Raw genomic sequence first — 121,896 nt, forward strand, 5'->3', positions numbered from 1 at the left:
CCACTGGTAATAACCTCAATCCAATCCATTTTTCCTGTTTCTTTCACCCTCTGCTTCCTGCACAAATGTTACGTGTGTGGATTCTCCCTACCTCGAGCAATTTGGAATTCATATTGGCAAGTGGATTTCCTCCTTCTTATAGAGGTGAATTTTTTTTTTTAATTTAAATAAGTACAGTGAATGTGTCCAATTCAGAAAAGCCTTGGGCCTTAATTCTCAGCTTCCCCTAATAAGGCCCCCTTCCAACGGCAGATTCCAGGAAAGCCAGCTCCAGGAACTCAAGCCAGGAGAGGCCACTTTGGGCCTCAGCTTATAAAGGCAAGGTGTGTCTGAGCCCCTGGACTCTGTCAGGCTTGGAATTCGATCCTTTACTCACTGGGGGCTCTCAGGGTTCAGTGCTTCCTGCCAAGCCCTTGGAAAGCCTGGGGAGAGACAGAGACAGAAAGACAGACAAAGATGTCAGATTTCTGCCTGTGGAGAGGACAGGGACTGACCTACTGGACAATCCCCATGATGGTTGCCCTGTAGCAATCGCAGCATTGTTGGTGACAGTGATGGGGATAACAAAGCACTCAGATCACCTTGCCTCCTCTCAGGGGTGCAGAAGCAATTGCTCCTTTCCCAGCCTCTCCCCGTTTTCCTCCACAGCCCCTGCTCTCCAGGTCTGCTTCTCTACAGCCCCCAAGGTTCTCTAGTTCTTGTCTGTCCCTTTGATTCCCTCCCCCTCCCTTCATCCTTCAAACCTTTTTCTATCGACTCCCTGTCTCCTTGCCTTTCTCGGTGTGCCTTTCGGATCTGTTTCCTTTGACACTGGTCCCAGGCCTGCTGCCAAGTTTCAGACCCATTAGTGAGGTGCCTTGCTGACTGAAACACAAATCAAGACTGATCCGGGTACAATTAGCAGCTGCTCGCACCTCATCTGGAAAGCATTAGCCAGCCCTGAGAGAGGGGAGACATGGGGAAATATTAGTGCCAAACAGAATAGATTTCTTACTTTGTAACATGAAAGAAATCTGACCCAGTACACATAAAACCGACAATGAGATATGAATAGACAATGCCAAGTGCAGAGTCCTGTCATCTTATCTTGGGTATCCTTGAGTATCTATGCAAGAGACACAGGCCCTCCACACGCAGTTTGGGTGTCTAAATGTCATCCAGGAAAATGGGTGTCAGTTTCACTTAATCCAGATACACTTGTGTGATTCAGGAATCCCTTTGCTCTCTTGCAGCGTACTGTTATCTTGGCTCTGCTTCTAGAAATTTAATGTTCACAAGAATCTCTTGGCATTGAGCTAAAAATGCAGATTCTGATTCACCAGGACTGGGAAAAGACTGAGATTCTGCATTTATTTCAAGCTGATGGGTGGACCATACTCTTAAGTGCCTAGGACAATTCAACTTGGTATAATTTGGTCAAGTTCCCTGCTACATCTTCTCCCAGTACTTTGTCCATTTTCTTTTTAGCACTCATAGCAACTAGTAAGGATGAACAATGCAGTAAGCTGCTGGTTGACTATCTTCCCAGCTCAAAGGCAAACTGCCCTAGGGCAAGGGCCAGACCTACCTGTTCTCTGAATCCTCAGTACTAGCCTTGTGTGTTGTTCATAGCAGTTGTTTAGTAAACACTTCATAAGTGAATCAACCAGCTCAATCCTCAAGGCCTATCAAAAGTCACTCTTCTTCAGTAGAATAGAGGAAGGAGAAGAGAGATGGGAGGAGGGGAAGAAAGCAGTGTGTGGGGGGGTTGTGGATTGAAATCACATTCCTTGCATTATGATTTTTTTCAAAATTAACCCAACTGCTATGTTTAACTATAAACATTTTTTAAAAATTGAGTCATTCTTCTTCCAAAGAGCCTTTCTAGTTCAACACTCCTTACCTATGCCTGTCTGGTGGAATTTGATAATTTCCCATGTGTCTAAGCTTTTCTTCTGAGTTTCTGAAATTTCATTATGCCCTTTCTTCTCCCTGCTTCCCACTCCCCATTTTAATAAAGTCTTGTTCTAGTAGGTATTTAATGTTAGCTGATGAGACCCTAGGATGATGCCAAGTTCTACTTAGAACTCAATTATAATGCTCAAGGGGTGGCTGAATTTGGGCTTGGATAAAAGCCAGGGTTTTACATGCCCCAGTGGAAAACCTTTAATACCACCTAACATATTTGCAGGGTGGCAAGACTGAGATGTTACGTGGGTACAAAATCAAGAGATGTAATATTATGAGACTCCCAAAGCAGCTGTAAATCAGGCCACTCCCAAGAGCTAGCTGCAGGCGGTGGCCATTACCTCACTCGCTTTTCTCAGCTTTCCTTGCAAAGGAGGGGGAACTCTTGTTCCCCAGGCTTAGGCAGACTATTTCTCTTGGAGATATAGAAATCTGGCTCACAGTGTCCTGCCAAAGATAGAAGAACCTGATCTTGTTTGGAATTCATCAAATGCCTCAACTATTTTTCAAACATCTGGGACTACATGAAACCCAGTGTGTCTTTTGTCAAGCATTTCCCCCCATAATCTCAAAACACATGCATATTTTAAGGGACATTTAATCCATATGTTTCTTATTTGCTTACACTTAAGTCACCAAAATATTGTTATGCAAGACCTGTTTGATGTTTAAGAAACTTTATGAGCATTAATTTGGAAGTTGAAAAACCTTACTTCAGGAAAAAAAAATACAGGAAATTGGATTTTTCCAAAACACATTGCCTTTAAAACAAAAAAGAATTGAGAGCCTTTCTAGAATCTTAATTGTGCAGGGCTTCAGGGGTTCAGAGCCAGCACAGCCCAAGTTCACACCCCTTGTCTCTTCAGTGACGCATAGATGGAGGTCCCAGACATGGCAATCTCAAGCAGCTGTGCCTTATTTGAATCTGTGACCCTTTCACACATGACAGTGAGAAAGCTTACTCTGTCTGTAGACTCATGATAATATTTTACAACCAGTATTCCAGAAGCATGTTCAATGTGTAGTTCTGCAAAAAAATGCCTGACTATGGCCTGATTATCTTCTGAAGCAGTTGAGAAATAAATCCCAGAGTGTTCAGATAAACTTTAGAGTTTGAAAGAAGAATCTGGAAAAAAAATTCCATCAGAACATAGTGCAAAGATGTAGATCTGTGGAACATATTTGCAATGATCTGATTGATCTCAGGGTGGGGCAAGTGTCAGGAAATGTGGGATGTCCATGTCTATTCAGGTCTGTCCAAAATCCATACTGGAAACTAAGAGCCACAACTTTGGTCTCTGAATTCTGATCCACATATAAGTGAAATCAGAAAATGAGTGGGGTGAGTGGGTTTCAAAGCAATTTTGATGTGTACACACACACACACACACACACACACACACACGTCCTGTTAACACAGTGAGGACAAAGTGAGTGAATGAGAAAGAATATAAGAGATTCCAATGAAAGGAAAACTATAGTGTTTCCAACACAAAGAAATTCAATGCATATTTATTAACAAAAAAGGACTGCATGTTGCTGAAAACAGGTAATAAAAAATTTGGATCCATGACTTCATAAGTGCCAGCAATAGGCTCACCAGTTCCAAACATGGGAATGTGGAAATTCGGGATTAGAGAAGAAGATGGGCCAGAGAAGGAAGCAGTGGCCTTAGCAGGTGGTGAGAAGCAGAGACATAGGCAGGTCCATGCTCTGAGGCCATCAGTCTGCATCCCATTGTCCTCCCTGCTCAGCCTTCTTGGAGCTCAGCCTAAAAGGAGCAGGGCCCTCCCTGGAGAGTGGATCCCCCAGGAAGGAAACTCAGCAGACAGTCACTGAGGGCCTGCCATCTGTCATCTCCAAGCACAATGATGGCTGTGATTTCAGTCCATACCCTTAGAGAGTTCATACTCTGGCAAAGAGACCACTTCCCATTCTGCCTGCTGTAGTGTGAATGGAAACTAGGGGCAGAAGGACAGATGAAGGTGAGATGGAACAGACAGACTGAGCCCTGAGTACATGTGAACCACAAGGGAAAGGGCAGGATTCAGGAAAGCTACTGATGATACCAGCAGAACAGGAAGTGCAAAAAGAAAAGAGTGAAGTGTGATGGTACCAGAGTTAGTATGGGGCTCACCTGCTAAATCTGCTGGGGCTGTTTTTAGAAACTTTTTTGGAGGAAAAAATGGCTGTCTAGAAACTTCATATACCAGCAGCAAAAGCAAATAGAGAACAAAATAAGAAATCACAAGAGCCCTTCTTAAAGGGGGGTAATTTTCTGGACTGTGTGCCAGCCAGAGCCAGTAGAAACCATTGGCTATCTGGGCTTGTGGAGACCTTGGTCAGAATGAGCCACATCACTCCATCTCACTTCTGATCACTGTAATCATTGTCAACATTAAAGAGTCATCTCATACTGAGGGGACAGACAGATGCAAATGGTGGGAACATGAGCTTGAGGAAATAATCCTATAAAATGGGCCCACTGTGCTGACCCCATGTGCTTTCTTTTCTAAGAAGCAATTTACCTGCAGCCTTGCCTGGCTTAAGTGGTAAGGAGATGTCACATCCCTCAGAAAACTACCTGTTATTTTCAAGAGAAATGCAGGCCTGAGATAATGTCAATAAGAGGAACTCAAGTTACCCTGAATGGGGAGACTTTTGTAACCCTCTTCATAAACCAGATCCTGAAACTCAGGGAGATAAGGATGATTCCTCCTGACCATAAAATCTGAAAGAATTTATGGTTAAGAATCCAACGAGGATGTGATAATGCATGCTTATTATCCCAGCAACTTGGGAGGCTGAGGCAGGAGTTCAAAGCCCAGCCACAGCAATTTTGTGAGACCCTGTCTCAAAATAAAATATAAAAATGGGTTGGCAATGTGGTTCAGTGGGTAAGTGCCCTGGTACCAAAACAAAACAAAAAAATCCAATTAGAATAGGTCAGCATGAGCCAAAGTGACCTAGAATGATTGACATTATCCCATTGTCATGCCAGTGGGAACTTGAAAGTCTGAGGTCATTCTGCTGTCAGTCAAAAGTTAAGAGGTGGACCTAGGCAGGAATCTCTGGAAACTTCTCTGGGATTCCCCAAAAAACTGGAGTGTGGGAGAGACACACTATCCCTCTCCACTCTGAGAAGCCCCACTCTCTCCCTTTCTCCCTTTCCCTTTTCCTATCCCTTCAATACACTCATACCTGTTACTCTGAGCAACACTTCTGAAATCTTTTTTTAAGGGGGGTCTTCATGCTGCCTCAGTTTCCTGGAAGGCCCCTGCTCTGTAACAATGCTCCAATAAACCAGATCAGATGTGTGGCTTCAGCGGTAGTATTGCATCCACACATGGAAAATTATATTAAAAAATGCCTGACTTCAGCACTGAAATTCCATGGCACACATGGAAGGAATTGAGGAGATCACCAAACTTAAAAATATTCCACCCACACTGTGTAATATGGTGTCCTGATGTGCTTTGGAAACTGAAGAGGACCATGAAGGGAAAACCTCTCCATGGTTCATCACAGACACACCTTGAGCATGGACTGGGAGCTTTATGAGATTTTTGATCACTGATGACTTGACCCCTTCTGTCATGTCCTAGAGAGGTCTTAGGCTATTACCTCTGGCCATCTAGAATGTTTTGGAATATTCATGATTTTGAGGGGTTATATATTCCAAAGAGCAAAATGTTTACCCTTTGAGTGACAAAACTTTATTTCAATAATTTTGAAGTCTTTCTCAAGCTTCTTAAAGGTGGACTTAATTTCAACAGACTGCCAACTACAAATTGTGCTGTAATAAGACGGATTCTAGAATACAAATGCCACAAGAAATGAGTACATGCAAAAACTGGTGAAATCCATATAAGGTGTACAACCTATTAGCAGCCTTGGAATGATGTATATTTCTTTGCTTTGGTCATAGACTCAACTCGTGTAAGACGATGTCATTGGGAAAGCTGAGAGAAGGATACATAGAAATTATTTTGATAGCTTCTTGTGGGTCTAAAATTATTCAAAATAAAAAGTTAGGAAAAATACTCCGAGGTCAGGAACTCTGTTTCAGTCATCAAGTGGAGAAAGTGATAGGGGACAGATAGCTGCGAATGGTGGAAACACAAGATTAAAGGAATAATTCTATATAAGGGACCCACTGTACTGACCCCCTTCTTTCCCAAGAAGCAATTTACCTGCAGCCCTGCCTAGCTCAGATGGACAGGGGATGTTACATTCCTTAATAAACTACCTGTTATCTTCAGGAGAAAAGCAGGCCCGAAATAATGTTGATAAGAGAAACCCAAGTTACCCTGAAGGAGGAGAGTTTTGTGATCCTTTTAACAGACCAGATCCTGGAATTCAGGGAGATAAGAATAATTCTTCCAAAGCATGAATTTGGAAAGAATTTATGGTTAAGAATCCCACTAGTGCCTGGCATGGTGGTGCATGCTTGTAATTCCAGCAATTTGGGAAGCTCACAGGGGGATAACAAGTTCAAAGCCAGCATCAGCAACTTCGCTAAGCAACTCAGCAAGACCCCGTCTCAAAAAATAAAAAGGGCAGGGGATGTGGCTCAGTGGTTAAGCCCCTCTCATTTAAATCCCCAGTATACCCTACCTGCCCCACACCAAAAACCCAATTAGAACATGTCAGCATGGACCAAAGTGACCTAGAGTCATCATGGCACTTGGGACCTAAATGTCTGATGTCATCCTGTTGTCAGTCAAAAGTCAAGAGGTAGAACTGAGTGGGACTCTCTGGAAACTTCTCTGGGATCTCCAATAAAACTGGAGTGTAGGAGAGGCACACCATTCCTCTCCACTCTGAGAGACCTACTCTCTAAATTTCTTCCTTGATAGTGTCCCCTTTCCCTTTTCCTATCCCTTCTAATAAAATCCTGCCTGCTGCAACTCACTTGACATTCTTCAGGGAAGACTGCAAGAACCTGTGGTTGTAGACATCCTGCAGTCACTTTAACTTTGCAGGTTTATCTTACTCTGTCACAGATTTAATCCAGGAAAGGAAAGGGATGGGAAGGGAAGGAGCAATAGACCCCATGTACCAAATAAAGTCTCCGTCACCCAGTAGGCATTCCATGAACTGCTCCATTCTAAATGCCTTTGAATAGTGTGTGGTATCATTCATGTGTCTTATTTTTGAAGTTCTGGTTACTAATCAGGATTCAGCTCTGGCACTCATGTGTTATCAGCAGCTTCCTTGTTGGGTTGCTCTGAGCTTGTCAGAGTTCCTCATACCATATTATTAGGCTCCAAAGGAGGATTGCATCTGTAAAAAATAAAGTATTTTTGTTTTAGCCTACAGACACTAATTTTAGCTGCTTGGAGACCTTTTTGAATTTACATTAGTTTTTTTTTTCTTCTTCTTTTAATATTTTTTTATTTATTTTAGTTTTCGGCAGATACAACATCTTTGTTGGTATGTGGTGCTGAGGATCGAACCCGGGCCGCACGCATGCCAGGCGAGCGCGCTACAGCTTGAGCCACATCCCCAGCCCTACATCCATTTTGTCTCAAATGGATGAGTCTATTAGATGAGGGGCAAAGATTTTAATAAAAATTAGCCATCATCTATCAATTATTGCAAGGCTACCTTTTTCAATACTCACTTTACAGGAGGTTAACTGTTTTAGTCTCTACACTGACATTAAGAAATTTCATTGCCTGTCCAAGGTCCTCGAGCAATCGGTACAGCAGGCACCACTAGGCCTGGCTGACTCCAGAGCCTGAGCTTCTATCACACGTAATTCTATTCAGCTTCCTATTATTCCAAAGTACTTTTAGACACTCAGACTTTGGGATAGGAGGTAGGTCCTTTTGATGAAGGAGGCAAAGAGAGGATAAGAAGAAAGGAAAGGGAGGAAAAGAAAGTAATGGTTGAGGGCTGGGGATGTGGCTCAAACGGTAGCGCACTCGCCTGGCATGCGTGCGGCCTGGGTTCGATACTCAGCACCACATACAAAGATGTTGTGTCCGCCGATAACTAAAAAATAAATATTAAAAATTCTCTGTCTCTCTCTCCCTCTCTCTCTCTCTCACTCTCTCTTTAAAAAAAAAAAAAAAAGTAATGGTTGAGGGAGATCAAAATCTCCACTCCCAATAGATGTTACTGGCATATTCTGAGTTGGTTATTCAGAGAAACCACAGACTTACACAGACACAAGAATGCCTCTGAAAAGATATCCTTTTATTAAAAGAAATGTATATCTTTCTACATTAGTAAACCGCAGATACAGGCCCAGGATTTTCTATTCCCCATTCCCACCCCATACATACACCACCAGGGTCTTTCCACAGAAGAGGAGTTTGGGGTCTGACACCTGACCCATAGAGGTCCACAGGTAGCTTTTACCTGGAAGACTTCATCTGCATAAGACAACCCAGCTCCATGTGCACATCTTCCCCCAGCCTTCCATAGCCTCCTCCTCCCTTTTCCCCAGAAGCCGAGCCCCTACCTCAAGACCTTTGTAAGATTCAGCCCTCTTGCCCCTCTGAGTCTCAAGCTTTGCATATGGCTTACATGCATACACATATTAATAAATTTGTATTTTTAAATCCCTTTTAATCTGTACATTACAGGTTAAGTTCATATGGTAAAACTATTGACCCTTCAGGGGGAACACAGTAAATTTGAAACTTCCTTATATGGTCAAGAACCCAGTTCTTTAAAAACCTGAAGACAACATTCCTGGAAATAGCACTCCTTTTGACCCTTTGATCCTTAATAAATGTTTGTTGAATGATTGAGAAAAAAAATAAGCTTCCTCAAACTAGGGAAGGAAAACTTTTTTTCCTTTCAATATTCTGAGATCTTTCTTTTTCTGTGCTGACCCTCTGTCATGACTCATGACAGAACCAACCAGGAAGCATCTTTCACAACATGTAGCATCCAGATTTGAGTTGCATAATTTCGCTTTCCAGGCAGTCTTTCAGAATTGTCTACTCTGCATTTTGAGGAATTCCTGTCTTTGGTAACCTTACAGCTGAATGCATGCCATTGTCTCAGTCACGCTGTAGGTGTTCCTTGCTCACAGGCTTAAGCCTACAATGGAAGCCATGTGTGTAGACACAAAAGAAGGAAAAGAGGGCACTGCTGCTCACAAGATGCTTTCTGCATGCAGCAGAGGATCTAGTCTGGGACATGAACAGAATGTGCCTATTCTATGAGGGAACAGAAACCAGCAGGTTGTCAACTTATCCAGCTGTAAAGCCAGAGGAGTCTTTAAACAGAAGAGGCTGCTGGGCCTTGGCATGTATTTTGCAATGGGTTGTGGTGTGAGGGATGTTTGGAGCAACTGTAAACAGGAACTGCTCTGTCCTTATTAGGAGTAATCACTTCTCCAGGCAAAGAAGGGGCTGTTGAGGCATTTAAACACATTCTGTGCACGAGAATTCCTTTCTCCTCCAAATCCCTGCCTATCCTCCCCATTCCTCTCATAGGAACTCATTGAGGCTGTATTCTATGGTCCTTCTTTGAGATTGCTGCTTGGCAGGGTTTAAGAAAAGAAAAACCCAGGGATTCCATCTGGCTGGATCTGCCTTGATCCCAGCTGCTCACAAGAGCTGTTTATTCCCCAACACTGAGCCCACTGTAGCCCTTCTCCCTCCAGGGTGGCCTGAAGAGCTGTCCAGCAGGCCTGGCAAATTTTTGCCAAAGCCAGAACACTGGGCAGGAATTCATGGTGTGGGGATGGGTGCTTAGCAGCCCTCAACAGAAAGTGGGAGCTATGGAAAAAGCAGATTTGTGCCTCAGCTTCCCTGAAGGGAAGAGCAAGTGAACCCTAAGGCTTTGATGCCTAAGATCAGTGCCCAGGGGCCACTGTGATCCTGTGTTACTAACATAGAGATGATTAAAAGTATAGGTTGTGCTCTGCCTCTTCCTATATGATCTTATTGGGGGTTGAAGTAAGACTCACTAAGTACAGTCTTGCTCACTTAACAACAGGGCAGTGTGGTTAAGTGATTTTATCATTGTTTGAACATCATAAACTGTACATCCACAAGAGAAATGGTGTAACCTACTACAGACCTAAGCTATGTGACAAATATATAGCATAGCTTATTGCTCCTAGGGCTATCATGAATAGAATAACATCAGTTGAAATCAAGCAACAAGAGAAAATAGTACACTCAAGAGATGTAATAAACACAGGATGTATGAGACTGTTGCCTGCATGCCTGCATTACACGGCTATTCTTCTAGTTCACTTTTCTTTTTAGTAGGTATTATTATTCTAAAATAATGATTAAAAGCACATTAAATATGTAAACCAGTACCTCAGTCCTTTATTATCATCATCATTGACTATTATGCACTGTACATACCTATATGTGCTATACAAGTATGACAGCATGGTAGGTTGTCGACATAAGCATCACCACAAACACCTGAGTGATGTTTTGCAATAACAGCTGCAATGTCATGAGACAACAGAAATTTTTTAGCTCTATTGTGATGCAGTTGAATGTAAGAGAAACCAAGAGTCTCTCAGAAATCTAGGCATAGGCCAAATCAAATCAAGAATCCAAAAATGGGACAGATTCAAACTATAAAGCTTCTTCTTGGCAAAAGAAACAATCAATGAGGTGAAGAGAGAGCCTACTGAATGGGAGCAAATTTTTATCACACACACACACACACATACACACTTCAGATAGAGCACTAATCTTCAGGATATATAAAGGAATAAAAAAAATAACATAAAAAAAACCCAATCAATAAGTGGGCTGAGGGGGCTGGGGTTGTGGCTCAGTGGTAGAGCGCTTGCCTAGCACAAGTGAGACCCTGGGTTCGATCCTCAGCACCACATAAAAGTAAATAAATAAAATAAAGGCATTGTGTCTAACTATAAAAAAATAAAATATTAAAAAAAATAAGTGGGCTGAGGAACTTAACAGACATTTTCTCAGATGATATACAATTGATCAAAAATATATGAAAAATATTTAATATCTCTAGTAATTAGAGAGATGCAAATCAAAACTATTCTAAGACTTCATCTCACTCCAGTCAGAATGGCAACTATTAAGAATACAAGCAACAATAAGTGTTGGCAAGGATATGGGGGGATAGGCACACTCTTACATTGCTGGTGGGACTGCAAATTGGTACAACCACTCTGAAAAGCAGTATGGAAATTCCTTAGAAAACTTGGAATGGACCTACCATTTGACCAAGCTATCTCACTTCTTGATCTATACCCAAAAGACTTAAAAATAGCACACTGTAGTGATGCAGTCACAACAATGTTTATAGCAGCCCAATTCACAATACCTAAACTGTGGAACCAACCTAGATGCCCTTCAATAAGTGAATGGATAAAGAAACTGTGGTATACACATACAATGGAACACTACTCAACATTAAAAGAGAATAAAATCATGGCATTTGCACATAAATGAATATGCTATGTAAAATAAGCCAATCCCAAAAAAAACCAAAGGCCAAATGTTGTCTCTGATAAGTGGATACTGATTCATAATTGGGGGTGGGAGCCATGGGAAGAATGGAGGAACTTTGGATAGGGCAAAGGGAAGGAAAGGGAAGAATGGGGCATAGGGGTAGGAGAGATGGTAGAATGAGAAGGGCATCATTACCCTAGGTACAAGTATGATGATACAAATGGTGTGACTCTACTTTGTGTACCACCATGAAAAAAATTGTGCTCTATTTGTATACTATGAATTGGAATGCTTTCTGTTCTCATGTATAACTAATCAGAAGAAATAAATTAATTAATTAAAATAAAAAGAAATCTAGGAATAGGCCAAACTAGTATGGAGGAAGTGAGGGCTATTTATAAGTATTTGGGATTAAGGAGACTGAGCAAAGAAAATGCAAAGCAAACTTTACATATTTTGAGAGTGAAGAGCAATCAAAATACTCAAGTGAAAATGTATGTAGTTAGAAAAACAGGAATGGAGTCCCGAGAGAGGTTAGAACTAGATTTCTTCATCTATGACCCTATTTTATTTTAGTTCATTTTTCTCTTTAATACTATAATGAACACTGTGAACCTAGAACCCAATGCAAGAACTAATCATTAAAAAGCCAAGTGACCATCCATTATCCCCTCTAGAAACACCATGATCTAGAATACTGTAATTCCTTTGCCTTATTTTGTTTTATTATATATTACATATATGTATATAATATACAATATAGTACATATTATATATTTTACATATAATATAGTATAGATTATAAATATATATTTATTTATAATCTATACTATATTATACATATATATTTATATATAGCATTATATGTATATGCTATATATAATATAGTATAGATTATAATATTATATATATATATATATATACACACACACACACACACACACTCACACACACTGTATTATTCAGAGTTGTCTAGAGGAACAGAACCAACAGGAGGTATAAGAAGGGGATTTATTAGATTGGTTTATACAGCCATAAGCTGGATAGTCCCACAATGGCCCTCTGCAGATGCCTAGAGGAACTAGTAGCTATAAAGTCCAAGACACTGAAGTCTCAGAACAAGACAGATCAATAATGCTACCCTAGTCCAAGACTGAAGGTTTCTGAAAACTCCCTGTAGAATCACTCGGCAGAATCCACTTTGGAATAATGAAGGAGCTAGAGTCTGATGTCCTCAGGTGACCACAGCAGCAACCTAGAACCCCTTCAAGAACAATCTGCTGCTGTTTCCTTCTTCTTCTAACTTTTATTCCTTCCAGGCCTCCAACCTACTGGGCAGTGCTGCTCACACTTAGGGAGGGTCTCAACCAACACTTGAGGGTATCATGTGAAAGATACTAAATTAAGTGCTGAACACATATCTTCTTATTTACTCCTCTGAATAGCTCTGTGGCAGGAGTACGATTTATCATCTCTATTACAATTTTTACTTTACAGAAGAGGAAATTGAAGCTCAGTGATATGACTAGACCCAGCTGTCTGTCTGAGAGTATGTGCTTGTAATCATTACATCTAAGCTGAGAAAGAGGGAAAACAGAATGAGTTTGTGCTAGATGGCAAAAGCTCAGAACCAAAGGAAATCAGAAACATCAGAAGAATGGAAAAGGCTTACATGAGACACTCGGCAATGTGATGGCAAATCAGGAGAAAAGGAAAAGAAATAGAACTTAACTTGGTTCCTACGATGTTTCAGTTAGGCCCTTTACATACATTGACTTATTTCAATAGAAATATTAATAATTTTTAAAAGATGACTAAGAAGTAGCAAGGGCTTAGAGATGATTGAAAAGCAACAGAGCAATGGAACTATGTTCTGTGCTTTCTCTGAACTTCACACCAGGAGCAGGAATCAGGAGAAGACATACAATTGAATATGGGTTAGGGATGTGAATAGTGGGAACCAAGAGTCAAGGATGTGACGGGAGCAGAGAGATCACTTACTGGCTGACCTGGAGGACCCATGTGCAGGGAAGGCAAATAAGGTCACAGGGGCAGATGGACTAAGATGGAGGGGGAGAGTGAGGGAGTAAACATCACAAAGGGGTGCAGAGCCCTTTGGTATGAGTAGGAGAGGTGGACAGGTTAGAGCTGAAGGCACAGCAGACCATAGTGACCAGGGATGGCAGAGGCTGGGCAGCTGAGTACACAGCAGTCTGCAGTGCAATGACTCTTCTAGTCTTCATAAGGACCCAGTGGAGTAGGTGTTCCCAGGGACAACACAGATGGCCACACTGGGCTCTTCTGGTTTGGCAGCAGTAGCAGTGGGACATGACCCAGGTGTTCAGAGAGTTCCCCTGTCCTCTTCTCAGCCTGGGCTCCCATCCACTATTCAAGAACCAGTTCAATCACCATCTCTGAAAAGCTTTCACTTCTCTCAAGACTGAGCTGAAGGCTCTTCTGGGATTTCATGATTCCTCATGTTACCTTGTGTTCCAGTTGCCTATTTATTTGTCTTTCGTAGTCTAAAGGAAAGTGACTGCATATTATTTATTTCCAGTATCTGGCACCATTATAGAGCCAGAATGGGTTCAGTAGCAAACGTTTATGGAATGAATATGTTTGAAAACAATAAACTGGGCCCAGAGAGTGCCAAATAAGGAGCCTTCATTTGTGACATTTGAACTTACAGTGCCTATATGTTCATTGGCGGGGCAGTGGGGGGGGGGGGGGGCTGGAGATGGTTATTTTAAAATATACATAAATAAAGTCAGTGTAGAAGAATAGCCAGGAAAAGCAATGAGAGGTTCCTGAAAGGGGTGCATTTATCTAACTAGTAATGAGTTCAGAGAAAAGTAGAGAAGGAATTTGTGCTAGATGGCAAAACTGATTTCATATTTATTGAATTACTTAAGTCATGGATTAATCAAGAGCTCCAGCTTCCTAGGAGGCCATTAGATAAAACCCTAGAAAGAAATCCTACCTCCATTGCTCACTGAGCCTCAACCCCAGAACAAAAAGGAAAGGGGAGTCTTGGAACTCGCCCCTTAACCCTTAACAACCTTGCCTCCCTCCCCGTTCTTCCCTCTCAACCCCAAACCCCCAAACCTTCCAGTTCCCTTAAACCCTTACACACGCGCACTTGCATGCACACGTGGGCACACACAAGCACACTTACTGCATCATTCCATCCTCACGTGAGAGTCTGTGTTTGCTCTCCCCCTGCTGCTTCTCCTCCCTGGTTTCCCAGACTGGGAGAAGAGAAAGCCTGTTTTCAGTTAGAACTTTGGTCACACACAGATGCCTTTTCCATTACTCTTGTTTTTCTTCTTGAAGTGTAACATTTCCAATTAACTCTCCATGGGGAGGCTGCCCTGCATTAAGCACCCCACAGAGCCCCCCCCCCAGCCCCATCCTGCCTGTGAAGGGAGAAGGGGGGGAGGGGGAGGGCCTCTGGAGGCCTCCCTAGACAGCCTGCAACTGACCCCTGAGCGAGCTACAGCAGGAACTTCCTTTCCTTTGCATTAGAGAAAGTGACCTTGGGGACAGTTTGAGGGCATGTCACAGGTTTGCCCATCTCTGTGGTTAAGATCTGTGAAGTGGACACTGTCCTGATGCTAATCCCATTTGTCGATGCTCTACCTCTAACAGAAGATACTAAGTAAACCGAGTCCGCTGTGGACTTGGAATTTATCTTGCTCTGTCTTAGAATCCTGGGAGAAGAGTTAGAAAGCAAAGACTGCAACAGACCCACTAAAAGCAACAGGTATTTGTCCTTCCTGGATCTCCAAGTTTGTGTCTACCTCTGTAGCATATAGTTTGCAACCACAAATTGCAGCAGGATGTAAGTGAAAGCAAAGGAGTCTCTTCTGTTCTCTTAGGGAGAACGTTCACCTGTATGGGATTAGAAAAGACACAGTTGTTTAAAATGTCAGTGCTAAGTCACTGATTCAGCTCAACCTCAAACCTGCAAGTGTTTCACTTGTGAACGTGGAACTCCTGTCCTTGGTGTGTTTTTCATGAACTGCATAAAGCCAGGCCTTGTGCCAGGAGCATGGCAATCACTGCACAGTTTGCCAGGAATTGACTGCCACAGAGCCATCCCATCCTGCAGATAGGCTGGGCTCCATCTCTTTGCCCATTTGGAGCATCACCTCGAGAATCCTGGAAACTGGTTTCATTGCTGGAGGTTCAAAAGATTGATTCTGAAGTGGAGAAAAGAATTGGAACAGCCCCCTTCAGAGGCAATGTAGAATGGGTTGTGGGAAATGGCAGGGGATTGAGAGGTATTTCTTTGAAGGAGAGAACTGGAGATTCCTGTCAGGTTGGAAGGTATCTTAACAGGCAAAGGACACACCTATTTATAATCTTATGCAAAGTAGGCTTGATTACACCTTGAAGCTCCTGGTCCCCTCCCCCAGACACCTGAATGCAATTATCCCATCTACCTAGGAGAGAAACTGCATCTGGTTCTGATTCCCAGCCTGACCTCACCCTCTACAGATGCTCATCCACCCTCTGAAGTGAATTTAAAGGAACCAGGTGGAAGAGGGGCCCCTGGATGCTGACCCACACCCTCAGGAAATAGATCACTGTTTTGTATTTTATATCTTCCTTAAGTTTCATCATCAGCAACTAACTTACTCCTTTGGGAAGTTTGTCATAGTGACAATGTTCACACACTGAGATGCTTATTTTAATAACGAACAAATCATGAGATTTAAAATCCTTATATAGGCCTGGAATGTAGTGGCTGTGGCAGAGTTTGTGCTGGGCATGAGTTAGGTGCCAGGTTCAATCCTCAGCACCAAAAATAAAAATAAAAACCAAATCAAATCCTTAATAAATGGAAAGGTGATTCAAGTAACATAGTTAGCAATATTCAGTGTGTATTCCTTTGCATTCAGATCACAGAAATGAATACTTCAAAAAGAAAACAGAAAGAAGAAGAAGGAAAAAAAAGAGGTGCTAGACCTCTAGGAGTATGTCTACTGTTTGGTTTGAATGTTTTTGCTCTCTTCGATGTTAAAACTTTATCCACAGTGTAACAGTGTTGGGACATGATGCCTAATGGAGATGTTTATTCATCAGGGCTTTACCCTCATAAATGGATTAATGCCACTGTGAGATGGCAAGAGGGAGTGGATTTGCCACTCTGCTTTTCCACCACATAAGTAAAAGTGTTCCTCCTTCTGGAGGAGGTAGTATTGGAGGCACCATATTGAAAACATAGAAAGAAGCCCTCACTAGACAATAAGCCTGCCTGACTCTTTGTCTTGGTCTTGCCAGGCTTTGAAACCATGAGAAATAAATTTCTGTTTTTATAAATTAGCCAGTCTCAGGTATTCTACAACAACATCACAAAATCTACTGTGACACCTTCCAAATGGATAGACACAACTCACCTAAAGGATAATTAGATGTTTCACTACTGAGATTAGTGGTGCAGGGGATCTGGATTTACTTTCACTTAAGGACAGTTAGAGAAAGCATGTCAGAAATGATATATTTAAGCCAAGAAATATGAAAAAAGAACCAGCCATACAAAAAACATGTGAAGTTCTTTGCAGGGAAATCAATCAGAATCTGCAAAGTCCTGGAAGCTGGAAAGAACATGTTCAAGGAGATTTAAAAAAAAAATAGTAATAACTGATATAACATTACACATAAAAGTTTATATGTTGTATTTTACTTAATAATAAAAATGCATTTACCGTGGTATTGATTTTTCAAAATAGTTTTGACTGTCTAGTATTCCATTATCTGATATAATTTGCATAACAATACCCTTTAAAACAGTTTCTTGATTTTTGCTTTTACAAACAATGGCAGCACAACTTTGTACATGACTACATGAAAATTTGCATATACATAATTTTTCTGAAATTTTATGCATAGACATAAACTTTTCTTAATTTCTTTCAGGAAGAATTTCTAGGAATAGAGCTACTATTTGGTGGAACCAAATTGATCAGGGTCTTGCTAAGTTGCTGAGGCTGGCATCAAACTTGCAATCCTGGTCTCTCTGCTTCCAGAGTCCATGGCACTACAGGAGTGTGCCACCACACCCAGCTTAGTTTAGCACATCTTAATTGGCTTTAATTTGTGATCCCAGAATCAGGCAGCAATCCAGACCAAAAACGGTTCAAAATGCTCCTATCCACCACATACGTAGGATATATTTACAGCCAAATAAAAGTAAGTGAACCACAGAAAGCAGAAATGAGGTACAGAAATGGCTGTACTGGTTAAAGCTTAGCATGTGTCTTGCTTGAGCATTGTTTGAATGGCTAGCTGCCTTCGGTTGACTGAAGCTAAGCTGTTGTGATTGGCTGAGACTCACTCACCTGTTACAAGGGTAGGTTACTTACACATCAGGTTAGGTTACTGTTCACTATACATGGAGCAATCTTTAGACCAACTTAAAATACGTATGGAGTCAGCTTTAGGCCAAACTTAAGCTAATTAAACACTGTTTCTGTCAACCCCTAATTCGGAGGTGCATAAAGTCACAGCTGTAAGTACTAGAACTAAGCTGGACAAGGGTAGTCTCGTCAAGCACCTGTCAAATTACCCAGGTTGTTGACTTCTCATACTCTCTTTGCAGGGCTTTCTTGGGCATCACTTGACAATCATTTGCTCCTCCACAGCAGTGAATAGCATGTGTCACTCATGATCTCATGCATCCTGAGGCCCAAGATGAAGTTTTCCTCCAACTTTCTCCTCTACTGTCTAAACCAACATAGGAGAAGCCATCACAGAAACAGAAAATATTATTAGCACTTGTATTACAAATCCAGTGGTTGTCTCCACTGAACTAAGACAGAAAATTGATATGTTTATAAAAAAAAAAAAGATAACACTTGTCGGCAAAGAGTCTTTTCAGGCTGTAGGATAAACAGAGGGATCTGCCAGCTTGTCCTCTGGGCTGGTCCCTGAGCAGGGAGCCTGAACAGGACTGGGTAGGACACATTCTGTCTCCAGAAAAAGCAGGCTGCTGACTTCATCCAGCTTCCAGTCCTCCCCCAGACAGGTCCGAGCTCTCAGCCACAGGCGTCTTCCTCCATGTACTTTTTATTATAAGAGGATATTCAGGGATGGTTAAGGGAGTAGAAAGAAATGATTCCTCAGCAAAGATTTAAAAGACTGAATATGTATAACGTAGTTAAACAATGACAAAAACTGGCCTCTTCAGTGACTTGGCAATTCCCTTGGGCCATGATGTTGGGCCAAGGATCAGATGGCTCATTTCCATGTGGCCTTCATGGTTCCGATGCTTCTTCCCCATTTGCTTAGGGAAAGATTACAGACCTGGACTTGAGTTCAAATCCTGACTCCACCACTTATGTGTGTAATTGTTAGCAAAATCCTTAAGACTTATACCTAAACTCTACTTTCATTACCTGATAAAGGAGGATAATATTTCCTGCTTTTAGAAGTATTTTGGTGACTAGTAATAATAAGGTACAATAAATGTTATTTCTTATCAAAATTAAACTTATTTCCCCATGCCTACTGTTTTATGCTGACTTCCCTTTTTTTTCTTTTTCTCCTTCCTTCCTTCCTTCCTTCCTTCCTTCCTTCCTTCCTTCCTTCCTTCCTTCCTTCCTTCCTTCCTTTTTCTGGTACTAAGGATTAAACACAGTGGCACTCCATCACTAAGCTACATTCCCAGTTCTGTTTATTTTTTATTCTGACACAAGGTCTCACTAAGTTGCCCAGGCTGGCTTTGAACTGGCAATCCTCCTGCCTCAGCCTCCCAAGTCTCTGGGATTACAAACATGTGTCACCATGCCTAGCTCTTTTACTTAATATAAAAAAATCATCAAAGTAATAAATGCACATGGATTTTTTTTTTTAAGTAGTACTGAAGTGGGGCTGGGGTTGTAGCTCAGTGGTAGAGTGCTTGCCTCACAGGTGTGTGGCCCTGGGTTCGATCCTCAGCACCACATAAAAATTTTTTAAAAATTAAAGAAAAAAGTAGTACTGAAGTTATAGCGTAAAAAGTTACAGTCACTTCTCACCCTTTCCAAGCCTGGACTTACTGGATGGAAGTAATTGTTTTTAACATTTTCTTCTGGTAGTTCTCCCACATTTTCAATAATATGCTTATATCACTTATTTATTTTTTTATTTTTTAAGAGAAAAATCACAAAAAATAAATTCAAAAGTGCAAAAAGAAGTATCGGTCACTAAGTATCGGTCACTAGTATGAATACTTCTTTTAGGTCTCTCAGTTAGATCACAGGCCCCTGCTGCTATGCACTGAAATCCATCCACATACAGAGGTCATAATTCAAGGATGTCGGGGATACTAAGTCCATTGCCAGGAGGTGAGGAACTTCCTGGAAAACCAACCATGTCTCCAGAGCTGCCCATTAGCTTTGCTAAAACTGCTGTAGAAGGAACCTCTTCCAACATTCTCCTACCAAACCTTCCTGGTTTGGTTAATAGGTTAATACTGGCCTCAGAATGAGTTTGGAAGGGTTCCCCTCCTTTCGATTTTCTGGAATAGTTTAAGAAACGGCATTAATTCTTCTTTAAATTTTTGTTCAAATTCATCAGTTGACCATTCCATCCTGGACTTTTTTTAATTTTATTTTTTATGTGGTGTAAGGCTCGAACCCAGTGCCTCACATATGCAAGGCAAGCACTCCACCACTGAGCCACAACCCCAGCCCAGAACTTTTGTTTGTTGGAAAACTTTTTACTGTTTCAAGCTCATTACTTGTTATTGGTCTATTCAAGTTTTTTATGGTTCACTTTTGGTAGATCATATGTGCCCAGAAACATGTCCATTTTTTCTAGATTTTACAATTTGTTAGCTGTCACCCACGGTCCGCGGGTGACAGATTCAGGGTCACTTGGGGTGAATTGGGCTGGCAACAAAAAGACCACACAAACACAGAAATACTTTTTTCGGGGGTCAGGGATGGCTCCTGGGCCTCAGGGGTCAGCCCAGTCCCATAGGGTGAAGTCCCAGCCCAGAGCTGCACTTCCTTGACCAGGGAAGGTAAGGCCTATTTGCTTTGCTCTGCGAGAGATGAGAGATGCTAGTTCCACACCCCCATTACTCAAGGCTAAGGGGGTGTGCTCAACTCCTGTTCAGGGCAGCCCCCGACAGCATACATTTTTTTCATAATGATCCTAATAATCCTTTGAATTTCTAGGGTATTGGTTTTTAATGTCTCCTTTTTCATCTCTGATTTTACTTATGTGAGATTTCTCTTTTCCTTGTTTCATCTAAAGTTCTGTTGATTTTATTAATCTTTTCAAAAAAGCAAACTTTTGGTTTCATTAATCTATGATGTTATTATTTTAGTCTGTATTTCATATGTTTCTGCTCTGGTCTTTATTACTTTTATCATTCTACTAGCTTTGAGCTTAGTTTGTTCGTGATTTTCTAAATCGTTGAGATGCATAGCTAGGTTGTTTATTTGAAATCTTTCTTATTTTATGTAGACACATTGGTAGAAACTTCCCTGTAAGTACTACTTTTGCTATATTCCAGGCGTTTGAGTATGTTGTATTTCTGGTTTTATTTGTTTTGAGAAATTTTTAAATTTTCCTTGATTAAATCTCCTTGTACTTTATGTTTTCTAAAATCTCTTTTGCTCTTGACTTCTAGTTTTATTCTATTGTGATAAAAGATAAAGCATATGCTTTTAATTACTTTAATTTATTAAGATTTGTTTTGTGGACAAATCTATGATTTATTCTAGAGAAAGTACCATGTGCTAATGAAAAGAATGTGGATTCTGCAGCTGTTGAATGAAATGCTTAGTAAATGTCTGTTAAGTCCATTTGATCGATAGTATAGCTTAATTCTGATTATTTTTTGTTTGTTAATTTTTTTCTGGATGATCTGTCTACTGATGAAAGTGGAATGTTGAAGTCTCCCACCATTATTGTATTAGAGTCTCTCTCTCCCTTTTGGTCTAATGTTTGTTTTATAAAAGTGGGTGTTATGACATTAAGCACATAGAGATTTATAATCACTATATATATACATATATTCATTCTTGTTGAATTGATCCCTTATTAATTATAGAGTGACGTTCTTTGTCTCTTACAGTTTTTGTCTTAAAGTCTATTTTGTCAGAAATAAATATAACTACTCCTGCTCACTGTAGGTTTTCATTTGCTTACAAAATAACCTTTCCTCCTTTCACTTTCAGTCTTATAAGGTCATTCTCTTGTAGGCAGCATATTGCTGGGGGTTTTGTTTGTTTCTTTATTTTATCCATTTATCCAGTATGTATTTTATAATTGAAGAATTTACATTACATATATTTACATTCAAGGCTAATATTAATGTACTCCTGTCATTTTGTTGATTTTCTTCTCACTGTTTTGAATATTATTTGTTCTTTTCTTCTTCTCTTGTTCATCTAGGTGGTTTGGTGGTTTATTGATTAAGTTTGATTCTCTTCTGTTTCTCTTTGTGTATACTCTTCTAGTGAGGCTTATACTTCCACATGCTTTCATGATGGTGGTTATCTTTCTTTCATTTCTGGATGTAGGACTCTGTTAGGAGTCCATTTATAAGGCTAATCTGGTAGTCATTTTTTGCTTGTCTTGGAAGGACTTTATTCTTCACTTCTGAAGGATAGTCTTAATTTGGTATATTATTTATTCTTGGTTAGCACTTATATTGTTTCAAGACTTGCAATACACCATTTTAGTCCCTCTTGAGCTGTAGGGCTTCTTCTGTTAAATCTTCTGTTGGTCTAATGGGGATATCCTTAAATACAATTTGACACTTTGCTCTTGCAGATTTAAAAATTTTTTCTTTGTCTTGCACTTTTGACAGTTTAACTGAAATATATTGTGGAAATTGTTTCTGGTCATATCTACTTGGGGTCTTCCTATACATGATGTCCTTATCTTTCCCAAGATTGAGGAAGTTTTCTATTATTATTTCATTGAATTAGTTTTCTAGGCTATTAACATTTCCCCTCACCTTGTGCAAATGTGTGTGTGTGTGTGTGGGGGGGGGGGAGTTGTTTGTTGTCTGATGAAGATATTTCAAAAGACCTATTTTCAAACCTGTTTTCAGATATTCTTTCTTCTCATTTGCTGTTCAGGCTTTCAACTGATTTTGTTTGTTTGTTTTTACTTATTGAGCTCTTTATTTCCAAGATTTCTATTTGGTTCTTTTTCAAAATATCTCTCTCTCTTTGCTGAGTTTCTCATTCATGTTCTGCATTATCTTCCCAAATTTTATTTACTGTTTATCTATAGTCTCTTGGAACTCATTGAGACTTTTTTGTAATCATTCTTTGAAATGTTTTTGGAGACATCATATTACCTTGTTTTTTCATATTTCTTGTGCTCCTACCTTAAGATATGCACATCCTAGGTATCAGTTATCTCTACCACTTTTATTTTTCCTACTTAATAAGCATTTTTTCCTGAAGTTGTGTCCTGGGGTATTGGTTTGTTATGCAATGGTGGCTTTATTTACCAGAAGACTCCCTGTAGTTACTGTGGCTGTGATTAATGACTTTGGGCACCGTGTCAGTGGATGGCAGGCAGGAACCACGTATATGTGTTCCTCTTTGCTGGTGACAGTGCATGTCCAGGAGCAGGACTGGGACTAACTAACATCAAAGAAAGTTCCTCTGAGTCCTCTGGTTGTGTGCACCTGGGAGCAGGGCAATGGCTGGAGTTAGGGCTTTTCTCTTGCTCTTTCTTCCCTACTCCTTCAGCCCTTGTGCTCACCCAGGGGTGAGGCAACAGCTGGAGTCACAGAGTTGTTCCAATCCCCCTCAGCAGAAGGAACCATGATATTTTCACCCTGCACCATGAGTAACCAGCACCTGAGTGCTACGCAGGGCAGAGGGGCAACAGGAATCACATGAGCACCTGCCTTCAGTCCTGGCACTGGTGTGAGAGCACAGGCAGCTGACCAGGCCCTTGGTCTCAGAGAACAAGGGTCCTGACCTCCTGATTATTGAGGGCAGCACCCTCCCTTCCTCTTTGTCACAACACTCATCCTCTGCAGTGCAGGGCACTTCATCAGACCTCGTATTTCATTGATAGTTTTATAGAATATAGAATGAATTCAAAATCATAATCCAAAGGTGTTGCTCCATTGCTGTCTGTATTTACTTATTCCCATCGTGAGAGATGATACTAATCTGAGCCTCGGTTTTTGTTAAGTGTTCAGTTTTTATTTCTTGGAAGCTTTGGGGATTTTCTTTTTGGTACTAGGGAGTGAATCCAGGGGCACTTAACCACTGAGCTACATCCCCAGCCCTTTTTTGTATTTTATTCTGAGACAGGGTCTCACTGAATTACTTAGGGCCTCGCAAAATTGCCGAGGCTGGCTTTGAATTCATGATCCTCTGCCTCAGCCTCCTGATACGCTGGGATTACAGGTGTATGCCACCACCCCCAGCTTCTACTTCATTTTGATGTTCTAAAATTTCACCATAGGTTTCTGGGTAATCACCTTTTTCCTTCACCATTCTAGATACTCAGTGCTACATTATATATGAGGACTTGCTGGGCACAGTGGCAAACTCCTATAATCCCAGTAATCTAGGAGATAGAGGCAGGAGGATCACAAGTTAGAGGTCAGCCTGGATAGCCCAATGAGACCCTGTCTCAAATTAATGTGAAATTCTCTTACTTTTTTATAATTTTATTTCTTTTCCTCAGTTTTCTTATACAGACATTTTTATTTAATTTGATGTTAGAGAACTTGGGGAGATATTTTAAATCTTTTTTCTCATCTTTTATACCCTTTTGTCTTTTTAATTCTACTTTCTGGGAGACTTCCTCTCTTTTACTTTCTAATTCAGAAAGAGAAATTTACTGTTGTCCTTTTTCAAGCAGCCATAGTTTTAAGTGTCTTCAAAATATTATGCTGTTCTTGTTTTGCTTAAGTCATGACAAATTGTATTTCCATAGAGATCTGAGAAATTATGGCACCATAAACAAGGTTTTAGTTTCTCTTTTATAGCTCCATTTTGCTTTTCTAAATTTTCTTCTTTTTCTAATCTTTTCTTGTTAGTTTATCCTCATATTTCTCTTTCATAGTGTAGACTTAAGATCTGTGATTCCTCATTCATTTTTAAATATAAGGAAGCAGGTGGCTAATTAGGGGTTCTGTATGTATCGATGGAGCAGTTCAACAGGGAGTGTCCACTCCATGGGCTAGTGGACAGCGAACAAGCCATTGGGCTTAGATGCCTAAATGTCAAAAGGGCATCAGTGCATCCCCAATAGATGTCTTGGTTTTACCTGGATATTTTGCCCTGGAGGAGGAGGAAAACTATTTTTATTTCTACCATTCAGAGGTTGTGGCATTCAAATCAAATTAGTAAAAGACAAAAAAAAAAAAAAAGAAGAAAAGAAAAAGTACTTATGATCATGTATATAGGCACAGGAGATCAGGAAAAAAATGTGATTCAAAAGGCAGCCTAATGATTGGGGCTTATGTGTCATCTTAGACTAATCAAAAGTAAAGAGCGTTGGGCTTCTGGATGGGAGAGCAAGTTACGGGAAAGTGGGGGGAGGAAATATATGGTAAATGGGATCATCTTGTTACTCAGGTAAGAGTGAGTCCCTCAAGTGATGGGTGTCTCCAGTTGGTAGCTCTCTTCCTGGTGTGGAGACATCTTTACAAATAAATTTAGGTCCTGTATTTGCAGGAAGCTGGGGGACGTAAATGCTTTTTCTCTTTGTCAGTTGCCTTTGGCTCAAAATAATCCATAGGCCAACGAGGCATGCCATGGCTCAGATATGACTTGAGATTTTTCTCTGGAAGCTGGGTGAACAATGTGACAATGATGAGACGTGGTGGAACCTTTAAGAGCTGGGGCTTAGTAGGAGGTGATTAGGTCATTGAGAACACTGCCCTTGAAAAGGACTTATGTGGTCATCTCATGGGACCCTCGTTAGTTCTTAAAAGAATGAGCTATGATAAAAAGAACAAACCTGGCCTCTGCATCCCTCTGACTTCCTATCTCACCATGTGAGACATCTGTTACCACTACTGTGATACCATCTGCCATGAAGCCCTCATCTGAGATCAAAAAGATGGAACTGCCTGATCTTAGACTTTTAGTCTCCAAAACTATGATCTAAATAAGCCTTCTTTCTTTATAAAGCATCCAGCCTCACGTATTGTGTTATAGCAACAAAAAGTAGACTAATATGTACATATTTGGGGGAGGCAAATTCTGTACCCCTTACTCTGTTTTTTGAGACAAGATTCCTCCTTTCTTCCCATTACTGGATACCACCACCTGACTGCCTGGTGTTTTGCCACAAATTGGTGAGGATATATGGAAAGTTGACTGTTATATTTACAGATGTTTGAGTATTCTTCCTGTATTTTGGGCCTGGCTTCTCCCCATAGGTCATGAGCTTCTTCTGGTGGGGCTCTGCAGACAGGCTGACTTCCTCCTTGGCTGCAGACACCTCTGCATGTGCTCTAAATTCTGCATCATCATTCATTACTCTTTCATCTCTTTTCAGTCTTCCATAAATATGTTGAAATCTTTGATACCTTGAAAGATGCCCTCCCTTCTATCTTAGCATCATTATTTTCTAAAGCCTCAATTATATTTTACTGCTACCGTGACACACTTGATTAAACCCCCCCCCCCCCCTCTCTCTCTCTCTCTCTCTCTCTCATATTCACCTATTCTTTCATTCTTACTTCCAGTTTGGACTCTTTCTACATCTTACCCAGGTTATTACAATAACACCCTAGCTCAGTGTCCCTACCATCTTTCATAAAACATAAGTCAAAACACTTTTCTGCTTCCCAATGAATATGAAAGAAAACCTAAAATTGGACAGGTACTCAAAGTTCTCAATTACCTATTTCCTCCACATGTGATTAGTACACTGTTTCTTCCCCCTAGAATGTCTCTATTTTCCATTTTTCACCTTGAATTCTTTTTATTATTATTTTCTTAATCTTTAGTTGTTGATGGACCTTTATTTTACTTATTTATTTATGTGTGAATCCAACCCAGTGCCTCACACATGCTAGGCAAGCACTCTACCACTGACACCAGACTTCAGCTTGAATTCTTCTTTACTTCCTTCACCGCAGCTATAGGGCCTCGACCTGGAAGACTTCATTGATTTTTTTCACCCCTTCTGCATGTCTCTTCCAGAGTCCTTCAAACTATGGGCTCTCTCCAGACACTGACTGAGCCTCTCTCAAAGTATCTGTCACTGAAAGCCCATATGAGCTTCTGAAGGTAGAGACCTGTCTATTCACTCCAAGTGTCTGTCACCACAATGTGTCTAGCACACGGTGGGAATTTGGGAAATATCTGTTCAAGCAACATAATTGGTTTGCTTTCCTATCAATAAGAAGTAGCCCTACTATGATAGCCTTGTAACCTCTGCCCACTGCAAAAATGAATGGATTTTATTGTTACTTGCTTCTTCTTGGGGAAACTTTTAAGTAGAGTATTTTATCACCTTAGTATCAACCAGCTAAATCTGATAAACTAATTCATGCTAAAATGCTAATGGAAAAGAGCTGAGAATCAGGTTCTCAGGAAGTGGTGAACATTTGTACTGAGGCTGTTTAGAAACCTGACCTTTATTATCTCTAAACATTCAACAGCCAGCCATTAGCCAGACTGGGGCCCCTACTTACCTGGAGAGTAGTGATGGAAAACCAAAACTCAAGAAGAGAGAAAGGGACAGAGATGACAGCACACGTGGAACTACTTTTAAATAACTAGCCTGCAGCCGAGATCCACAGGGTGGTGATTGTGGTCCAAACAGCCAAGTAGGACCTTCACTTGAAGACATTCAGGATGGGGATGGGTCTAGGAAATAGAGTAAATCTAAAGCAATCAGACAAAAGTAAATGTGAATCAATAATGAGAATCATCTTGACCTTTGTAGCTCTTCTACAAACGGTGCAGCAATTGTTATTTATTTGGTAATTTGTTCAATCTAGTTTCAAATTTGCAATTGACTAGGTAATAAACTAAGTTACCATTTCTTGTCCTACATACCTATGGAACATGTGGGTGAGGCCAATCTTTGTTATTTGGACCTACTTGGAAATAGAGCTAAATATCTATGCATATTTGTACATTGATACACATGTGTACGCGCACACCTTAGGTATTATATTAGGAGCAGAACTCAAGAGATCCTTTCTCCTTTCACTCATCTTTCCCTTTGCAAGTCAGAAGTAGGTGATGCAGTCTTCTCTTCCACAGTACTCTACAGCATTCCTTCAACAACTTCAGGCTTAAATCCATTTGTGTCCACTCACGGTTTTAACGTAGGGTCTTTCACGAAAAATGCCAGAGAATATGGGTTCTGGAGAAGTCTCTTGCATGGAGTGCTAGGAGGGGAAGGAGACTTTCCAGTTTCCCCACTTTTTCCCCTGGACTTTTCTAAGTGTGTTTCTATCCTGGGGCCCAGAGGGCCTGAATCCAGAATAGGGTTGTTAGTAAATGTTTCCCCTTAGTGTTTCTGAGGATTCCTGACAGAGCCCATCAGAGCTGCCTTTTATCACCCTGCATGCTTTAGTGCATCTGTCCTGGCTGGCAGACACTGTGTTCCCTGCTGGATTAATCCTGCCTGCATTCATACTCAGGATGTGGACCACAGGGAGGGAGGGGGCAGGGAGGAGCCAGGGAGAGGGAAGGAGAGGGAGGGGGTGGGGAGAGCAGGAAAATAAGTGGGGAAGAGAAAAAAGAACATCAAAAGGACCAAATGACAGGCAGGCCTAGGAACAAAACAATATAAGCAAACTGATTTGCAAAACTAGGGGAAGGTACAGTTTGGATATATTAAAGCTAAAAAAAAATGAAAAATGAAAAGCAAAAGAATGATCCAGTAAACCCAAAGTCCCAGAATGCAAGGGGCATTCAGTATCCAGGTTAGAATTATCAGAGGGACCTTAATATTTTTAAAAGTTTATAAAGCAAATTGATCACTCACCGATGCATTCTTTCTCTGAGCACACATGTATTGAGGGCCTATTCTGTGCAGCCATGCTAGGGACGCACTGGAAATGTTCTCGTATACTCAGTTCTGCTTCTTAGTTCTGGAGAAGGATGTTGGAATACATGAAACCTTCAGGTTGGCCCTTCGTAAATCTTGATCCAAATCAAACCTACCAGAAAAGCACTGTGGAATTTGCTTCATGAAAAACATTTTGGAAAGATGGTGCTGGCAGTGATGTCTAGGTATAAAGTGCCTTTGCATCTCAGTGCCACAGAGTCTCCTCGTGCCACCTCCAGTGCCGTGGTTCCAGGAGTCTAGTCTGTCTTTGGAGAAAGGAGAGGTACAGACACAGGAGGTCTCTGCCACTCTGCATGAGCATCCTGGGTCAAAAACCCAATCTAAACTATGTCTGTGTCCTCTCGGCACCCATTCCTGATACTTAGTAGGTGCCCAGTTAATTTCATTGCTTGAGAAAGATCAGACAAGAGCTGGGTCTCGAAGCCTTAATGCATTGTCTGCATTTGGCATACAGGACGGACTCAATAAAGGAATCTTCAGAAGGTGCAGGGTAAAAGAAGGGGCAGAGGAATCGGAAAATAAAAGCTTGCTGCACTCAAGAAACAGTGTGTGTTGTGTGGTTAGATCAGTGTCTCCTAAAAGTTGCTAGAGGTGTTTTGACATGCATATTCCTGACGTCTCACAGAAATTCTGAATCATTTTCCCTGAAGGGCACCTGCATTTTAAACAAGCACTGCCAAATCATTTTGTTACAGGTAGTCTGCAAATCACACTGTAGGAAACACAGGCTCAGAGATTTGGGAAGGGGGATGAGGAGGGGGTGTCAAGTGGTATTAGTATGTGGAAAAAGAGACCAGACTTGGTTAAGAAGAGTTTGGAGTCCATCCAGGAAAGGGGCCCTCCAAGGTTTCTAAGCAGGGGAGTGACAAGGCCACATCTGTGATGGAAATCAACTGTTCTCACTAAAGCTCAGGTCATTTTCTCTTTGCTTCTGCTCCATTAGATATCATTGCTTCAAGGGCTCTGAACAAATAACATTCCATTAAAGCGTCCAATTTTGTAGGATCCAGAGTTCCAGTTACCAGCAGCATGTGAAGTTCACAGGCTGCGTTCAGGCTTGCAAGGAGAGGATTAATTAGGTAAAAAGGCAGTTGTGCACATAAGTGGGTGCCCACACCCCAGTCTGGCCTGGTGTTTTGGTGCACTCATTCAGGCATACAATACTCTCTTCAGTTCTAAGCGCCACCTCTTGAAACAAGTTAAAAAGCGAGTTCCAAGTGAGATGCCCAAGTGCTATGTTTTACACAGACTAATGATCAACAGGCTCCTTGTTTTTATGAGCCTGGCAACCAGACTGGGCTCACATTGCTAAGGACACTATGGAAAAGAATGGCTGCGTCGAACATCTGATTTCATAGCCTCATCCTAAAATATACGAATATACGTTTTAGATTTTTAAAGATTTTAAAGAAGCATTGTTGTACAGAAATTATTTGTTTCTAGAAACTTATGCCTCCTTGTGAGTTATTTTGTATGTGTGTGTGTGTGTGTGTATTGAAAAAATGCCATATGTTTGTCTTGGGACACCAATTAACATTCATATCGTGTTTCACTTTTTAAAAAGTATTTTCACATGAAATATCTCCTTTCATTCTCAAAATAATCTTGTGAGCTAGGTGTTACTATTATTATCTTCATTTGATAGATGAGAAGATAAACTGCAAGCTTAGTGACTCGTTTAAAGCCACCTGGCTATCACAGGGCTAAAAGTTGTTACCAGAACTCTGGCAATCGGGGAGAATGGGGACATCTGTTGTCCTCACTAGGATGCTGTAGTTCTGTTTCAGAGCTGATTACCTTCACGTTTTGTTCATTTCAGATGTCCTTGACAGAGAGAGAGAGATGGTAGAGTCAGGGGGGCATTTAAAAAGTTAAAAAGATGGGTAAGAATGTTCATTCTGGGGGGCTGCCAGTTCAACCCTTCATACTTAATTAGCTCTCAAAAACCTGGAAATAAGATTGCCTAGGAGAATTCACTATAATGGTAACTCTAACAGATAGTAAAAGACATTCCAAGTCGCCTACGAGGTAGAATGACTCCCAAACTTATGATTATCTGAATGGATGTCTTAATGTGTCTAAGGATTAATGTGACAGGCAGAGGGGAAGTTAGTCATCATCCCAGACACAAATGAGCCCAGACCCACGTGAGCCCTTGTGGGGAGGGATGTGCTATGGCTCAACAACTTGACCCTGGCAAGCCCAATGGCATAGACACTTTGGTCATCATGGTGATGGATACCATTTCGTATTTGGATCACAAAACTAACCCTTGTGTTATGTCCATGCTCACCAAAGTAACTCTGTTTTTTTTAAAAAATTTATTATTATTATTTGTGTGTATGTGTGTGTGTGTGTGTGTGTGTGTGTGTGTGTGGTGCTGGGGATTGAACCCATAGGCCTTGTACATTCAAGGGAAGCACTCTATCAACTGAGGTATATCCCCAGCCTAGTAACTAGTGTTTTAAATGAGTGATTAAAAAAAAAAAAAAAAAGCTACCTCCTTGTTACGTTGAGTGGTTCTGAACTCTCTTCTACTCTCACAGTGCATTTTATTCTCAGAGAATTTCATCCTTCTTTCTTGTCCTTGTTTTGCCTGCATGATCCCTCTCACTTTTTCAACCAGTATTTCAATAATTTTAGACTTACAGAAAAGTTTCAGTGTCATATAGTGAGTTCCTATACATTCCTCATTCAGTTTCTCCTTTTGTTATCATCTTCAACAACCTAGTTCAATGATTGAAACTATGACATCAACAGCATTATAATACTGCCAACTAAACTAGGAACTTTGGATTTCCCCAGTTTCTTTCTTAATGCCCTTCTTCCATTTGAGGATTAAATCCAAGTTCCAACATTGTATTTTGTTGTTATGTCTGGTTGGTCTTCTCAATAGGTGACAAAAAAAAAATGTGTTTTGTAACCAATTTCATAACACATTTGTCAAAAACCATAAAACTGCTCCACAAAGAGAAAAATCTTACTGGGTGTAAATTTAAAAAATCAACTGGATGATAGGAAGGACTCAAATAAAAACTATAAAAATTAAATTTAACTACATTACAAAAAGATAATATATTCATGCTGGTAGGGAAGATAAAAACTGATCTAAGTTCACTGGAAAGATATTCTATGGGTATTGTGAAGCTAAAAAAGAATTTTGCACAAATACTGTACTCTATTTGGTAATTTTTTGGGGGGGAGGGTAGTGGGGATTGAACCCAGGAATGCTTAACCCCTGAGCCACATCCCCAGCCCTTTAAAAAAATATTTTATGAGAGACAGAGTCTTGCTGAGTTGCTAAGTGCCTCGCTAAGTTGCTGAGACTGACTTTGAACTCCTGTCTCAGCCTCCCGAGCTGCTGGGATTATAGGCATGTACCACCATGCCCAGGAGTGAATCTATTTCTGTGGACCATTCTTCAATAAAAAGAAGTACAGCTTCTTAGAAAAGCCTTTGATGTCAAGGGGGCAATAAAAATTCACAATGAGTCAGGAGTATCTCCTATTGACAAAAAGATAAGGCAGTGCTCAATAAAAGAAGTGAGGAAGGGTGTTGAAAAAGTAAGGGAGCAGCCTGTAGCCAGAGATGGAACCACAGCAAAACAAGTAGCAGTTGTGTTGGATTATAACTATAGAACACACTAAATATTTATGAATGCATCCTGTTATAAATGAATAACCAAATGAATGAATGAATGAGTGATAATAATAACTAAATAATAAACAAAGGAGGAGTTCGGGAAATGGAAAATATTTATTAGAACATTGATACTTCTGACTCTAATCCAACAGCAAAGTTTAATTATTTGTTCAACCCTAATATACACAACATACCTATGTGAGAAATAGATTTACTAACACAGTATTTGTGTACAGTTCTTATTTAGCCTCATAGTATCCATCACAACAATTTTCCAAAGCAACTTAGATTGGGTCTTACCTTCCCTGCCCCTCTTTTATGGTTGTTACTCCTTTGTATTTTTGTTAGATTTAATTTTTTCAGTTTTTACTCCATTTTGGGGTCTTCCCTATCATCCTGGTTGATTTTTAAAATTTACATACTACAGTAAGATTTTCTCCTTGTGGACTATAGTTTTATGGATTTTGACAAAGGTGTGATAATAACTTACTAGTTTTATTTTATTTTTTATTTTAAGACAGGGTCTCAGGGCTGGGGATGTGGCTCAAGTGGTAGCACGCTCACCTGGCATGCTTGCGGCCCGGGTTCAATCCTCAGCACCACATACAAACAAAGATGTTGTGTCCGCCGAAAACTGAAAAATAAATATTAAAAATTCTCTCTCTCTCTCTAAAACAACAACAACAACAACAACAAAATAAGACAGAGTCTTACTAAGTTGCTTAGGGCCTTGCTAAGTTGCTGAGACTGATCTCTATCTAACTCTCTAACTTGAGATCCTCCTGCCTCAACCTCCCGAGTTGCTGGGATTACAGGCATGCACCACCGTGCCCAACCGTGATATAAAATTTTTAGTTGTTTTTCTATGTCTATAACACTGAAAATTTTTTTCTTATTGTGTATCTTTAGATATTTGTGTTTACTTTTTAAAGTGCTTTATAATAAATTGCAACCTGGCTATTCCTGTGGGAGAAAGGTGTCAGCATTTCCACAAGAGATGTTCCATCTCCCCATGACAGGTGTCAGGTGTCACATGAAGAACTCCAAAAATAGGGAGCCTGCTGTGTTTGTACAAGCTACTACTGGCATCTGGTCAAAACATCATTTTCCAATACCTAAGCAACTTGTGCCTGCATAATCAATTAGGTTGGCTGTGCTGCCTATCTATAAGGCCTCTTAAAACACCAGGCATCTGGGAGAAAAGAATTATTAGAGGCTGGCCACTGGTCAGCTCTTCCTCCCTCCCTCCCTCTCAGGTTTCCTTCCTTTCTTTAGCAAACATCTGCACATTGTTCACCCTGCTCCAGAAGTTGTACAAGGCTTTAGGACTGAAATTGGGATTAAGGCCACACCCGGGCTTCAGAAGTTTCATAGGAGGTAGGGAAAATGGAAGAGGGACCACATGTGAATGTATTCCCTCCAATGAGAAATATGGCAGCCTGAAATAATTATAGAACAATGCAGTAAGTGCTTTGATAAGAATAAACACCAAGTGATAAGACTCCTCAGATAACAGGCACCTACCACATGCTGGAGGGAGGGTGTGCTGGGAGAGGAAGGTCTAAAAAGCAGAGTTTTGCAGGCAAGAAGGAGTTATGTTTTTTGCTGTTGTTGTGTTTTTGTTTTGTACGATGGGGATTAAACTCAGGGCTTTGTGCTTGCTAGACAAGTGCTCTGCCACTGAGCTACCCGCCGAGCTGGGCTATACAGACACAATAAGTTACAGACTACTTTTTTTTATTATAATAAAAAGAACACAACGTTAAATTCTCCATCCGAACTAATTTTAGGCATACAGTTCAGTAGTGTTATGATGTGCAATAGAATTCAAGAATTTTTCCCTCTTGTGACACCAAAACTCTATTGCTCACCAAACACTAATTCCCCCACACCCTTCCCCCCAGTCCTTGGTAATCATCTTTCAACTTTCTGTTTCTCTGATTTTGCCTCCTTTAGATACTTCGTATGAGTGGAATCGTGCAGTATTTTTCCTTTTGTAAGTGGCTTATTTTACTTAGCACAAAGTTCTTGAGATTTATTCATAGTATAGCATGTGACAGGATTTCCTTCTTTTTAAAGGCTGCACAACATTACATTGTATGTCTATGTCACATTTTCTTCATTCATATATCTGTCAACGGATGTATGGGCTGCTTCCACCTCTTGGCTATTGTGAATGGTGCTTCAATAAACATAGAAATGTAGGTATCTATCTTTTTGAGCTCCTGATGTCAATTCTTTTGGATCTAGATCTACGTTATAGTTTGGATCTGGAATGTCACCCCAAAGGCTCTTGTGTTGAAGGCTTAATCCCCAGACGATCGCACTCTTGGGAGGTGGTGGGAACTTCCAGGGGTAGGGCCTGATTTGGGGAGGTAGTCTCTGAGGGCATACCTTTGAAGGGTGCGTTTTGTCCTAGCTCCTCTCTTCTCTCTTTTTTGTTTCCCAGATGCCATCCAGTGAGCAGCTGAACTCCCATGCTCTCTGCTATGAGGTTCTGCCTCACTCTAGGCCCAGAAACAACAGAGCTGAGAGACCATGGACTGAAACTTCTAAAACCAGGAACCAAAATGGGTATGTTGGCAAAATGACACAAAACGGTTGGTGGAAGTGTTCCAAGTGATTATGTGACTGACCATGACCTGGAAATAGGATTGCTAGATCTTATAATAATTTGTTTTTAATTTACTGAAGGACTCTTTTCTCTAATGGCTATACCATTTTACAGTCTCACCAGCAATGTGCAAAGGTGCCTATTTCTCTAAATCCTTGATAACACTAGTTATGTTGTGGTTGTTGGTTTGTTTTGTTTTGTTTGGTAACTGGGAATTGAACCCAGGGTATCTATCTCTTTGAGCTCCTGATGTCAATTAACCACTGAGCCTCATCCCCAGACCTTTTTATTTTTTATTTTTGAGACTGGATTTGCCAAGTTGCTTAGGGCCTCACTAAGCTGCCGAGGAGGCTGGCTTTGAACTTGCGATCCTCCTGCCTCAGCCTCCCAAGTCACTGGCGTCAGAGGTGTGTGCCACCGTGCACAGGTCCATTTTCTAGTCAAGTTATTTGGGGTTTTTTTTGTTGTTGAGTTACAGAAGTTCCTTAAATGTTCTTGATATTAATCCCATATCAGTTTATGATTTTCAGCTATTTTCTGTAAGCTATCTTTTCACTCTGATGATTGTTTCCTTTGACTCAACAGAAGGTTCTAAGTTTGATATAGTCCTGCTTGTCTCTTTTTTATTTCTTTGTCTGTGCATTGGATGTCATATCCAGAAGTCATTGCTAGTTCTAACACCCTGAAGCTTTATCCTCTGTGGTTCCTTCTAGGACTGTAATAGCTTTAGGTCTTGTCTTCAATCTTTAATCATTTTGAGTTTATTTTTTGTGTATGTGTAAGATTTGGGTTCACCTTTGTTCTTTCACATGTGGATATTCAATTTTCTCGTTACCATTTGTCAAAGAGCCCTTTCTCCATTGTGTAATTTTCACATCCTTGTCAAAAATCATTTGGCCATATATGCAAGTCTTTATTTCTGGGCTCTCTACTTAGTTCTACTGATCTGCCTGTCTATCATTATGTCACCAACACCATAGTAATTACTATTTTGTAATGTGCTTTGAAATCAGAGAGTAAGAGGCCTCCAACTTTGTTCTTTTTCAAGATTCTTTTTAGCTCTTCAGGGTCCCTTGAGAATCCATATGACTTTTAAATTTTTTTTTGCTACTTCTATAAAAAAATGTTATTGGGATTTTGATACAGAATATGCTGAATCCATAAATTGATTTGGATCCACAAACCATGTTTTAAAATGTGCACCTACTTACAAATGAGTATGCTTGTAAACCTGGGAGAATCTGAATAAAGTTGATATATCAATGTCAATTAATTAAGATATTATACTATAGTTAGAGTAGATGTCATATTGTAGTTAAAGGAGAGTAAGGTGAAAGGTATACATGATCTCTCTATTATTATTTCTTATATAGCATGTTATAATTATCTCAAAATAAAAAGTAAAACAATTCAGCTAAAAGTCAGTCAAATGCTATCTTCTCAAACATACTATTAGTGTTAAACGCAAAATACTATATAATAGTCATGCACCTTTATATCTAAGACAAACCAGTCTTAACTTGCTTTAGTCAAGAACCTGGTTTTTGGTTTTAACTATGATTATACCTTGGGCCCAAGTTATTGGGATGCTTTCAACATTGTAGGCCACAGAGATCCAGTGGGCTCCAACAGCTGTAATAGGGATAATTGTTTTTTATTAATTTTTTGTTTTGGTTTGGTTTTTGGTACTGGGAATTGAACTCAGGGCACTCAACCACTGAGCCATATCACCAGCCCTATTTTGTATTTTATTTAGAGACAGGGTCTCACTGAGTTGCTTAGTGCCTCACCTTTGCTGAGGCTGGCTTTGAACTCGTGATCCTCCTGCCTTATCCTCCTGAGCTACTGGGATTACAGGCATGTGCCACTGCTCCCGGTTTGTTTTTTTTTTTTAATTTTTTTGTTCCCTTATTCATTTGATATATTTTTGTATAGGGAACCCACCATGTGCCAGGTTTTGCGCTGAACACTGGTTGTGCAAAGATCAAACAAACAGGGATTGAAGATTGCCCAGCCGAGGAAAAACACAGACCCACAGTTTTCTTTACCGTTAGAATTACAATGCTCATGACAGATTCAAGGTAAAGGCAAGAACCGGGCTTCATGGGAGCATAGCTGGAATTGGGGAGCTGGGGGAGGAGGCTCAGGTTAAGTCTTCTTAAAGGAGATGATGTTAGAGGGAAAGTTTGAGAGTTAGGTGTGTAGAGAAGAGGAAAAAGGGTTTAAGTCAAAAGGACAGAAGGTGGGTAGGCCGGGAAGCTTAAGAAAGTGTGGTGCTTTGAGGAAGGGCCAAAAGATACAGGCAGGTGAGCCACACAGAAGCCAGTCTGGAGGACTGAGCTGGACCAGCTCAAGGAGCACTTGCTCCTTATATCAGGGGAACCATCAAAGAAGGGCAGGGGCATGACTGATTCCATCTTCATCTCTTCTACATAAATAAGGACAAGGTTTATGGAGGGATTTCCCCCCCAAAAAATAATTAGAAATCAGTGAACTGTGTGATTAGTTTTCTTAGCCCTTCCTTATTCCAGGCAGAGGCTCATAAGCAAATCCCTTCTTAAATTGGGACCACCAAGCCTCAAACAATTCCATTTCCAAGTTGGTGAATCCGACCAGAAAAAGGCAAAGACAGGACTGGTCTGTGAATAGGTGTAAAAGAGGTGGGAGGGAGGATTCTACAACCCCAGCATCTTTCTCTCAATTCCCCTCCCTCCCTCATGGTTTTACCTGGAGGTCCAAAGAGATCTTCCAACCACTGTCCAGAGACAGTGATCAGCCTTTCCTCTATGACCAGAGAGTGGCATAGCTTGAATCTCCTTGTTAAATTTTGCCTGTGGGTGCAGGGCTGAGAAGCGGGATAAGGTGGATTGGGGTGAGGCATTGTTGATGTGCTATTGCTATGGCCCAGATTCTTAATGAATCCCTAGTAACTTATGAAGAAGAAACAAAATTATATATTTGGAACAAAAACCAAGCCAGCACACTATCTGTCTCTAAGCTTGTAACCATAGCTTTGCCATTCAATTTTGCTCTGTTCAGTTCCCCGGAACATTGATTGCCTTGGTGAAGCATCCCTTGCTAAAAACCCTTATAGGATGTGTGAGAAACTTCTTCCCTCTTAAATGGCTGACTGAACAAATTTAACGGAGGTTGTTACCCACTGAGTTTGGTATCAAAGCTCTGAGGTCCAATTCTCTTTGAGTTTTTGCTTTCATCTGGAATCCCTCGCCCCTGCCTTCTTTGCTGTAGTTGCCGCACAATATCAAGCAGCTGGAGTCTGGGCAGCTCCAGAATCCGTTTCTCAGCCTAACACGTGAGGCGAGCAGGGGGAGAACAGATGGAGGAGCTATGGAAGGTGGGGGTGTCATATGCCACTAAATGGGGGCTGCGCCTGCTTCAGAGAATCTGATATCTTGAAAAAGTGGTCTCAAGTGGAACTCATTTTCAACAGACAGATTTTATTTGTCTGGGGCTTAAGGACTATGTAAAATCAAGCATGCAGAATGGGAAACAGAAATGACTTTGGACTCCCTGTTTTTCATTTCTTTATCTCTGACTCAAACGTGTACTAATATAACTCTCTTTACTGAATGCCTCTCAAGGGTTTGGGGAAAAAAATACACACACACATATACATATATGTATATATATATACACACACATATATGTATCATATATATGGCACATATATGGTATATATGGCACATATATGGTATATATGTATGAGTATATATGTGTACACACACACACACACACACACACAGAGTGCATGGTGTGGGAACTGACCAGTCAGAATAACCACTAGCCACAAATAGCTGGTATGGTGTACCAGATAACCCATTTACAGTCATATAGAGATACTTCGTATATACTAACTCTAATTTTCACAGATGAAGAAACTGGCTTCCAAGAGGTTAGTAATCCACCCAAACTTGCACAGGTTATTTAACACTTGATTCAAACCCAGATTTGTCTTGATTCAATGTACTCCTTTTGGCTGCTTTTCACCCTCCCTCTTGGTACGCCTGTCCATAGGCAGCCTTGTGGAGATCTGAAGAATAATCTTTCAAGGTCAACAGAGCACATGGCTAAAAGGAACCCTGAGTTAGCAACCCAGGGCTACAGAATTCAGTCCCAGGCAGCTCAACTTGTATGAGGAATAGATGGCATTGGGCCAGGCTCACGTGTAATTCTGCCTGAACCCTGCAATTTAATCTTTAATTATATGCTCTCTTGCATTGGTTACTAATTGTTCTGCATCGGTCAATCTTAGACTTTCATTCAGACAAGAAATATTTTAGAATGACTGGCACATAGTTTGTCCAGTAGCCTTTGTGGTTCCCAGCCTGGAGAAATAGGCCAGCTCACATAACTAGTTAATGACCTGCTAAAGAGCAAATGGGGGCTGATTTTACTAACTCTAAATTAATGAATTAAGTTGTGCGTTCATTTCAAAAATGAATTGATAAATTCAAAATAAAATTTTTTTGTAGTCAACAGCCAGAATTTTAAGTAAGGATGTTGGGTTCATGAATATTTTATTTCTAGTACCTCTTATCAAGATGAAACATCTGTACTCAAACATTAGCTTTGAGAATAGGAATGTATACAAAAGCCAATTTACTAATTACTGTTAGTACTGTGAATTTTAGTATCTAGTCTTTAATCTTAACTCATACATTAGAACTCTATTCTCTTATGGTATACAATCCTTAAACTCTTACATTAGTTACAATTAGTAAGTTACCTTAGCTCTTTGACTACACTTGGATGCTCCTTAAAAAAAAAAAAAAAAAAACAAAAACACTCTTTGGAAAACACATAAAAGATTTCTTAAAGGCTTGCCAAATTCAGTCATCTTCTAAAATGTGCCTTTCTTATTCCAAGGGGTAGCCTATAACTTATGAAATAGTTATGAGAAAATAGTGTGTTGCACTGTTTGGAATTAGTATCATCACTTAGTTGTCAGGGATCTTAGGCAAATTACATAATTTTCCTTATCTATAAGATGGAGATAATTGAATCTACATCAAAGGGTTGTTGTGGGAATTCAAAACTAAAAGTACACACAGAACCCAGCAAAGAGGCTGGGAGAGGAAAGTGCTCAAACAGCTTATTTCTCAAAGGATTGTTGGATAGATTAAATAATATCATAAATATAACTGAGTTCACATGGTAAGCACCTATTGTTCCACTCTTCCCACTTAAGTACTATCTCCACTCTAATGAATATCTGGCAGTTGTCTTCTTGAACTGGTGTAATCATCCAAACTGGTTAACTCAATCAAGTCTCCACTTGGTTCCTTGTGTTTGATGATCTCATTGTTGCTTTTGATTAAAATAATCCAAGAGATGAAAATGTCCGTTGGAACCCCAGAAGGACAGTTTTATATTACCAACCAAAAGCCTTTAAAATTTAAAATGTTATATCCTATTCATTGATCCAAGACTCTAACTCATAGGAATTCACCCTTAGGAAATAATATTTATGATAAGATGTTTAGCTCACTGCAATGCAGGATAATAATAAAAATAAAAACAATCCAAATATATGGCAATAGAAGAATGATTGAGTAAACATCTCTCTTTGATGAAATAGTACACAACTGTTAAAGTCGCACTTTGAAGAATATTCAGTGACAAGGAAAATAATCACATTAGAATCTAACAAGGGACATATCTTTAGATTCTAGAATGTTAAAAACAACCTATGTGTACAATGAACCTAAATTTGCAAAATATGAAAGTGTCAGATAAATCAACGAAGAGACTGGCTTCTGCCTGAACTACTAAACGCATAAGAGCAGAAAATAGTACAAATATTGAATAAGCATGCCTTGTTTGTGATGTCCTTAAGTGTCTTCCAATTCTGATTATATTACAATCACTCAGTATACAAAAAGTATGTATTTGTATCCAGGAGAAACAAAAGCAAGAAAAATGATTAGAAAAAAGCACTCTACTATGTTAACAGAATTATTCCTGGGTAGTAGGCCTAATGTGATTTCCCTTTTTTTGTGTGTTTTTCTTTATTCTTCAGTGAACACATTTTATATTTAGGAAAATTGATTTATATTAAAACATAGAGAAAACCAATTCTCTATGCCACTTTGTCTTTGACCTTAGTAATTTTGTCAGCACTATCTTCTCCAGATACTCTTCCCATCCAAGGAGATAGCTGTTTATATGATATGGTGGTGGGGAGGGTGCAGCACACTGAGGAGGAAGTAATATCTTTTAATGTTCCTCACTGAATACCTTCCAGTTCATTTTGCATAGCCTAATGACATGGTGACTTGTGTAGATTTACAGTCCCTGCCCATTCTTCTCCTCACTCACCCTTCCAGCTTAATAAATCAATGTGATCATTTCTAAACTAAACACTTTCTTCTTGGTGGATGCCCATAAAGCACCTCCCCGCCAAGAAAGATACCAGTGGTGAATCACCATTAACATAATGAAGAAAGGCAAAAAGCACCTCACTCAGTCCATCTAAATGTTTTAAGATGTTTGGGACACTGGAGTGGAGCAGGGTGGATTAGGATAGGGAAACTCATCTAGAGAGGAAGGGAGAATTAGGCAAGGAACAGGGTCCAGGCAGAGGAGAATGGGGAGAGAGTTCAAAGACACACTGCATCTGTGGAAGTATTAATAATAATTAATAATAAACACAATCACAAATAATGCATATTAAAATTAAAAGTAATAAACATCACCGACATGCCAACAGTGTACTTGATGCTACAGCAGAATTAACTCTTCTCCATTAAGCTGTGATATGCATTCTATCTAAACCATTCTGATGGCCAATAATAGCCACAGTGATCAGCCTGGCTAAGGGAAATACAAGGTCACGGTCATTCTTCTTGCTAAAGAGTGTTGATAAAGACTGAAGCTTTGGTTTAGAACCCAGGGCTGTGTGAACCCAAAGACTGGAGTGTTGGGTATGGAGAGTCCTAGGAGAAAGACAACACGAAAGGGTAGGAATAATGGGAATACAGAAAAATCAATTTGAGAACCTCACACATCTTGTTCTCATTGGAATCTCACCATCACCAACATGAGTCGTACTTGGAAACCATCTTTGAAATACAAAGCTGGATATCCTGCCTGTGGGTCTTAATTCCCTCGATTCCTTGAGGGAATTAAGAGTCATGTACCCCATGGTCCTCAGACTTCTCAGTCCTGAATTGTACCTCAGAAGGAGGGTAATGAGAAGGTGAAAGCTAACATTGCCATTGAACAAGGAGATAAATAGGCCTTTAAGAATGTTCTGGGAGAGTTCTAAAAATTAAAAAAGAAAAGAGGGGAGTGTAGATGGAAGTTTCAAAGAGGGAATTTAGAATCTTCTCACCTTATTGAAAATGGGTCATGCACTTGATTCATTTTGCCCCCAGGACATGCCCAAGAATCCAGCCACACAGAGCTGAAAGTACCAAATAAGTCAATAGGAAAATAGGCTCCTACCTAACTGAAATGCAGGAGAAAAAAAAAGTGCAAAATATGGAATAGAAAACATTTTAGTTGCCTTTTTAGACATTTTTTGGTTCCGATTCAAACAGAATCAAATAATCAGTATAAAATATTTATTTTTACTGATGAAAGTAAACAAACCCATAATCCAGAAAGGTTAAGTGACTATCTCAAAGTCACACAGTGGTTCCTTGAATCCCTGTGCTGCTATCCTGCCACAGAGGAGAGGCAGGGCCTCCTTCACCTTGGCACTGCACTCTGGGTTGTTTTGAACAAATGGCTTAACTTCCAGGTCTTGGTTTTCTCAGTGGCAAGGTGAGGGTGTTGGAATAATGATTCTTCACTATCTATGAAACAGCTTCATCTCTAAATTAGAACACCAACTTGCCATCAACTCAGCATTTGTTTGACTTCTGAATAATCTGGAAGAGTGGCTTTTAATGTGTGGCCATGGACCTGCGGCATCAGCATCACCTGAGAATTTATTAGAAAGGTAAATTCCGGCAGAGAGGGCTACTAAATCAGAAACGGGAGGAGGGCCCCAGCAATCTGCATTGTAAAATAACAACAACAATCTGCATTGTAAAACAAAACAAAACAAACAAACAAAACCCCAGCAACAACAAAAACATTCCAAGGAGTTCTGTTACAGCCCAAGTTTAAGAACTTATGCTGTTTTCTACCCAATACACACACAGAGGCAACAAACTTCTCTCTGTGGCTACTAACCAGCCCCCACCGCTTGTCCTGGCTCCTACATCTGGGATGATGAATGGAGGTCAGGGAGCTGTCAACTGAGGACGCGGCAAACCCTCCCTAGCCCACCAAGTGGGTTGGGGAGGCCGCCTTGGGGCTTCCCTTATCATCTTTTCTACTGCCCCTGACCCACTTTTTTGAGAGGTGGGGAGGTAGCTCCTTTAATAATATTAAGTTTGCTTTTACTGGTTTATTTAATAGTTTGCAGAACGAAGGAAGCAATTGAGAAGTGGGTGGCAGAAAAGGGTTAGGGGAGAACAGGCTGGGCTACAGGAGGGAAGTATAGTGTCCAGAGCGGAAGGGTCCGAGGTGAAGCTAAAGAGGGTCAAGAGAGCCCCTGGAGCACAGGGCATTGCTTTTTGCATGGGAAAGAAAAAGAAGCTAGAAATGAGCGCGGGTCCAACGAACAACGGAGAGTGGGTGTTGGGTGAGGGGACTGGAGTTTGGGGGACTGTGTGGATTTTTTTCCCCCAGCTTCCTTTCCAAGACTTTTTCTTTGCTTGGTTTCGCTCCTCCCCCTCCTCCCCGCCTCCTCTGCTCCCCCCTCCCCTCCTCCCGCGGTAATGGGAGGCTCCTAGGCAGGAGAAGCAAAAGAAGGAATTGTTTGCGAGTTCAGTCATCCAAAAAAGCTTCTTCCATATGGAGGGATCGGGTGCGCTGGGCGCGGCGTCCCCTGCCTCGTCCTCCTGCTGCTGCCGCCTCCGCCGCGGCCCCGGCTTCCTGCAGCAGGGACCCTGAGCCCCGGCTAGCTAGTGTCAGCCGCCGCGTACGCACCGCACAGACACACAGACACACACACACACACACACACACACACACGGCGCACACACCCTCAGCCACACGCGCTTCCCACCCCGGCCGGCAGCTTCTCGGTCCGAGGCTCCTTTGTTGCTCCGGCTGCGGCCGCTCTCTCGTGTTGTGTGTCCCCGGGTGTCACAGTGCGTGTTGTGTGTCTGTGCAGCGCGGCGCTGTGTGGCTCTCTCCGCGCCCACCACGCTGACACCGGGGCTTCGGCTCACCCTTCCCAGGCTGCGGCTGCACCAGAGGTGAGTCACGTCTCTGAAGTTTGTTTTCTTTTCATAAAAAGTTGTATATGTTTGTTGGTTTGGGGAGAGGAGGGGGTTGGAGGCTGCCGCAAGCCAGCGGACGCCCAGCGAGCGCGGGCGAGTGGCTGTGGTGGATGCGCGGCGGCTGGCGCCGGCTCTGAGCGCTCGGCTGCGGGCTAGGGTTGAGGCTGGGGACTCGGCCGGCGGGGCGCGCCAGGCGCAGGACCCACAAGCTGGGCCCAGAGGGCAGCCGGGGCCAGGACGCCGCGCCGGTTTCCCCGGCCGGTGCTTTCAGGTTCCTTGGCCGGGTCGTGGTTCCCGGAAGCTTCTCGGGTAAACGGAGGGCCCAGACCGCCTCCCAGACTTGCCCTGAAGGCTGACACCCAGCGCCCAGGTCCCCGGCCGGACCGTGGGGGGAGAATCCCACACGGTGTCAGCAGATGCACAGAACCACTCAATGCGCGCTTGGACTCCGGGGGCGAGGTTATCACCCTTGACATTTTAAAAGGAAAATACTAAAATGATGGACTGAGCGAACCCAAACAGCCTTAGAAAAGATTCCCTAACAGGAGTGGTAGAAGGGGAGAGGCTAAAGTGGTGTCCAGAAGTGTCTGTGAGACTGAGGCATTTGTAAGAGTGTGTGTGTGTGTGTGTGTGTGTGTGTGTCCACCCGCGCCTGTGTGTGTGTGTGTGTGTGTGTGTGTGTGTGTGTGTGTGTGTTGGCGCCTGCAGGGTACTCCTGGGGTTGTACTCTTCGGGTTTTTGTTTATGTAACTGCGAGAAGGTGGGGGCATGAATCTCTAGGACAAGTGGAAAAGAGCTGCGAGGAGCGCCAGGAACCCAGGAAGAATCTTCTGCTGGATTCTTGAAGGGCCTGCTTGACTTTCAGATACTCAGTTTAGTTTGCTTTTCCAGGCAATAGAAGAACTTTGAGAGGTGCGAGTCAGGCAGACCTGGAAGGATTTCAGGAGTCTTAGAGATGGTTTTGTTTAGTTGTGTTTTGGGGTGGCAGAGGCAGAGTCCCTTGAAACACGAGTTGTGTTCCTCCAGAGATGTGGCAGTTAGAGCTAAGAATACCCAAACCACACACCAGCAATCCCAAACAGGCACTTTCTGGGTGTGGTGGGTGTTCTGCAGCTCCCCCCATCTCTTCCCTGCAAACTCAAATGGGTTCACATAAATTTTTGACTCAGAGTTACCTCTTTGAGTAGACTAAGTGAAAAGTATATTTGGTTGCAGGCCCTTGTCCCACCTCCAAATGCCCTGTACCTAGCCCACATTTGTCACTTAGCTCTTTTTGCCCAGAACTCTGCAAGCATAGACCCTTAAATGAACGTGGTTTTTAAAATTCTTGAATGTGTAAACATTTCTAATTTATGCCACTACTGGGTTCTGAACAGGCAGCACCACTCTGTGATGGCTTTTTTAGCCCTTTGGTTACAGCTAATAAATCTGGGCAACATGGAAAATACTAACGCACAGTCTTGTTGGACCCAGGTGGGGGCTGGGGCACCCATACATCTGGATGACCTGTTTTCTGAACTTAAAGTGAATCTGAGGCAAGAGGTTGGCCATTTTGAGGTGTGTAACAGGTTTCCCAGGGACATTTCTGAGGTCTTATAATTGGCACTTTTTAATGGCCTCATAATTGAGACCCAGAGGGTTCCCATGGTACTCTTGAAGCACCTTGGGGTCAGCGGGACAGAGGCGGGTAGAAACAGGAGTGGGGTGAAGATTTTCCTTCCAGATGAGTTTTTGGAATAAGTTTATACAAAAAATGAAAGAAGCCAGAATTCCCTCCTTAGGCCTCTTTGCTGACACCATCCTCCCTCATGGAAATATATTACTCAGAATTTGGCCCTCAGGAGGCCAGAAGCAGTACAGACGTCCCCTTTTATTCTCTTTCAAGGTTTCTCAGCAGAGCAACATTGCAGGAGAAGTTCACTCAAGAGATATTGCCCAAGCTTCTGGGAGCTGGCTTTACTTGGGAGGGTTAATTGGTAGAGGCTAATATAATAGGTCCTTTGACAGCAAATGAGGAGACGGGTGTTTAGGTGCTAATTATCAGTCAATCACGATAAGGAGTGTGATTTATGTTTCTTTCCATACTGCAATGCCTTCCTCCAAATGGACCCAGATATTTTACTTTTTTTGAAGTACTTTTTCAAGTGCTTGGGTTCCCCTCTCTCTTCAACAACTGTTTGTGGTTTCCATAGCCTAAGGATGAATAGGAGATTTTACTCATGAAATAATTCAGTTGACTTCCCCAAAGACCCCTGGGGTTTAAGAAAGGAGGGCAAGAAGTGAGCCTGATGATCAGTGTTCCAAGGGCCCTAGGGGGTCTAGGTTCAAATTTCAGCTGTCACTAACATGCTTAATGAATTAAAGGTTTCTCTCTCTGCCTTTCAAAACTTAACTGAAGACCCATGTGTGCTGGATAATTTCTGTCCAGTACTTTGTGACCCCTGAATAAAGAAGTATTAACCTGGCTCCAAAAGATATTATACACTGCAGTTTGCTTTCTTCCCTCCAAACTTTAAACCTCCTTGCAATCTGGGACTAGAATGGAAATTGGGGAGGGAGAGGAAAGATAGTGATTTTTCCCATTTAAAAAAATTTATCTACTTTAACATAAGTAATTTCTTGTTACCTCCATACTTCAGTTTAACAAATATTTATCGTGCATCAGACACCCAATTGGGAGCTTCCTTGTCCCAACAAAGTAAGTTTTCTTAATCAAAGAGTGATTACCTTCAAATTTTATTCATTGCACAAACATCTACTACTAATTATAAAAGTGTTTTTAAAGTTATTCACAGTTATGTACAGGCTGGGGCTGTAGCTTTGTTCAAGCACTTGCCTAGCATGCACAAGGCCCTAGGTTCAATCTCCTGCAACACACACACACACACACACACACACACACACACACACAGAGCTACCCACAATCTCCCCATGCTATAGCATGACTTGTTTTTGTTCATCCATGTGCATATATACCTTCTATATAGTTATGATAAAAAGTAGATTCTTGTCATCAGACAGCCCTAAAATATCTACATTTGAACCAAAGACTCACAGAGAACACATATATCCAACCAATTTGCTTTTGGTGGGAATGAGCCAAATCCTAAGTATGCTCCCATGGGAACTTCAACTTGCAATATTTTCATAATTTATGAGCCTGAATCAAGTATTTGGGATTGAAGAGTGGTATGGGAGAGGGTGTTTAGTTTTAATCTAGAAGTCTATGTTTACCATAAACCTTCCCAAGAAGATTTTTGCCACCTTGGAGCCTTCGGATTGGTCATGGATAGAGAAGGGGAGGTAGAATGTAGGAAAGAGGTTTATAGGATCCCTCTGAAGCCCAAGCTCTGCCTCTGACCTCTGTTTACACCACCTCAAATCAAAACATTAATCTGTTCCTACATCTCTGCAGCAGCAGAGTTAAGACTCCTTCCCCAACCTGGCACAGTCTTTTCTGTTCTTCCTTTTGTAATTCCACCATCGGTACCATCTTTTCCAGACCTGCTTCCACTCTGCTTATTGATGCCCTTGACAATTGCTGCTGACACGTGGTTGGGCTCCCACTGTCTACCTAACACCACTCCACTATTCTCCATCAGTCCACTATTCTCCATCAGTCCACTATTCTCCATCAGTCCCACAATCAAGTCACTACTCAGTTTTAAAATCCAGATTTCTCAACCTGTTATATGAGACTCCATCCTCCTTCATGATAATTCTTCCTCAGCAGGAGCCTGCTGCCCAGCACCTTAAATCCTTCCACACAAGCCTACTTATGTATGAGGCCTGTTTATAATGTGTTTTGAAGAAATATTTGGTGAGTGTTGATGAAAATACACTATTGGATGAAAAGTTCATGGTTTTGTAAAATTTAGTATTGTTCTTAATCCACTATTTTCACTTTTAGCAAGGATCCAGGTAACTGGATATTGATGGAGGCCTGTGATCTTAGAAGAATTGCTTTTCCTCTGTTTTCTTATTCATAAAAGGGGTTAATATGGAATTACTATGGTTTATAGCAATGCACCTTACAAAAAGCAAATACTTCAGAACTGTTTATTTTATTGTTCAAAAGATGAAACAATTCTCTTTTTCCTCAGTCCTGTTTCAGGCTTCCTGGAACCCATGACCCATGAAGTTTTGTCAACATTCATGCCATCTGAGGGTAGCAGCAAAGGAGTAGAAGAAGTAGGTGAGGTTTTCTGCTCATAGTCTGAAATCTCTATCCTATTAGATCAACTATTTTTTCCCTTGTTTTGTGTTATCACTTGAAGATTGTGTTTCTCATCCTTTAATATTGAAAAAATCCAACTTTGAGTGGAATCTGGACTAACCTTCAGGTTGGTTCTAGTGGCTAGTACACTCTTAGTCGAAGCCTATGTTGGCTCCATGAACCCCCCCCTTGCCCTGAGGCAAACTCTGTCAGACTTGTTGGATACAAACCACTAACTGTGAGATTCAGGATCTAAGCTCACTGTGGAAAAGTCCTGCTCAGGTCTGGGTGAGGAAAGCCAAGTGTTTACGTCTCTGACAGTGGTCTTACAGCAAATGCCTTGTGGTCTCATGTACTGGGCATTGTTTATCTCACAAGAACCAGAGGGATTCCATTTCTTTGCATCTTCTGAAATGAAACCAGGAAATAATTTCTCTTTTCCTAATGGTAAATTTGGCATTATTTTCAAAGAAGGCCTTTGATGTTTGGGACAGGATTATTGGGCAATACGAGGAAATCATAGCAGAAAGACTATAGTCAGTAATATGTAGTCAACTTAATTTGGTTGCCAGAGAAAATGTTGAAAAAGTCTCAACTGGTTCTCCTGGTGAGTAACAGGAAAATGCCAATGTGGACGGGGTAAGTAGGGTTGAAGAAAAACAACCCAAAAGGAGCTGAGCAGTGGAAAGTAGGGCAAAGGCATGTTATTCTTTGCCAAAATGAGTTTGGACAACATTGGACACGACAAGGGTGATGAAGTGTGTGTAGGTTGGAGTCTTCATTCTTTCAACAGGCTTTTATTGAGTACCTGCTATGTGCCTGGCATCATGGCTTAGACTGGCAGGAATCAATACCAGAGCCCATGGACATCCAGAATTCTATTGCTCATGGGAAGTGAAATGCAAATTCTAGTGTTACGATGATACTTGCAGTGGGTCAGTTAAGAAAGACTTTTTGAGAGAGGGGAGAGAATACCTCAGGAAATCTTAAAATTAGAGACAGACAGTACCAAATGTTTTTTTACTCTGCTTGTATGAATTGTTCTTTCTTTTGTTCCAGCAAATTCATTTTTCCTTGGTGGATGATAGGTTTAAGTATGGTAGACACAGGAGATTTCAAAGTCATGTCTTTGTTGTTGTTACTTGTTTAATTTTAGGAAACTTAAGACTTAGAATCTCTGCATCAAATACAGAATCTCAGAAATCTGGGTTTTGGCCATGTTTCCAAAATCAGTTACTGAGTAGTTTTCAGGAGGAAAAGAAAAAAATAGTGATTTTCCTTTCTTTCTCATTTATATCAGATTTTAACTGAGAATCTTAGAAACACATGTATGAATTCATCCTTTTACCTTTGAATTCCATTGGCCCCATTAGATTTGCTTGACTCTGACATTATTCCCAGAGTAGCAGGTGAGGAGAAATTTATTTTAGAGGTATAAAAATCATTGGGCTTTTCATTTGCTCAAAAACCTCCTGGGTTGCTGAGAGGTGAATATCACAAGAGCTGGGAGCCCCAGGTAGGGAAGGAAAGTATGTGGACTTACCTGGCCTTAGAGGCCCCCATCCAGCCTGGGCTGCAACTTTACTCTCAAAGAAAATCTCCCCCACCTTCCCTGGTTCTGCCAATATTTTTCCAGATTAGTCAAAGCCAAGTGCCTTTACTAGTCTTTACTTACCTAACATTACAATCCCAGTAGGTTTATTAGGTATGGGTCATAGTTAATTGGAGAGGAAAATTGGGGGGTTCTGGGTTTACTGGTTTTCTATGAAAGCAGAGACTGCTCTTAATTATTTCACAGATCATCTCTCCCACTTCTCTGTCTCTCTGTTTTCTGCCTCATGACTATCACACTATAGTGGAGTTACTGTAGCTTTTCCTTCTTACATAGTTATGCCCAAGTCAAGGGGATTTATTAATGCTGGCAGTCAGCACAGTATCTTCTTTTGCAAGTGAGATCACATAAAGGCGGAGATGTTTACTCCTGTCGTTATGAATGAATTTTTGGTAGTGAACAAATTGTATAAAAACCTGCCAAGTTATAGACAAGAGTTAGATTCTCAGGATCATTCAATGTACAGGCCTCTGAAATAATCACCTGCACCCCTTCCTTGAGTCCTTTGGTGGTCTGCCATCTGTGAAGGCTGTGAGTCAGTTCCAGGTGACAGGCCCCAGTCAGGTGCTTTCCATTCTGTAGGCTTCTGTAGCAGAGGTGGAGGCTGCTGCAGGGCGGCTGGCTTTAGCCAGTCTGGACTATGGCAATTTGCCAGCAAGTTTCAGTGGGTGGTCTTTGACAATGAAAGAAGAGGGTGGGGGCGGGGGAACTTAGCTCTCCTCCCCAAAGGGGAACAACAAGGTGGCTTTCTATAGGTGGGTTTTACATTGGCGACCAATCCCCTTGTCACTGACACACCATACGTGTCTTGAGTGTGGGTGAAAAGAACTGAACAAGTTGCCTGAAGATGGTCACTGTGATGGATGGAGTTAATTTTTGTTCCCCCAATTTTACAAATGAAGCCTTGTATTTAGGTGGCGAGCAGGTACCTTTCCTTATGATTACTGAGGAAGGAACAATGATGATTCTCACTTGCCAGACAGAAAAGCAAAGCTCTTAGTGCAGCTTCTCACCCCACAGATCAGGGAAATCAGCCGTGGACCAGCAGCACAGACACAGGCATGCTAATTTCAGTTACAAGTAGGCAGCACTGCCTGCCTCCACTTCCTCCCAGTGATGGGGAGATTGATAGCAGCCATCTAGTGTATACCTACTGGGTGCCAGGCCCTGTGCTAAGAATTACTGGCATTATCCCTTTGATCACCCAGTGGTCCTGTGAAGCTGGGCATTATTATCCTATTCTTCAGACAAGAAGCTAAAGCTTAAATAATTGTACTGATTTTCTCTGGTCTCACAACTGGAAGTGGCAAAGCCAAGATTTCATTGCAGGTCTGCTGACTACCAGACTTAATGTGTGTGTGGAGGGGGGAACCCAGATAGGTTCTCTTCCCAAAGCAGACTCCCTTCAATTTGGGAAAACTTTCTTTTGCAGCTAACTACACGTAAGGGGCATGTGGGGACCTTTATGAGACTTGCCTTAAACCACATGAATATAGAACTGGGACCACAAGTGGAAGGTGTTGAATGGCTCAGAAGCAGCAGCACCAGGGAAGCCAGGCTTTGTGGTCCAGCTGTGTCAGACTTTGCAGGCCGTGGTGAAAGCCACCTCCATCTTGGGTTTCATTTCTGAACTTGTCTCTTGATATTTTTTTTCTCCTCCTCCGGGACATTGTCTGAATCGACTGTCCCAAATCTCTGCTCCTGCTATAGCTGCCAGATGAATCCATCTGTGCCTAGGCTTTCTGCAAGTCTGATCAAGCAGGTCCTCTGTACTTACAATGAGCTGAGGGGGAGAAGGTGTTTGGCCCAGCAGATACTTTTACTGGTCAGGAAAAGTGGCAGCTTGTACAGAAAAATACCCTGGGGAAGGAAGTAGCAGCTTTGACAGACAGGTAACTGACAGGAGATGCTGCCTTCCAGGCAAATACTCACAGGGCAGCCAGCAGAAAGAATTCGACAGGCAGGTACCTGCAGAAGAGCAAAGCACCCCACTCCCTGCTGGCTTAAGAGGGTGATGAGGTTTGGTGGCGGAGGACATGTAGTTACCCTTATTCCTTGTTTTTCTTTAGCAAACACGGGAAACTTGAAGCCAAGATGCTCTGGGTATGGGAAGACACAGGTTTAAAATATAATGATGTGACTAGGGTAATGAGGAGGTAGTCAGAGAAACTGTGCCTTTCATCCCCTCTCATTTCAAGCTGGCTTTTTAAAAATTATTATTTTTTATTTATATGTGACAGCAGAATGCATTACAATTCTTATTACACATATAGAGCACAATTTTTCATATCTCTGGTTGTATACAAAGTAGAGTCACACCAAATCGTGTCTTCATATATGCACTTTGGAAAATAATGTCCATCACATTCCACCATCATTTTTAACCCCCTTACCTTCCCCTCCCACCCCTCTTCCCTATCTAAAGTTCATCTATTCCTCCCATGCTCCCCCTCCCTACCCCACTATGAATCAGCCTCCTTATATCAGAGAAAATATTCAGCATTTGGTTTTTTGGGGGATTGGCTAACTTCATTTAGCATTATCTTCTCCAACTCCAACTATTTACCTGCAAATGCCATGATTTTATTCTCTGTTAATGCTGAGTAATATTCCATTGTGTATATATGCCACATTTTTTTTTTATTCATTCATCTATTGAAGAGCATCTATCTAGGTTGGTTCCACAGTTTAGCTATTGTGAATTGTGCTGCTATAAACATTGATGTGGCTGTGTCCCTGTAGTATGATGTTTTTAAGCCCTTTGGGTAACTCCAGAATGGCAGCTATTAACAATACAAACAACAGTAAGTGTTGGTGAGGACTTGGGGGAAAAGGTACACTCATACACTGCTGGTGGGACTACAAATTGGTGTAGCCAATATGGAAAGCAGTATGGAGATTTCTTTGAAAATTGGAAATGGAACCACCACTTGACCCAGCTGTCCCTCTCCTCGGTCTGTACTTATGCTGTCTTTTAAAGGGCCATGAGGATGCTGTGACATGGCCTGAGGGAACACTTTTGATTGAAAATTTCTTACTCACCTCAAAAGCCCCAGGTGCCTGGCATCTGTACTCACCCACTCTAAAGAGATAAGAAATTCTAGGGAACCGGGGAGAAGTCAGTTTGGACCCAGGAATGCAGTCAACTCTGCGGTGTGTTTTTGTTTTCTAAGTGCAGGAGCCTGAATCGGATTCTCTTTGGTCATACTGTCAGAAAACACCCCGGATCCCTCCAGATCAGCTTTCTTTTCCTCACTAGTGGGAAAAGACAACTTAGAGTCTCAGGGTCTGGAAGAAGTTGGGAAGGAAAAGAACTTCTGGCAACTGGATTTAGGGTAACATCCTTCCTTGAGAGAGGAAGGTACAGAAGGAGTTCAGAGCATTTCTAGGAGGTCCTATCTGAGAGGACAGAAGTCTGGAGTGCATCTTATGAGAAGGCAGGTGAAGTGCTAGGAAAAAAAGGTTTTTAGGAGAAAAGCATTTTCTGGAACCACTTCCATATTTGGGATTTGTATAGTATCTTGGTTAATGGGAGGCTTTGTAAATAGACCAGCCTGGGTTTCAATACTGGCTTTGCCAATAGCTAGGTGTGTGATCCTGGGCAAGTTACATAAACTCCGCCACGCCAGTTTCTTAAGGTTGTTGCAAAGGGAAAACGAGGTCATGTATGTAAAACTCAGGAAATGCATTGGGAACCATCAGTGGATAATAGCTGTTGTTATTTAGGAAAAGAAGGAGGAGCAGAGTGAAAGGGGCCTTCTTAATAGGGTAGGGCAGAGAGGAGAATGAGCCAGCAGAAGGCCCTGCTGAGGGAGCCCCAACTAACTCAAGGTCTACAGAGAGAAAGGAATGAGGATGGGGAGAAAGAGGAGCACAAGGTTGGGCCAGGCCTGGTCCCTGGGTAGAGCATGTTCCCCAACCCCACCCTGCCCCTGCAGCCTTCCCCTCTGCCTTTCCCCCAACTCAGCATATCCCATCCTACCCAAAATCTTGAGGTCATCCTTGACTCTGCTCTTTCTCTCATACTCCATTTTATTTTTGCTTTTATTTTCATTATTAATGTATTGTGGTGCTGGAGGTGGAACTCAGGGCCTCACACATATTGCATCTTGTTTGAAAGTGGTAGTGCAAGCACTCTTACACTGAGATACAGCCTGGGTCCTCATACTCCACTTTAAATTGGCAAACAATACTGGCTTTACCTTCAAGTGTTTGTAGAATCCTATGATCTCCTACCACTCTAGTCTTCTGTTAACTTTTCTGACCAGGACTGTGGAGGTGACTTCTCTGCTCAAAACACTCCATGGCTTCAAATATCCATGAAAAATCAAAATGCCTTGATTTGGAAAAATCCAGTACCCTGGACTCACCCCATCCTCTCTGCCTCACTTCTGCCTGCCTTGCTCACCTCACAGCCACATGGGCCTCCCCAGGACTCCTTCAACTAGCCTTCTCCTCCTCAGAGGTTTTCTGCCAGCTGTCTGAAAGGCTCTCACCCCACATTCCTGTATAGCTTCCTCCCCCATTTCAGTGGGTTCCCTGCTGCCCTGCTTACCCACCACTATTCTCTCTCCTTTCAACCTAATTTATTATTCCTCAGCATTGTCACCTTCTGATATGTATCTATTTGTTCATTTGCATATTACCTGCTTCCCCTGTAGAAGGAAGACAGATCCAGGGACCTTGTTTCTCCCAGGGACTAGAAGAGAATTGGTTTCTCTCTCTCTCTCTCTCTCTCTCTCTCTCTCTCTCTCTCTCTCTCTCTCTCTCCTTTCCTTTTCTCTTTCCTTTCTAATCTGCAGTACTCTCCTGAATTGCAAAATTAATGCGTAAGAATTTCAAACAAGATGAAATACGGTCAGTTCTCAGTATTCACAGGTTCCACACCTGTGGATGCAGTCAACCATGGATCAACCATGAATAGAAAATATTTTTTTAAAAAATATCATGTCTGTACTGAACATGTGCAGACTTTTTTCTTGTCATGGTATAACAACAACTTACATAGCCATTTACACTGTATGCACTACTTTAAGTAACCTAGAGATAATTTAAAGTGTAGCTTAGGTACATGCAAATACTATCTACACCATTTTTATGACGGATTTGAGCATCCATGGATTTTGGTATCCTGCAGAGGCACAGTGTCCTAGAACCAATTCTTCACAAATACCAAGGGGCAACTATAATTACGCATGGATTTATACAAGAAAATGCATTCAGGGGTGTATGTATATGGGGAACCTCGAGGGAAGGTGCTAAGAGTACTCACGACGAGAGTCTGTTAGAAAAGCCAGGCAGTAGACATGTGCAGGACCTCGGCAGAGGTAGCCCAGTTCCTTCACTCTTCCCCAAGGTAACAGACGTCAGCAATTGTCCATGGCTAGGCAGGTGGTTCCATCTGTAAGAGAGATACAAGAATGAAGCCAGGCATGTGGTGGTGCATGCAAAGTAATCCCAGTGGCTTGGGAGGCTGAGGAAGGAGGATCACAAGTTCAAGTCCAGCCTTGGCCATTTAGTGAGACTCTGACTCAAAATGAAAATGAAAAAGGGCTGGGGGTGTAGCTCAGTGGTAGAGTAACCCTGGGTTCAATCCCTAGAACTATAAAGAAGAAGAAAAAAAGCAATGGATGTCCTCTCTGCCCTTCCTCATCACACACTTTATTATTATTATTATTATTATTATTATTATTATTATTATTATTATTATTATTTTAACTATGGCACTGTTTTTTTAAAAAAATATTTTTTAGTTGTACATGGACCTTTATTTTATGTATTTATATGTGGTGCTGAGGATCAAACCCAGGGCCTCATACATGCTAAACAAGCGCTTCACCACTGAGCCCCAGCCCCAGTCCTTATCACACACTTTAGAAGAATTTATTGTGCATCCACTTTATGCCCAGCACTGTGCATGGCCCGGCTAAGAGTTGCAGAGAAGCCCAGCTCTTCCTCTGTCCCACCACTGTTTATAGTCTGGTTGTCCATCTGGGCTTTCCTAAGTGGGCCTGGGCCACCCACCTTGATGCTGCCCTCTTCCAATCACCTGAGTCCAACTGGAGGTCTTTCAGATTTGGTGGGCATGGGATGGATTTGACAATAGCTCAGTCCTCATACACAGGGGTCTTGGTGGGGCTGACTTCAAGTTGCATCTTAGACATTTCTGACTTGGTTCAAGATTTAGAAGCAGAGAAAGAATAAAAATAGTGAGGAAGGTCCCAGGAGGTCTTGTGGTGACAATAAAAGTAAAAAAATATGTGCCTCAGCAATAGTAGAACCAGATGCCCAAACCCAACCCAGCAAGCATGTCATGGAGCTGGGCAATACCCCATGCCTCTTTTTAAAAATTATTGCTATTATTATTTTAAATGAATAATCTTCTTTTTGAGCAGTCTTAGGTTTACAGAAAAGTGAAGCAAAACAGAGTTGCCATCCAAGTCACCTCTATCACCTAACCCCTACCCTTTCCCCCTATAATTAACATCTTCTGCTGGTGTGATGTATTTGTTATGATTGGTGAACCAAAATTGACATTTCATTATTAACTAAAGTGCATAGTTTACATTAGGGTCCACTTTTTGTGTGGTACATTTTCTGGGTATTGGCAGATATATGATGGCATGTACCTACTATGATAGGATTGTAATATTCTGCTGCCTAAAAGTCTCCCATTCTCCACCTGGTCCTGGTCACCTCCTCCTTCTGCCCCCAAAACTTTTGCAACCACTATCAACTGTAGTAAGCATATATATTTACTAAATATATTTTTACTACATATATGTGTATGTATGTGTTATATATATGCTATAGTTATGACTTTTCCAGAATGTCACATAGTTGGAATCATGAAGTATATACCCCTATCAGACTGGCTTCTTTCATTTGGCAACCTCTCTAGTTTTCTCTTGCCTGCCCCATACACATAAGCAGCTGGTGAGCAAGGAGCTGGAAAAGGAGGGGCTCAGAACCGAGTGCTGAAACCTTCCTGACAAGAGCTGTGGGTCTACTGTGCAGCTTCATTGCCATCTTCTGCCGAGCAGCCTGGCCCTGGTGCTACTGGAGTTTAACCAGGCTGGTAAACTGTCAGGAGCTGCCTGTATTTGGGTTCCACATCTGGAAGTACCAGCTGTCAGACCCTCCCTCCCACCCGTAAACAGACAGCCGGGAAGAGCACATGGGGCTGTTTGTCTTCCTCCTTGGGAGTTTGTTTTGCTTACTTTGGAGCTGCAGGCTAGGGGAAGCGTGGGGAAGTGTGCGTCCCCTGGACAGGCCGTGATACTGTGCGCTCATATCCGGTGGTGGGCCACAGGTCCCTCAGTCTCTGAAATCATTGCTTTCAGCCCAGGTTCCAGGGGTGTTCTTGTTGAGCCCAGATAGCAATGGAGAACAGGGGAGCTTGTTTTGCGGTCATTAAAGGGGGAGACATCAATCAGGCACAAAGAGATTGAGAGTGTTTCTCCTGCCAAAAAGTATTTCTTTCTTGAGTCAGCATTGAAAACTGGGATTCCCTGGGAGTTTGGGAGTAGGAGCCCAGTATTCAGAGCACTTAGCAGTCACTTTAAACAGTGTGGCTCTCTGGGGGACAGGTTATGATGACGGATTTGATAATGGGAGCAGAAGGAGAGAGCTCCTCCAACCCTGCTCCAGCTCGGGACCACATCTAGGGGAAATGTTAGCGGGTGTGACTGTGGAATCCTGTGGATCATCTGAACCATAGGCTGAAAAGTTCCAGGAATTGAGAAAGGGAGGAATACTGAGCAGAGGGAGTTCTAACCCTGGGGAATAGGGACTTACATTTAGAGCCTGGCTTCCATTCCTGCTTGAACAGAGAGCTGAAATCTGTTGGTACTTTCTCACGTTGCAAGATGCAAGCCACATATGTCAGAGTTCAGTACAGAGGAATAAGACTCATCAGGTGCCTTTGGACTATGGAGATTCTATGCCGAAGATCCAAATTCATACCACCCCCTCCCCTGGTTTTCTTTTCTTCTCCTAGCCTGGGCAGTGTCTCAGTAATGGCTCTGGAATGCCATTCAGTTTTACCTAGCTGTCTTCCGTGTAGGTGCACTAAAGATACCCTTCCCAGGCTTATCCCTCAGACTGTGAGCACTAATGCAGTGCAACCTTTAAAGTTTTTCAACTTCAGAGGACTGCACTCTGCAGGCAAGCTGTCCTCTGGCTTTTGTTGTTAATTATAGCTCCAGGGTGGAGCCTGCTGGCCTGGCTTCTCAGGTCTTACTCCAGCATCCCTGTGGCTATCCCAGTGATTACTGACCATCTGGAAGTCAGTTTGCCTCAGTTTGCCTGGGGAGGCAGAAGATAGAGAACTGATGAGCCGTGTGAGTGTGGGACCCATGTTCTTTACCAAATCCAGGCTTCACCCCTAAGCTACCCACCCTACACTCTGTCCCCTCACTCTCAAGAAGGGATTATGAGAGCCCTGAGAAAGAATCCCAGGCTGGCTTCTGTAGGTGCATGCCAGGTAATACATGTGTACAAGTAGGTGCCACATTTTCTGAACCAACAGACAAATCCATGACTTATCAAAGCATTTTTCTCTCATGTTGGGGGGGGGCGGGGGGGATCTCAGAAAAGCTGATTGTATAAATATTTTGTGATACATTTAAAGAATCTTGCCTTCAGTATAAGGTACAGTGGGGCCATCCCAGCACCTCCTGATGGCACCATCTCCTGTTGTTGCCAGAGGTGCCTGGAGGCACAGCTCGGGCCTCTGTCCACGTGGGGTGAGTGTTGATGGAGGAAAGTCTCTGGTGTGGTCTGGCTCTTCTTCAGTACTTTTTCACCAGAGCCATCTGTAGAAATGGGGCAGGATCCCACCACCCTCCACCTCTCTCCAGAAAAAGCTAGGCTCCAAAGCAGTGGGAGGATCCTTCCTAACTAAGTTTTACATGCTTTGAAAGTCAGGAAGTAAAAAGGAATCATGTGTCTGATTGAGATGGGATCTTAGGCAAGCAGATCTAATTTTTCCCACACGTTAAATTAACCCAAATGCCAGTGCTAATGTCCGTGGTCTGGGTGGGGAAAAGGCACTGAGACCTTGCTCTTTGCATCTTAGCCAGGATGAGGCATGTTTCCTTGCCCCAGGCCAGGGGCTTGGGACCAGGCTCCCTTGTGTGAAGAATGCCACCCACTAAAACTCAGGATGCTCACTGCTGCTGCCTCTCAGCAGTCACTTGAGGTTTCATGCTGAGTTTTGGATGCTGAACCCAATATCCAGCAGCAAATCTTGCCTGAGCACAGCATGTTTGCCCTCTGTGCATTTACCACAGGAGCCTAAAGACATTGGTAACCATCAAAGAGTGGCCTTTCAATTGGTCAGTCAATAGATGTTTATCAAGTGGTGTGTCTACTGTCCTTAAGGTGCTTGTGTCCTGGTTTCTGAAGATTTCCCAAATCAAAACATTGAATTGCTTTATTCACAAAAGATTGCTTAGTCTGGAGTGAGTGCTGTGTTATTCAGCTTTCTGTTGCTGTAACAAAATACCTGAGATAATCAACTTGAAAGAAGGAAAGATGTATTTTGGCTTATGGTTTCAGTCTGTAGTTGTTTGGCCCTATCACTTTGGGCATGTGGTAAGGCAGAATAGCATGGTGGGGAGCACATGGTAAAGCAAAGCTTCTTACCTCATGGCAGTTGGGAAGCAAAAGGTGAGAGCAGAAGAGGTCAGGATCTCAGTATCCCCTTCCAGGGTGTACCCCCAATGACCTAACTTCCTTCTACCCAACTAAATATTCCATCATCTCTCAATAGTACCAGAGGCTTTTATCACCTGGGCCTTTGGGGAACTTTTAAGATCTAAACCATAACAGATGGTCACTGTTGTCACCATTGCCATATCATTACTACTTTGACCTGAGACGAGCTGCCGATTTCTCTCCCAAGAGCTCAAATTCTTGGAGAATTTGGTTATTTAAAAAGTTTTGACACTTGTCAAATGGATTACATCAAATTTAGAAAGGTTTTACATAAGAAAGGAACAACACAGTGAAAAGACAACCTACAGAATGGGAGAACATACAAGCCAGCTATTCATGGGACAGGATTAATATCCAGAATCTATAAAGAACTAAAAAAGCTTAACAAGCTGGGTGTGGTGGCACACGCCTGTAATCCCATTGGCTCTGGAGGCTGAGGCTGGAGGATCAAAGCCAGCTTCAGCAATGGTAAGGCGCTAAGCAATTCAGTGAGGCCCTGTCTCTAGATAAAATACAAAATGAGGTTGGGGATGTGGCTCAGTGGTTGAGTACCCTGAGTTCAATCCCCAGTACTAAAAAACAATAACACCAAAAAATAATGGCCAACGGCTCAATATTATTAGCTCAATATTATTATGCTCAGTATTATTAGCCATCAGGGAAATTCAAATCAAAACTGTAGTGAGATACCATTTCACCCCACTTGGAATGGTTGTTATAAAGACAATTTTAAAAAAGAACAAAACAAACAAAAAATACCATGGTGGTACAGATGAGGAGAGAAAGGAAATCGTACATATTGGTGGGAATGTAAATTAGTATAGCCATTATAGGAAACAGTATGGAGATTCCTCAAAAAACTAAAAATAGACCTACTGTATGATATAACTATACCACTCGTGGGTATACAGCCAAAGGAAAGGAAGTCAGAATACAAAAGTAACACCTGCACACCTTTGTGTGCTATGGCACTATTAACATAGCTTGCATATGAAATCAGCTTAGATGCCCATTAACAGATAAATGGATAAGGAAAATGTGGAGGGCTGGGGATACAGCTCAGCTGGTAGAGTGCTAGCCTCGAATGCCCAAGGCCCTGGGTTCAATTCCCAGCACCTCAAAAAAAATGTGTCATGTATACAAATGGAGTATTATTTAACCATAAAGAAAAATGAAATTCTGTCACTTACAGGAAAATAGATGAAATTGGAGGACATCATGTTAAATTGAAATAAGCCAGATACAGAACAGTCAAGGACAGCATGCTCTCTCTCATATGCAAAAGCTAAAAAAAAAAAAAAAAAAAAAAAAAAAAAAAAGCCCACCTGAGGAATTGGAAGGTACCAGAGGGGAAGAGGGTGAAGGTGGAAGTAATATGGGTGCATATGATAAAAAGTAAACACACACTGTTTGCCTGTTTGGAAATAACACACTGAATATCATTAATATGTATAGTCCATATGTAGCAATAAAAACAGATCATTTTGTCATGGTGTGGTTCAGAATTTGATAGGTAGACAAGTGGAAAAGTCATAGGTTCAGAAGTCTGAGTCAGAAGGTTTGGACCCTGATGGTCTTTGTCTTGGACCTTTAGGCCTCCATCTTGGTGGTTTCTACAAACAGGGAAGAGTCAGCCAGTGCTGGGGAGGTGTCATGGGTGAGATATGGGCAGGTCTGGGGAAGGCCCTTCCTGACAGGTAGGTCCCCAAAAGGAAACAGAGAGCATGGGAGGAAGCCAGCTAGCTGGCGTCCTTGGGTCCCAAGAGTGAGGGAGATAGGCTGCTCAAGGACTGGCTGTTCCAGCTGCCACCAGCAGTCCTCTTGTCAGGGCTGGGGCTGCCTCTGGGGTCTGATGCATCCAGAAGTTCATAAAGGGAGCATGCCCCTCTTCCACCAGAACCTGGGCATTCCCTCAATCCCCCCTGATTGTGCCATTTGTCTTAATTTAGAGGACACTGGGTTGGAGTGGGGGTTCCTGAAAGTCAATGCAAAGTTTGGGAAGATTTGAGAGGTCTTATTTTAATTATCCTATTGATTTATTTTTTAAAAATTATTATTATTATTGTCTAACTTAAAAACTCAAACAGCATAAAAGCAGAAAGATTAATATCATGAACCCTATGAGTCTGTATGGACATTTTAAATTTATTCTTTTCTAATTGAATGCTTGATATTATTAGTCTATGAAACAAACCGAAAGTAGAAAAAAGACTTTATGAAAAAGAACATACAAATTTTATCACATACTCAAGAGCACAGGAGGATGAGACTCAGGGGCAAATGGCTGAACCTTAGAGAGAGCTAAAAAAAAAAGGGGAGTGGGTGGGTGGGTGGGTAGGGGCTTGGCTTGGTAGGGGCACTCTGGAGAGGGAGAATGTGTACGGTGAGCAGGGTTGTCTTATGTAGATGAAGTCTCCCTGGTAACAGCCACCTGTGGACCTCTCTGTCTAGGCCAGGTGTCAGACCCCTATCTCCTCCTTCTGTGGAAAGACCCTGGTCAGGAGGAACAGAAAAGCCTGGGCCTGCATCCACTATTTACTCATGTACATTTCTTTTTATAAAAAGGCAGCTTTTTAGAGCCATTCCTGTGTCTGTAGAAGTCTGTGGTTACTCTGAGTAACCAGAATATGCCAATGACATCTATTTGGGATTGGTAGATTCAACAAGTAGCAAGACAACAAAAGTTTTGTGTCTTTTTTTTTAAAAAAAAATATTACTGTAATACTGTGCCCTGTGTGCTAGATGGTTCAAAATTGGATGCCACAAAGTTACTTCTTCCACAAAATTGTGTGATCCAGGCTTCCCACCTCTGACAGTGGAGTGGGAAAGAACATGTGCTTGGGGTACTGGGGTTTGATTCATAAAACTGTTCTGTGGTGCTCTGAGATCTTTCTGTGTCTCTTCACCAGAGCTTAACCTCTTGTGGAGAACTTTTCCTTTGGATTCCTAGGACCTAGTGTTTAACAAGTGTTCAATAAACATTTATGGACTTGTGAGGCAAGTGATTCCATGAGACAGTGGGTTTCCACCTGGAGAGGTGTGAGTACTGTGAGTACGAGGGCTGGACCCACCATCTGCAGGGTTGGGGATGATGATAGACAGAGCTGAGGGAAGGCCAATCCTGGGGGACACTGAGCAGGAAGGACAGAGCCTCATGGGTTCCTGGAGATGTGGCCTTTGCCTGCCTGTAGGTTCAGGTGTTCATGCACAGGCCCTGGGGGAGGTGGGGCAGGATTCTAAGGAGGCTCCAGGTCTGTTTTTCTGGGTGGCCATTCAGCCTGCAAGCTGCCTGTGCCACCAGGGCTTGCATGCCATCCCCAGTACTGTTCGATTCACTTTGGAGTTGACAAGAGAGGGCTCTGCCACAGGCATGGATCTGTTCCCTGCCTCTGGACACTGCAATGAGGCTGCTCTGAGCCACTCTGGTGACAGGTCTGGGTAGGAAGGATGGTTAAAGTATAGGAAATGGCGTGTTGGGGGGCCAGAAGGGGATACATTTCAAACATTTCCCTTCAGATCTGAACCTCAGGTCTACATAGCTGGAGAGACCTCAGGCAGGGTATGCCAGCCCTGGGAGAAGTCACTAAGCCCTGACTTTCAGCAGCTGACCTGTCCCTTTCCTCTCTGCCTGGTCTTTTCAGTTTAAATTTCCAACCAAATCTTCTCCTCCCATGCATGTATGGTGTGTGTGTGTGTGTGTGTGTGTGTGTGTGTGTGTGTGAATTTTTATTCTTGGCAGAAGTTAAGACATAAAATGGATTTGGAAGGAGATGAAACCAGTCTGGGTATATGTTGGGCAGCAGGCAGCTTCATTCCTGAAGTGGGAGGCCCCGGGAGGGGCCAGGGCTGGGGTTCCAAGGTGGGTTGTCTCCTCCTCCTCCCCTTGTATGGGGACCAGGAAGGCAGAAGCTGAGCTGTTAACCCTTTGGATTGTCAACAGCAGGTTCCAGTGGAGCCAAAACCACAGAAGGCCAACACCTGAGGAATTTCTTAGTGTTCTGTGAGCCCCAGGAGACTGATCTGGCTTTGGCAAGGGAACCCTGGCTAGTTTCTCAGACTTTGAAGGGCAAACATTCAAATTTGCATCTGTGGAAAACATCCCTCCCACACCTCCATGCTCCCCCAGAAGTACATGATCCTGGTCCCAGTAGGCAGAGGTGACAATGGCCCAGAGAACTGTTTGAGTGTTGTCTTTGCACTGTGGAGGCTGTTACCATGGTGACCTCTTTTGGGATTTTTATTTCTGAGTAAGGAATAGACAGGAATCTGAAAATGCATAAATAAATAAACAAACAAACAAACAAATAAATAAAACTTGGGAAAACTGAGAGAAGCTTTTTGGAGAAAAAAGTTTTCTTCCTTTAAATGGGTTAATATTTAATTTGTAGGGTAAGAAATATTTATTTTTGCTTTAAAACTATAAGAATTTCTTTAAAATAATATATAATATATACCATCCTTATGCAAAACTCTCAATTCTAACCATTGAATCCAGTACAACCAAAGCTTTCCTGGCAGATATTTTTTTCTGAAATTGCCCCAGAATCCGTGGCAAAGACACCCTCACAGGGTTCTCAACTGGTTGCATGTTTACAATTTGCAGGAGGAGTTTTAAAAATACTGATGCCTAGACTGAGGCTCTAACTTTATTTGCTTGAGGTGTCATCCCCCCGCCCCTCACTCCTGGCATTTCTGTGATGATTCTCTGTGCCACCAGAGCTGCTATGTGAGGGCTAATGCAGTGTAAGAACAGAAGAAGAGCTGGACATCATAGCACATGCCTGTAATCCCAGCAACTCAGGAGGCTGAGGCAGGAGGATTGTAAGTTCAAGACCAGTCTCCGCAATTTAGTGAGATGCTGCGCTAAAAAACAAAAACAAACAAAACACCACAAGAGACTAGATGAGGAAACTGGGAGTTTTTTATTGTCTCTCTGTGCATGCTGGGGCTTATAACTTGGATTCCAAACTCAAAGTGCTACCATCAGTTTCAGGGTTGTGTTTGGCACTCAAGACACTGGGGACTGAACTGGGGTTGGCTCAGGGAACTTTCAGAAGTACAGATTCCATGCACCTTGAAGAGTTTGGAGGCAGGGTACTTTGTGGGAGTGTGCCAAAACAATCCATCCTGAAGCACAGTGACTAATTTGTGACTCCAACTCAAATTTTCGTTTTTTTCTGCATTTCTCAGTTGTTTCTTTGAACACACTTTTGTTATATATCTGCTTATAGGCACTAGGACCAGCAGACAGAGGAGTCAGAGGGCCCTGGTTTTGAATCCTTTATCTGAGCAAGTTGCTTGATTTCTCCAAGCCTTACTTGTTGTATCTGTAAAATGGGGATGAGAATACTGCCTATGTCCTAGAGTGGTTTAGAGGTTAGGCAAGATGATATTTGTGTATTAGCTCATTATTTTGCATATATTTATTCAGCAAATGGTCATAGTTTTCTTTGTTTTATGTTAAGATTGATGGTCTCATTCTAAAATATGTGCCTTAATCATATGTTGTGACAAAACCTGGCTTACTACATTCAATAAATTTCAATGACTTCTAATTGTGTTTACAAGTTGGTAGGAAATTGGTAATTTAGCAGAAAAAAGGCTGTCTTTAAATGCTAATATGCTCAACATGATAATTTCATCAAACTGAATTTTACATGGTATATTTTTTACAACTTACTAAACAGAGTAAAGGTTGTTAAAAGTAAAAGTAAAAGATCTCTAAAGGTTGTTAATAAAGTATTGAATTTGTTTTCACTTTTTTTTGCAACAAAATTCTGGATTTAGGGGAGATGTTCCTTATAAGCCAAAAGAATGTAATGTTGCAATCAGACAAAGCAAACTCTTTAGATGTGATAATGGGCAGCAACGTTTTATGTTCCAAGGGGTTATTGGGAAATGAGGCCCTAGGCCTATGGAAGGATAAATTATCAGTGATGACATGTTAATATTTTGGATTAGCTTTTATATTTTTCCAATTTGTCTTTTTAATTATAAAAGTGATACTTTATACCTGTTTCGATATTTCTTTTTTTGTTGTTGTTGTTTGCTTATTGTGATTTTGGTGCTAAGATCTAACCCAGGGCTTCCTGCCACTAAGTTACACCCCAGCCCTATCTTGAATATTTCTGAAGTTTTTAATGTAAAAAGTGCAAATCCCCTAATCTTCAGAGACAACTGATGTTAAAGTTTACATGTCTCCTTACCTTTTCTGATGACAATCTAAATAACTACACACTGTTTAATCATATGTAACTGTTTTTAATTACAAAAATAGAATCATGTTGTTTTGCAAGTTGCTGGAACATTCTGCAGAAACTTCTTAGGCCAGGATTTCCAAAAGTATATTTGGTGAAATTCTCATTGCCAATGGTACTCTGAGGGGAAAAAATGGGGCTCTCAAATAATTCCAGTCTCATAGTCAAATAAATCCATACTTGTGGTTATAGATTTCAATGCATACTCTATCCTGCTCTATTTTTTTTCCTGTACCTGGGTTTAAACTGAAGGGTATTTAACCACTGAGCCACATGCCAAACTCTTTATATATTTCATTTTGAGACAGGATCTCGCTAAGTTGCTTAGGGTCTCACTAAGTTGCTGAGTCTGGCTTTGAAATTGCAAGCCTCCTGCCTCAGCCTCCTGAGCTGCTGCGATTACAGGCGTGCTCCATTGCACCCAGGTCTATGCCCTTCTTGGTGATTCGTGCTGTATAATAGCACATTAAAGGCTCCAAAAAGAAGAAACCTGGTAAGATTTCACAGTATCACATTTTCCTTAATTACTTTCAGGATAGCTCTGTAGCATATTTTAACATGTGGTAGGTTTTCAGAAGTATGGTCTTAGGCATTCCTTGCTAACCACCCCTCCACCACGATCCTCCTACTGCCCATCCTGTGGGCCAAGCAGGAAAACAGCTCATTTATTCATATACTCAACAGAATGCTCACTGCATTTCCACTATGTGCCTAGCACTATTATTGGTTCTGGGGACAGAATAATAAGCAAATAATAGGCTCTCCACTGGCAAGGACTTTCACTTTGCTTGCAGCACCATGATGCATGAATCCCACCTCTGATGGATTGCTGTCCTGTTCTACACCTAGGGTTGGCAGAACATCTGCAGAGGATCCTCTTTGCAGGTGGTGAATCTAGGAGCAGGAGGCTAGAATTCCCCAGCCCCCTCTGCTCCTTCCCCACACCATGTTTCTCTAATTCTCCACACTTTGCTCCTGCTGTAAACAGCAGTGGCTGATCCAGCTGGCGGGACTCCATGTGTTTGTTTTCTCTGCATGTGCCAGCCTTGCACCAGGGCCACTGGGCTTCACAAGTTGGGGAGAGCTGGCAGGGAATGGGGGGTGCTTCTAGCAGAAGGCAGAGACTGGCTGACTGATGGACTACAGCATGCTTTGGATTTCCAGATAGGTATTTATTTAAGTTTTAGGTGGTTTAAAAGAAAGAAAGGAAAGATTGGGGGTTGGGTGATGCATTAAATGTGTACAGTTGGGGGTCAGAAAGGTGGTGAAGAAAGTGGATTTGCATGAGGTTAGTTGGGAAAGAAAGTAAACTGTCAGGATTCTAAAGAATGCTTACCAGCTGGAGCTGCAGATGTTTGCTGTGTGTGTGTGTGTGTGTGTGTGTGTGTGTGTGTGTGAGAGAGAGAGAGAGAGAGAGAGAGAATATCTTAGAGGTGGAGGGTGCACATGACCAGTATGACCAGTATAAGGCACTGGAGGAGCCAGAATAGGATTATAAAGTCCCTGAGATATTGTCCAAAATGCCAGGGATGCATCTGTGGCAGGGATCAGTGTACTGAAAATATTCCTAAAAATGATCCTAAAAAGAGTTATTCAGATTGAATAAGTCACTGTTATGAATTGACCATGGACTTTGTACCAGTCTTGACTCTAGATGCTTTACTAATGTAACCTGTGTTTCCTTCAGCATCCATGGGTAAGTGGTTCATCTGTAAGTTCAGTTCAAGTTCACTGTCACAGTGCAGTCAGATGTGAACCCAAGAGTGGAACCCTGTCATCTCCTGACTTGGCCTTGACGTCAGCAGTTTGGCCATTTTGTTCCAAGGCTTAACTCTATATTTGAATGCTTCTGATTTCCTGAGAGCCTGCATGAGTGTGCTAGAGGGGTGTGTGTGTGTGTGTGTGTATGTGTGTGGAAGGGGGTAGTAGCTAGGGCTGGTTTTGCCTGCCATTTATCCAAATCAGCCTCAAAACCAGACAGATCAAGAATCAAACTGATCCTCTTTCAGTCCGGGTCACAGCACCTGAGACCTTTTTTGAGTCATGTGGAGGGTGGAGATGTGGGTTTGCCTGGTGGTGCTTAATCATTGTGAGGAAGGAACACGGAAAGTGACTGGAAGTGACAGCTTACCTCCAATGGGTGGTAATTATGTTGCCTAATTAAGTCAAAGTGTTTTCACTCCCCAAAGCTCCCTAAAGTGCCCCTCTTCTTCTGCTAACAACACGGCTCCCCCCGGGGTTATGACCACAGTTCTTTCTCCTCTGCCATAACCTTTCACCTTTGTGTCTGGGGTCGTTATTTGTTCATTCAGCAGGTATTTGCTGAGTACCTAGAGCTGTGCTAGTGCTGCAGATACTATTGCAAATAAGATCACCATTCCTGAGCCTTTGGTCTAGTGGGAAGGCAGAGGCAAATAATTAATGAAGTGAATGAAGAGCAGGGTGCCTCACCTGCATCCATCCCCTGACGGGATGGGCATTAGGAACATAGTCGGCCAATGGAAACAGGCTTCCTCAGGAACCCGTTTCTCTTTACATTCTCGTCCTCCACATTCCTGTCCTCCACCTTCTTTTTGGCAAACCCACTTCACACATGCTATGCTTCCCTGGGACATGGCCTGTGTCCTACCTGTCTTCTCCACTGAATAAGAACCCCAGTGAGTTCCCAAACCAAATCCCTGAGGGAGACAAGGACGGGAGCATTCTCATGTCACTTTCACCTTCACAAGCTCTGCTTTTACAGTGGGACCCCCACCTCGGATTCATCAGATCCAAACTCCATGGACCATGGCTAGGCCGGGGAGACCTTGGAGGTAGGAGGTCTCCACAGCTTAGCAAACATTTGTAGAGTATCTACTGTTCGTCAAGGAGGAGACTATAAACTAATAAGTTACAGTGACAAGTGCCATTGTAGGTGATAAAACTTGAGGCCTAAAAGATCCTGTCACATGGACTTCTGTTAGATCTAAGCCCTTATCCTGCCTAAAAACTGACAGACTTTGATGACTTTCAGCACTGTGTGAGCAATGGATATGGATGGGAGACAGAGGGATTCTTTTAGGATTTATGAACGGAGCTTCATTGGAGAACTGGCCTTCCATGCGGAACAGGGCATGAATGCTTGTGTGCATATGCACCTATACGTGTAGGGACATGCGTCCACACTTCTATCATTCCTCTGATGTCTTTGCTAGTGGTTCTGGTTCCTTTACTTAATGATTAGTGAAATCCACAGTTTATCTTCTGACTCATTTTTTCTTGAGGCCATGCTGCAATTTAATTTTGGTATAACAGAAAGATATTGTCAGAGTCAAACAGTTCTAAGCTCTTTGAGGATTGCAGGCTGCCTCGTTTTCTCCACATCCCCCTCAACCCTTTGTACAATACACAGTAACTAGAGTTTGCTGTACTACACTGAATTCTACCCAGTGCCCACCCCAGGGCCCTGTGCCTCTCATCAGGAGTGTCTTTGAGTTGCCAGCAACTGATCTTCTCCTCTCCACAGCATGAACACTAAGCAGGATGCCCTTGTTTTTCCTACTCCACTTCTGAACCAAATCCCGTTAGCCTTCCGCATGATTTGAGTGAAAAATCTTTTCTTTGGTTCTATGCCCGGTGCAGGTTGGCCTGCTCCCTGGAGAGTGCCCTGGAGCAGTACCAAGCTGTTCTCAGCCCGTTGCCTTCAGTGGGCCCTGTTAGGTGGAAAGGGTGTTCTTACCTTCCCAGACTGTGGAATGGTGAGGTTTGTGCTCACACACTACCTGTAAGTGAGACCCTTTCCCCTTTGTCCTAGGATTCAGGACTGAGATTATAAGGTCTTCTTTAAGTGGGTCTGTTTATATACTTTTTGGACCATCTACACAGCCTCTCAAGTCTTTCCTTTTGAGTTGGTGGTTTTGTCAGTTCCAAGCACCAGATTTTAGTAGATGTTCCTGTTTTCTTTCCAGTCACTATATTAGCATTTTTGTTCATTATCTGCAAGATCCATGTGGGTATAGCCCTGGTCATAAGTTGTAATTAGAATCAGGTAGATAGAAAAAGAGCAGGGGGTTTTGTGGTGGCCATGTGTGTTTGCTGGATGAGGTTAAAGGTTAGCTCCTTTCTGGAGCTGGGAATAGGGACTAGAGCAGCCAGGGGTTATGTTTTCTTTTGTGTAAACACCTCTCCGGAACTCCTGCTCCCAAATGACCTACTGTTGGGGATATTTTGCTCTTTCTCTCTGAACAAGTAGAGGCACTATGGAGAAATTACGATCATTACTGTCATTATCATCATCAAGAGTGCGGAAAAGCATATGTGAAAGGAGGAGGCCATTAGCGGAAGTGATATTAAATGTTGAATAGTGTTGGGTGCAGATCAAGACTTTAGAAATTGAATCTGGCCACAGACTTGAGAACACTATGGCGCTCTCCATGCAGTCCCCTTCCCACAGGGTTATTGTGAGGTTCTGTAAAATCCTGTAGAATATATTGCTTTTTTTTCCTTCCCAAAAAGATTATTTCTTGACCTTCAGATGTATGTGTGTAGGGTAGCAAAGTCAGTCTATTGTATAATTTTATACAGCCTATGAGGAGAGAGCAGAAATGATATCATGTGTGTCTAGAGTTGTTGAAATGCAACGCTTCTTCTGGTCTTAAAGAACATTAATTGAAAAGCCCACCAGGTGGCAATGCCACTGCATGAAATTAAAGCTCCAGTGACCAGCTTTCCGTAGAAAAGTTCATGACCCCCACTCTCCAAAATGACTGCATGATTGCTACGTACCAGGCTGCTTTTGCACATTATCTCATTAACTCTTTTCATAAGCTCATCCAAGTACTCATTCTCATTTTCACAGAGAGTAAACTGAGGCTCAAAGACATTAAGTAACTCACCCACAGTCACCTTCTATTGAGGACAGAAGCTACAAAGCTCATACTGTAGCTCCTTGGGGAGGATGATTCCACAGTCCAGCCGAGTTCCAACCTTGTCACCTAGTAGAGAAACTTTGTCTACAGTACAAACTAGAGAGGAACCCTAAAGTCCCTAAGTGACAAAGCATCAAGAAGGGTTTTTGATCATGTATCAAGTGGGGACAGTCACACTGCCTGGGTGGTGATGACGAAAAGTGATCCTGGACACAAAGCACCCGCCCTGGACTCAGCATATCAGGGAGCTTAGCATAATTAATTGGCTCTCCCACCTTTCCATTCTCATCCCTCCTCCCCTCCCCTTGCTCTTTTCTTGAACTTGAACTCCTCAGGCCTGAACCTGCTCTTCTCTTTCTGACTCAACAGCTTTCTGATTTCTCCTTCTCCATCCATCTTTGCCAACCTCCTTCTGCCTAGCCTGAGGCTCAGGGCATGGTGATAGTGGCACGGGCATGGTGTCATCCTAGATTGGATTTTCCTGCATCCCCATGACTGCTGTGAGCTTAGTTGATATTTATTTTGGGAGAAGAGACAGGAAGGAAAACCATTGCATCTTGAAGGGAGCCAGCCATCAGAGCATGGGCAGGGGCACAGCCTCTGGCCTAGAAGAGCTTAGGATCTCCTCTGCACCCTGCTCCTTCCAGTGCTGCCCCCACTGACTGAGGGCCCTTGGGTTTTAAAAAATAAAGGCCACAGCCTTTCCCTCAGAAAAACCCTTGTTTCCACTAGGGGTTTCAGTATCTCTCTCTTTGTGTGTCCCTCCTACCTGTCCCTGCACCAGATTAACATCCCTTTGAAGCTTAAATTTCTGATTGGACCAAACCCTTCCCTTCAGCAAACATTGAATAAGCTCCTTGTGCCAAGGCTTGTCTAGGTGTTAAGTTACCAAGGTACATTTGTTACATCCTGGTCTTCAAGCAGTTTATAGTCTGGGTTGTGGGAAGAGACAGAAGGCCTCTCACAGACACATGATCAAAACCCACGCATCCTTGTGGAAATGTTATATCAGGCGTGCAAGTGCTTTGGGAACTGGAATGAGGCGCAGTCACAGGAGGCTTCACAAAGTAGGTGATGTTTGAGGTAAGCTTTGGAAGATAGTTGTGAGTTTCTCTGGAATGAAGGGAAAAAGGAAGGTGGTTAGAGTGTGTGAAGATGCAGCTTGTCAACATCTTAGGAACGTGGGAGGAAGACACGTCAAAGGTTCACTGGAGGCCATGAATAAAGAAAGGTTGTATGGCGGCCTTTGAACTTTAATCATTCTCAGCCAGGGAACGATCAAAGGTGGGTCTGTACACTTATTTCATTATTTTTTTTAAACTGAATTCAAAAGTGTTAAAACATCACTCATTCCAATTTTCAAACCCACTGCTTTTTTATTTTTTTCATGTATCTTTCAGGCCTCATCCACTTACCTTTTATAAAATGGAATCTATTATTTTTACATCTTCTAAACATTTATTTTCATGTGGCTACTTGATCTTTCTAATTCTTATTTTTAATGGTTGCATTATAATCCATTGTTATTATGCCTACATTTATGTAAAGTGTCATGGAAAAGTGAAAGGGTTTTAGAATCAGAAGACCTGGTTCAAATCCTGACTCAGATTTACCATCTACATATTACTGAACCCAGGTTCAAAGGCTCATCCCATGGAAAAGCAATGTCAGAGAGCATTGGGGAAAAGAAAGGCTTGATTTGGTAGCCAAAGTATGAAGAAGAGGGAGCTTTGCTCATAAATCAGCTTCTCAACTCTAGGGGCTGGAGGAGTTATAGATACGAATGGTAGGGAGAGGGAGAGGCTAACAAATGAGAGGAATATTCCCATCTTTTCTGAAAATAGGTAGAGATTTAGGAACTGGGTGGCACCTCTCTTCACTCTTTCGTGGTCTGATCTGGTTATGAACACGTGTCTGGTATACGTGTTTATCCCTGAAAGCCGGTCGGGGAAGGGAGAGAGACTAGGCAAGTCTAGGTCAAGTTAGCCCTATGTTATAGTTTTGGACAAAACATCTCTCAAATGCTAAACAGATCTACATGCAGAGCTGAGAAAAATCTAACCCACAAAAGAGACAGCCATACTATGAAGACAGAGATGCTGAGCCTTTTCGTCCCATCGTGGTCACCTATGGGATGTCTCTAGGCCCACAGGAAGAGACAGTATTTTCAGCCACAGTTGCCTTCAGGTCCCTGAGAAGTAATCTAGGCAACTGTTATCATCATAACCCACAAGTCACAGGTGTTATCTACAGTGAAGCTACTGGGACACTAATAATATATTACCCAGCTGTGTGACCTCCAAAATTATTGATCAAGTCAACTAAAGGAGTGAAGCTAGGGATTTTATTTAGTTTTCGCCTTGGTAACACATGTGATCCTGTACAAGATATTTAATCACCCTTAGCTTCAGTTTCCCCATCTACAAAATGGGTTGATCGTACACCTACCCTATAGGGACATTGTGCAAATATCAAATTAAATGAATTATGATTTTGACTAATAGGAGGTGCTTGCTCAAGGAATGGGAGCTGCCCATTTATCATCTTTCACTGTTTGGTTGTGTTTGACATTTTAGAAAGAAGGTAGATGATAATGCAGAGGCTGATTAAATGCAGAGAAGAGAGCTAGGGCCCTAGACCTATCCTGCCCAATACAGTAACCACTAAGCCCATGTGGCCATTAATTTTATCTTGATTATTTACTGAAATGATAAATTTTAGATATATTTTGTTAAGATATTATTAAAATTATTTTTACCTATGTCTTCAACGTGGCTATCAGAAAAATTAAAAGTTATATACGTGATGGGAATTGCATTTTTATTGGGCAACACTGCTTTTGCCAGAATTAGAGCCCATGTGACTGATCAGAAACTGAGGTGGAGAACTAGCGGGAGGCAAGAGAGGAAGAGTACAAGGCTGGGCAGCAGAGTGGGTGGTTCATCTTTTCATGGCTTTAGGAAAGTCAGGGAAGAGTAGATGAGTTTGAGTGTATATTGGTATAGGCAGGTTATCTATGGAGGGTCCTCTTAGCAGTGACATAAAAGGCAAGGATTTGGCCTAGACTAGAGTAACTGGCTCTGTTTTTCTTATAAGTTGACCATTCTGGCTCCCACTAGTTGACATCCTTCCTTTTACTCCTGAAGACTTGTTAGGGAGACTTCTGCCTGCCATTTATATTCTCATGGTCCATATGGCTGGCATGTTCTTGTCACCAGATTCAGAACGCACTTGGTGCTCAGGGTCTTCCAGAGTGGAAGATTATGGAGAAGTGTGTTCATTGCAGGGAAGACTGGGAAGAGCCTGGAGCTCCAAGGCTGGCTCACCCCAGAGCTCCAGGTAGCCCCACCGCCCCCTGCTGAGCTGTCCTCTAATGCATGCAACATGCTGAGCCTAAACAGCCTGCAGGAGCACTGTGTAGAGAAAAGCTGGGAGGGAAGGCTTCTCCTGCAGGGAAGGTAAGTGCTCTCCACGTCCTGAAAGACCCTGCTGGCTTGTGCATCTTCTATTCTGACTTCTCAATGATTCTACAATGAGTCTTCAAGGAGTGGATACTGAGGAGTAGGGAGATGTGGCTGGCTTCTGGATAGACTTCTGATAACCAAATACATTTTTGGCTTTAGAACCAGGAAGTGAAATTGTACTTGGCCCCTAAACTACCCAGTGCACCTATCGCTGAAGGATTGTTGGGATATATACAGCCTTGGGTTGAGCTAAGAAGCACAGATTTGTGATGTAACTCAGTGGAAAGTAAGTGCAGTGAATGTAGAGCATAGAAAATTTGGAAGGTTAAAAAATATATATATCAACACCTCTAGTATCTATCTTGGTTTTAACAATTTCATCTGACTTAAGCTGCTTGACTTTGGAAGAGGGGGACACATCACTGTAGTGGGGGTATTGTTGCACCAATAGTACAAGCATTTTTGCTTCTACTGCACACCTCCAACACCCTTCCCCCCCCCCCACCGCCATTCCTGATTGTGGTTGTCAGTTCTTCCAGTTTTCCTTTGCTTTATTTCATGTCTTGACTTAATTTTGCATTGTTCCCTCTGTCCCCCACAGTCACAGAACAAGTAGCTTTGTTTTGCAACTTATGAAACTATTCTCTGGGGAATTCTACCATATCTTGGTTATAGTTTTTAGTCTCTTGACCTGTTGGGAAATGCATGTTTGTTCTCTCCTGGCAGTTCTTGTCCCTCCTTCCCTTTAGGGCAGAGGGAGACCACCTCTAACCTCACAGAACCCCAAGTCTCTTGTCACACATATACTTGTGACGAGGCCTGACCTGCTGGACGGCTCACTCGTAAGAGGTTTCTTATGCCTTTAGTTTGGTTGTGCAGACATAACTGTCACCTCCTCCTTGGTGCCAGACCTGCCAGAGAAGGACATGGGCCAAAGGAGGCTATAGACTTCTAAGTAAATATGAAGGTTGCTGTCCCTGAAGGCACAGCTAGGAGATGCACCAACCCTCCCACCCACTCCACCTTACCAGCCTTGCCCCTGTGCAGGGACCCCAGCCTGCCCACATCTGCGCACACAACACCACGTGCTCCCTGGCTGTGTGGTGCCTGCATCCCCGGCCCACAGGGGGTTCCTACCTCTCACTTCTCATCACCTCAGCACCTCCCAACACCACCATCGCCTTCCTCACTCCTAACCCCAAAGTCTACCCTTTCCAGCTGCTCAGATCTCTCCAGATTAGAACTCTCTGGAGACCAGGCCCTTTGAAAAGGAAGACAGAAAGGAAAAGGGAGGAAAAACAGAAAGTGGGCAACATAAGAATGAAACCAGCCCGAAGGGCAGTGGTGCCTGGAGCTATCTCACTGCATCACAATGAATATGGACTCTATTAAGCTCCGTTCTGCCTGTTAGTGTCTCCCGGGGCAACACAGCCCCCATATGGCAAGCATGCAGCAGATTAGGGTAGGCCCCCAGCCGCATTGAAGGCCAGGGGCTTGACTGGCAGTTGAACCCCCTCCCCACCTCCCCCTCTCCTCACACTTGACACGGCCTGTGTTTATCTAAAGGGAGGGGGGGCATCTGGAAGTTTTTTGTCCTAGTTCTGAGATGGGAGAGGAGGCTGGAGGCCCGATGGGGAGAGGGAAGTCCAGGGAGGAAGGAGGGTGGAGGTGGGGTAGAAAGGGGAGAGGCGAGGAGGGAAGTCTTCATAAATATTCAGGAGCAGCTCTGAATGGAGAGAGAGAAATAAAGCAGATGGAATTCGTGTTGAAGAACAGCACAATCACCCTGTTTTGAGCTCTCCAAAAACAAAACAAGAAGAAAAAATAAAGAAAGAAAAGAAAAAGAAAGAAAAGGGAATAGCCTTCTAGGAGTGTATGAGCTGCGTTTATCCAATTAGCAGGGTTGTCAAATTGAATTTATATGGAAGAGGGGTGGGGGAATTCAGAGTGTAGAAGAAAAAGTGGTTTTTATTTTCTCTCTTTTTCCAGCTTAGCAATAAACCATTCTCCACCCCCATGGATAGATATTTTTTAAAATCTCTTTACAGAGAGGGGTGACAATGTGATTCCCTAGTAACTTTTTCCCCCAGTGCAGGAGCTGGGAGAGAATGAGATGCATTTTACCAAATGCTTATTGGGCAAATCAAGAGACTGAGACCTTTGCTTAGATAGATCTTTATGGGGGTTCCTCCCCAGAGCCTACTCAGGCTTCTTTTCTTTCTGCTTGCTTTGACATCCCACCCACCTGAAATAAGCTGATAGCAGCTTGTTATAAATCATGTTCAATGAGAGAAGCCTGCGTTTGATAATCTCTCAAAGTGTCATTTGGAGTAGACGTTCCCTTGCTTAGAACCCAATACCTTCACTCTGTCCATGGGGTTAATTTCAAACTCTTTTCCTTGGTCTTCCACTCGGTCACAATGTCCTGCCTGACTCTTTTAATTCTAACACAATAGTCTACAAAATAGGGTGCAAGTTCCCAAGGGGAAACACACATGGTTCTATTAGGTGCTGGAAGAAAATAGTAGAGATTCCCTTAATGTTTATTTCTATCTAAAAAAGGAAGTAAGTCTGAGAATGGAGCTCAGTGGTGGAGCACATGGGTGAAACCCTGGGTTTAATCCCCAGCACTTCAAAATAAAACAAACTAATTTTTAAAAAGAGAAATAGTAAAGCAGTCCAGCTTTCCTAATATTTAGTATAGAAACTAGAAGTTGTTAACTGTGTGTCACAACAGTATCCAAGACCTCTCCCCTGTGTGGAGGGTTTGACAGTAGGGATCTCACTTGCTCATTCACTCCCGTTTTCCTGTTTTCTCTGTTAAGTGGATTTACAGATTATATTATTTAGTTTTAACTAAATTAACTCTCACAAAAGGACAAGTGGCTTAAAGAGATTGCTGCAAAGAAACTGGATTGAGAATGCTGATAATCTAAGCACATGCAAACAGAAAGAAAAAGGCAGAGTTGACCCTTTTCAGGCCACATTAAGAAGCTAAAAAAAAAATTGATAATGAAATCACATCTGATGAGAAGTCAACAACACAATTAACATCTGAGCAGACTATTTAAAAGAGATTACACCCATGCCATTAGTAATGATCCTAATCCTAAATAGGCATTCTGTCTTAAGGCATTAACTGATGAAAAACAATCATGATTAAGGGGGTCATTAAAATATGGTTTCACTTTTACCCAGTGTTCTTTAGATTCTGGTTCTGCAGCATAAGCATTTAATTTTAAAATAAATACATGGGCATGTATTAGGGATGGTTGCCCAGAATATGTTACTCCTGGGGCGTAAGGTAATATGTAAAGAGCCCTGTTCCAGAACTTTCTGCCCGTCTGATTACTGGCTGCCCTGCACACAGGAGATATGCCCCCACCTGGCCAGTGTCCCCTCTTTACCTTCTTGTGCCCTCCTTCTCCTTACATAGTCATACCCCTGAAGTCCCAATTTCAAACTCCACTTCCAGAGCACCTTCGTGAAAGTGCTCTCATTTACCACATGGCATTTGTGACTGCCCTGGTGGTCACTTAAGCTGTTGGAGGAAAGCGTGCTACAGTTGCTATGTGAGAGTAATCCCTACACTTCAGTTGTTCTGGACAACAAAGGTTTATTTTTTTTTTTTTCTCATTTCCCATCTCAAGCTGCTCCCTTCTGTCTTGTAGCTGTGCTTTGTTAAACATGTGGCATGTGGCTGCCAGACCAGGTGAGGGAGAGATGGAAGCATCTCCAGTTCCTGAGTGCCCTGCTCCAGGAGTGACACCTGACACACTCACACCTCATTGGCCAACACTAGTCACATTGTCTTGAGCAAACTAGGAGAAGGCTGGGGAGTGATGAAGACGTTACTGATACTTGCCCAGTGCTAGTGGATTTGTGTCCACAATTTGACTTTAAATTCCTAGGGACTGAATTCATCTTTGAATACTCTCAGTTACTTGCATTCTCTCTTGAATGTGGTAGATTAGTAATATTTTTCTTCCCAATAATTTTAAAAATCATAATACATATAGGTTTTTAATAAAAGACTCATACACAGAATTTGGATAAGGACTAAAGGACAAATATATTTAGAGACTGGCTAGAGTGGGACTCCTATTTAAGAACATTAAACCATGGCTATTGTCCGCATTTGACATCAACGTGGTTGGGTAGATGCCAGTAATCTAGATTTTCATCTAGACCTATGCTATGGAATGTGGCAACCACTAGCCCTATAGAGCCACTTAAAGAAAATTTAAAATTCAGATCCTTAGTCACACTGGCCACATTTCAAGTATTTAAAGAGCACAAATACAGAATGTCTCTATCACCACAGAAAATTCTCTTGAAGGGATTTGTGCAGTAAACAGTAGGAGAGTGTTCTAGATTAGAATATAAAAGGTAGGCAGATGAAAATGATCACATAGAAAGTTACTATTAGACAACTCTTATTATTGTTTGTCTTCATAATAGCTGCCGTTCTAACTGGAGTGAGATGATATCTTAGAGTAGTTTTGATTTGCATTTCTCTGATTGCTAGAGATGATGAGCATTTTTTCATATATTTGTTGATTGATTGTATATCCTTTTTTGAGAAGTGTTTGTTCAGGTCCTTGGCCCATTTGTTGATTGGGTTATTTGTTTTTTCAGTGTTTAGCTTTTTGAGTTCTTTAAATACCTTAGAGATTGGTGCTCTATCTGATATGTGAGGGGTAAAAATTTGCTCCCAGGATGTAGGCTCTCTATTTACCTCACAGATTGTTTCTTTTGCTGAAAAGAAACTTTTTAGTTTGATTCCATCCCATTTATTAATTCTTGGTTTTAATTATTGTGCTATAGGAGTCTTATTAAGGAAGTTGGGGCCTAATCCCACATGATGAAGATTAGGACCTATTTTTTCTTCTATTAGATGCAGAGTCTCTGGTTTAATTTCTAGATCCTTGATCCATTTGAGTTAAGTTTTTGCATGGTGAGAGATACGGGTTTAATTTCATTTTGTTGCATATAGATTTCCAGTTTTCCCAGCACCATTTGTTGAAGATTCTCTTTTCTCCAGTACATGTTTTTGGCACCTTCATTTAATATAAGATAATTGTAATTTTGTGGGTTAGTCTCTGTGTCCTCTATTCTGTACCATCGGTCTACCAGCCTGCTTTGGTGCCAATACCATGCTGCTTTTGTTACTATAACTCTGTAGTATAGTTTAAGGTCTGGTATAGTGATACCACCTGCTTCACTATTCCTGCTAAGGATTGCTTTAGCTATTCTGGGTCTCTTATTTTTCCAGATGAATTTCGTGATTGCTTTTTCTATGAGAAATGCCATTAGGATTTTGATTGGAATTGCATTAAATCTGTGTAGTGCTTTTGGTAGTATGGTCATTTTGATAATATTAATTCTGCCTATCCAAGAGCAAGGTAGATATTTTCATCTTCTAAGGTCTTCTTTGATTTTTCTCTTTAGGGTTCTGTAGTTGTCATTGTATAGATCTTTCACCTCTTTCGTTAAGCTGATTCCCAAATATCTTTTTTTTTTTTGAGGATTTTGTGAATGGGGTAGTTTTCCTCACTTCCTTCTCAGAGAATTAGATTAATTCTAGATAGGGAAGTGGGGTGGGAGGGAAATGGAGGGGGCAGGGGATTAGCAAGGATGATGGAATGTGATGGAAATCATTATACAAAGTACATATATGAAGACTTGAATTGGGTGTCAACATACTTTATATACAAATAGAGATATGAAAAAATTGTGGTATATATGTGAATTAAGAATTGTAATGCAAAAAAATATATGTATAAAGGCATGAATTGGTGTGAACATACTTTATATACAGAAATATGAAAAACCGTGCTCTATATGTGTAATAAGAATTGTAATGCATTCCACTGCTGTCGTGTATTTAAAAAAAATAAAATCAATAAAAGATTAGAAAAAAAGATTGTACAACCTCCTCAAAAAAAAAGTTACAATTAGAGATGATAATCCAGGTAATGTTATTTTCATGCATAAAGAAGTAAAATCAGAAACATTGCAAAATTAGTGATAAAGCCAATTCTAAGCAGTCAGTTAATGTGGCCTCAGAAACAACTTGCTGGAAGCAATGTTGAACTAGTGAGGAGCATCCTAGTCTAGGAGCAGGAGACCTGACTTGTGTCCTGAACCCATCCTTTCTAACTGGTTGGGAGATCATCTGTGAGTTACAGACTCACTCGGACCTGAAAAACATGTATTAGTCTAGGCTATTATTGTATTTTCTTGAGGTCCCTCCCATTTTAAAATGTTTCCTTTTAATTAGGTCTGTGGGTAAAGTACACTTCTTAAGTAAAAATGAACTTTTTACTGTATATTTTTAAAGGTGTCCAATATGGTATTTTAGTAAACTTTCTTTCTTAATTCCTCCTAAGGCTATCAAAATTCACATTTTCAGCCCTCTGAGAATTAAATTCACTTATTTCCCTGGCATCACCCCCCATGCCACTCTTCCAGGCAGGAGTTCCGTCCTCTTTCTTGAGACCAGGAACTGCTGACACTTGAACCCAGCCACTCAGCATCCCATCTAGGAGCAAAGCTTTGCTTTGTCCTCATAGATCATCAGAAATAGGAATCTTAATTCTACAAAATTGGGAACACGCAAAAAGTCTACCTTGGGGGAGAAATTATTTTTTTCTTGTAGATAGCCCCTCTCAACCAATGGAGCAAAGGACTTTGTCTGACCTCATTCTTGCCTTTAAAGGATGTTTTTGAGAAAGTCTCTGCATACTGTCTGCTACATCCTACTCTCGGTTTGCACTCATCTTGGTTTTTGGTCTCAAGACATCCAAAGGGCGTGTTTTGTGGTTTAGCTCCTACAGGCTTCCCTTTCCGTAGCAGCTGCAGTGGCATGGGTGTCTAGGGGATGAGACTGTGACCTTTGTGGCGTTGTCTCACTCTTAGTCCATGTAATCAGCCGCCCTCTACGGGGGAGGGGGAGATGGCCTTCTCCAGATCCACTCTCAGTTGTTTGTAATTTTCTCAAAAAAAATAAATATTCCAAGGCTACAATTTCTCATGCTTGGTCTCAAACCCAGAAGTATGTTTTGTTGTTGTTGTTTTTGGAAAGTTTCAGAAACGTCTGTTTGGAGGTGATTATTTCAGTGGGAAACAAGTATGTCAGCAGTGAAACTTCTCAGACCTATTTTCTTTTTCGTGTCCAAATTACCCTTAAAAATGGCAAGTACCTAGACCTCAGTGAGGAATTCATGGCAAGAATTAATTTTTCCTTTTCCCTCTGCTTTTGATTTTTTCCCCTTGATTTCTCCTCTTTTTCTGAGAAAACGCATAAGAAAATAGAAGGATCCAGACATACTTTGCATTGCCAAGAAAAACAACAGACCTTACTCTTGCCTTTACTCTGAAATTGTACCTCGCTTATTTCACAATGAGACAAAGTTATACTGCAATTAGACTCTCCAATTTAAGCCTTGCTTTCCTTAAAAAAAAAAAAAATTCACAGTAAAATTGTCTGTCATCTAAATCTTTGGAATTTTTCTCTTTATGGAACAAATTCACAAGGTAGCTTGGTCCAAGAAGTAACTACAGCATCATACCTTCAGTGATACCCCTCACAATACACACCCAGTTTTTGGTCATGGTTCTGCCTTTACATTGAGACCCCATTGTCCTGCTTTGGGGTCATTAAAACAGCATCTGCTTACCATTCCGTCATGAGGATCATGAGGATGAACCCCCTTCTCTGTCTCGGAATACCTGCTTCTTGGCACTCCCTCTCACTTCTCCGCTGCATTCTTTTCTCCTTGTTGTTTTTTAAAAGCAGGTTGGTGGCTGGCTGCAGAAGTGGGGCTTGTTTCCATTTTGAACCTTATAAATCACCAAGGGTGCAGAAGTAACAGGCACTGTTTGCCTTGTCCTCGCTAATCAGGAGGGTGTCTGGGCTGAATTTCCTCAGTAAAACCTTTGTTGATTTTACAACCCAAACACCTTTGTAGCCGCCCTGTGGTCAGATAAGAAACAGCCCCCTGTCCATCTTTTTTGACTTCTCCTCTTTTCCCTTTAGTAGTTCATATACATTTTCAGTCTCCTTCCCTCCCGTCTTCCCTTCCCTTCCTCTCTTCCTCCACTCCCTTCCTCTCTCCTTCCTTGGGGCAGGAAAAGGAATGCTTGACATCAATCTCCTTAAGGACTCCGGGAATCTGGGGCATGTCGTGAATAATCTAGTTCCTTAAAATCCCACGACTGGGATCTCGTACAGTGTTCTATATTAATATGCCATCTAATTGGGCAATAGTAGTTTAGAGAATTAATTCCAGTGTCTGGAAAATTGAGAGGACACCAAAAGCTTGCTTTTTTAGTAGGAACTTTTCTTTTATAAAGAGATCACTATTTTATGTCACTCTTGTTTCAACTATTTAAACACCCACTGGGTTCATAGCCCCAATGGAAAACAAAATGGGAAAAAGCTACTATTGTGGCTAAAAAGTATAGACCTTTGGTATCCACCTGACCTGTGGTTTCAGCCCAAGCCTACAGTTGTGTGAATCCAGGCAAGTTTCTTCACCTCTGAAACTCAGTTTCCTCACCTGTAAAATGGGGATGATGGCTCCCACCTTGAAGGGCTGGTGTGTAGATGTAAGAAGACACTTTGTGCGCAGAGCTCAGCTGGTCCCTGGGGCAGCAGAGGGCACTCTACCTCTCAGCCCTCACTGCCCTGCCAGGCCCAGCTCACATCCTCTGCAGCTGCATGATCTCACTTTGCTAGTAATATGGTCTTTTGATTCACTGAATTGTTTGGAAAAAAGACAAAAGCACTCTTTCCCCTAACAGGAAATTATTTTGAATTGCCAGGAAGAAAAAAAAAAAAACTTCTGAAAAGTAAAAACTTTCTTCTAAACCCCTTTTAGAGAATGTGTCCTTGTCCTTTCCCAGAGTAGTTGAGAAGTCTTGTGGGTCCCTGATGTTGAAGGCACAAGGAAGAGGGAGAGAATAAAAATCAAGAAGAAATGAGTCTTTCTTGGAAAACACTGTGAGCATTGGTGTGGGGACAGGCCCTGGGTCTGGTTTGGGGGGTGCTTCTCGGTACAGTGGATGTGTCCCCTTCACTCCCTCTGAAGAGGTTTTGGAGAAGCAAAAGATCTAGGCAAATCCCAAGCCCCTCCAAGAACAGAGCAAGAGTCTCAAGCCCAGCCTGCAGTCCCCATGTCAGGCATGTTGGGCTGGAGGTTAGGGACCTCCTCTTCCTGCAGACCCTGCAGGTTGCCAGAGCTCCACCAACTAGTGAGGTCCACCCTGCTATCTGCTAGGAAGTTTAATTACTTTCCCAGATTTTTCAATGGTGACTGCAAATCTTCAAAAATTTCTGACTAGGTCAATTGGTCTAGAAGAATCAACGTTGAATGTAGGTCACTTTCCTAGAAAGACAATAATGATATTGCCATATGTACAGGATTCAAGAAGATTCATTGCTGTGCTGTCATTGGAATGATGTCCTCAGTGTTATAGGAACTCATTCTGAACCCTCCCTGTCCAATAGAGTGGTGATCCACCTTCCTTATTTGCTAGTATTTTAAAAATACACCAGTGAGAAGCATAGAAGCAAAACCTTGGTTTGGGCTGTGGTAAAAAGGGAGAGAGAGAAAAGAGGAGAGGAGAGGAGAGGAGAGGACAGGAGAGGAGAGAAAGAGAGAGAGAGAGGAGAGAGAGAATATATACTTGCTATGTGATTGCCATGATCTTTTAATGGTCATAATTTACAGGAGAGTAAGGAATAATATTGTGGAAGGGGAGAATTTAATGTTCTAGGTGGGTGTGAAGGGGTGGCTGATGGCTGAGATGTGTCACTAGGTAGCTGGAGGAGCCGTGCAAATCCTCAAGGGACTATTTTATGGGTAGAAATGCAACCTAGGCAGTTGTCAAGAGCACAGATGTTGTAGAGATGGAAAATTCCAGAATTTCAGCACTAGGGTAGAAAAGTGGCAACCAGCAAGTGAAGCTGAAATGAGGCCCCATGCCCTGAGAAGGTGAGGGGCCTGCCTTGGCTGATGTGTGACTTGTGCCTATGTTTGTGCTGGCACTAGAGGTTACAGATGAGCCAGATGACCCCCATGAGTGCAGGCTGATTCCAGGAATAAAGAGCATTCACAGGGATCTATTAGGCATGGAATCCAGATGAGAAGAGTCAAAGCAGTTTCATGAGATACTGAGACTGTAGGATTTTTTAATCAGGAACCTCCCCTAAAAGGAGGATTCCGCACACAGGTGCATGCACAAGTGACAGTGCTGTCCCACAGTGTTCCTCACTAGCAGCATGGCATGCCACCTGGCCTTTGGCAAGCAAATGCTAAGAATAATCTTATCTGTTCCAGCTTCTGCACTGGACACTCCCTGCCCTGTGTCCTGGATGGGGCTGTAGATCCCAGCCTGTTTGTATCCTTGGCTCCATGTCCTGGGTACCTCTTGTTGTCCCTTGGGAAAAGCTCTAGCATCCTTACCACAATAACATCACCTTCTAGGTCAAGCGCATACCTGACAAGAGGCTTCTTTTACATGAGAAGGGCATGAGGGGGTTCTTTGGTCTTCCCACAGCCTGGCAGGACCCTACGGAATGTTGCCAGTAAGCGCGAGGGAAGCCGGCCTGTGGGGTGAAGCCCTGCCTGTGGCTGCCACCAGCACACACAGGTGTTCTCACCACACCCATTCTTTCTCTCTCTTACAATAGTGGTGCAGGGGACTGCAACAGCTCTGTGAGTGACCCGGTGGCCTATGGAACGTTGCCTTGGGATCCTCTAACACATCATGCTGCATGGGACCATGACAACGCAGAAAGGAAAAAGGCCGGAGGTCACCCTCACCTGGCTCATCTTGGCCACAGTGGGCTGCCTGGCTGACTTGAGTGAGTTCCCACCTGCCCTCGGTCCGTTTCCCCTGGAAGGACTCTGTTTTGGAGCTGGGTGGATGCATAAAGCATCTTATCATAATTCTTAAAAACAAAAACAAAAACACTTTGCTCCCACCCATCAAGGGCACATTCCAGAACACAAGATGTGAACTATCGTGATACCATATCAGTTACATGTTGGTATTGTATTGATTTCAAAGATGTACCCAAGGAGGAGGAGGAAATGATAACTGTTTGTTTATTGTATGAGACCATGGCAGGACATGTATGGTTGGTAAGCCTCCTGCCAGCCCTGGGAGATGAATATGATTGGCCTCACTTTACAGATGAGACTGAAAAAGGCAAGTCACATGGCTCAGAAGTGGTGACACTGGGATTCAGCTCAGGTCTTCTCTCCAACTCTGGAGCCTGAGCTCTTGTCTCTATGACACATTGCCACTTCAGATCTGTTTGCTAGAAGTAAAGACAGGCTGGGCAGTGGCGGTCAGGTTACTCAGAGAAAGATCAAGTCCTGGGTGCTTAATTCTGGAAGGGTACCAGGGTGCAGTGGTTCTAAAAAGGTGATGTTGTTGGTTTGTTGGGGGCTTGATGTCATTGCTGCATGCCTGTTCTTTTTTCCAGACGAGGTCCCTCGGGTCACTGTCCAGCCTGTGTCCACTGTCCAGAAGCTGGGAGGAACTGTGATCCTGGGCTGTGTGGTGGAACCCCCGTGGGTGAACGTAACATGGCGCCTGAACGGGAAGGAGCTGAATGGCTCAGATGATGCTCTGGGCGTCCTCCTCACCCGAGGGACCCTGGTCATCACTGCCCTCAACAACCACACCGTGGGACGCTACCAGTGTGTGGCCCGGATGCCTGCAGGAGCTGTGGCCAGTGTGCCAGCCACAGTGACACTAGCCAGTGAGTCTGCTCCTTTGCTGTTATGTGTTCCCACCTCCTCTCTTCCAGTCTCTTTCCCCCTACCATTTGTACCTCCTGTCATTAGTCATTCCATAAAAGGGTGCTTAATTGTTGAAATTTTCAATCAGAGGCCAACGTTGAGGGCACCATCATGGCCTGGGGAATCTCTGAGCAAGACAGTATCTGGAGCAAACATCTGCAGGGGGTGAACAGTTCTGGGGATCCCAGAGCTGAGCCACATCCTGTGTCCCCACTTTGTCACCCTGTGATGGACCAGCTGCTGTCACCCTGCCCCTCCATCACCATCACCCCATTCTCTTAACCTTTATAGTCAGAGCATGTAGGAGGCTGGGTAACAGAGCCTGTCCTTCTAGGACTTGGCCTCTGTGAGTGGCGAGCATATTTCAGATGCCTGGAATATAAATTGTAGAGCATAGTGAAAAAGATGAAGAAAACAGAAACCACCAAGACCTTCAGTGGCAATTTGGTCCAAGGTTTATTTTCTTTCTTTCCTTCCCTCCCTCCCTCCTTTCTTTCTTCCTTTCATATCGTTACGCTCAGCATAAGGTAGTTTATTAAAGTCATTGTCTGCAGACATTCTGCTTGTTATAGAATCAGTGTTATCTGTGATCTCTGTTTTCTCTGATTATTACATGACCATGAACATAGATCCTCAGGCCAACATATGGAATCCAAGGGCCAGATGGCTTCTAAGGTTGCTCCCAACCTGATAAAATCTGGTGGATTCTGTTTCCAGGTACTTCCTGCCAGATTGTCTCATGACTGTTTTTATTTCTTTCATGTTTGTAAAAGTGAGACTTGGTTTTTACAAAATTACCTAAATATATATTATGAGGGTTCCACAGAACAAAGTGAGGGCTGAGTTATTTGACGTAGTCACAGCGGGAAGAGGAGCCTTATGCAGGACAGATATTCCAGTCGCCACCATCATGGGCCCACCCTACTGGACCCTGTCATGTTGTGCCAGGTGGGAGTGACCAGGGTTGGCCATCTGACACACCACGGGCTTCACTGTTTGTGTGTGCTACGTCCTGGGCACTGCACCTGTGTTACCTAATTTTCCACCCATTATAATAAGGCAACCTGAGTTTTGGCAGATTAATTACGGAAGGCTGCACAGCAGTCCCAACACTCATTATGATACGTTGAACCTGGAAGGATAAAGAATAGCTTCCATCTTGGCCCTTTTCTGGAGCCTGAGGTGTAGAAAATAGGGAAATTTGTTAAATGGCATTTGGATTTCCACTTTGAGATTTCCAGGGCTTATTCCCTCATGATTTAGCAGTATCTCATTATCCCTGACACCCCTGCTTTGGGCTTCCATGTTGCCATCACCACCCTCATGAATGACAAAGTTCCAGGAAGTTCATGGTCCCATGTCATGGCTCATACCTAAGACAGCAAGCTTCTGAAATGCACCTCCATCGTGGCCATCTGGGGCCCTTGGAGTGTGCGAGGCATGAGCTCTGGCAGGAAAATGCTAAGAGATGGGGAAGTAGAAAAGCCAGCCCTCTGGTCCCCAGATTCCCTGGAGAGACTCTGCTCCGTGGGAGAGTGAAATACAGGCTGCTGGCTGTGCCCCCGTTTCCTTGGGAAATAGTTGAGCAACCCAGCCATTTTCTAAGGGGAGGAGGCAGAGCGTGTCCTTAGCTATCTCCTTGAGGGGTCAGGCTGCCCCCAGAAACCCCCACACAGTGAGAGCCATTTTCCTTTGTGGCAGAGGAAGCACCATTAAGTCTGAGTACCAGCAGGCTGTCGCCAGCTGGTTCTGTGTAAGGGAGGGTGCTTGGAGGTTTAGGTGAAGAGGGTGGAAGTGGGGAAGGGACAGACATCTCACCACATCAGTAAGGACTGACTTGGGCTGGGGTTGTGTAGCTCAGGGGTACAGCACTTGCCTAGTGTACACAAGGCACTGGCTTTTGTCCCCAGTACCACTAACATAAAGTTTTTAATGGAAGGGCTGAGGTCATAACTATATTTCTTTTTTATAATCTCTACTTCTGCTTTTTTGTTGGGGGCAGGGTACCAGGATTGAACTTAGGGTCACTTGACCACTGAGCCACATCCCCAGCCTTATTTTGTATTTTTTTTTACAGACAGGGTCTCGCTGAGTTGCTTACTGCTTCACTTTTGCTGAGGCTGGCTTTTATATTTGGAAATTGTGATTGCATATAGAAATTTTAGAATATATAAAAACAATGTCTCTCTCAAGCCTGTCATCTCTACAAACGAACTACTGTCATTTGGGCACATACACTTTCAAGTCTTTATCCATACCCCTATTTTTACATTATTGTAATGATGATACTAAATTCCAGTGTCTATTTATTTTCTTCCCTTGATGTTGTATATATAATATGCATTTGCCATTGACCATAAAATAATTTACTTTCTTCTTTATAAACAAGTATAAAATGCTCACAGTAAAATACACAAAGTGTATTGATCTTTAGTGAACCATCCAGTGCGCTGTGTAACCATCACTCTGGCACATCCTATCATGCCCCTTCCTGGTTGGTCCATCCTTCGGCCCCAGCAAAGCATGCTCCTGACTATAGATGGCCCTAGAACATCCCCCAGTGGCTCCTCCATAAGGAACTGAATTCTTTTCCTATTGCTGGGCAATTAGTTCACTTCCAGCTGTTCATTATTATAAATAAGACATGCCTTTTAGCAACTTTATGCCTTTAGAGGGTATCTGGGAGGGAGATTTCATCTACAAATGGTCTGCACGTGTCTGTGGGGGCTCCAGAAATTCCATAACCATTCATTCAGGGTAATTAGGAATCAGGCTGAACCTTTTATTGTTTGGCAAAGGGAGGGTTAGAAAGGAGAAGATTGATTTTGGACTCCTCCTCTTGCTTCAAGGTGTATCTGGGTGAAGAGAGACAATTTATAGACAATTTATTTAAAAAAAAATTTCCTGGCTGCTGCTCTCTCTGGTGCTTGCAGGGATGTGTGGTTGGCAGAGAGGACAAAGGGAAGGGTTTGGTTGCAGCCCAAGAAGACACAGCGAGAGAAGAAGGGGCATGTGCGAGAGCGGAGCGGTCTTGTTTGAAAGCCAAGAACTATTGGCTTGTCATTTAGACATGAATCACAAGTGAAATGTGTGGGCCTGAGTGGAGGGAAGGAAAGCACTGGAAATGGGGTGAGCAGACTGGGGGTCCGTGTCTCGCAGAAGGTGGAGCTGGTGGAATGGAACCGCAGCCTCCCAAGCTTGGGGTAGACAGCAGTGGCGGGAAGGCAGGTGGGGGAGAGAGAAAGGGGTGCTGTCTTTGGGTTAATGCCACTGAGGGATTTGGCCTGGATTTAGCAGTTAGATTAAGTTTCTGAAAGCACATTCCTGAGCAGAATGGGGGCTGTTTTGCTGGTTGGCTGGTGGACAAGGAGGCTGCAGGGTAGACGGGATTCTGTGTCTCCAGGAAAGGCTGGGCACAGGCATGTGCACCCACACACTCTCAGCATTTGCCTTCTCTTCCTCTGGCCTCTTGAGCCTGCCTTCCCGTGTTCATCCTCACACAAAGTGGGTGCTGTTGGGCCTACCTGGCAAAATGTCACCACCTGGCCTAACTCTTAGCCATCACTTAGAGCTTTAGATGATGGGGCTGAGGACCTGCTTTGAGGATTCAGGAGGCCTCTGGAGAACTCTACTGGCCCAGGCCTCTCTTACACCAGTGTTACTTCTGGGTTTCAGGTAAAATGGAGCCAGAAGTCGAGACCACCCGAAAAGTCTCACCTGGGCATTCTCCCCCTCCACCCAGGCTATCCTGGCCATCAGATAGAGTCACCCTCACTCTGAGGACAGGGCATCTTACACTCCCCTGTGGAGAATGTTTTTCTTTCCTATTTAAACTTCATTTTTGAGAAATCGCTCTTGCTACTAGTACCTCATTTCCGATCATCTTGTCTAATTCCTATTTTTAAAATGCTTTTGACTTTGATTGCCTTTTTTCCTCTTTCTGGTCAGAAGCTTTATACCAGGTGGTAAACCACTTTACATGACTCAAATATTCCTACTGTGCTCCTGAACCAATAGCAGACACCACCAAGGGAACACCAGATACCATAGCTTAGCAAGGAGGCCCAAGGGTTCCTCAGAGCCACCATGCCACAGGGAGGCTCTTCTTTGTCCCCTACCTCTAACAACCCACCATTCAGATAACTCCTACCTAACCCTTTACTTTTAACGTTTTCTATTCTTTAAGCAATTCTCCCAATTGTTCAAGCATTCACGGTCCCAGTTGTAGTTGGAAATAAAATAGACGGTAACTGGGAAGTTACCTACCTATAGTTTTATATGTGGAAATTTTAGTCTTCCAGCTAATGTGAAGTCTTCAGTTGATGCTGGTATGATTGAAAGGAGTTCTGGAACTCTCTATAAGACCTTTGAGCATGAAGATCAGGCATGTACTCCTAGTGATCCTTTCTCACGTCTCAGAGATCAGCAGGTAGAGAGGCTGACAGGAAAGAAAGTGTTCCCTCTGAGGAGCCACCTTCACGACTCTGAGGAAATGTCAGAAAGGGACGAGGTGCCCTTTGTGATCATAATTTAATTTACCCCATCAATACAATGAACAGCCACACTAGTATAATGGGAAAAAAATAAAATTTTAAAATCCTAGGTTTAAGTCTTTGCTCTGAATTTGGATAAATCATTTAATTGCTCAGATTGCCAATTGTGTGGAATGAACATAACCATCTCATCACCAGACACAGGGTCAAATGACATATAGATGTCTATATTTTGAAGGGGCACTCAGCCACTGAGCCACATCCCTAGCCCTATTTTGTGTTTCATTTAGAGACAGGGGTGTCACTGTGTTTGTCACTGTAGCCCACAGAGCTGCCCATCTGTTTCTGTGGGCTCAGTGCTGCTCACTGTTCCTTCAGACAGAGGTTGGCTTGGGCTGACAGGCTATGCTGACCTGGGCCCTCAGCATGGCAAAATCTTCAAACTGGCCATGCCTCCTCTTGCTCAGCTCTCCTTACTTCTGATTTCTACGAGAGACTTCATTAAAATCATCTGCATTCTGGCTTTGAGCTAGAATAGGCCATTAAGCACCATTGTAGACATTGTTCCTTAAAATATTTCTAGCTTCTTTATCAAGGAAGTCAATGTTATCCAGAAAACCAGAACCAACACCAAACACACACACACACACACACACACACAAATATATGAGATAAATCAAATTATGTATGTATGACATAATACATGTATAATTACATGTTATACCAAGAAAGGGGTTTATTTTAAAGAATTGGCTCATGCGGCCTGGAGTCAGGTAAAAGTCGATGTTTCATCCTTGAGTCTAAAGACTGGGATCTCAGGCAGATTTTTAATGTTGTCTTTTTCTGAGAAACCTCAGTCTTTGCTCCTAATGCCTTTAACTGATTGGATGAGACCCACCATTTACTGATTGTAAATGATAATAAAACTCACCAAAATACCTTGACAGCACCCTCTAGACTAGTGTTGGACCAAACAATTGGTCATCATTGTCTAACAAAGTTGGCACATAAAATTAACTATCACAATCCCTTGGATGTCCACCTCAAATATACCATGTGCTGGGGTAATTTAGGAACATATCTCTTTGGAGCTACTGTGAAGAAATTAGATTCCCTGTTAAGTTCAGCCCCTAGAGCCATTAATGGTCTCTTTAAACATAGATGTTTGCACACTGTCAGTGCAATGGTTATTTCTCAACTTTTCTGGACTTGATTCAGCCCTCTGGATGTTTGATATTTCCACCTTAGATGAAGTTATGCGATTGAAAATACAGACTCAGAGGTTCTGTTTTCTAGTCCCATCTGAGAGATGCTGGCAGAGTTGCAGGAACAGCTTCATAGAGTCTCTTGCCTTGGAACATGGGTATTGTTAAGAATTGCTTTGGACACAGGTAGCTCAGATTTCATGAAGGCTTTCAGTTCTGTATTTAATTTTCCCCTACCTTGATTTAAAAAAATATATATAGGGCTGGGGATGTGGCTCAAGCGGTAGCGCGCTCGCCTGGCATGCGTGCGGCCCGGGTTCGATCCTCAGCACCACATACCAACAAAGATGTTGTGTCCGCCGAGAACTAAAAAACAAATATTAAAAATTCTCTCTCTCTCTCCCTCCTCTCTCACTCTCTCTTTAAAAAAAAAGAAATATTTAAAAAAAAAAAATATATATATATATATATATATGTGTGTGTGTGTGTGTGTGTGTGTTTGTGTGTGTGTGTGTATATATTTATATATATATACACAAACACACACATATATATCTGTATCATGATTTTTTTTTTTGTACCAGGGATTGAATTCAGGGGCACTCAACCAACTGAGTGACATCCCCAGCCATATTTTTGTATTTTTAGAGAGAGAATTTTTAATATTTATTTTTTAGTTCTCGGCGGACACAACATCTTTGTTGGTATGTGGTGCTGAGGATCGAACCCAGGCCGCACGCATGTCAGGCGAGCGCTTGAGCCACATCCCCAGCCCCATATTTTTGTATTTTATTTAGAGACAGGGTCTCAACTGAGTTGCTTAGCGCCTCACCAGTGCTGAGGCTGGCTTTAAACTCTCAATTCTCCTGTCTCAGCCTCTCGAGCCGCTGGGATTACAGGCATACGACCCCATACCCGGCTCTTTGATTTTTTTTTTGTTTTTTTGTTTTTTTTGTTTTTTTTGTTTTTTTTACTGTAAAATTTAGCTTCTGTTTCACAGTATATATTCTTTAAAAAAAATACTTTAATGAATACCCATCTATGAATGACTCCACTTAGTAAGGAGAACATCACCAACACACTTGATGATTCTTTGTGTGTGTGTGTGTGTGTGTGTGTGTGTATGGTGGGGATTGAACCCAGGGCCTTGCACACATGAGGCAAGTAAGTTACCAACTGAGCTATATTCCCAGCCCACTCACAGTGTATATTTCTTATAAGGCACTTCAAATGCTTTGTGAACAAGAGGATGGGAGGAGAAATAGGCAGCATGCAAGGACTAATGTCAGTCAGTCCAAAAAATGTCTCTTTCATTTATAGCAACTTCTCTAGTGTTCTCCCAGAGTATATGAAAATATGAATAGAGGAATAAATTCTCTCTTCATAATCTAACTTCTGGCATTTAGTTTCTTTCCCAGTACCTTACCTCTAAATAATGTACTCTATCCACGAATCTTTCATTTATTTATTTTTTTATTAAATAAGACAAAAATCTAAGTTTGTGAGTCTTAAATAAATGAAAACTATCCATTTCCCAGTGCTGACTTCTCTATTTGGATATTTTGGAGGCCGGTGTCCTAAGATTCTGTGTTTAGAGTTTCCTCTAGTGCTGACTAAGACCTGGTCCCAGCCCTTGAGAACCTCTCAGTCTAACGGTCTAAGGCGGACTTTGGTAACTCATAAGCCATAAAGCAAGTCAGCCCCATTAGTTGCCTGACATGTGAACAGATTTCAGTGGACGCTCAGAGTCTAGTCATGATTCATTTCAGTTTCAGAGAACTGAGGAAAACTCAAGAGATGAGCCTTGAAGACTGTATGGGGCCACTCTAGTTTAAATTTTTAAAGTATGTAAATCCTTACATACTTTTCTCAGACCTTTAACAACTAAATTTAGCTCAACATTGTGCACTCACACCTAGACCCAGGACATTACTGGGACAGTACAGATATTTCCACAGTGTGTTTCATTTCCGTAGTGAGATGTTCCATGGAGAACCACCAGTAGCAATGTCTTGTCTCTTGCTATTCCATCTCATTTCCCATTTCCTCCTGTTTCTCATCTCTTTTACCTGTAGGGATGTACGTGTTCTGATAAGAAAGGAGACCTGCGTGTTTTCTCTAGCCAACACTCTCCCCCACCCCCACCCTGTCTTCTGGCTCAGTCCACCAATGACTCCCTGACCAAACAAGAAGGAACCATTCGCTCCAAATTGGAAAAACATTTGTGTGTTGGCTTGGGTGTCCCAAGGAATCCTGTGCAAGCCCTTTGCTTTGTGATGAAGGGATGGCAGCGGGAAGAAGAGTTGGGGGAGGAAAGAAAACACAGGTGGCTTCCTGAGCCGCCCCAGGAGGGGCAGGGAGTCTCTGGCTGAAAGCCAGGGCTGAGAGCAAGTCGGTCTCTACTGGGAGGGACACAGACAGCTGCGCGTGGGTCCAGAGAAAAGGAGAAATCTCTTAGTTTGAAATTTAGCTATTCAAGTTCTGTGCATTTTACTTTGCCATTTGGGCAAGACAAGTGTTGTAAGACAGTTTAGACCCCAAAAGGTATTAGGCAGTTTGCATATCTTAATAGAAAATGAGTAAGAAATACCTCTTAGCCTTAGGTCAAAGTCACATTAACTCTCTCAGACTTGTATTGGACACAGGTGAACTTTCCCTGATACTCTGACATCAACACCACCTAATCCTGTCAGACCAGGTGCAAGCAAGCACCCTGACAGATCCATGGTATGAACTCTGTTAGGGCAAATGCCTGCCCCTAACAGCTAGGGGCCCAATTCTGTATGTAGCAATGGTTGCCATTTACCGAGGACACACTTGACTCCCTCTTCCCCCAATCCATCCTTTGTACACACAGCCACATGCTTAAATAAAATCTTAGATTCGTTTTCTAAGCTAAGACAATAAGGAAGGGCCACATAGTGTGTTGATTCAATGAGCCTAGACAGACTTAGAAGAACCTTTTGCACCAACCAATGATGAGGGACTGAGGGACGAATTGATGAGTTGGGTTAAAATCACTGAAACCCCATTATGGAAAATGATGTAACACAGTTCCTTTATAATGAAAAGAAAAAAATCCAGAGAAGAAATGAGTCCCTTGGCTCATTTTGTGTGGAAAAGTTTAGTTTCTACATTGACCTTGTTTTTTAGACTTTCAGCCATTTTTGAAATCTGGTAATAATCCCCCCAAATATAGAAATGCATGTCAGCCCTGAAAAATGGAAAAACTGTTCAATTTAAATTAAAGGGGACCACTTAACAGTGAGAAAATGAAGTAAGTCAAAGCAAAAAAAAAAAAAAATGCTGAGGCAAAAATAGCTTATTTTTCTTTTCTTTTGTTTGATACTGTGGATTGAGCCTAGGGACACTTTACAACTGAGCTACATCCCCAGCCCTATTTATCATTTGAGAGATGGTCTTGCTGAAGTGCTAAGGCTGACCTTGAACTTGCCATCTTCCTGCCTCAGCCCTCATATTTTTCTATAGGGAGTCTTGTGCTTAATTATGAGCATCTGTTCTTTTTTTTCCAGTTAAAACATTTGGTAATGCCAGGAATCATAAAGGCAAACTCAAGCCTGGGCAGGATGCTTTCAGCCCCCCTCCCACCTGCTCTTTCCCTTTGTTTTGGGAATGGCACCTTCCTCTTTCCATTCCTTCCCACCTCCCTTGCATTACTAATTCTCTCCAGGAACCTTATCTTAATCCCCTCACCTTCACAAGTCTGAACTATGGTCTCTTCTTGGTTTCCTTGTGTCCTGGGTTTACTTCTAGCAACTTCCCTTGCCGGGATGTCTATGCCCCAGGACAGGAGCCACTGTTACCCATCTGTCCATGGGGCTTTACACAGCGCCTGGCACATGGAAATTCTTGGGTAAATGTTGAGGAAGAAGAAAGCTCCCTGATAAAATGTGTTTGAAATCTGCAAGACCAAGAAAGTCATGCAGGTAGTGAAAAGAGATTTCAAGATGTCTTCACCAAGTTCTGATGTATTAAAGGTTTTTAAGAAGTAAATAAAGGAGGAAGCAGGAACTCAGCCTGTAAACAGGTTGAAAATACAAAAAGATTGAAGATGGGTTTGTAAAAATTGATGGATATTAGAGAAGCATCAAAGGTATTAAAAAGAAATTAAATTCAGAGGAACCTCTGGAACCTTGAAGAGAGGTCCATGACTGGCTCTATGTCCTGCCACACAATCACAAGGCAGATACGTGGCAAGATCATGGTGGACAGAATTGGCACACTGCTGCTGCTACTGGAAGTCACAGTTCCCAGGTGTGTGGGAAGAAAAAGTAGGCACCAATGGATCCCCTTGTCCCCAGGACGGTGGCCCTGCCTCTCCCACCTGGAATTGTTTATAAAGGATATACCAAAGATCCCCATTCCCCAGCTCCATGGCCTCCATTTCTTTCCTGTCTCTCTTCCTGTGCAGGCTGTCAGCCCTGCCGAAGGCTGTGCCAGGATCCAGCTCTGGCTCCGATGAGTCCGGACCACGGGGATTCACATTAATTTTCCCATTGCAAAGTTTATAGTTTATATTTAGATGATCAGAGAAATATGTGTGATGTGGGTTGCTGGCAAGTAAATCTTTTTTTTTTCCTTCTCTCTTTCTTCAGTGTATTTTTTTTTTCAAACCATTTCATTCCTTTCTCAAGTCCAAAAGAAACTCCCAGCTCTGTGAACCAGCCCTACCTCACAGCAGCACTGAAGTCTAAGATGGTCTACAGCCATCATCACTGTTCATCTGGCTGCCAGACTCAGTGGAGACAGGGCTCCATCTTTGACTTGTCTTTGAGGATTAATCACATTTCTTGTTCTCTTATGTCTTTTTTTTAAAATATTTTTAATTGGTTCAAGCCAAGAAATTCCTGAAGCCTTAGGCCAGCTTATTGCAAATCACTTAATGACATTGCAAAATATATTCTTTTTATTCTCTCTTCTTCCTCACACACTTCTCCCTTTATGGGCTCCTCCCCTGCCCACCCAGTTTCCTGTCTCCTGTCTTGACGATTTTTTGCCTTTATCCCATCCCCACATTGACTCTTTCATCTCTTCTCCATTCTCAGCTTGCTCCCACCATTCAAATCTGGGTGCACACCTCACCTCAACAGCAAGGAAAAATACAAGATTTGACAACCAATATGTTTGGCATCTGCAAAGTTGTTTTATTTTTTCCTCTCCCCATGGAAACTGTTTTATTTAAATAAAAGAGAGCATAGTATGTCTTGCTTTCATCAGAAAGTGTGTTTGAGAAATTTCATGTCATGTTTCCATGACTGTCAGGCGAGAGCTTTGTTTGGAGCCAAAATTATTTGTGCGATTGGACCAGCAGGAAAAAAATCTCAAAGACAGTAAATGAATTTATCCACTGTCCTATCTGCAGTACTCACTCTGCCAACTTCTTCTCTAAGTTCTCTGCTGATCACAGTGGACTGGCTTAGGCAGCTATGCTGATGAAGGAGATGGGGACCATGCTGGTGGGCACAGCTCTGGTGAATGATTGCATCCTGTCTTATGTTTTCTTTGTCTGTCTCATATTAAATTAAAACTCCCTGAGGTTTAGAGGTATTTCTTCTTTATATTTTCTGCAGTACCTGGTGCAGTCGACAGTTCTGAGTACTTGGTTGGCTGAATGAAGGCAATGATGCTTGGAGGATTACACTGTACCAAATGCTGACTACACAATATATTGGTTTGGCCCAGCTTTGTGAAGGGTCAATTAGGTTTAACTTTAGCCAGAGCTGCTCAATTCCCCTAAAGTAAAAGCCTTAGTCACTTTCCCAAGTGGGCAGCTTCTGACAAGCTTGCCCAGGATGTAGGAACCCTGTCCACTCTTCAGGTGCCAGGATCTTTGACTTCTTGAGCTCCATCAGCTGTATATCTACTCTGTTTCTATAGTTGCCCCACATGCTCAGTGGCTTTCCATTTTTAGAGTACTTTTCTTCAAGGACTAGCTATAGGGTCATGCCAAGCCATGATTCCTCAGGTGACTTAGGGTTTGATAATAGCATATAATTCTTGTCCATTCAGGGCATAAGGGAAGCCCTGCTTTGCCAGAAGCCACACAGTGAGGCAGTGCCAAGGCATGCCAATTTCAGCCAGGGCTCACCCTGAGAAATCTCTCAGAAGCTTGACTTCCCCTGCATGTGGTCCATCTCTCCAAAAGAGCCTGAGGTACAGAGAAGAACCAGAGGGTCAGCATGCTACCTGGTTGCACTCCACTAAGGCCAAATTTTTCTGAGCTTTGTAACATCAGCATAGATATAGCAAGCTGCCACAGGAACAATTCAAGGCTTGGAGGCCATGAGGGCTAGGGAATAGAATTATCCATCAGCACAGAAACCTGCCCATGGCCTTGAGGCTGCCGAGCCATCCTGGCAGCATGACAAAATGAGCCCCATGCAGTGCCCATAATCTGGTGGGTCCCATTCAAACTTCAGCAGATGAGTGCAGGCTTGTCTCACAATCCTTGAGAACATGGAAGGAGGGTAAGACAGGACTATATGCAGGAACACCTGGTTGGCCAAAAGACCAGAATTGTCAAGATGGAGATATTGAGGGTCCCTACAACATGCAGCCAAAGATGCCATATTATTTGGCTTTTTACCTCAACAAAATAGAGCTTTGATTTGCAGCCTAAGAGAGGACACAGGGAGAAGACTGAATGAGGAAATACCTTGAAAGGGATTGTTAGTTTATGGATGACACTGGGGACATTGAACCAATATCCAGTACACCCTATAACTGAACGTGTAAGAACTAAAATTGTGAGACAAGCCTACAATTAAGATTTGAAAATTTATGCTGAGAATGCATGATCTTCTATTAAATATGTAACTTAATTCATAGATCTACTGAGCTGCTTCTATCCTTTTTCCTCCTCCTCCTCTTCTTCACCTCCTCCTTCTCCTCTTCCCTTCCTCTTCCTCCTCCTCTTCCTTTTCTTCTTCTTCTTTTGCTTCTTATTAATAAAGGAAGGATGGAGACCAGAAGGTGGTGAGAAAGAAGTTCACGGGGACTCAAGATAAAATTTGTCCATTTGTAGTTTCATATATGATCCTGGTACGGACAGCCATACCACATAGATCTATAAGTCTTTTATTTGCTTTCTTTTTTCCCCTATAGCCAAGAACATGTATGTCCTTTGCACCCTTTAAATGTGACAGGAAGCACATTATATGATGTGTGTTTGAATAAATCTCTGTAACGTGCATTTGGCATTGGAGTACGTGCCAATGAGACATCAGAAGATACATTTTCCCTTTAGAATTTGAGCTTTGAGAAGGAACCCAGCCAGGGTTCTGTACGGAGCCTAAAATATTATGGCCTTTCTCAGAAAGCACCAAGTTCTGTGACAAGAGGGCCTGTGAACCCAGAGGTGGCTCTGAAGACCAGAACTTTTGGCCCGTGGGAACTGAGAAACAACAAGAGTGGCCAATGGCATTTGATTAATGTGGACAAGTTAATGAAGTAGCGGGAAGAATGCACAGAGGCAAGATGCAAGAGGGGTGTGAGGAAAGGTGAGAGGCTTAAAATTGCAAAAACTTTCTTCTAACAAATTTCTCAAACACCCCAGCCAATAGGCAAGGAACAGGTGTCCTTTCAAACCACTTCCTAGGAAAACTGATCCATTCTCTGCTGCCCAGAGGCCAGCTAACCCCATCAGTAATTAAAGGGCCCATTTGCTGTGCAGCCCAGGACACGGCCAGGAAATTGACTTTGCAGAGCCAAGGGCCTGGGAACAGGCTGTTTTCCTTCATATGCAGCCAGTTGGATCTCTCTGCATCTGCCCATCTGATGGCTGATTTGGCCATTATTGATCATGAAGTCTCCACCCCTCTCTGGCCTCCTTCCTACCCAAAAACACTAGGAAAGGAGCTCTCTGATTTTTAGAACATACATCACTTCATTACTCTTGTCTTTGATCCTTTTAGTGAAACTCAAGTTTTACTCCAGCAGCCAAATTGGGAGTGTTTGTCTAGTTAAGCAACAGCTAAGGCTTAAGCTTAGGAGGCGCAGGGAGGGGACACAGCCAAAGACCAAACTGCCGCTTATTTGTTTTGAAGCCAGGAAAGTTCGCCTGCCAGTGGGCGCTTGTGGGGATCTAGATGCCCAGCTGGGGCGTCCTGGGTCCTGTCTGCATGGGCTGTTGCACACATGTTGGCATCAGAACAGAGGGGCTGTCGGGGAGAATGGCTGACCAGTGCCCAGCTTTGTACCTCCCCCACCGCACAGCCTTCTGTCTCCACCCAAGCAGTTGTCAGAGGAGGCAACAAGAGCCAAGAGGGGCTTAAGGAGGCCCAGTGTTTTTAGCATGGGGTCTGTGAGGTGGGCCCCTAGAGGAGTGCATGATCCGTGCCTGGATTAGCCCTCAAGTATAGTAGGCAGGAGCCTGGGGCCATTAAAATGGAGATAGCATTCTGATGCCAAACTCCTTTCAGTTGCTCACATCTTGCAAAATAATCTGTTAGGTTTAAGTACATTCTTGCTAGAGGCAAATTTCCTTGGAATGAGGTAAAGAAAAAGAGGGGATAAAAAGAACAACAACCCTTGGTGGAGTAGCTTTGAATTTATTAGACCGTGGAGGAGAGTGCCTCTCAGTGCTTGAGGAATTTTCCAGATACCCTGAGCTCACAGTCAGTCACTCATAGCTTGCTTTGTGAGAAGCCTTCTGACTTAGCAGGTACAGGACACACTGGCCTAAAAGAGGTTTAAGACCTCAGCATTTTTTTTAAGTTAATTGCTTTAAAAAAGCAAAGTTACTGACATTTAGCTAGAAGGCATTGATTCTGCAGCCCCCTTCCCATAGTCCAAATCTTCGTCTTCTCAGAGAGAAAACTCTTTGGCTGTCTTGGCTGAGAAACTCACTCCATCAGGATTGGGCTACATAATTTTCAGGGCTCAATGCAGAAATAAAATGTAGGGCCCCTTGTTCAAACCTGATGAAGAATGTTAAAATGGAGACAGCAGAGTATTAAATCAAGCACTGACCCTTTCCAAAGGCTTGAATGCCCATGAAGCTGGCCTTGGGCTCAGCCTTCTGAACTATGTCTCCATTCCAGAAAGATCTGGAGAGCATTTGCTGTGTGTCCCACATAGCTGCTTAGGGTTGGGGTGTGCAGTCCAAAAGTAATAGGCTTCCCACGAGGCACTTATAATAGGGTCAGACATCACACACACAAAATTAAATAATGATGAGATAATTATTTAAAAGCCCAGGAGGCCCTACATCCACAGGAAGGAATCTAAGACAGCTCACCTTGGCCTATAGGTGGCACTCTTTCTGCCTGCAGGGTGAAATGGGGCAACAGAAGAAAGCCAGGCTGTCCGTCATCTACCCTGTTTATGAATAGCACATATTCTTGGTATACCATTTCACCTCTTTCCTGTGACCGTAGGAGTGACCTCTCAAGAAACATTCTGTTTTCAAAATAGCTTCTATTGGCCACACTTTGATAAACTGTTCCTGAAACATTTGTATTTGTTGTACTAACTTTCATCCTTGAGCTCATGACATAGACCAAACTCAAATAGGAAATTTGGATTCATAGGATGCATAAATGGGCATCTCGTACCTAACTGGTGGGGCTCGGTCTCCAAGTGTGAACATTTATTGTCTACTTGGGTCATGCTGAGTTTCAGGCTCAGAAGACACAAATGTGAACAAGGCTTGGTCCCCAACCCCTAAGGAGTTCACAGTCAGCATTGTAATCAAAATGACAATGATCCTTTCAGAGAAAAAGGAGGCTCTATCCTGTGCTGGCTTGGCTTGACTGAGAGCTTCTGGAAAGTTCCATCAAGTCACAAGCCTCTTTAACCTCACTGAATACCTTGAACACAGCTCACCTGTGGTGACAGTTGTTTGTTTTGGGTAATTATCTTCTGTGAGAAATCCGATTCCCGCCTGCTCCTGTTGCCTTTTCCTGGTCTCTGGCGGAAACAACAAACAGGCAGGTGGAATCTTGCAGTGAAATTGCAGTAAGCCCTGATGCTGATGCTATCAGTCCTCCAGGCTGAGCAGAATTTGGTGTGGTCAGCATTCTGAGAGATACTTCCAGGGCTCTCTGAGGACCATGATGAAGAAAGTCTAGATAAACGATTTTCATCTCTCCTACTTTATACTCCATTAGTTTTGTTTCCTCTTTTAAAACAAATTCAGCTCCATTCCTGAAAACCAAATTTCCAATTTGGAGTGTGGTTTTGTTGTACAAATGGCCCCTGTTTTGTCCAGCAACATCAGTCATTTGGCTCATACAAAGAGAGATCTGTTTTTGGACTCTCGGATTGTTTGGGAAACATCCTGCCCTTGTTCCAGATGCATCTCCATCCTTTCCCAGTTTAGCTCTTAGTCTTCCTCCCACAGAGCCAAGACAGAAGAGATGGCCATGGAGCTGCCAGAGACAGCAGCCTCCTGTCAGGACCCTGGGTTCCCCCACATGCCACTGCCTTTAAGCCACGCTGGGGTGTTGCCTATTGTCCTGGGAGATCCCTTTTTTGCCGAGGGGAACCCTAGGGCATCCACAGAGTCCCAGCCACAGCCCTAGGAAGGATTAGTCATGACATGGAGTGTAGCTCCTGGGAGCAGGAATCGGCCTTCTGGCTATAACCATGGTTGGCGGTCAAGTGGAAATCTTGGGCCTGTCGCTCTTCACTATGGACATCTGAGAGGAAGAACCTGAGAAGCTGCTCTCGACTGAACTGGAGAAAAGGCTTCAACATTCTCTTTCATCATGTTCTTCCATCGCCATTGGCAGAGCCTCCTGACAGCTGTGCTCAGACATTTATGCCTTGACGTTTATACCCATGTCCAGTACAGAAGAACAGGGCCAACTCACCACCAAGTCCTAGTGTTACAGAAGAGCTCAGTCTGTTGGAGGCACTTCCTAATATAATTCCTTATACTTCCCCAGCTCATGTCTTATATGTGTACCAAGTTGAACGCCCATTGTGATGAGGGCCACAACCGTCCATCCTTATAAACCCTGATAGACAAGATGCTCAGAAAGATTCAGGACCGTGCCCCCAAGACCCAGCGTGCAGTTCTGCACTGTTGTTTGTGACTAACGCCAGCCACCCTATCGTTTTCCTCTGTTGAGGTCTAACCAGCACCTTCCCTTCTCTCCACAGATCTCCAGGACTTCAAGTTAGATGTGCAGCATGTGATTGAAGTGGACGAGGGGAACACTGCAGTCATTGCCTGCCACCTGCCTGAGAGCCACCCAAAAGCCCAGGTCCGGTACAGTGTCAAGCAGGAGTGGCTAGAGGCCTCCAGAGGTGAGCAAATGAGCCAGAGCTCAGAGGCAAGGCCAAAAGGAGATCTGTCCTCCTCAGAACCCTCCCTACCCAACCAAACTGTGTCAGCTGCTGCCACCTCCCAAGGCCCATGACCAGGCTGGCCAGCTGTCTTCTGTCATGACATTTAGCCCTGTGGGGCCCCACAGGGGTGGCTTTCCTTATGGAAGGCCTCTTCCTGTCATGGAGAATTTCTTCATCCTTTGAGGTCCTGGAAGATTTTTCCAAGCTGCTGCCATTTGATCAGGACGCTTAGCACATTGTTCCAGACGCCTGCTGTGTGAGCCCCTTGCCACTGGACACACACAGAAAGGCCACCTAACAAACTGAGTGTTCCCATACAGCAACCTCCTCAGTGGAATGGACATTCCTCTCCCATTTACCCAGTACTGTGCTGTCCTGGCAGCCACACCTCAGGCCACAGTGGGCGTGACAGCAGGTCCAGGGCAGGTGACCCTTTGGTCCACACTGAACACTCGTGCAGTGATGAGGGCCACACAGTTCAACCTCATAAACCCTAATAGACAAGATGCTCAGAAAGTGCCAGCAGAGAGGCGAGACAAGGTCATTTCTTCCTACAACAACCCTGCCCTGGAGGCCAAGTCAACCCCACCTGATGTGACCCTGCTCAAAGTATGCACCTTTTATAGTGCTCTATAGATTTTCTGGTTATAAAAGGAATATATGTTCACTATAGAAAACGTAGAAAACTATTTTTCAAATAGGTTAGAAACCCTAATCCTACTACTTACAAGTAACTGGAGACTGAGAGGAGAAGAGTATTAATCCCTATGTCCCCAGCTGAAGCTTGGCAACAGTCCCTAGGGGAGGTGCCACTCCATCTGGCACTTGCCTAAGCTCACACCTGGGTGGCCCAGCAGCAGGCAGGCACCAGGCTTGGTGACACCATGACTCCCCAGAGAGGCCACCAAGACAAAGATCAGAGATGATGGCTAGTGCTCTGCCTGCCAGGAAGATGAATGCCACCCAGTTGCTGAGCTGACTAGAAGCTGTGAATCTGCCTCCTGCCTAAAGAACCTGAACACATGCCCAGGCCCACCCCATGGCACCTCCAGAACAGGAGCAGAAAAAGCCTGAAAAACTAGCAATGTGCAGCAATGGGGAGGGCAGTGGTTGAGAGTTTGCATATTCTTCTCCAACAGCAGAAATTCAATAGTGAGGTAGCTCAGAGCAGTGATCATAACAGAGACTCCTGCGAAGTTCCAAAGTCAATTCCCTCCTTCTTGGTGGCTTGCAGAAGTTACGGTGTCTCATGTGTCTCATCAGGGAACCTCCCCTGTGTACAGCATGGGCCCTTTAATTCTTAACAGTGGCTGTGAGGTGTGTGCATTAGGCCTTTTTATGAAAGAGCAAACAGGATCCGAGAGGGTGATTAACTTGTTCAAGATCACATGGTTAGTATCCAGCAGATCAGAGCTTAAGCCCGGGTCTGACTCCTGTATTCTTCCTACCCTCCACCAGCTCCCTTGAACACTCTTCCACAGATGCTCCCTAACTGGGAGGCAGCCAGCCAGCCATTAGCTGGTCAGTGAGCTTCTCACCCTGGCACTTCTGTCCCTCTTGGTGCAACGTCTTATGGTGCATGCATCTTAGGCTTGGTCTTGTGTCCTCCACCCTGTACTCCTTACTCTTCGGGAGCTGCAGATTGTTGTCTTCTGGGCCCAAACTCATCCCATCTCCCCCTTCCCTTGCCGTTTCTACAGACAACTACCTGATCATGCCATCAGGGAACCTCCAGATTGTCAACGCCAGCCAGGAGGACGAGGGCATGTACAAGTGCGCTGCCTACAACCCCGTGACCCAGGAAGTGAAAACCTCTGGCTCCAGCGACAGGCTGCGTGTGCGCCGTAAGGGCCAGGCTCAACTACTGGGGTGGGGAGTATCACTGATGGAGGGACCCGCAAAGCTGGGAAGGGATGTCGGAAATTGGGGACATCACAGTCAAGCTCCAGTTTTGTGTGCTTGTGGGTGGAGGGGTGGCCACAAGGCCAGTGGGACACCCAGCACCCAACAAGGGTCCTTTTGTCTCTGGCCAGCCCCAGTGCCTTTCCCTCCCTACCCAGGGCCCTTGCTCAGACAGGTGGAATGCTTGTTGGTCACATTGGAACATTGTGGGGGACATCTCTTCCTCCCACCTATTGACAAGTTTCCTTCACTGTCGCTGCACAAGTGGGATCAACTAGGATGTGTATGCCAGGAAGGTGGTGGCACTCAGCAGCTGACACAGTATTTGCACACCAGCTTTGCCCACCTAGTGTTCTCCCAGGCTGTCCTTTGCAATGCTGGGTTGTGCCCAGAGCTTCCGTCTGTCCAGTACCTCCATCAAAGTGAAAAAACAGCTACCTCTTCTGAGCACTTCTAGGGTTTCAGAGACTCAGTAAAGTAACATCACACATGGAGGTAGCTTTTTTTTTTTTTTTTTTTTTTTTTTTTTTTGGTACCAGGGATAGAACCCAGGGGCACTTAACCACTGAGCCACATCCCCAGCCCTTTTTTATATTTTATTCAGAGACAGGGTCTCGCTGAGTTGCTTAGGACCTCGTTCAGTTGCTGAGGCTGGCTTCGAACTCTCCATCCTCCTGCCTCAGCCTCCTAAGCCACTGGGATTACTGGTGTGCTCCACCACACCCAGCTAGAGCTAGTCCGTAGAGTCAGCACCTGAGAAGAATTTTCCCTGAAGCTATTGAAGCTACATTTTATCCTAATTTTTTATCTGTAATTTTATATTTTTTTCCTTAAAAAAGGTCTCCCCAACTGCAGAAGTTTTAGGTTTCTGAAACCTAGATCTGCCCCTGATTGACAATAAAGCAAAATCACACAGAGTCCATAAGCTCCAGGTCCCCCAGGAAGGCAGGACATGGGAAAGCAACATGTCTTCCAGTAAGTTCTGGGCAGCTTCTCCCCAGGTACTGAAAAACATCACTGTGTCTTCACTGAGCACTGGACAAAGTCGTTGATTTGCACTTGGGGACCTTGCTATATGAAAAATGTGTATTCTTAAACAGTGGGTCCCCTTGGGCTCAGTGGGATGCTCACACTACAAGGGCACTTGAGGAAGAGACCCAGGGTGCGCTGACTGAGGTCAAGCAGGAAAAATTTCTCCCACTATTTAAATCATTTCACTCTCCTCACCTTCATCTTTGTCAACACCTAGTGTTACCACGTCAGTTGTGTTCTCTGCAGAAGGAAGTCCTTGTTTCTAATAAGGAATTACACAGTCTGCCCTGCTTTACATAGATAGGTATAGGTCATAAGTCTCTGAAGGGCCATTTGATCCAAATCCATGCTCCCTGGGGCTCTCCTGGGGCCAGGCCCCCAGAGGCAGGCTGGAGGTGACTGTCTGCAGCAAGTGCAGGTCCCACACATTCTGCGTTCTTCCCCTCCTTTCCTCTGCAGGCTCCACTGCTGAGGCTGCCCGCATTATCTATCCCCTGGAGGCCCAGACTGTCATTGTCACTAAAGGCCAGAGCCTCATCCTGGAGTGTGTGGCTAGCGGGATCCCACCCCCTCGAGTCACCTGGGCCAAGGACGGGTCCAGTGTCGCTGGTTACAACAAGACGCGCTTCCTGCTGGGCAACCTGCTCATCGACACCACCAGTGAGGAGGATTCGGGCACCTACCGCTGCATGGCCAGCAATGGGGTGGGGGAGCCGGGCGCAGCCGTCATTCTCTACAACGTCCAGGTGTTTGGTAAGTGCCTCATTAGCCCTTGACCTTCTCTCTGGTCTGTGTGGTCTTTCTAGAAGCAGATGACTCCAGGTCAGAGAGTTAGTCTTTGAAAGGCCACAGCTGAGTGAGTGGTGGAGGTGTACCACAGCTGGAGATTCTCCATGCTGGGGCAAGGGCCCACTGATCTGGGCCTTCGTTAGTCCCTTTCCTGTTGTGACTTGATGGAGGACAATTGGATCTTTCCTTCCCTTTACTCCTACCCACTAGGAAAAATCAAAGTCCTGGGGAAGAAGGCAGCCCCTCGGCCACATCCTCTTCCAGGCTGTCTGGCCCTAAAGAAGATGCAACCCTACCCACACCTGCTTTTACTTTCCTGCAGAACCACCTGAGGTCACTGTGGAGCTGTCCCAGCTGGTCATCCCATGGGGCCAGAGTGCTAAGCTCACCTGTGAGGTGCGCGGGAACCCCCCGCCCTCCGTGCTGTGGCTGAGGAACGCCGTCCCCCTCACCTCCAGCCAGCGCCTCCGGTTGTCCCGCAAGGCCCTGCGTGTGGTCAGCGTGGGGCCTGAGGACGAAGGTGTCTACCAGTGCATGGCTGAGAATGAAGTTGGGAGTGCCCATGCCGTGGTCCAGCTGAGGACCTCCAGGCCAGGTGAGTGCAACCCTAGGCTCTGAGATTCCAGCCAAACGCACTCACAACCATTTTCTCAAATGAAGTTCAACTTAGAAAGCCAGTATTTGAACTAAATGAAGAAGGCTTTCAGTTGTCAATTCAAATTTACTTTAACTTATTAATAAGTCAAAGTGCATTTATCAGCTTGCAGAATCTGTGGGATCTTAAGGTTCCATGGAAATACGTTTAGAATAAAGAAAAGCAGGTCTCTCCTCAGCTTCATTCCCACCAACTGATGACTCCAGGGGCTGGGCAGTTACTATGTCAGCACTGGCTAGATAATGTGGGGGACTCAGAGCAACATGACAGACACGCACCTTCAAAAACATTTCTATGAAAGAGATGAAACTTACCAAGGAAACCGTTTAATAAACAAAATAAAATTGACCAAACTTTGCTATATCTGTGTATGAATGAATCACATTCCATTCTAATTTTATACATAACTATAATGCACCAATAAATAAATAAATAAAAGAAAGGCCAATAGAGTAGAGGAAGGATCAGAAAAGGGAGGAGAAGAGGAAAGAAGATGTTACTGGGGACTGAAATGGAAAAAAACTGTAGTGTATGCATTTATGAATATGTCAAAATGAATCTCACTATTATGTATATATATTATATATACTATAATGCACCAAAATTTTAAAAAGTTAAATAAAAATAAATAAATAAAACGATCCTTGGTGAACATTATCAAGTGAACACTTTCCCACGGTGATAAAGATCAGGTGGGATGAAGGCTGGTGCTGGCAGAGTCTGTGGAAGTTTCTGGAAGGAATTGTTGTGGCTCATGGCTCCCAGATTCTCAGAGGGCATTCCTTTTCCTTCATGTCTTTAGTATCCAGGTCACCTCAGTGGAGAAAGAAAAGGCCCACTCTGTGTTGGTGTTAGGATCCTATGGTGAAGGGTTGGGGGTATAGCTCAGTGGTAGAGCATTTGCCTGTCAAGTATGAGGCCCTGAGTTCCATCACCAGAAACACACACACACACACACACACACACACACACACACACACACAAATAATAATAATAATAATAATAATAATAATCCCACAGGCAAGGGACATGTTCCCACCCCCCAGCTAGACCAGAGAAGGAAGGTGCAGGGTTTCCATGTCTCAGGAGCAAATTGAGATTGTTCTTTCAAGACACACCTCCTGAGGACACTGGGAGTCAGCAGGTTGCAGAGATGCTTGTCTGTAGCCCCAAGCTGCAGCAAGAAGCCTGGGCCAGGTAGTGGGACATGGCAGGGCAGGGACGCTGGCCCTCTCTTCCACAGAGCCTGTCTGTATGTCACATAGTGGGCTGATGGTGGCCTCAAGTCTTCTTTCTGACTTTGTTCTCAGTTTTCTCCCTGGAAGGTAACCAGGGGCACTAACACACACACTGTCTCTCTCTTTGTTCCTCTTTCCTGTTTGGTCCCCAGGCACGACCCTGAGACCCTGGAAGGATGATAAACCAGCCACTGCCACACCCCCTGCACTACCCTCCAGACCTGGCAGCCCTGACCAGATGCTGAGGGGACTACCGGGTCTCCTCAGACCCCCAACATCAGTGCAGCCTGCTTCTCTGCAGTGCCCAGGAGAGAAGGGGTCAGTGGTTCCTGCCGAGGCCCCCATCATCCTGAGCTCGCCCCGGACCTCCAAGACAGACTCATACGAGCTGGTGTGGCGGCCTCGGCATGAGGGCAGCAGCCGGGCACCCATCCTCTACTATGTGGTGAAACACCGCAAGGTATGTCCCTGGCCCTGTGCCTCCGTCTCCCCTGGGTCCCCTATTCCCCACTGTTGATCATGTCCTCTGTCTCCTCGTTTGCCCATCCCTTCTGCTGCCAAGAGACCTGGCCGTGATACGGGCAGGTGGCACCCTGAGATGCCCAGGAAGGGGCCATGCGTAGGCCCTTCTGTCTGAGCTCTGTGTTTATTTCCCAGAAACTAATGCCAGCTTCCAGTCCTGGAGGTGACAGTTAGCAGGCTCCTAGTTACCATCACCAACCTCCCCTCCTTCCTCTGTCATTTGCTATTGATTTTGTTTTGTTTTTTAACCAAAGTAAGCTCCGCTAGGCACATACCTGCAGGAACTCTAGCATGGCAAGCTAGCTCTAAAGCCAGGAAAACAAATATTTGCGAACTGGTATTTTCTCTGGGTTGGAAAACACCCCTCAGTTCTCAGAATTCATCGCGGCTCTGGCTGACAGACAGGCATTTGAGCTCCAAGCACATGGTGTTGTTCAGACCTCAGCCATTTCTCCTTGACAGAGGAAGTCTGTCTGGGGGATGCTGGGGAGCTGTCAGGGAGGGAGCCTTGGTCTGTGACAGGCTGTGTGACAGAACTGGGCCAACCCCATGCTCCTGGATGCTGTCCTGTGAGGCAGGACAGGCTGCCACACTTCATGGCTATGCAGGGAAGAGGACATGCGGTGCCCTATAAGAAAACATCCCGGAGATGTTTCTGTTCATCCCGTGATGTGTGATTTTTCTAAGTCCACGTGATAGAAATTGATTGTTCTTAAACAGATTTTTTAAAGTTTTTATTGGCATTATCATAACTGCTGAATTTTATTATACTGTATGTTGTGTTTACTTATAAAAGTGCCATGTGCACTTGGTAGAAAACATAGGAATCCATAACGTGGAACTGAAGGTCTCAGTCCACTTTTTTCTTTTCAAAAAACAAACAAGAAAATAAACTCCACCCTGCATGGCAAAAGGCAGTGACCCTCCAGAAGCCATTTCCCTGCTGCAAACCCCACTGGCCCTTGCAGTTTGTCCTTTTCTTTTCCTTCACGTTCTCTCCTGGAAGACCTGGGGAGGGGCGGGGGCCCACACTTGCTGGGAGGCTCAGCGTCAGTCTCAATGCTAGCAGCTTTACGTCCACAGAGACAGGGGTCAGAAACCCTCATACGGCCGAGGGGCCCCTGTTGTCCCTGTGCAGGGGTCTGGGCGGGGCGGACCCTCATCAACCCTCAGCCAGCAAAGGGGCGGGGGTGAGCTTGGAACAAGAAGCAGCCTTGTTCGGCACATGTTCCAGGGCAGGGCTGGTCTCCATCCTCACTTCCCCCTGTAACTGGACACCTCCATCTGAGTTGTAGACAAAGATCAGGGCAGGCCAAATGCCCATGGCTCCCAAGAGACAAAAACCAGCATGAGAGCAAGAATAATATTTTTCAGGCCAATAGGTGGCCACGAAACTGCCTCCCACAGTAGGCAGGCTGGCAAAGGCCGAGCCATGGCGATCCGGAAATGCCAGGCTGAGGCCGCATTCACCCTCTCAGTGTGTGTGACAGTGACTAATTACCCTAGCATTTCTTATTTTCATTTCTATGCCCAGTGGAAGTGCAAGGCCAGTGCCGGGAGGGCAGGGGAGAGTGGGGGAGGCAGGGAAGTGAGAGTCCGGACAGGGCTCCTGCTGGGTCTGGCTTCTATTAGGCTTCTATTGGAGCTGTTAGGTGGACGTTGCCAAGGCAGAAATTATGCCTTGAAAGCCAATCCTGCTTGTGGAACTCGCATATCTTAAACATCATCACTCAAGAAAGAAATTTGAAATCAAAAGTCAGAGTTTAAGTTATGGTTTTCTTGTCCCGGCTCATGCGGGGGATTGGGAATCATTCAGCTAAGTTTCACTTTTTCACTTGCACAAAGCAAGTTTTCCTTCCTGGTACATCTGCAGACCCCGGGCTACTGTGTTTGGGTTTCCAGCATCACTGGGGATTCTCAGTTTGTAAAATCTTCTCCCTTTGGAACGAATCCTGGAAGCCTGACATTAATGAGCCTAGACCATCCCTGTCCCTTGAATGGTCGGTTTTGTTCAGCTTTGGAATATTCTGCTTGGGAATAGGAGTTTTCCTCACCAGCTGTTCTCTGCCTTCGGCAAACCTCGACTTCAGGTTCCAACAGAGATGCAAAACTGGCCCTTAAATGCTTGTCCTTAAAGTTGGCAGATGACATGAAGTAGTTTCTCATAGTCAACTGTTGGAGGCCTGGAACCCTCTTATTTTTTTCTTTAGCTTTAGAGAGTTAGTCACTAAAAATTTACGGATAATATTTGCAATTTATCTGTAGCTTTTACGTTCTAAGCAAGGACTGAGGAGAGGAAAAGATTATAATGTTAGAACCCTCACCTGGCCAAAGATGTGGGGAGGGGCGGGGGCCCACACTTGCTGGGAGGCTCAGTGTCAGGCTCAATGCTAGGAGCTTTACGTTAGTCATCGTCAGAGTCACCTGAGAGATTTTCTTTGCCTCATTTTAGAAGTCGAAGGTTTAGAGCTCAGAGAGCCAGGGAACTTGCTCAGAGTTACACAATCCGGACTTGAACTCAGGGCTCTGCACTCCCAGGCTCCTCATTCTAGGACAGGTCACTGTATGGGTTACAGTTTGGAGTCAGATCAGGGTTTCTGTGCTCACCAGCTATGCAGCCTTGAGCAAATCACTCCTCTTTGAGCTTGGTCTTTCCTCTTGTGACTGGGAGCAGTGTCAATGCCATCACTTGGGCCTTGTGAGGGCAGATGAGGTAGTGTGTATAACCCCTAAGTCTGTGCTTTGCACATAGTGAGTGCCCAGGACATGCTGCTGTCTCAACCACTGTCATTGCTCTTGTCATTATTCTCACCACTCTCACTAGAGTACAGACTGGAGGAGCGAGTTTTGGTTCAGACACAGCAAGGGAAAGTCAGCCATGGGGGTTTGGGAAGTATAGCTGGGAGGTCTTTGGAAGGACCCTCCGTAGTTTCAGTACGGCCTCCAGATCTGCCGCACTGAGCTTCTCTTGATGGTATCATTAGATGGGGAGACCAGGAAGCCCAAACTGAGCACCCCAGTGAGGTTGATGGCCAGTCTGAGCTCTGCAGTGCCACCTGCCCCTAAATTGGTTCTCCATCCTCTCCACCTGACCTACACCTGTTAGTTCTACTGTGCTTACAAGACACAGCCACCTGTAGCACCAGGGGGAGATATTGTTCCTTACACCAACCACCTTCTCCAGCAGGTCACCAACTCCTCTGATGACTGGACCATCTCTGACATTCCAGCCAGCCAGCACCGCCTGACCCTCACCAGGCTCGACCCAGGGAGCTTGTACGAAGTGGAGATGGCAGCTTACAACTGTGCTGGCGAGGGCCAGACGGCAATGGTCACCTTCCGAACTGGTAAGGTCAACATGGGCACAGCTTGGGGTTTCCACAGCCAAGCAGGTTGTTCCAGACCTGGGTGGGAAATCCTGCCCACCTTGCCCCACCCAGTCCCTGAGTGCACTGTCCTCCTTCTCCACTGCTGTCTCCCTGTGGCTTGGGTGCCCAGGCTGAGGTTTCTCGCCTCATCAGAATGACCAGCCGGCCTCTTTGGCATCTCTTGGCCCTCTTTGTCATGGAGTTGGTGGTACACCATGACAGTATCGGGCAGCACTGCCATCTGACCTCACTGTCGGCATCCTGTGTTCTTACTTGCCTCACCTTGTCGCAGTCCTTTTCAGAGTCTCAGACAAAAAGGACTCTGTGGGAAGATCTAATGCATGCTGTGCCCCTTGCTGATCTCAACCTATTTCCACCCAGGGCGGCGTCCCAAACCTGAGATCATAGCCAGTAAGGAGCAACAGATCCAGAGAGATGACCCTGGAGCCGGCCCCCAGAGCAGCAGCCAGCCAGATCATGGCCGCCTTTCCCGTAAGCCCCCAGCAGTTGGGATCAGTGGGTGGGGAGGGGTGAGGAATAGTGAAAACTGGACCACCCTGTTGTGCCTGTTGCTGCAGGTCGAATGAGGTTTTGGTTCTGAAGATCCAGAAGTCTTTAAGACTGAGGGGAGGTGCAGGTCCTGTTGGGGCAGGCCAGTCCAATCAGAAAACAGGGTCATCTCACAGTGTCCCCCTCCTTTTCCTTCCTCCCTGTCTCCCTCCCTGGGCATGATCTTCGTAGCCCCAGAAGCTCCAGACAGGCCCACTATCTCCATGGCCTCTGAGACCTCCGTGTATGTGACCTGGATTCCCCGTGGGAATGGTGGCTTCCCAATCCAGTCCTTCCGTGTGGAGTACAAGAAGCTAAAGAAAGTGGGAGACTGGATCCTGGCCACTAATGCCATTCCTCCCTCACGGCTCTCAGTGGAAATCACAGGCCTAGAGAAAGGTAGGGGCCTGGACACTCTCCTGCCTAATCCCTGGGCTGCCCTGGGCCACACTGAAGAAGAAAATGAGCCTGGGAGGCTCGCTGCTCGGTCCTCCAGCCACCAGTCCTGTGTGATTCCTCTCTGACGAGGATGGGCATTCTTGTGAGTCCTTTGGGGACTTGCTCTTGGGGTGGGCTGCCCAAAACATCCCTTGAGGCTGGGCCCTGTTGGGCTGTGGGGGAATGAAAAGGCCTTTCCTGAGTTCCCATGGGTCTCTCTCACCAGGCACCTCTTACAAGTTCCGAGTCCGAGCTCTGAACATGCTGGGGGAGAGCGAGCCCAGTGCCCCCTCCCGGCCCTACGTGGTGTCAGGCTATGGTGGCCGCGTGTATGAGAGGCCAGTGGCAGGTCCTTACATCACCTTCACGGACGCTGTCAATGAGACCACCATCATGCTCAAGTGGATGGTAAGTGACCTTGCCATGGACAGCCATGGGAAGAAGGGGCAGAAGCTACTGTCGGGTAGGAACTTGGTAGATGGTCCCTCTGCGGCCTTAGCCCCTATCTAAGACACCTCCCCTATATGTCCCTCCATCTATGTGCCTGAGAACTAGCTCCCCCACAGTGCACCAGAAAGCCTGATTGGTGGAATTTGGGAGGCTCTTGGCAGCTGCTATTAGGGGTCTCCTGTTGGGTCTGGTGCCTTGACCCAATAGATACCCCAAGCTGGTTCCACCCACCCTCCTTCCTGCTGTTTTCCTGACACCACAGAGAACCCCAGCACAATTATTAGGGTCTCTTTTTAACCAGAGATAATGACCCTTGTCTGCCCAGGGAGGCTCAGGAGGGACTCAAGTCTTTAAAGAAATCTGTTTCCAGAAGCTTGGGGGCCTCTAGGAAAAATGAAATAATGTGTGATCTCCACAGCCTTCTTCAGAGAACCCCAGGGACTGCATCAGGAATGTTCGCCAGGGGCCCCCAGTGCAGTTCACACTCTAGACTGGGGTAGCACTTCCACACCCCAGCCGTTTTGCTCTGATGACGAGGTCTCTGCTCCACTGTCAACATGTCTCTTCTCCATTTCCTGTAGTATATCCCAGCAAGTAACAACAACACCCCAATCCATGGCTTTTATATCTACTATCGACCCACAGACAGTGACAATGACAGTGACTACAAGAAGGACATGGTGGAAGGTGAGAAGCACTTGGTGTGGTTTCGTCTACCAGCAAGGGGTCTGGTTGTTGGTGACATCTGGTAAAGCATAAAACCTGGATCTGGCATAGTACAAAACATCTGTGCTCCATGCCACAGAGTCAGGATACACACAGATCTGTTCAGTTAAAAAGCCCACATGCTCCCTTCCCGTAATGAGAGACAATGGGAATGCAGGCGGACCCCTGGGACATTCCCTCCTGTGTGTCTCTACCATCTCAGTGGCACCAGCCCAGACGTTCAGCCTTGAGTCCGACCATGAGATCTGGGCAAAGTCAGATTTTCAGTTACCTCACCCTGCACAATTTTCTCCCTGTCTTTCCCAGGGGATAGGTACTGGCACTCTATCAGCCACCTGCAGCCAGAGACCTCCTACGACATTAAGATGCAGTGCTTCAATGAAGGCGGGGAGAGTGAGTTCAGCAACGTGATGATCTGTGAGACCAAAGGTGATTCTCCTTGGGTTCTCCTCTCCCTCTGTGCTACTTCCAGCAGGGTAGGGCACAGTCACTGTCCGCACCATGCTGGGTGTCTCTTTCTCAAGAAGACTCCTTATTTTCACCCTTCTGCTTGTTTGCTTGAGCCTCATGTTAAGGATAAGTGAATCAGGATGATTTCAGAGAACTTTGGAATTATCCATAAACTCATTGTTAAGTTGGGAACTTTTTTATAATTACTTGATTCCTGCCATGATATATGGTACTTATTATATTGGTTGATTTATTTAATTGAGAAACTAAAACCTCAGTGAGATGAGGAAGAAACTGAGCCTCAGGAAACTGCATACATTGGCCAAGATCATGTGGCCAGTCAGTGACTCTGGAACAGGTCCATCTAACTACCAGCCTGGGTTCTTTCTCACCATAAAACATGTCAAACATATTCAAATAGCAACTTGTTAATATCTGCACATTGGTCAGGTGGGTTTGTATCATTATCTCCATTTTTTAAATACTGAAGGTGAGATTAAGCAGTTATATTGCAAAAGACATAATCAGGATAAGATCACAAACGAATAGAAATGGAGATAAAAACATGTTTTTTCAGTCTTTGAGACATCAACATTCTTTTTCCTACTTTGCATTGCTTTCAAATACCTGCTGAGGACCTGCAGTGTCCAGTCCTGCCCTCTTCCCCCAGGTTCAGGGACAGGAGTGGCAGATACATGCAAAGTCCCAAATCCTGCATCAGGTAGCACAGAGAGGCCCCCAGGGAAAGAACAGAGGCTCACCAAGCCTTCCTGCTGGTCTTCTGGGCTAAAATGAGGAGAGAGTAGCCTGGGGATAGGTCAAGCCTGAAAGTATCACATATGGCTGCAGCGTCCGGTGGGAGGATGAGAGAGAGAAGCTCAGAGAAGAGGCCAGAGACAATGGCAGGCAGCGGGTCCTGAGGACCTGAGCTGAGCTCCTGGTCGGCAATGGGAACCTCTTGAGGCTCTGGAGTGAGAGGGTCGTTGTTGGATTTGTTTTTTTTGAGAAGGGCCACCAGTAACCCTGCAAGGGGTAGACAGCTGGGAGAGAACTGGGGCCCAGAAATGAAGGACATGAGAATCGTTTGACCACTTTTCTGAGGAGATGTGGGCAGGACCAGGACTGATTGCATGCTGGGCTAGGAGACAGAAAAAAGCTAAAAGTAAATTTCTAGGTTTTAACTCAAAAGAGCTTCAGGTGTTGTTGCCCTTTATTGAAATGAGGGAGGCAAACAGAGAAACAGTTTTCATGAGATAGGACAACGCAAAACCTCTTGAAGATTGACTGAGTATCTGATTCCCAAGTGGAAAGTCTACTGCCTGGGGCAGGGGTCCCATGGGGACATTGATATGGGAGGGTTTAGGATATAGGTGGAAATGGTGGGACTAGGAGAGAACACACAGAGGCAGTAGACCAAGAGGAGCCAGGGAGAGTTCCCCAGGTCTGAGGAAGCAGAAGGAAGAGACAGGAAAATGGTGGAATATCACTTGCTGGAGGCCCCAGGAAGTCGAGGGAAGAGAGATTTGTGAAAGAGTGAATCATGTCAGAAACACTATAACAGCAAAACCCAGATGGGAAACTTATGATCTTGACTTTCCACCTTTGAATTGGCATTTCCCAATTTCTCTTTGTCTCATCAAGTCCCCAAATGCTCTGCATCCTGAGTGAAAGCCTCCTATGTCACATTCCTTCATCCACCCAGAATAGTAAATTTCTCTTTAAATTCTTCCACTCCCAATTCTTTTGCTGGTTTTGTGAGTTGTTAATATTTTCTCCCAAAAGGTCCCCAGTTATTCTTTTTAAAAAAACAAAGCCACTTCTGCTCAGTCAGACCCAGTGCCGGTCTCACAAATGTATTTTGAAATATAAGGTTCAGGTCTCCTCAATACCACCAAATCTCATAATGGATACCAATTTCACGCAGAGTATGGGCATGATTCAAATAAGGAGTTCAAAATAAGGAATTGTGAGACCCTATGTTGAGTTTCATCCCATTACCTATACCCGTGGAATTGGGGTATTTTCTTTTTCAATTACTTGGGAGGGAAATGTCAAAGAAATAGATGCTGACGTGAGTTTTGTCCACCATTGCAGCTCGGAAGTCCTCAGGTCTGCCTGGTAGACTCCAACCCCCAACTCTGGCCGCACCACAGCCACCACCTCTGGAAACCATAGAGCGGCCAGTGGGCACCGGGGCTATGGTGGCACGGGCCAGCGATCTGCCCTATCTGATTGTCGGAGTCGTCCTGGGCTCCATCGTCCTCATCATCGTCACCTTCATCCCCTTCTGTCTGTGGAGAGCCTGGTCTAAGCAAAGTGAGTAACATCAGGAGCCTGGAGAGGGAGCCTGGGCCTCCCAGTCCTCCCAGAGGGCCTCTGCCCAGTTCAAGGCCAGTGATGCCCCACTCCATATCCAGGGGCAGCTCGAGCTCCAGGGGCCCCTGGAGGTCTCCCAGAGCCAGGGAATACCCCAGACTGGGCACATGCCCCCTAGATCCTGTCCCTGGGCTGAAGGAGTGTGAAGAGGCAGACATTGGTCTGCCCTCTTGGTGTCTCCAGCTCAGTGCTTACCTGGTTCCATCCTCTTTGATGCCGAAGCTGCCTCTCTGACCTCATTTCACGTTTGCCAACTGCCCCTGCCTCTTCCCAGCAGCCATTTGCTGCCTCTGTTCTGGGTCTGGAGCTACCTTGAGCGTTCCCCTTTCCCCTGCTTCCATCTGCTAATGTGTCTCAAATGGTGACACGTGTGGCTGCCCACCCTCACTTCATGCTCTTTTTCAACTGCTTTCCCCCCACACTTTACCCCTGTTCTCCCCACTCCTGTCCTCACTGCATAAGAAAAAAGTTAGGAAGAAATAGGAGTCAGGAAGAAGGTTCTGAGGGTGGTGTCATCTCCCCGCCTGTGTCATTGGACCCTGTGTGGTCAGGCGAGTGGGACTTTTTCAGGCTGCCCGAGGCTTCCTTGGCCTAAGCACACCTGTCCTTCTGTTCTTCAGAACACACAACAGACCTGGGTTTTCCTCGAAGTGCCCTTCTGTCCTCCTCCTGCCAGTACACTATGGTACCATTGGGAGGACTCTCTGGCCACCGAGTCAGTGGACAGCCGTATCTAGGTGGCATCAGTGGACGGGCCTGCACCAATGGGACACATGTGAATCGGGGCTGCCTTGCAGCTGCAGTGGGCTACCCAGGCATGAAACCTCAGCAGCACTGCCCAGGGGAGCTTCAGCAGGTAACATAGCCCCTAGGCGGGTGGGCGGCCCAAGATAGGAGGGTGTGGTTGAGCTGCCTTTGGGGGCTTCTCATGCCAGGTGGCTGGGCCAGGCTTCCTTTCATCAGCAAGAGTTCATCCTCCTGAAAAGTGAGCAGTAAGTTTCCTGATCCTTTGACCTGATCTTTTCCTTATTCTTTCCTTTGAGCAGCAGGATGACACCAACAGCCTGCTGAGGCAGACCCTTCTTGGCAATGGATATGACCCCCAGAGCCACCAGATTACCAGGTAGCCAGACCCTTCCTGGCCCTTTCTTTAATTTCCAAGCCCCAGAGCCTCTCTCTTTATCTCCTCAAATCCAGTGTCAGTCTCACAGAGCCCAGAAATGCTTCACTCAGGGTTCCTCAAATCTGCCGGCTTTGCTCTGCAGGGCCCTTACCCTATTGGCTGGTTTTGTGTTTGTGGGTATGATTCCCTTTCATTTTGGGGGTGCATAGGTTGCTTCTTCTCAGAATCCTTACTGGGTAGACCAGAAACAACTGGATTTGCCCACAGTCCTCTAAACACCTGATTCACATGCCCCACATGAGATAAAATGGAACAGGACTAGAACTAACCATGGGATAACAGTGAGATGCCTCATGAGGCTCAAAGGAGCACCGTCCTTACCCATCAGAGCTCTGACCAGCTCTGACCCCCTCAGACACGAAGTCGCCAGTGGATGGGGGAGGTTCCAGGCCCACTCTGCCCCTGCTTCACTGCCCCCATCTGTTTTGGGCACTGCAGGGGTCCCAAGTCTAGCCCAGATGAGGGCTCTTTCCTGTACACACTGCCTGATGACTCCACTCACCAGCTGCTCCAGCCCCAAGACTGCTGCCACCTCCAAAAGCAGCCTGCCACTGCGGGCCAGGCAGGAATGAGGAGAGCACCCGAGAGTCCTGGCCTGGAAGCTGCGTGGGACCCTCCATTTCACTCAGGTTAGCTGGGCAGGGTAGAGAAACTGAAGACGCTGGGGATGACCTGTCCAGTAGTGACTTGGAGGAGGGGAGACAACAATCTTAAAAATAGAGTTTGGTAGGAGCTCTCCTCGGGTGCTGAGGGGAAGGCCAGGTAGTGGGGCTGGTGGACTCTGTGCTTCCCTGCTGAAGGCCTGGGAGGTCTGTGGGGCACACCAGGCCAGCCTGATGCCAGCCTTGCCATCGGTGGTCCTCAGAGACTGAGAGGAAGGACACCATTCCAGTTCAGAGGAAGAAGCTGTTTGGTCTCTTGTGTTTCAAGGCCATTCACAAATTCTTTTTGCCTCTCATCACATTAGAACCTCTAATCACTTGCTTTGTTGGGTCTTGTCTCTTAATTAAGGAATAAGCTGCCTGCATCGTTACCAAGCCAAGTTCTTACCAACATCATCATCCTGACTCTTCGTGCTTCTACAGAACTTTCTCTCCATGGGGCTTGGGGCCACTCATGCCACCCTGTCCCACTCTCCCTCTGTGCTGCCTCCTTGGAAGTCCTTGGGTGCTTGGTTAGGGCACAGGCTAGTTAGAGGATTGCCTACTTTTTCTTAGTCTCCATGGTGTGCATGTCCCTTCAGACACAGATCCTAGACCCTGTCTCTGGGACATTACATTTTGAAAGTAACCTCCCAGAGCCAGACACAGTGCCATGAAAACTGGGTTAGGTCAGTCTGAGGGGAATGCATTGCGAGGGGGAGGTTTGCACCATACCAAAAGGTGGGCCAACAGCCTGAATCTGGAAAGAGCAGGGCTTTCTTCCCTGGGCTCCTCTGATTTGATCAGTATGTGAGCTGAGAGCTTGAGAGTCTCCACACTCCCAGGTCCCAGGCCAGGTGGCACATGAATAGCTTAAGGGGCCCTCCCCACATGAGTGAGAGTCCTTGGAGGGCACACAAATTCCTTGTCTTGGTTGTAGTTTTCTGTCCCTCCTTTAGGGCCAGTGTGACCAGCTCCCTCCACAGGTAGACTGGCCCAGGACCACTTGGTTAGTCTGCATTTTAATGTTTCCCACTTTCTTTCCTTGCCAGGGACCCCGTGCTGCTTGGGCCTTGTGCCAGTTGAAGAGGTGGACAGTCCTGACTCCTGCCAAGTGGGTGGAGGAGACTGGTGCCCCCAGCACCCTTTGGGGGCCTACACAGGACGGGAACCCGGGATGCAGCTCTCCCCTGGCCCATCGGTGCATGTGTCTTTTGAAACGCCACCTCCTACAGTTTAGGCAGAAGCCAATATCCCAGACAGACTATATATTGTTTGTTTTTTAAAAGAGACAGAGAAAATTGGTATTTATTTTTCTATTATAGCCATATTTATATATTTATGCACTTGTAAATAAATGTATATGTGTTTTTATAATTCTGGAGAGACGAAATCCTCCCCCATTGAGGTGTGAGAGGGATAACAAGCCACAACATACCAGGTGTCAGCCAGGAGAGAGGAAGGCAGACTGGCCAGGGTACGGACTCCTACAGGACCTGCAGCTGTAGAAGGCAGGGTCCTAGGCACATTGTTCATGAACACTATGAACTAAGGTGCCCTGAGAACAGACTGAGACGTGTACAGCACTATAAGCATTAACAAACGTTCCAGAGTCAATAATCTGTGGCAACATATCTCTGTAAAAACAAACACTGTAACTTCTAAATAAATGTTTAGTCTTCCCTGTAACCTTCAACTGAGTCATGAATGAGTCAGCATTTTCTCTAGACATTAGGGTTTGGTCTTTGAATCACTGGAGAAAATATCCACTTGTGATGTTTCAGATGCATCAAGCAATGAAGTCTGGAATTGATAGCAGATGTTTTTCTTTTTTCTCTTTTTAAACACCGAACATCAGTTGTGTTTCGATGAATGCAGAATGCATCAATAACTGTTTACTCCAAGAGGGAGACATTGTACAATAGGCTAGGAGAAGTAGATTCGTAGTTCTCTTACTGCCTGGGCTTGAGGTAAAGCTTTGGTCATACCAGACGAATGAAACATCCTTTTTATGTAGATTGAAGACCAAATGTTTCTTCCAAAATACCATTTAGTTAAGTGCCATCTTACATGTGGTGCCTGACAAATTCTGAAGATGAACCAGCATTGCTGGGGGAGTTGACTCACTCGTTTAAAATCAACATTTACTTACTGTTGTCCAAGTATCATAGATTCTCTTTTGAAACTGAAATTTTAAAACGTTTATATAGGGAACTAGAACTAAGTGGAGGCTGAAGCTTGCAATGTCTTAACACACTTTAAGTTTTGGGTGGGTGGGAGGGTGTTTTCTATATTTAAGAAAAACTGAGTTACAGATGAAATACTATTTGAGACACTTAATCTCCCTAAAATTGTGCCAGAATTTGATAGAGGAATCCGGGCGGGGGGGTGGGGGGGGGCGGGGAGCTGGTGCACTCTGACTGTCAGGGTGAGTGCACCCTCTGCTGGCAAGAAGTAATACTGCACCTTCTCTTCCTTAGTCTTGCTTCTTTTCCCCGTCAAACAGCTAATTTGAAAAAGAACTCTAAACAGCATTTTTAGTGTATTTGTTGACACTGCTGTAAGGAACATAAAAAAGGGGGGAAGTAGAAGAAGATTTTGGAAAGAAATAAAAAAGAGATCATG

At 43.7% G+C, this 121,896-nt stretch overlaps 1 protein-coding gene across 4 annotated transcripts; it reads left to right on the forward strand.

The window, feature by feature from the left end:
- The first annotated feature begins 43,484 nt into the window (after positions 1-43,484).
- Positions 43,485-120,978, forward strand: BOC (BOC cell adhesion associated, oncogene regulated). Of its 4 annotated transcripts, none has more exons than XM_081301044.1 (19): positions 43,485-43,919; positions 84,819-84,992; positions 85,620-85,898; positions 102,764-102,910; positions 104,653-104,796; positions 106,346-106,639; positions 106,998-107,270; positions 108,721-109,028; positions 112,275-112,437; positions 112,840-112,950; positions 113,200-113,406; positions 113,672-113,853; positions 114,477-114,582; positions 114,928-115,050; positions 117,166-117,387; positions 118,068-118,303; positions 118,494-118,570; positions 119,069-119,259; positions 120,324-120,978. In XM_081301044.1, the coding sequence occupies exons 2-19, from the start codon at positions 84,896-84,898 to the stop codon at positions 120,509-120,511; spliced, it is 3,348 nt and encodes a 1,115-aa protein (XP_081157170.1). In that variant the 5' UTR covers positions 43,485-43,919; positions 84,819-84,895; the 3' UTR covers positions 120,512-120,978. The 4 variants fall into 4 exon arrangements, with proteins under 4 accessions (XP_081157170.1, XP_081157169.1, XP_081157172.1 ...); XM_081301043.1 differs by lacking the exon at positions 43,485-43,919 and adding an exon at positions 48,047-48,138; XM_081301046.1 differs by lacking the exon at positions 43,485-43,919 and adding an exon at positions 48,047-48,138 and having other exon boundaries at positions 112,278-112,437.
- The last annotated feature ends 918 nt before the right edge of the window (positions 120,979-121,896 follow it).

The sequence above is a fragment of the Spermophilus citellus genome, assembly GCF_964194105.1.
Source record: "Spermophilus citellus genome assembly, chromosome: 7".
Classification (NCBI taxonomy): domain Eukaryota; kingdom Metazoa; phylum Chordata; class Mammalia; order Rodentia; family Sciuridae; genus Spermophilus; species Spermophilus citellus.

Coding starts and splice junctions, on each gene's coding strand:
- BOC (XM_081301044.1), top strand. CDS start 84,896: ATGCTGCATGGGACCATGACAACGCAGAAAGGAAAAAGGCCGGAGGTC. Junction 102,911..104,652: donor GTGGCTAGAGGCCTCCAGAG/GTGAGCAAATGA, acceptor CCGTTTCTACAG/ACAACTACCTGATCATGCCA. Junction 114,583..114,927: donor CAAGAAGGACATGGTGGAAG/GTGAGAAGCACT, acceptor TGTCTTTCCCAG/GGGATAGGTACTGGCACTCT.